This window comes from Triturus cristatus, chromosome 11 (assembly GCF_964204655.1).
Source record: "Triturus cristatus chromosome 11, aTriCri1.1, whole genome shotgun sequence".
In the NCBI taxonomy this organism is placed as follows: Eukaryota; Metazoa; Chordata; class Amphibia; order Caudata; family Salamandridae; genus Triturus; species Triturus cristatus.
In genome coordinates, this window is record NC_140594.1 from 353567685 (window position 1) to 353711863 (window position 144179).

The 144179-nt window shown below is 44.5% G+C and overlaps 1 protein-coding gene across 1 annotated transcript; it reads left to right on the plus strand.

Annotated features, from left to right (window-relative positions):
- The first annotated feature begins 7903 nt into the window (after positions 1 to 7903).
- On the plus strand, positions 7904 to 103172 carry HSPB8 (heat shock protein family B (small) member 8). Its single transcript, XM_085636432.1, has 3 exons — positions 7904 to 9118; positions 63400 to 63463; positions 102499 to 103172. Exons 1-3 carry the CDS (start codon positions 8728 to 8730, stop codon positions 102656 to 102658), a joined length of 615 nt encoding a protein of 204 aa, XP_085492558.1. The 5' UTR covers positions 7904 to 8727; the 3' UTR covers positions 102659 to 103172.
- The last annotated feature ends 41007 nt before the right edge of the window (positions 103173 to 144179 follow it).

Here is a 144179-nt window from a genome sequence, read left to right on the forward strand (position 1 = left end):
ATCATGAATGGCCTTCTCTACTTCAGCTACTGTGATGTTTCGATCGTGGTCGGAGCACTCCTCCGCAGTAAGAACCGGCATCTGAATATCACATAGGAGTGATGAAACCTCCTCCTCTGAATAGGTCATGCGGGAGGTATACAGAGAGAGATAGTATCTACCGAATACATCCGCAATATCTTGCGGAGCAGTTATACGAGAATGTGGGTCAGTGGTAATTTCAACCACAACGCGCCGTGCCCCAGCTCTGCGGTCTAGCCAATTCAGCAGCTTGCCTGCTTTATCGCCTACGTCATAGATCCTACTAAGTGCAGCCCTATAGTGTGTCCTAGCCGCAGCAGTGACTAGGTCCGAGAACTCTTTGATCTTCATACGGAGCCAATGACGCACTTCCTCCGAGTCCTGCAATAGGACTGTACGTTCCAGATCTAGAATCTCGTCCTCTAAGCGTACCATGTCAGCAGTCTTCTCTTTGTGCTGCTCAGCAATTTGTCCCAACACAACCCCCCGAATAACAGTCTTGTAGGCTTCACAAAGCAAAACGGATGAGCTGACCGATCCCAAGTTTTCCTGAAAATATAGGTCAGATTCACTCAGAACCTTCTCCCTTATTGAGGGGGTAGTGAGATACCATGAGTTAATCAGCGCCACTCAGCCAATCGTAGGTTCCCCAACTTCCAGCCGGCACTGAACAGGAGAGTGATCTGATATCCCCCTGGCTAAGTGTTGTATATCTTTGACCGTGTGGAGATGGTGGGTGAGTGAGTGTGAGCACATACTCTATACGTGACATGCTGCAATAGGGACCCGAAAGATGAGTGTATTGAAACTCCCTGGGGTGCAGGCACCTCCAGACATCCACAAGACCCATAGCACCCAGAAAACTATGGATTCATTTGCGAGAGAGCGGCAGGTCTTTCTGGGGCCATCGGTCCAGGATGTCAGAGACGATGGAGTTAAAATCGCCTCCGATCTACAATCTCCCATCTGGCAGGCCCAGGAGAAGATCTCTGAGGTCGATAATGGCCTGTGTATGTAGGCCTGGTGGAGTGTACACTGAGACCAAATTAAGGGTGGCCCCCTCCCAAATCCCAGACAAAGCCACGAATCTACCCAGTGGGTTCGTACGGACCATGTCGATAGTCAAGGGGAAGGATTTACGAACTAAGATGCCCACCCCCCCCCCCCCGGGAACCAGAACCAAAAGCGGAGTGAGCTGCCATCTGGAAACCCCACTGTGACAGGGCCTTACAATCATTGCCCAACAAGTGGGCCTCCTGCAGGAGAACGACATCTGGCGAGTGACTTTTCAGAAATTGGAGATCCACCCCTCTCTTGATTTTGTCCCCTAGCCCATTTATGTTCCAGGAGAGCAAGTTGAATTTCTGTCTAGTCATACTGCCCATTACTCAATTGGAAAGCTGTGTGATAAATCTGCGAGAAGCATGTCAAGGGGCGGATGAGGAGAGGCTCCAATACATCCCTTAGCACTGCCATCATTGAGAGCATCATGAACACTGAATCTGCTGCTTCATGCATCTGCGACCAATCAAATATATCATGCCTAAATAGGAACAATACGAAAACACAAATACCAATACAATCCCCTCCACCCACCCCACAAATCCCAAAAACATACCCCGACCCCCCTCCCTGCCCCCCTGCCCGGCGGTGACAAAACCTCCCGCCCCCCAAACTAGCAGAGTGCCTATCGCCCACTCACCCAAAGACTTACGGGTTGGTGTAGCCTAACCGAGCACCCGTCCCTGGAAATTTTCAAACGATATTCATAATAACATAACATGGATATACTAAGAGCGACAGCGAGGACCTAAGATACACCTGAAAAAGCACACATATGTGGCAGGAGAGCAAACAACTCGAAGAGATCAGTTTGACTAGGTTATCAATGAAAGTCTGACTCAATAAGAAGGAATACTGATGCCTTTGGAGGAGTCGACACTATACTTACAGCCCTCACTCTATGAAGAATCCTTCCACCCCCAAAATGGAAAACATACAGACCAATTATCCAATGCCACCCGCCGCTTCAGTCAAGTCTTGTGGGGGTGAGCCGCTGCCAGAGATCCGAATGTCTGCATCCATCCTCACACCCGGGTATGATTGTTGTGGCAGCCAGCCGTACGCCAACCGTCCAGCCAGTCCCAGGCCCCCTCCGGGGTGGTAAAGAACCAAGATTTCCCCTCCGACTCCACCCTCAGTATGGCCGGAAACATCATGGCATATTTCAGTTCTTTATCACGAAGTGCCTTTTTCACTTCCAGAAAACTGCGTTGTTGTCACTGTACCTTGAGGGTGAAGGCTGGGAAAAAGGTGATGCGGCTGTTCTGATATTGCACTGGCGGAGTCGAACACTGCAGGATTACATCGCTGTCACGGAAATTGAAGATCCTGGCAAGAAGTGGTCGCAAGGGAGCTCCTGGTCTCGGCCGGCCCCACCCCGGCACCCGGTGCGCTCGTTCCACTGAAAAGAAGTTGGATAGCCCCTTTGGCTTGACGTAAGTAGTAATCAGTTCTTCCACGAATAGATCCATGGACGGCCCTTCCGATTGCTCTGGTACCCCAATTATTCCGACATTATTGCGTCTGGAGCGCCCTTCATAGTCATTCAGCTGCGCTTCTAATTTTGCGGCGTGCGTCTGCATTTCTTCCATCTTCCTCTGTAGTGTGGACATGTCCTCAACCAGAGAGGTCGCCTTGATTTCGACATCTTTCAATCGCAAATTCATCAAGCGCATATCTTCTCGGATAAGAGATACTTTGGTGGATACCGTGTCAATGCTCGATTCCAATGAAGTTCGGACGCTGGTGATAGCTTCCAGGATATCTTGCAGCGTCAACTCCTTCTGTTTCCCACCAGGCTCGGACTTGTCCGATGTAGTCGATCCTCCTTTGGGGCTCGCTCCGGGGCCCCCCTCCCATGCATATTTCGTCAATTTGCCCTGGAGGGCTGCTTGCGAGCTGCACCCCCTGCCATGATGTAGACGGGTCCCACCAGTAGGGTACAGGATTGGGCCCTATGGGAGCCAGGCAGCGACGTACTGATCTCATGTGTTGGGGCCCGGTATGATGAGTTTGCACTGAAGCGCTGCGAACCGAGTGCCAGCAGCAAGATGTGGCTCCTCACAGGCAGAAATACAGCGGCAGTGCACTCCAAGCCACCGCCAGCATAGACAGATCACCCAGGGCAGCGGGGTCTGCCCCACCCCCTCAGTGCCGTGTTGGAATTCGTCTTGGGCAAAATATGGCCGCCTAGCACCACAATCACAACCTCCATCTAGCAGCAGGCCAAGTTCAATCTGCAGAGTAGGCTGCGGCCCACAGGCCCAGCCATGCGGACTCTCCCGGGGCCCCTTACATCGGGCACAGTGTCACGAGGAGTCTAGGGCAGTGGTGCAAAGCAGGCACTGCGCCGGGGTGCAAAGCAAGCAGTGTAGGGCAAATTTCGGGCCTCCACCTTCAGGCGCGGTCCTACACCCACAACCGGCCGCCTCACTCAATTCTGGGCCCATCGCCACCGAGTCTTCTCACCTGCAGCCCAGAACAACGTGGCAGATGTAGGACGACTCTTTATTTCAGCGTCCCGAAGAGCACGCAACACTGTGCAAGCGGCAAAATCCCCCGATGGTGGGCCGGGCCTCGGGTGCCGGCCGCGATGCAGGGAGGCCCCGGCCCCGAGACGAGCAGGTGACTCCGGCATCAGACGTCAGTGGTCCGATCGTCGGAACCGCTGGTCGAATCCGGCTGAAATCGGGCTACCCTGTTCCCTGGGATTTCGCTGTACTCCGGCGTGTATTTATGCCACGGTGCGGATATTAGAACAGCGGATGATGGCAGGAACGGGCGCGCTTGGACGGAGCCGCCTCAAGAAGCGGCCATCACACTCGCCAGTTGGCCACGCCCCCCATAAACAGACACTGTTAAAACGTTTCAAGTTGTTTAAGACGGGGGAGATGTAATGTTGTATGATGTGTTGGGCACTAGGACTGGCACAGTACTTGAAATAAGTGGGAGGAGAATAGGGAGGCGGGAGAGGAGGAGTCAAAGGGGCAGTACGAAGTAGGGAATGATTGCTGGCAGACAAAAGAAATAAAGGTCCCTTAGACCATACCTTGTTTAAGTGTTGTATGTGCCCGAGTCACGACACTACACATGTCTCCTACTCCAGCTCTAAAATCTGGCCTTGTTTGTGCTCCTCATTTCTATTCTAGCTTCCGGATAGGAAGACCATGTGCTCACTGAGTGTGAAATGTAAAAAAAAGCAAATCTCCCTGCGGCTTGAACATGAAAGTGACTGGCTGTTTGGCAATATCTCTGTGGCCAATAACAATGTAAGTATGTGTGCAGGGCCTACCATTAAATGGTTGTCCTATTAGGTGTGTCATACAGTGCTCTGCTGGAAATGTGATGCTCATAGATTCAATTGTTGTTTTTGCATTGATTCAAGACACAGATGTGTAATTCAACCCAAGTGCATCCTAATCCTAAAAACACAAAGGGGCTGATTACGATGACGTAACGACCGACACCGCCGTACCGGCGGTGGTGACCAGCACGCCATCGTAACGTGCATTTCCCACTGCCATATTATGATGGTGGTGGGTATTGCGGCAGACGGAAAGTCCGTCCGCCGCTTTTCCGCCAGCCGGCAATCATTACGATTGCCGGCCGGGCAGAGCACCATCATCCATATTATGATGGCGGGATTTCAAGGCGCCGCCAAAGAAAGGCTGGCAGGGATTTGCTTTAGAGGCCCATTGCAGGCTCCCAGGGGGATGGGGGGTGCACTTGGGGGTACCTATGGTACCCCCCTACATGTCCATGCACAAGGTGGCAGGCACCGCGCGGTGCCTGCCACGTTGTGCATGGAAATGCACACAATGGCATTTTACGATTGCGGCGGGTGCTGCAGCCAGCAGCACCCGCTGCAATATTAAAATGCCAGATGCGATTGCCGCGGCGGTCGCAACATGATCAGGGGTGCGGGACCACAGCGTGGCAGGCAGGCTGTCCCGTTCCCGCTAGGATGGCGGACAGACCCTGGTCCTCCCGCCATCCTAATAGGCCTCAAAATGTCTATTTGTAATGTCTCACGTTTATCATAACACATGCGGTTTGAACTTTTTCTCCTGATACTCTGAAGGTCTACAATAGGTCTTGGTGAGGCTGTCCTAAAATAGCACAGGTAGGTCCTTCGAGAAGAGCAAGTTTAATACAGGATATGCAAGGCTGGTCTTGTGCCTGAAAATCTAAACTTTGGCTATGTATTTCAATGGGAGATTCACATTTTCACCATTTTTTTGGTAGTAAGAATGATCTCTAGTACATTTTCTTGGTGACTGTCCACTCTCTTATGTCAGTAACCCACATGATAAATGTTGCTCATGCAGCACATGTGGCAGACAACCAGTTTCCTAGTTCTTCTGAGACATTTGTGCTCGAACCAACTCTCCAATGAGAGAAAGCTATGCGAACCACATAGGTGGGGGGAAGACTGAAAATTACTGGAGCTACGGGAAGCCAAATTATCAGGATCTACCGAAGATTATGTGGCACAAATTCCAAGAGGCAAGAAACAATTCTGCTGGGGCTCATCTAAATGTGTAGTGGCGGGCTATTTGTTCAGTGGCCTTTCTGCTGAAGCGATGCTCAACGGAAGGTCCCTGACTATAGAATAAGAATGGACTGTCCCTTCTGCTCCACCCTCCAGCAATGTGGTAGTAGTCCAGGAGGGGCTGATGCCTGATGAAATAGAACGGGCTGTCAGGTCATTCCTCCATGTAGATCCCATCAGTAAGTCCCAGAGCAATGTCATTGGGTTTCTCTAGGCCCTCTCATCCTCAAAGTAACTGTCAGGTCCAGCCAGCCAGCCAATTACTGAAGAAAAAGGAAGGCTTTCTCCATGGATAATGTACAGAGATATCTCAGAAATTGTCCACACCCTCCCTGCACTTTGCATGTGATATCACATGCACCACCTGCAAAAAGTGCCAAAATGGAGGCTTAGTGTTGTCGTTTCTCCATGACTAATTTAGTTTCACGATTAAGACAGCTCGGGGTAAATCAAGCCCTTCACCAGGCAGTTCGCTGAGTGGCCTGCCAGGGGTCCACCTAGATAGGCAGCAGAGTTATCAATCCTCTGCACTGATCAACGCCCCTGTGCATCTCCTATTCTCCCTCTCTAGAATGCAGACACTAGCAACCTGCAATATATATTATAGGGGTTCCCACATGTCAGAGCTTAACTTCACCATGAGGACAACCTCCATTTTACAAATGCATACGACCCCTTTTCAGGTGTCATTATCTGATCAATGGTTTTTACTGTATCTGCAATTGCTAAACACGGATACATTCCATTGCAAATCACAGGGAAGGGGGAATGCCTCTATCACACCCCATTTTCTTTGCAATTAATAATGAATTAAAGCTTGTACATCAACGTGTATTTTTAAAAGCGCACATTCACCCCTGGGCATCTTGGCGCTGAGTAACAGATGTTTATTGCCACCCAACACAATGGTACTCATTTTATCGATCTCCGACGGATGAAAGGCTGAGTGGACACTGCAGGATGTTAACCTGTGACCATGGGGTCAAACACAGGCCCCTCCAGTGGACGCATTAGTCCACTAAGCCACCAGACCCGGCTTACATTATCAGTGGCAATGTGATTTGTGGTTCAGGTGTAGCTTTTATACATTGAGAATTTGGAGTTTGCGGTTGCAAAGCCTTTACTTTTGAGAAACGCACATTTTGTGGCTGCAAAACATTTGCACACTTTAGCCCTGTGCTCACGAAACAGCGGGTGATTTGACTCAGCAAAATATTAAGAATGGCAATGGAGTTATTTTCTGACAAAGGATGAGCCATAGGCCAGCAATTTGCTAACTTTGCTTGATTCTGAAACAACACTATTCCAAGAATCACACTCAAACCCTGCCTTGCTAGGCAACTCGACACCAGAGTGCATTCATTTTCCCAGTTCTATTTTGCTGTTATTGTTGGAGGCATGTTTTATTGGCGGTAAAAGCATATTTCATTAAAAAATAAACATTAACGCAAGAAGTAGAAAATGGAAAGGTGAGAAAAGGCCTTTTGAATCTCTTTCTCCGGCTCTTCTAAGGTCAGGTGAGAGAAATTCAGCCAATCTTGTTTTCACACCTCGTTTCATTCTGGTACCTGCATCCTGAAAATTAAAAGGGGAAACGTATGACTTAAAGGTATCAGAAGGCAAGACGATAGCGCTAGGGGTAAAAAGCCAGGATTTAATAATATCTCACAGCTGACATTAACCAACTCCATAGCTGTAAGTGATCTGAGGCCAGAAAAAGACGCTTATTATTTTAAACAATGTTCCTGTGGAGGGCAGGTGGACTCATACTGGCCGAAAGGGAATTTTTCAATTGCCAATTGAATTATTTCTCTCAAAAGTCAGCTGGGAAGGGGGGAGTCAATAAGATGTCAGGCTCATCTGTTGTTGAAAGGAGCTGGAGCTACACAAAACCCTCTTGTTGGGCAGGTCGTGAAGTCCTGGATGTGACTGTCAGTCACTGACAGTACTGACTCTGCCCAAGCCCTTCCGGCCTCTCATAGGCTTCGGAGTTTGGAGTCTGGCCTGAGTCCACCTGCTGCCCAGGTCTAAGGGCCTTTCAGAGAACTGGTCTGAAGTCACCATACGGTGACAGTGACTCTCTCCCCAACCCCTCCGGCTTTTAAAAGTCACTGGCTTGAAGCTAAGTTATTGATTGACTCGACCTGTCCTGTTATCTTTTCAGAGGCAGCATCGACCATTCTGGAAACTAGGAGATGCCCACAAGGGCCGGACTACCTCGTGGTATCGAGCACCGCGGTGCTGTTTCTGCCTCGTTCAAACCCTGCCACAGCAGTGAATGTGCGGCTATAGTTAGCATGCCCTGGCGCTGTTGCTGCTCGGTGAGGAGCCTGGCACAGGGTGGAGGGGGAGGAGACAGGGCAGGGCCAGTGATGAAGGCACCCTAATCCGCGTCTGCCCAGAGTCAGCCGTCCCTGCCCCCTCCGGGAAGGACCAGCTGTTAACAGAGCAGATTCCGCAGGCGTGCTTCATGCCTCTGAAATACCCAGCTGACAGGCAGGCCAGGCACACAGGCCCCGAGCACAGACAGGTTATAAATAGAAGCCTTCCAGAGTCCTGGAGAAGTTTGGAGAACTTTCTGCGCTCACGGGACCCGTGCCTACTTCAGCAGCACTTCTAGGCCTCGGGGAGGACGCCTGCGGCCAGTCTCCGACGCTGCTTGGGGGCCGAAGACCGCCTTCCCTACCTCTCATTTCTTAGACTTAGGGGTTCTAAACAAAAGCTCCGTGGAACCAGGCAGGGGCTTTCTCTGTCCTCCCCCAACATATTTTTTCATGACGTCTGAACTCCCAGGAACAGAGAGGGAGAAAGACAGTCTGGAGACATTTACTTAGTGAGCTGTTAAGTGCAGCCACTCACCAAGATAGGGTCCGGGGCCCTCTCTGCTCACTGCTCTGCCCACGACTGCCACAAACACGCACGTCAGTTGCATGACGTTTTGGCTGAGAGGAGAGAAATCATAGTCTTAGAAACATCTTTTGTAACTCATTTTGTTTTCAAAGGTGGACTTTGATTCTAGGTCCAAGTGCCTGGGAGCGCCCTTGAAGTCTTTTAGGCGCTTTGGTGCGGCTTTTCTTTTTCCACAGTTCACGATGGCCGACAGCCAACTTCCCTTTTCGTGCCATTACCCCGGCCTCAGACAGCGAAGTGCCCGGGACCCCTTCCGCGAGAACGCGCTGGCATCCCGGCTTCTGGACGATGACTTCGGCATGTCACCCTTCTCCGATGACCTGACCATGGACTGGCCCGACTGGGCACGGCCGCGGCTCACCACCACGTGGTCGGCGTCCCCGCTGCGGACAGGGGTCCCTCGGCCGTCAGGGGTCTCTCCCCCGGGGTATAGTTCCAGGTACACGGGGCACGTGGAACCGGTGAGCCCGGCCGCGCACCGGGGGGATCCGTGGAAGGTGTGCGTCAACGTGCAGAGCTTCACGGCGGAGGAGCTGACCGTGAAAACCAGGGACGGCTTCGTGGAAGTGTCAGGTGAGTGGCGCTCAGGTGGAGGGCGGCCGTGTCCAGTGTGGGCGAGGAGGGAATAACTGTCATTAGTTGTGTGAGAGGAGGGAGTAACGGACTCATACCCCTTTTCCACTGGCCGTACTAGCCATGGTGTAAGGGGACGTGAATGAATCGGCAGGTCAAGAAAGTAAAGGCAGCTCTTAAAACGATGTTTAATTTTTGTAGCTTCCAGACCTTTTTCCTTTAGCACTGTTAAGTTGCGGGGGGGGGGGGGGGGGAGGGGGGGCGTACAAGGGGACAACACTCTGACGTCACGATGATTCAGAGGATCAAGTACGTGACAGTCAATATGTGAATGGAGAAATGTATTTAGTGAAAGTGTGAGGTGATTTAAAGTGTCATGTGGGGGTGAGAGTGTCAGGGGTGTCACAATAGGGAGTGTCAGTTGAGTATTTGGGACGGAGTAACTGTAAAGTGAGTATGTGGGAAGAGGGTAGAACAGTAGAAGAGTTATGCAAGTCTGTCAGGAGAGGGTGAAAGTGTAAGGTGAGTGTTACAGAAAAGGAGAAACGTGTGACATGAAATGCCATCTAAGTGTGAAGTGGGAGGGAGGCAACGTCAGATGAGTGTGCAAGGTAGAATGGAAGTAGTAGGTGAGGATATGGGAAGGTGGAAGGGGATCGTGAAAATGACTTGGGAAATGTAACATGTTGGTGGACATGTCAGATGATGGCCATTGTGAAAGGGTGAGCGTTTAGTTTAAGATGTAGCATAGGGTGACATTGGCCGACGAGACTGGAAGGAGAGAGAACATAGAAGTGATATCCAAGTGGCGGGTAGGCATGTGTGTGGCGGATGTTCAGGAGCAGGGTGGAACTGTCCATTAAGGGGCTTATTTACAAGCCCCATGCGCCGCTTGTAGGTCACTGGCTCCAGTGTTAAAAGAGACTCACCAGTGGCGCAAAGGGCTTGTAAATAAGCCACAAGGAATGGAGTGAATGGAAATCAAGAAATCCAGGCGGCTTGGAGGTATCACTTCTGTGTGTGTGAGGAGCATGAAAGTGTAAAGTGAGCATGCAGGGGTGAGGGTGACAGTATACGTTGAGTGTGTGAGAGAGAATTAGATTGCTGGGTGAGTGTTTGGGACAGGAGACCGAGGGTAGTTATTAGTACAAGGCGCCTGGATACCCTGACAGGTGACAAGCAGCGCTTTACAAATTCACCACACATTTCATTACAATGTAAAATATGCAGGTTAAAGTGAGAGAAAACAGTAGAGTGCTATACAAATGAAGGTGAAAGCAGGAGTGGGCTCAGTGTCATATATACAGTGAAGGTTGAAATGCTGTGTGAATGTATGAGCACGTAGACAGTACTAATCGAGTTTGCAGCTGTGAGCATGGCGGTGTAAAGGAAGGATGAACATGTCACATGAAAGAGCAAGCCACAAGGGGGCAGTGCTGGGTCAGTGAGCACAGGAAGAGGGGAAGTGCCTGTTGATGTGTCATGGGAGTTGGCAGTGTCGAGTGAGTTTACAATGGACGTTTAGAGGTCTCCTTGGTACACCAGGAGGATGACAATATCTGATGTAAGTAAAGGGCAGGGGGAGCATCCGGTGAGTGTGCCAGGGCAGAGTGAGATGATCCAGTGAAACTATAAGGCAAAGGAATTGTATTATTTTATCATTAGGGTAGAGTAAAACAATGTCTGATAATCCTGGAAGGACACAATAGGAGTGTTATACAAGGGAATCACGGAAGTGTGAAGGGAGTATGGAGGGGCATCGGAATGCCAGGTGACTTTGCCAAGGAAAGGTTTTAGGTGGTAGAAAAATGTGACACGTGGTTGAGTGAGTGGAGGGTAAATGTGTGAGAGGGGAAGGATCAGTGCCAGGTGTGTGTCCAATAACGTGGAAAGACTAGGCGAAAGTGCAAGGAGAGGGTGTTATAGTGCGGAAGAGGATGGTAAACTTTTACGATGAGCGTGTGAGGGGTGTCAAGTGTCAAGTGTATGTCTGAGGGAAGGATGCAGGTGTCAGGTGAGTGTTTTGTTGCGGGAATTATGTGGTATAACTAACAGTGATGGAGAAATGTTTTTGTGCCAGAGGGGGCGAACGATTCTTCATAGGTGGCATGTATATAGCCCAATGTGAAATGCGTGTGTGTGTGTGTGTGTGTGTGTGTATATATATATTCACTTAAAAAAACATAGGTTTCACACACGTTATAGTTAGGAATTAGCATTTAAAAAACCTTGCAAATTCACTTAAAAAACCATAGGTTTCACACATGTTATAGTTAGCTGGACATTTCACTCGTAAAAAACCATTGAAATTCCCCCGTTATAGTTAGTTCAGATAACTATAACTCGCGCGCCCGCAATCCACTGCTGATGACGTCGCATATTACATCACTCATGACATGGTCAGTGACATCACTCATGACATCACTGAAGACATCATCCTTGTGATAGAGTGGCGGTCGCGCGAGTTATAGTTATCTGAACTAACTATAACGGGGGAATTTCAATGGTTTTTTACGAGTGAAATGTCCAGCTAACTATAACATGTGTGAAACCTATGGTTTTTTAAGTGAATTTGCAAGGTTTTTTAAATGCTAATTCCTAACTATAACGTGTGTGAAACCTATGGTTTTTTAAGTGAATTTTTAAGGTTTTTTAAATGCTAATTTATGTATGTATTATTATATTTTTTATATATTTATTTTACAATAAACTACCTATGTATATAGTTATAGATTGACTGTATCCTGTAATATGGAATGGCTCAGCTCTTTTTTTTTTAATTTGGATAAAGTTGAACAGCATAGTTAATATCTTGTATAAACTTATAAACAGTTTAAAATGTTTTTTTTTAAAGTTTTTTTCACAGTGCGCGCACGGTGCTCGCACAGTGCGCACACCCCGTGATTTTTAAAAAAAAAAAAAATGTTTTTTTCACCCTTCGGGGTCCTTCAGGGATCCCCTGACAAAGGCTAGGGGGTCAGGAACTCTCTACCCTGCCCCCTTTTCACGTTATCCACCTTTCTTTTTCACTGTCACACACAAAATGGCGGCCGACACTTCCTGATTTTGACCGACTTGAATGTTGACTGACATGTAACCACCAATCAGAATTACGCTTGCGCACGTTATGGTGCGCGCACGGTGCGCGCCTATAGATATTTATGTACTTTTAGCTGCAATTTTCTCAGGAACTACTGAACAGATTGACACCATATATGCAAAAGGCACATGCCTGACCTGAGGACTACCTCTTAGCCAAATTTCAAGTAATTCTGTTCAGCCTTTCGGGCTGTACCTTTGACTAAAGGTCCTATGGCAAAATGCATAGGGAAAACACGATGTGGGACCCCTCTTTTTTCTCAGCCCCCGCTTGACGAATCACCCCGAGACTTTCAGGGTAGGAGCTGAGCGGAGCGCCCCATTAGTTTTGAAAATTTCGCGAGGATTCGTCAACCGGCGCCAAAGTTATTCAAAATAGAATTTTCAGATTTCCTATGGGAACTCGGTCCTAACTATAACTATCTACTGGCGACCGCCAGTAGATAATATATATATATATATATATATATATATATATATATATATATATATATATATTTGCATGGCAAACAGCCACCCTCCAGTCCATCCTACGAGAGTCTACACCCAACCACCAGTGGCCTTGGTGGTTTACCCTTTTTGATGAATACATTCAGCAAATTTCCTCTAGCTCACTTTTTAAAAAACAAATTGTATATATTTTTTCATTTGCTTGAATGGTACTTGTTTTCTGAATTCAAAATGGTGGCTGTATGCTTGCAAATTGAAAGGAATGTGTACATTTAGCGTACCAAAAGTTTTTTAAACATTTTTTTCTTGCAATTTCCCCACCCTCAATGTGCATAACTACGCCCCTGGTACTCAGAACTGATCACCAAACTGTCTCTTCTTTCTCTGAAAAATATTACAAGATGGTGTAAAAAAGTTGATCCCTTCTGTCCACAAATTACATCTTGAAACATTTAAAAGCGACTGACAGAATTTGCGAATTTCTGAATTTGCGATTCAACCATCAAGATATACAAAAGTGTTCAATCCATTTCAAGCCCACCTGGGTGCTCCTTTTGTAATTCTACTTCATCAAAAATGTTTGGGTGGATTCATATCCTACCACATAAAGCACATTTTCTGAGTAAAGTGCTACATTCATGCCACGTTTGGCATAAATCCTTTCAGCGATTTGTGCTCTAGTGGTAAGCAAAATATCCTATAGGAGTTAAATTAGATACCATGTCTATTTTCCCTTGCTTGAACCTTCATGAAAATTAGCATGCTGGACCTTTGCTACATATACTAAATAAGTGCCAAATTTTGTGGAAATCCAGCCTTGGAAATCAGAGTTATATGCACACCTGAAATGCCTTGTCATTGGAAAGATGTCCTGAACCATAACTACTGAGTGCTGACCACCCATGTTTAACATGTGTATTACACATTGCGGTCACCATTTTATAGTTAAGGTTCAGGATTTATGGCAAACATGGCATGAATGTAGCACTTTACTCAGAAATTGTGATTTTCTGAAATTGCAATTTTAAGAGTATTCGTGAATTTCAAATTCGAGATTTGCATGAAATTTTGACTTTAAATTAAAATAAAAACAATTAAGGCTACGGGTGGCTAAAGGACCTGCATGGCCATGACTGCTTCAAACCCCACTGTGCACAGGCAAAGATTTTGCATAGCATGGTATGGAGGTACATGGTAGTTGAATCAATCAATCAATCAATCAATCAATCAATCAATCAATCAATCAATCAATCAATCAATCACATATTTGTTAAGCGCTACTACTCACCTGTGAGGAACTCAAGGCGTTGGGGGAGGGAGGGTTTAGCAGGTTCCAGTCCATCAAGGAGGGGGTCTGTTGAAGAGCCAGGTTTTGAGGTTTCTTGTGAAGATGGGGAGAGATGTTGTCTGTCTGAGGTGGAAAGGGAGGGCATTCCAGGCGCTGGCCACGAGGAAGGCGAACGCCAGAGCTATTTGAATATTGTATATGATTAAAAATTATCTGGTAAAAATACAGTTAAAGGTTACTTGTGGTTCAATAAGCACAAAACCTTAAAAAAACCTATGAAATTCTCCAGTTATGGGATGCAGAGCACAATATGTACTATAACGCACGACGCCACAAAGTTTTGGTGTATGTAGACAGCTTTTAATTTAAACACACCTTTGGCAAACATATCCCTTGAACTTGGCAAGGGGTGTGATTTCTAGTGTGCTTTGGCAAGGAAGTGCTTTCGGCTTGGTGAGGGGGTGAGTTTTTGCTTTTTCTAATGCTATTTGCCTAACTTCAAATCTAAGGGTTGTTCTTCCCTTCTCCTCCATGCTACAGTAAATCTGGTCAAGTAAACACACAGCACCATCCGCAGCCTCTATCCCAGATACACTGCACCTACTGCATTATGCTCCTTCTCTGTAGTTCCCCTCCTAGATCTTGAGCTTGTCTGGGCCCAGCACAACCCATGATGAGCCAAGGTGACACAACAAAATAAAACAAGACAAATTAAATTTTAAAACCCTATACATTGCTGGAGCTTAGAGTGAGGTAACAAATCAATATAATGGTTTTTAAAGCTAGTAAGTCAGTGCAACACAGAAAACTAATAACACACTGATTGAAGCATATACAATTCAATTCAATTCATAAAGCTTTATTCGGAGCTTGACAACAAAGTCCATAAAAGCAGATCATGCATAAAAAACATCAATGATACACATAGACTAATAACGAGAATAATTCATAAAAACTTCATCAATGGAGTTAAAACAGGTAATACATAAAAACTACAATAACAATATTAAAAGATGATTATACTAGGCCTAGCCTTGATAGCTTTTAAAAGGAATGTGGCTGTAAAGAAACAGACATCGGGAGAGGGGTTAAATATCAATTTCATGACATCCTTAACTGTTCTGACACCGAGTTTCTTATACAGGGGTTTTAAAAAAGCAATACGGTAGTTACCATATAGTGGGCAGAACAATAGAAAGTGCATTGTACTTTGGGCTGTAGTTCCATCACAAGGGCAAGGACCAATAGGGTATTTTTTGGCATTAGGAAACGCCACCAAATGGTGGACAATTCCGAAGCGCAGTCTGGTTATAACGAACCTATGAGAGGGCCTAGTAACAAAGCTCAAATATGATTGATAACCTGACAACTCACAGCAGCTGTCATAGAGCTTACAGGTGGATAAATTGCTACTGGCCTTCAAATGTTGCTCATACTTTAGTGACAACCAAACAGACTTCAGTACGCTTTTGGACATACTGTTGGCAGCATAACAATCCTCGTATAAATTAAGACCATATATGTCCTTAAAACTGTGCATAACAAAATTTACCCAGGGGATCTTCAGATAATTATCTAGAGATAAACAGTCCTTAATAATAGCTCTGTTCATGGAGGTCTCCTCCTTAGCCCAGATCGCACGCCACAGCATTAAAGGTCTATGGGCAATGGAATCTAGGAGATGGGATATTCCAAATTCCCTATGCACCAAATGCGTGGATGCTGAAGTAGGCAAACAGAGTAACCTTTTTAAAAACAGGTTTTCCTCCACTTGGAGACTCCCAACCGAAACATGCCCCCAGACACCTGCTCCATAAAGGGCAATTGAAAGGCACCTCATCTGGTAGATCTTCAGCATGTCACTAATACGTTTATCCCCGATCTTAGAGGCGAACGTGAATACCCCGTGAGCACATTTCGCCATTCTTGCTCTAACGTGGGTGACTTCGCTGGACCAGCTACCTGTCTTGGAAAAGATGATACCCAGGTAGTTAAATGTATCTACCGTCTGTACCCTCTGTCCTTCCATAAAGAAGGAATGAGGTTTTTTTACGGCCCTTACCACATTCCATGACAAAGGTCTTTGTTTTGTTAATGACCAGCTTCCTTTCCCCAATAAACAAGGAAAACCTGTCCATGAGGCGTTGGAGGCGGACAGGGGTCCTAGAAAGAAGTACTGCGTCGTCCGCATATAGTAGTACCGGGATATAGGAGTTAAGAATGATTGGGGCATCTGCCCCCACAGACCTTAAGACAGAGTCTACCTCGTTGATAAAAAGTGTGAAAAGCAAGGGGGCTAACACACACCCCTGCCTGATGCCACGCTTAACAGGAAACTTAGGAGTACACTCCCCACCCGGGCCATATCGAACACTAGAACTAAGATTAACATACAGTCTGGCCAGAAAATGGACAATACCCTCCGGTGCCCCCATTCCAAGTAGTGTCTCCCAGAGAATCTGATGGTTAACCATATCGAAGGCACTACTAAGGTCGGCGAAACAGAGGAAGAGGGAACCTTTCTTGGCCATAGTATATTTTCCAATTAGTAGTTCTAGGTTGAGACACTGTTCTACTGTGCCTCTGCCCTTCCTGAATCCGTATTGAGAATTGGCCAGGATGTTATTATTTTCTGCCCATTCTTCTAGTCTGACAAGGAGCACCCGGCTCATAATTTTCACGGACGAATCAAGAAGGGAGATAGGCCGATAGTTCTTAGCATCGCCCTTCTCCCCCTTCTTATAGATGGGGATAATAATAGATTCCTCCCATGTGGGCGGTGCACCATGTCTCACAGCAGTATTAAATACCTTAGTCAATAATGGGCCCCAGATTTCAGGTTCTTTTTTATAAATATCCACCGGCACACCATCGGGTCCCTGAGCCTTCCCACCTTTACTTGCAATAATGCATTTCTTAACCTCGGTAGGTGTGATATCTAGGGGAAGAATTGGCCAGACCCCACCTCCATTGTCCACATGTTTATCAGAATCAAAAATCAGGGAAAAGTGGGAGACCCAGCTTCCCACGCTTACATTAGCTGACAGAATAGGCGTAACCTCATCCCTTAAGAAAGGGCTGTTGACTGTGGCCCAAAACAGCGAGGAGTCAGAGGTTTCGGCAGCCCTGTCTAACTTATCCCAGGCCTCACGCTTAAGTTCTGCCTTTCTTTCTGAAACTGCTGCCTTATAGGTTGCCCTAAGATGCCGGATAAGAGTAATGTCCCTCTGTTTTTCTGCCAATGCCACCTTAAGGCTCTTCAGGGCAGCAGTGCAGGCATGATCAAACCACCCCCTTTGCCGATTTGAATCGCCCTTAAAATGTTTGGTAAATACTGCTTCTATAGAGTGATTGATATCGACAAATGTATTCAAAATTACAGCTGTCGGTTCTTCACTCACTAAGATAGTTTCAATTTCTTTAGAGCAGTTCTCAATTATGGAACTAGACAGGAGGTCTGCCTTCTCCCCCTTCCACCTAATTCTATATCCATTGGGTCTATGTGGTTCAATGTTATCCACAATACTTGGTTTAGGACCTATATTAGTTTTCCAAAAAGCCATCTCCATGGTCAGGCAGTTGTGGTCACTAATCAAATTATCTACAACCAAAGGGTCAGAACACCATGGAATAAGGCTAGAGGAAGTGCAAATATAATCGATGACAGAGTTAGCGTTTCTGCCCGTGAAGGTAGGGACAATTTCATCAAGGACACCCCTCGCATTCCCCATGATCTCCATATCATATGTCATCAGGATTTTATTTAGTGAATCCCCATATGGATTATGGGGAAAATGGGCGACTCCCTCTCCTCGGGAGCTTAAAAAACCACAGACCCTATGGGCAGAGGACATACAGGTAGAGATATTAAAATCTCCCAACCAGATAAAATCGAAAGCGATTTCATTTCCTGTAACAATTTTAACCAAAGCTTCCTCCAAAGCAAGAGCTATCCTTTGCCTAGATTTATCAAAAACATTATTATAAAAATTGATTAAAAGGATATTCCTATCCTGCTCCTTACAAAGCCAAAGGATCTGGGAATGGTCCCCCACCGGGACATGTTTCTTTACTACAAACGGAGCGTCAACAGAAATCAGTGTCAGGAGGCCACCCTTGGCTCTTCCTGAGTTCGAAGCCACTGCTGGTATTTGATATGAGACAAACCCGTTATAATTAATGGGGACCAAACTCCAGGTTTCCTGGAAACATAAAATATTAAAAAGATTGATAAAATCGAACCAACCTAAGCAATCATCCTTGTGGGAAAGTCCCGCAACATTCCAACAAGCTATGACACATGAACCAGGGTTAACTAAGCAGGTGGAAGGATTCAACAGGGACCTATCCCCTCTCACGTTAACCAAATTTTCGTGGTCGCATGCCACAGTAGAGTCTGGTTGGCTTACACCAATTTTGTTAGTAATAGTTGTTGTTATCCTAGGGGCCCTATAGTTGCTCACTTTACTCGAGTCCAAGTCCTCCGACCTAACACCATCTATGGACGGCTCCAGTCAATCATTGTAATCAAGCCCACTTAATGGCTGGAATCTATTAAACGTAGAGATAGTGGGAGTAACACACAGATCCTGTACTCTAGGCCTATACCAGTGGCGCTCATCAACAGATTGAATGACAGGTTGAGTTGCAAGATCTCTATAAAAGTACCCAAGCGGCCGCAAGGATATACCATGTTCACTCGCAGGGAGAGAAGCGGCTTTAATTAAAACTGTGGAGGTAAGTTGAGGGTTGCGAAAGTTGATGACTATACAGTCGCCTTCGCAGGTCTTACGGGACTTACCAACCCAGTTAGTTCTCCTGGTACTAAGTATGTCTCTGGATAGTGCTATAGGAAAATCACACTGTCGGTGGAGCCAGTCCACAGTTTTATTCTTTAATGACGAGTGTGATTCTACACTAGCAGAATTGTTATCAAACCTCTTAACAGGGGGGACATTCATAAGAACTGCTACAAATGGTGCACACGTAGGTGGCAGGTCCGGTTGGGGGTTTCTGGAGCTAGGGGTGTTAACATTATGGCCCAACGATTCCCCCAGTTCTGAACCAGCGGGTGGTTTAGTGGTGTCTTGCCGCTGATATGGTACATTGGGAACCGCAACAGGCTTTCCAAGGGCACACCCAGGTCTGCATTCAGAACTGCTGTTCTCAGCCAACATTGGGGCTGTATTAGAGGTAGTTAGAGAGGTCTCCTCTGGCACCTGTGTACCAGCAATATTGTTTGGGGCTGGTCTAGCCTTGATAAAAGAATCCAAAATGCCTCCCAATCTGACTACTTCATCGGCAAGAGTGGAAAGTTTGGTCAATAGAGGTTTAACAAATATGTCAAACTTGGCAGCTATAGCCTGGGTTATAAGATCCAGCTGTTCTTTATCTAAAATGACCTTAGCTCCTTCCGTTAGCACCGATTGGGCTGGGACATTAATCTGCGGGGTGGTGTCCTTTTTGTTAGCATGGCGATTCCCTCCTCGCTTAGACTGTGTGGGTTTACTAGTGTTCCTACAGGTGCGTGTTAATTTTTGGCGTCTGGATACAGACTGGCTGGGGATGGGTACATCAGGTAAAATAGCTTGGCCTGGTTCAGGGTCGATCGTGGACTCAGGAGTATCACTTTCCGAGCTAATGATGTCAGTTACAACTCCCTCAGATATACAATTAGTGGGTAATGAGGGAGAATTAACATCCTGAACAAGGGGGGTCTCGGAGGCCAAACAATTAGGCGGGGGGGACACCAAACTCTGTGACCCTGTACGACCTAGAGATTTCCTACGTTCCTGGTTAATTTTATCGACCATCTTAACCAGGTAATTGTCCATGGTTGTGGTCGAGGCTGCTGTCTTTGCTTTAGGCATAATTAGCAAATCAGGCTCCCACACCCCCTTAAATTTCTGCTTGTAGACACCAAACAACAATAAACCAGTGTTTCCCAAATGGGTTATCACATACGACCTCCGATCACCTGGGAGCTTTAAACAGTAACCAAGAATGACTTGGCAATCAATACACACAACAGAATGCGCTATGGTAAATTAAATAACACGAATATCGATAGGCCAGTCTGCTGCTCCCACCTGCCCCCTCCTGTCCCAGACTGTCTCAGACTGTCCGCCCTTAGTCCGGGCTTCGTCCAGGGCGTCACGCGTCGCGTCCCGCTCCGCTTGTACTGATGCTATTTGGCCAAGACAACAGCCAATGGGAAATAGGGGTGGTCCGTTATTCCGTTAGTGGGCGGGATGGCGGGAGGGCGGGCCGCTACACAGCTGCGGCGCTCAGGGCTCCTGGGACCTGCAGTCCCGTCCGGCGACTCCTTCGGAAAACAGCAACCAAGTGGTGAGAGCCTCCACCTCCTCCTACAATGCGATGCGGGACCCGCGCCAGCGGGTTCCGCGAGGTGTTTTATCCCGTTAGTGGGCGGGATGGCGGGAGGGCGGGCCACTACACAGCTGCGGCGCTCAGGGCTCCTGGGACCTGCAGTCCCGTCCGGCGACTCCTTCGGAAAACAGCAACCAAGTGGTGAGAGCCTCCACCTCCTCCTACAATGCGATGCGGGACCCGCGCCAGCGGGTTCCGCGAGGTGTTTTATCCCGTTAGTGGGCGGGATGGCGGGAGGGCGGGCCGCTACACAGCTGCGGCGCTCAGGGCTCCTGGGACCTGCAGTCCCGTCCGGCGACTCCTTCGGAAAACAGCAACCAAGTGGTGAGAGCCTCCACCTCCTCCTACAATGCGATGCGGGACCCGCGCCAGCGGGTTCCGCGAGGTGTTTTATCCCGTTAGTGGGCGGGATGGCGGGAGGGCGGGCCGCTACACAGCTGCGGCGCTCAGGGCTCCTGGGACCTGCAGTCCCGTCCGGCGACTCCTTCGGAAAACAGCAACCAAGTGGTGAGAGCCTCCACCTCCTCCTACAATGCGATGCGGGACCCGCATTAATACATAATCAAAGTTAAAAAACATTTCATAATTAAAATACAATTACACTTTAACAAGAAAGTTGTCTTTGTTTTCTTGTAAAAGTGAAGTTGTATTTTAATTATGAAATGTTTTTTAACTTTGATTATATATTAATGTGGAATAAATTGTATGTGCTTCAATTAGTGTGTTATTAGTTTTCTGTGTTGCACTGACTTACTAGCATTAAAAACCATTATATTGATTTGTTACCTCACTCTAAGCTCCAGCAATGTATAGAGTTTTAAAATTGAATTTGTCTTAGGGACCCCTTGTGTTTCTTGTATATATTTACCCTGACCCTGATTTGATTTTAAGGGTACCTCCCTTGTTTTTCTCTACAACAAAATAAAAGTCACTGTTAGAAAAAAGATTCAAACAAAATTAATTACAATTCATTTATATTTTGAAATGCATTATTCACCACCTCCATAGCCCAGGCACTAGCAGGGCACTAAGATCAAACAGCAATCCATAGGGTCCCAAGGCCCAACAGGTCTTAACTGGTAGTTAAGTGTGAATGATAGAAGTGGAACCCTTAATCATCAAGTGAAAGGAATCATCATCATCAGCTGAGTGGCATGAAGCTCTAAAAGCCCTGTGTTAGGAGAGTGTGTAAGTGGATGGTGCAAGTTCAAGGTACGTATCTTAGAGCCACAGTTAAGAAAGGCACTGTGAAGTGACTGGACACAAGAAGATGGATGTGTCATTGTGTCAGGTGAGTGTGTGCGGGTGGGTGAAAGTGTCAGGTCCATGAATATGGTAAGAAAGTTATTTCACCTAGTATATGTTGTAAGAGTAGAGGGCCACAGGGCAAGCAGGACTTTCTGGGCCCAACCATGGGGGGGGGGGGGGGAATTACTCCTGATGTCCTGGGGCCCAACCTACTACGGGTCCTGAGCAACTGGACCAAGTACCCTTTCAGCACTTGACTCTTAGTGGTAGCGTGTATGGAGCAGTCCAAGGCTTCTTGTGGGTTAGATACATACAGGGTTGTGGACAGAGGCAAACAACTCAAAGTACGTTCAGTAGCAGCAATAAATTATTGTCCAGTCAAATACATTAATTTATGACAAATGTAGTATTTATTTACGAACACAAAGTGAAATACAGCATACACAAACAATCAACATAGCCCCCTGTGGTCAGGGCTCTGGTGTTTAAAACGCCGGTCCCTGATCTGACTTCCCTCTCACTAGCAGCAGTGTTATTTCCCCATTCACTGTAGGCAACATTAAGGTTAGGCTCCGTGAGTAGGCCGAGTCTCAGGAGTCCCTCTCGAGCTCTGATCAAAGGTCAAAAGTTTTCCAGCACCCAAAGAGCTATGTAGCAGTACATGCTTCCCCTGAGTCTTCTGGCCCTGCAATCAGTCCTACTTGCTCTTAAAAGGATGGCGCAAATGGAGTCTTCACAGACCATGATCTGGTGCTACAACAGCTGGCAAATGAAGAAGCTGTGCACTGCTGAGGTACTGAGGTACAGCTGGTCAGCATGGGAACGATGCATCTGCGATGCACACATCCCCGCTGACCCGTCAGCCTGGTTGTGGGTAACAACTGCCTGGATCTGAATGCCTTTGGCCAGTGGAGGGCCATAGCTTCTAAAGACACCACCTTGTGGGTTACAACGGGACCTCCATGCTGCATTATCTGCTAATCCAGTTCTGAAGCAAGGCCACCGAGCATGCTAGTCACAGGCTGCGTCCGAACTTCCACATATGACTCATGTAGAACCAACAAGCAGGTAATGCAGGCCTCTACATGCAGCGACTAGAGTGAGAATGTACCATCGGCAGAAGGCCTAAGAACCAGGATCTGAGTTTTTTCTTCCCAAGTAAGTACAGAGGTAAGAATGAGCAAACCGACTGCACATCTGAACCTGTGGAGTAAGCCTAAAGAAATCAGCATTTGCGCCTAATTCAGATCTCTGCCACAGAATACTGATGAATAAAAATGATAGGATCATCTGTATCCGAGAGAGTACAGAAGAGGGAGGGCAGTGCCCACTATAGATCATAACCAGGTTTACCAACCTGTATTTGCTAATTGAATTGTGTAGTATTTAGCTATGTTGCATGGTTATAAGTGCTTTCTTTGATTAAAGAAAAGCACTGGGCTGGACATTACGTTATAGTGTCTGTTGGGTGGTTGTTGCGTTTTAAATTCTTGCCCCGATACTACCTCTCTGAGAAGCCTGTGACTATTAATCCTCACTACCAGCAGCGTCAAGTGTAGGAAGGGTTGTACTGGGCCCAGTTTGCAGAGCCATAGTAGGATGGGCTCTAGGACACCAATGGAAAACAACCTCAACCACCATGGTTCAGCCCATCTGCCATGTGCCCCAAACAGGGTCTGACATGTCAAATAGGAGTTTATGGCTACATGTTTGTAGTTGAGACTACTTAGAATCCACCACGTTTAGCCAGAGTCGCTCCCTTGGCTAGGTCCCTTCTGGCACAGAGAGTTCTGCTAGCTAAATCTCTGCATATACTGAGGCAGTCTGCAGGTTGGGATAACTCACAAAGGTGGGAGGCGGGTCATAAAATGGGAGAACCTGTTTGTAAAAAAGAGCCTCTAAAAAGCATCTCTCTAATGCCCATAGTGCATGAAAGCGGTGGAGGTGTCTGTTTAGTGTGTCAGTAGTGCATAATGGTGTGTTGGCAACGCACATCATTCCCTCTACCTGCTAATCCATATGAGCAGGAAACAAGTATATGTTAATCAAAGCAGAAAATGAGAAAAATGGTGTAGCTGCGTATTGATGGCACCCTCACACTGTGATGCTGGATGTTTCCTAGCACAGCCTGGGAATCACATCTCATTGCACAATACAGGTTTGTAAGCCCTTTAAAATAGGTCTTGGTCTAAATCCCTTTTAACCATCAAGGGCAATTGATACTTTTAGTGATATTAGTTTCAAACCAGTCACATGCCTACTAGGGAGACCATTCTTAGTCTGTTTGAGCTAACAGTTCTTAGCACAAAAGGTCCTACCTACACACTTCAAACTCAACAACCAAAACCCAAGGTCAGGTTCCAAAAGCAAACTGTGTCTCCTGTCAGTGAGAAAGCAATGGTGTGGGTAATTCTTCCATGTAGCAGGCCCCATCCTCTGGCACTCACTCCCGCTTCATCTGCTATTGAAACAATAGTTCAAGAAGTATAGGTGAGGGCTACACACCAGCCGACCTCGTCTGCTTGGCCCTCGATTGCATCTCTTGCCACTGGAAGCATTGTGACTCAAGTAATGAATGACAGAAGCCTACCTCACTCTTCTGTCAGCCAGATACATAACATGTAAACAAATATATAAACCACAATTTAATTAAAGTAATCATTCAGAGTTAGGCCAAGCTAACCAATCACAACAGAGACATCCGATGACGGTCCACACAGTTATTCAACTGCGCTCTATGCAGGACTGATAGTGACATATCTGGATTGCATTCACCCTCACCTCCAGAAATCAGCCAGTGCGCCTACTGATGGTTTGAAAAGTACCCAAATTTGATCTTCACTAACAGAGGATAAAAATAAAAATTGCCAGCTTTGAGCCTTTAATGTAATTGACATAAAAAAAGTGGGTGAAAAACCCTTCAAAAGGTTGGTTATGTTGAAGAAATGCCTTTTGTTTAGAGTAGAATTCTCATGCAAGAAGTATTTTGGGAGAAAATCGCCTGCAAAACTTTGCAGGCTATTTCTCCAGCAGAGAGTGACAACTTTGATAAGTTTCAACTTTACTCAACTGCATCTACAGAATTTGAATTTTGCTTACACCTAATGGAAACATTCAAAGAATCTGCAGTCTCTTGGATAGTGCCTGCTTGATGTTGCGTTCTGTAGAGCTTCAGCCTTTTCTGATCCTCAAGAGAAACTTTCTATTGATGTTTAAACTCAGAGATGGCTTCAGACCCAGTATTTTAAAAATACATAAAAAACTCTCTGGATTTCTTTCCCCGAAAGTAGAGCCAGATTTGCAGGTAATTACAGGCTTTCAGTTCTAACCAGTCATCCATTTTCCTGCTCCCCATTCAAATACCGCTCCTGGTCTCCATCTTTCCATTTATATACTTAATGCTAAAGCTTTTTTTTAATATCATTTAATCATTTTGTCTCCACAAGTTCTAACTTGAGGCTGGATCATATATTCACGGTTCTCGAAAGTTAACCGCGTATCCTCATACATACAACATATAATTTAAAGACTTTATCAGCTCTGGACTGTCTGCTGTCTGTTTTTTACCATTGAGCAGATGAAGCATCTGGCTTCGCTGCGAAATACCAATGATATGGCCAAAATAACTGTATGCAGGACCTTGTAATAGTATTTAGCCTATTGTTTTTGTTAATCAGGCTTTTCCTGGCCTATCATACACTGACAGATGGACAGGTTAATCTCTATAAACGTAGGGCTCAAATCCTGGTAATGCTAAATACCACCATCAAAAAGCAACACATAAATTCTTCTAAAGCATATAACACCGACATGCTGGGTAGGGATTCCTTTGCTTGCGATGTATCCCTTGGATCACTATTAGAGACACTTATTTGTAGCATCAGCTTTAATGATTGCAATAGTCGGGATATAGGATAATAGAGGCCGGAGAGAATAGCCATTTGCATGCATGCATAAATACATGTCTTGACCAAACTAGTCATTGTAGGGCCCAAACGTGGCTTGTTAGGCTTGGGAGGCAGAGTTACCTAAGGTGCTAGCTGGTAGACCTCCTGCCAAGGGATGTTCCTTCATGTCTTGGTGAGGGAGTAAATGTTGTTGATAAAGGACTGAAACTGCGAAGTTGAGAAAAGGACATTTAAGGACCATAATCCAGTGGATGATTTGGGATCCGAGGTTGCCTTTGGTGGCATTGGAGGAGATGATGTGTGGTAGAACTGAGGATTGATATGAGCACAAGACTAGCAACCTCCACAGCAATAATTGGTTCTTAGTGAGCCAACCATCTTGTGAGGAGGAGGCAGGCTTCTATGGTGTAGAGGATGTGGGTGTAAATTTAGGGATGGATTAATAGGTTGCACCGAATAGAGTGTGAGACCATGCAGGAGATTGTTGCTCTTACTCATTTTGTCAAGAAGAGGAGAGGCTGTGAAAGTTTCGGTTGTGTGGGAGAAAGTTTGCACTGTAGTAGAGGGCTTCAATCTGCAGATCTGCCAATATGCCAGTTTTCCGAATAACTAAATTCAGAACCTCCTGTCACAATAAGGACCTCGGTTTGGTCCAGTCTGAAATGTGCACTTCATAAATACCTAATGAAAAAATATTTTAAATATTTAGTTTTCCAAAAGCTTTACCCAAAACGTATTATGGAAATAGGTCAATGCATAAGTGGTATAATTGAGAGCACACCTTTTCATGTGTAAATTGTGATTATTATTAATATTTAACTGCATACAGCTCTAACATTTTCCATAAAGAGTGGCATGAACGAGTGGACTATACATGCATGTAGGCTGGAGTGAGCTGATATTGACCTACTTCTAGCGTTACGCAACACCTTCATGCACAGAGACCCTTTTGGATGTTATGTCTCAGGCTAGTCTATCAAAAGGATGTTTTTCGTAGGGGACAGAGAGGACAAAAAGCAGGGAAACCCCTGTTCATCTGTACAATTTTCTCTTGTCGCATTAGGAAGCCAGCAATATAGATTCCCTTAAAAATTGGCAAGCTCCTTCCTCAACAACTTTGCTTGTGCAATTTATTTAATAATTTCAAGCCACAGGTTGAGCAAGAAGTCGGAAAATGCTTGTGGGAACTGCAGCTAACACTTTCTCGAAATTACATAAAACATAGAAGTTGGGGTGATACTGAGGCACACAACTTGACATGGCTGGAGCAGCGCAGACCCCAAACCACTTTTCAGGTGTTTCATGAAGGCTTCGAAAAATGGAAAAACTGTAGTTCTGGCCTTCCATTCACCAGGGAGACTCTGTGGTTTAAAAGAACATATTGCACTGGAGTTTCTCTTTAAAGTGATGGAGTTACACAAACAGGGCCCTTTCTCACTAAATCCTTGCAATCTCAAGTAAGAACCCTATATCAAACTAGATTATATACTATACGTAACACCCCTTTCCGTGACCTAAATATGGACACAAGCAATGCTTTCAGTGCAGGTGCATGAGCAGGCGGAGCCTATTGTCTTATGCAAAGTATAGTACTACAGCCCTCCAACCACCCAAGGCCGTGCAAGCCAGCCTTGAATGCTGCCATCAGAAAGTGATGACACAGTTGAAAGATTTGACTGAGCTTGGATCCAAAAGCCATGTAGTGCTATTATACGGGTACTACCAAAGCCGCCATCTTCATCACCACATTTTATACATTTTTGCCACCCAGACATATTAGACATCCATGAATTTTAGAACAATTTTAAACACAGACTGAATTTCTTCCCCTGAAAATAGAAGAATTGGATGGATGATGGGCGATGTTGGTGTTGCTGGTCCCAATAGCCAGCCTATCATGGATCTCGTCTCTCACTCCTGCCTTCACCATTGGCACCTCATGTCAGCCATTTCCTGTCCCGCCTCATTTTTTTAGGTTTCTCAGTTTCTTTAATGAAGAACTTCTATGTCCATCTTAGTTTTCTGTCTGCCTCTTCTATTATCTTTAAACCACCCTCTCTCTTCCCATGTGTAATAAGAAGGGAATGTTGGGTTGTTGCATAGGGATTGAGCTTTCCGGGGCCCTCTACAGCTCGCTATTTCTGTTTTACCTCCTCTGTACTACACACAGACATTGGTTTCTCTGCTTCTCTTGATCTTTTGTGTCACTGCTATCAGGAGAGCAGGGCTTTGTTATTCAGAAATCTTATGTTCGTAACGTCTTCACTTTTTTTAATTTGCTTAGTACAGTCATAGATTACAACCCAGGGGTTTATCATGTTAGCAGTTTTTTGTGGTCAGTAATTGAATTTGTCCACGGTATTGGTTGTTTCACAAACACATAAGATTGTTTCTCACTGTTGTATATATTGTATGTATGTGGCTTTATTGGTTTATACTGATGTTTTATTTAACGGAATGGTTGATTGTAGATTGAAGCTAGATTTATGGATTATGTGCTATATAAATACATGAAAATACATTTGTGCCATCTTTGTTTGGATTTAACCAATGCAAAAGCTGTAAATGATGACTTAGGGGCTCATTAGGATGGTTGACGGACTGGAATCCACCCACCATCCTGGTGTAAACTGGGACAGTCCGCCAAGCGTGCGGCGGTCCCACACACCCAATCAGGAGGCGACCACCACCATGGCGGTCGGATCCTGCATTTTAACATTGTGGTGGGTGCTGCAGCAGGTGCTGCAGCACCCACCGCAATGCTAAAATGCCATGTTGTGCATTTCACAGCACTATGTGGCAAGCACGTAATGCTGTGAAATGTAGTACCATGGGTACCCCCAAGTGCACCCTCACCCCCCCCCACAAGGGTGGCCGCAACGGGCCCCATCAGGAATCCCCAACAGCCTTTCCTTGGCGCCATGGCCCCATGGAAAGGCCTGCAATCCTAAGCATTCTAATTTGGTGGACAGTGCCTGCTAGGCACTGCCACCATGTAGGGCTTTCAGATCGGTCCGCCAGGCAATCTGTCAGATTGCTTTAGATGGACCTGTGGCAAATGGTCTTTGGGGTCGTGGCGGTCTTTGCGTCTGCCACGGTCCGAGCGAGATTCCTTCCGCCATCCTAATATATCGGGGGGAATATCGCGGTACGATTGCGGAAGGACCGCCACCGCATGGCTGGCGGTGACGGGCCTTCCGCAATCGTAATCGGCCCCAAGGTTCGTAGGCAAAATATTATTTATGGGAATCTCAATGGATGTAATGAAAAACACATTATGTGATGAAATAGACTATATGAAGCATTTACTGCAGACAGGTCAATATACTGCCGAGACCTTATATTTCCCACAAATAAAAATATTGCTGATGCTAGTCTGTTTGTTTGGTACAGCCAAAACTGCTGAGAAATTTCAATGCTGCTTACCCAAACCGTTTTAAGTAAGATGACCCTTGGAGTGCTTGGATCTGTAGTGTAGACCAATGAAGTGTTTCTTGGTGGCATTGTGAAGGTTCTTTAATCCTTTCCATCACTGACCTTTCATCTAGAGTTACATGCCTTCTTCTTCCTCATCCTGTCTTTTGTCTTTTTGTTTTCTTATTCTGCTCTGAATTTCACATGCTCAATAGAATGTTTGCCCTTTTTACTTTTTTCGTAGCCTCACATGCTCAGTTGCTAAGACCTGCTCCCTAAATTCGGCCACTCTTAGAAAAATGCACAGCCTTTCAATTTCTTTAATACCACAGATATTCTTCGCGTGTCTGGCTCTTCCTCTGCTCTTGTACGCAGCCTCCGAGTTTGTTCTATTACCTCACACTGATTCAGGGTTCATTATTTTGTCTGCTTATCCAGCTAAGGAGGTTTTATTAGTTCAGATTGCCATGGTTTTCTGTTTGTCTTCTTATGGCAACTTCAGTTGTATTCTGTTTCTTCTCCGCATGAATTTTATCTGCACTCCTGCACTACGTTTCCTTCCTTGTGTTATCCCATTTCCTCCTAACCTCCTTCGTAATATCCCTACAGCATGCTGCATTGCAAGTCAGGAACATGTATTGCAAAACACTCAATCTACAGGTTACTAATGTTTTGACTGCCTGCCTTCAGACGTGTAAATTAATCTATCAAAAGGTACCCCTAACTCATCAGAGGGTTGAGTGATATCTGAACAGGTCAAAATATCAACATCAGAACCTTACGCGTTATTCAAAATGTAGAGTAGTTTTTCACCAGCTGCAATCACATGACGGCAAATATCACATTGCTCATTTAATGCAAAAATTGAGTTCATTGTCTTTACATTTCATCTTTATCCACATATCATTAGTTTACAGTTCATGCTGACCAGTGCTTAATTTGTAAAATATTAAGTGCTAGGGCTCTGACCAGGAGGCCACTGAAGCTTGTACCACCCATCACCCCTGTCATCGCTGCCAAAACAACTATTAACCATCTCTCTCGCATGTAAATGCGACAGTTCAGATTATTCCAGGTCCCCAAAGCTAAAGGAATGGCTGGGGAGGCAGGTATTAGTATTTTTTTTTAATGTATATTGTTTTCCTAAACAACTGGTATACTGCTCATCTCTAAATGACATGAGCAGCGCCACCTTGTGGCAGATTGCCCTAAATGTGGTGTTGACAATTAGGTGCCGGTGCCGAGCACCGGAAACCAATTAAGTGCCGGTGCTCAGCACCGGAAAGCTCCGGCTCAAATTAAGCACTGATGCTGACCCTGCTTTTACACTGATTTGCCATCTTTCTTCAAACCAGAAAATGTTCACTACGGCAATACACGAGGCTTTTCAGGAATAAGGCCCCCATTTGGTTTATTTACCCTCCTGTTTAATGTCCAAGGGGCATATCAACAAGCAACGGCGATAAATATCGCTAAGCGCATTTAGCGCTACTTCAGTTATCACCGACTATCGCTGGATGTTATCGCCCGGAAAATGCGTTATCAACAACGCGTTTCTACCGCGCGATAAAAAATCCAGCAAAAGCGGCGATATGCGGGAATATCGCTGGAAATCCAGCGATATTCCCGCAGCGATAGGGTAAAGCTTGATGATAGCCCCTGGTGGTTTTAGCCCGCCAATCTACCCCCCATTACAAATATAGCTAAGTCTCAATTTTAGCAGACGTAAGCTTACGGCGATAACCGCGGTTAGCACGGGTTTTAACATCGCCATAGGTGTCAGGGCGCAGGCTTGTTAATACCACGATGTGCGGTTAGCGACTTTTTCCATGTTGTATTCCACAGAAACGCCTACTTTACATCTCATTAGAGATGCGATGCAGGACGTTAGCAAAAGCAGTGCCAGGACAAGGAAACATGCGCTAGCATGTCCTTGCTAATACTGCGATGCCATTATTGGCGCTTTTCGGCCAAAAAGGGCCGCAAAAGCGGCGGTAATGGGCTTGATAATATGCCCCCAAATATGTAGAGGTATAAACGAGTGCGGGTGGGCTGTATGAAGAGGTGATACGCTAGCTGTGATGCAGCTCGCATTTGAGTGTTCCACTGCAATGGCGGATAATTGAAAGCCATATACATTTCTTAATAAATTAAAATATGCATTGCGTTACATTTGCTCATGGACCTAGTTAGAATTTCTGCTGAGCATGATTGAATCCACAGCTGTTGCCCAAGTACTGTGTAATAATACATTTTAACATATTGATTAACTCATATTAAAAATGTGAATACAAATTTCAACCGATAGCTAAATAGTTATCACTCAGTACAGAACTCGATATTAAGAGGTGTCGTTAGCTTTTGTAGCTTAGTTTATAATAGTTTTTACAGCTCTGCACACAAATACTCGCTATAATGAATGCCAGTAATCCAATAGCTCTGCTGTATACAACAAAAATATCCCATATCATTAGTAGTTCTGCACAAATATATCACATCACTGTGTTGTTAATCTTTCACAAATGTATCGTGCCCTTACATGACTGATGAACTACACTGCATGTTTCTTCTTATCCACTTAAAATTCATGGTACTTAAATATAATTGGAAATGATTTTATGATGCTTATTTATTGAGCACATAATTGTAACACACTTAAATTTGGAGGACCTACATAATAAAACTAAGCTGGATGTCTTTCAACCCTGATTAATTAACATCCTTTATATTACAATTGGAAAGTGATTGTTTGCTGTTTACTTGTTTAGCAATTCAATTGCTTCATTCTTCTTTCATTCTTAAACAAGTATCATCCATTCCGGAGCATAATGTGTAATTGGAATGGAGGATGATGTTATCTCGATTATGGTGTTTGTTCAATTTTTTAGCAAGCCATTATCATTCTTTTAAATAGCTGTCTATCTATTTTTGTCTAATGAAAACGTTGAATGAGATAGCTTATGCCTATAAAGTGAGTATGTTTTGTTCAACTTTCTTGGCTGTCCACTCATTGTGAGTGGAGTGTTATGAGGTCATATACTTCTGAGTGGAATGTAATAAGTGGGGGCAGTTGGAGGTGTCTGAGGAGTGGAAAGGACCTGTTTGGTGTTGTTCCACTTTGTACCAATAAACCCACTTCTACATCAACCGAAACGTGGTTGGATCTTTACTGGTGCAGGACACAGCATAGGAAATTGGCGACGATTTGTGGAGCCTGTGGAGGAGGCAGGATTTAAACAACACCTACCCTTTCAGAGAGTACTTATGGCCGATATTCCTCAGCCAACCGTCTGCAAACTACTTGAACTCTCTAGGAAGCAAGAGAACGTGCGACATAGAATTGTAAATTTGGATACAGACTCAGACTGTACCGATTTATGGGTGAGAAGCCATTTGTCGTTGCACGAGGAAGAGACACGCAGCTCAGACCAAGGTGACCAAGGTGGCCATCATCGTGTGGCCATCAGTGTGAGCATTGTTGCTGACTTGCAGCTCGGGTGAGTTGGTGGTCAGGCGAGTGCATCACATGGCCATCAGTGAGGGCTTTGTTGCATCATCAAGTCTTGCCACGTTGACTTGTCACGGGGTGTATGCACGGAAGAGTGTACTGCTTGCTCCGGATTGGGCAGTTTTCAGTGTGTTATGTCATTGTGATGGTGACGTGGAAAGCTGCCATCTTGGTTTGGATGGTTTTGCATCACTTGCATCGGATTAAGGGAATGTGCCAGTGAGAGTTGTCTTCTGGTGTGCATCGTGTTTCCCAGCGAGTGGTCTGGACTGGATATCCTTATCAAGGTGATACTGGTGTGGTATATACATTGTGCTTTAGTGTGTTCTCATCAGGCATGTGGATTGTTTTGTCCACATCTTGTGTTAAATCTCGCCAATTTGGAGAAACTCTGACCATCGAATTGCGAGCTGTGGCAAGAGGAACATTCATTTCTCCATCTGGGGAGGTGAAGGTCGCTCTGCTGGTGACAGTCCTCCTGTACGTGCAGGGTTTTGTTTTAGTTTGTTTTGAAATGTGGTTAGATGAAACCACCAGCAAATTTTAAGTGAAATGGTGGAGCCAATTCTACGTGGATAGGATGGAAGAAACTGTTTGATTCATATTTAGTGGCCATTGGTGCTGAAATGTTTTCAGCATTCAGAAAACAAGGAGTACTGTTACACAATCTGGGGGTTGAAGGGAGAAATATGTGAGAGTTTAGGTGATATTCCGGTGGGGTGTGCAGAAGGTGACCCCAGTGATGTGTATGAAATGTAGGTAAAATGTTAAAACTGAATTTCGGTACCCATATTAATGTAGTGTTAGATTGTCACAAATGTTTTGGCCGTCAGCAAGGCAAATGAGAACACATAGGCAACTACATAGCGTGTTTGAGAAATTTGGCTAGAATGTGTGATTTTGGGGATTTGACAGAGTCCTTGGTTCGGGATCAGTTAGTGCACTGTACGAATGATATAAAAGTACAGGAGAAACTGCTGACTGAGAATCCTAGTTTGAAGGAAGCCATTGCTATCACAGAGGGTATCAAGCATACATTAATTTGATCAAAGACATGTGGAAGAAAGACCATGATGAAGGGGGTGTTTCCAGAATCACAGCTACAAAAAAAGGATGATAAGAGCATGAAAGAAGCAAGGAGTAGGTTTGACAGTAGTAAAATCAAGTGCTTTCAATGTTGTAGTGGCCAACATATGGTGAATTACCCAAACTGTTTTACGAAAAATGCAGTGTGTCCTAAATGTGGAAAGTAGGGGCACATAGCCAGAGTGTGCACAAGCTTTTCTGAGATGGGGAGTGAGAGCAAAGTGGTACATCAGGTTGAGGAGGTCAATGAGGGGGTAAGAAAACTAGTATTTATGATCACGGATAAGGGCATGAATGAGGTAATCTCTGAGGATGTATTGTGTGACAGAGATGGTGTGAATCTGCCTCAGTGTGAGGTGATGATTGTTGTTAAACATTTGATGGTTTTGGCAGATTCAGGGTCACCTTACACCTTTGTGGGTGATCATATCTGGGAGAAGGTGTATGGAAATGGTGGAATTAAACTCATTGAACTGCATATCAATTCTTTTGGGTATGGTGGTACAACTATTGATGTTATGGGATACGGTCCCATGTTGATTGATTTCAAGGGAAGGATGACATAGGGTAAAGTGTATGTGGCGAAAAGAGGAGATTGCTTGTTCGGATGGAGGAATCGGAGAGATCTTGCCATCACTCTTAATCCCAATGCATGTGAACAGGTGATGTTGGTGGATTGTGGACAGGGGAACCCAAATATATTGTTGAAATTTCCAGAAGTTTTAGAAGAGAGTTTAAGGAAATTGCATGGTTTTGAGCATTGTATTGTCTTGAAAGAGGGAGCAAAGCCAGTTGTGCACAATTTGAGGAAAGTGCCACATCTGATCCTTTGAAGGAAGAACTTGGCAATATTGCCAATCTACCAAGGAAGAATATGGAAAAGTTGGGTGTGATTGAGGAGATCCTAGCTGGCTAGCTCCGGTGGTTCTGGCACTCAAGAATAATGGTAGACGTTTGAGAATGTGCACTGATTTGAGAGACCTGAATAGAAACGTTTGGGTTGACAGGCACCCTTTGCCGAATATTGGACAGAAGTTGTCTTTGATGAAAGGAGCATGGTTGTTTAGAGTGATGGACCTTTTCAGTTGCCTATCACCAGGTGCCTTTGAGTGGGAGTCCAAAATCTTGCTACTTTTATTACGCTTCGGGGAACCTACCAGTTCATACGTTTACCGTTTGGGCTGGCATCGTCAGCAGCATGCTTCCAGAGGGTGATGTTGAAAGGGCTAGAGGGGATTCACCAGATTAAAGTATTTCTGGATGATATCTTGGTCTATGGTAAAGATAAGGACGGTCATGATAAGAAGTTGTTTGAAGTACTTGGAAGGTTGCGTGATTGTGGTCTGATGGCGAAGAAGAAGTTTAGGTTCAGAGTGACTTCGATATCTTGCCTGGGACATACAACTTCTAGTGATGGGATTAGTCCCAAACCAGATTTGGCTAAGTCTATTGTTGATGCACCTAAACCTACCTGCAAGGATGAGATACGCTCCTTCTTTGGGCTAGCTGAATATTAAACAAATTTATTGAGAATTTTGAGAGCGTTATTCAGCCCTTATGGTTATTATTGAAGAAGGGTGAGAGACTTGTTTGTACGGAGGAGTGCAAGGGTGCTTTTGACCTGTTGAAAGGAGTATTGGAAGTATGCCAATGCTAGGGCATTTTGATACATTTAGGCAGACCATTCTAATCACCAATGTGAGTCAGTGGCGTAACAAATGTTCAGGGGCCCCCATCTGCTAGGTACACAGAGGGCCCCACGCTCCTGATTTAATCTGGAGCTCTCAGGCCTGACTACTGTGCTGAGGGGGCCCCCTGCAGCTCTACCCCCCCCCCCGCACCACGGGGACTGCGGGGGCCTGTGTTACGCCCCTGATGTGAGTCTTAAAGGATTGGACACAGTAATGTCACAGATAGTGGATGGAGAAGAGAAGGTAGCTGGGTTTGGTTTGCCTCAAGGGCTCTGAGGGGTGATGAAGAAAGCCTTTCTGCTGTGACAGGGAAGCACTTGTGTGTACTTGGGACACATTGCATTTAAAGGTCTATTTGTGGGGCCTACCATTCGTAATGAGGCTAGACCACAAACCTCTGGTGGTGGTGTTCACTTGAAAAGATAGTGATTAAGTTATACTTTGCATTAGCAGGTGGATTGAAGATGTGAGGAATTACAATTTCCAGGTGGAATACTTCTGTGGATCTCGCAACAGGAATGAAAATTGTTTATCATGCTTACCTGTTGTGGTGTGCAGGGGGGATGGTGAAGAAGCTAGTGTGCTGTGGTTACCAAAACAAGCGCTGATAAAACTGGAGTGGTGTAGAGTAGTGTAGATGGATGTGACCATGAGTACTTTGAAAGAATATGTGGTGAAGGGATGGCCAGAGAAAAAGCACCTTGGGTCCGAGGTGGATGGTTATTGGATGATGCATGATGAATTGTCAATTGCTAATGGGTTTCTGAATAGGGTGGAGAGATTGGTGCCACCAGATGGATTAAGGGACACGATTGTGAACTTGGTGCATGAGGATTATTTGGGCAGAAACAGGACCAAAGCATGGATGAGAGTGTGCAACTGGTGGCCTCGTATGGATCATGTATTTGAGAAGGTGGTAATGGAGTGTGTTCAGTGTGCATATTGCGACAAAAACAAAGTCACTAGGACGGTTCCCCTGTCACCTCTGGAAGTGCTTGAAAGGCCATGGAGTAAGTAAGGTGGCTGTGGATATAGTGAGGTTGTTCAATTCTCTCTCCCAAGTGGAGAGATATGTTTTGATATTGGTGGACTACACGTCTAAGTGTGTTTCGGCAGTGTGTGTTAGAGAAGTCAACACTCAGACTGTAATTGAATTTTTTTAAAGGATTAGTTTGTGAAGGAAAGCGTGCAGGAATGCATAGTCACCGATAATAGTGTGCAGTTTGTTTCTTCTCAGAAGGTGGAATTTTTTAGAGATATGGGTTCAAACACTGCAAAACTGCACTTTACTCACCTCAATCCAACAGATTAGTGGAGAGCTTTAACATACTGGTAAAAGCGTGTGGTCAGCAGGCAGTGTGTGGTGGAGTTCCATTGAGGAGTCTGTTGCGGGAAACATTGTGGGCACACAGAAGAACTACGACTAATGCCATCACTAATTTTGCCCTGTTAAGTGAGTTGAGAGCGAGAAGGGCGGTCGCTAAATTGAATTCCCCATGTTTAAAGGGTGGTACACCGGAGAATAATGAGTGGAGTGATGATGTGAAAGAGAAGATTACTTGGCATCAAGGTAAGTGTATGGAAAGGTTTGATGAGAAACATTATGTGAAAAAGATCTTGTGGTCTGTGGGCGTTGAGGTATGGATCAAAAAATCTAGGTGTCATGCCAAAGGCCAAGAGTTGTTTTTTGGACCATTTCGTATCACAGTAGCGAAGTTAAATGTGGTGCGAGTACATACTGGGGAATGGTGGAGCAAGTCCAGACTGGTGAACGTGAGTGAGGCGAATGGTAGTGATGGTGTTGATGGCCAACATGGAGGTAATGTCAAAGGCAGCACCAAGAGTGATGGTGTTGTTAGACCACACAGAGCTTCACATTCTCCTGTGTGGATGAAAGATTATTGCAGTTTACCATTTGTAATTTAATGCTACTCACATTCAAACTTCTTTGTGGGGGTGGTTACATTTCAAAATTTGCATATATTATTTGCAAATCTTGTGCAACATTTTTACTTTCTCATTGTCACTGCAAATATTTTGTATTTCTTTGTAATACTGTGTATTTATTTTGTAATTTATTGTATTTATTAACATACTAGTCCTTTCCTTTTTATGGTATAAGTTTCTGTTCATTGTTCCCTTTCTGTTGGAAAAGAAAGGGATGCCTTGTGTTTTACTGTCTTGGCTGTCCACTCACTGTGAGTGGAGTGTTATGAGGTCACTTAGTTTCGTATGGAATGTAATGAGTGGGGGATGTTGGAGGTGGCTGAGGAGTGGGAAGTACCTGTTTGGTGTTGTTCCAGTTTGCACCAATAAATCCACTTCTTCATCAATTAAAGTGCATGTTGGATCTTTACTGGTACAGGACACAGCAGAGTACACATTGAACAAGATACTGACCAGGGCCAAGTTGTGTCTCCAATAATGTCATTTGTCGTTGTCCTGTAAAAATGCATGAGAATTTGTGATCATTTCCCGTACGTGCTGTATGATGAGCAAAGTTTCAATAAAAATAATTTATTTAAAACAAAAGATACTTATCAGCGCAGAAATCTTAACAAAAGTAAGCATCTGTCTTCTCAGCTTACACAACGTGCAATGAGATCGCCAGGCATGATGTTCATGATGTCACATCGCCATATCACTGCTAACTTTGATGGGAATGGATCACGTTTTTCTGTCTATGGCAGTATAGTTTTCAGTCCATTCACCTCTAGTATGGTAAACTAGACGGGAATATTTATATATATTAATTCACTGATTTTTCCTTATCCCTAATTCTTTAGGTCTTTTCATTAAAACACAGCATATGTTTTATTAGAACTGAATGGGTTAAACACTCACTGTTGACATTAACGTGTGTCCTCAAGGTTGCAGGGCCAGATCTTGTGATGGGTATATCCTCATTTTATTCTTTTGGGATAAAGTGAATGAATATCAGGTTTCATTAGATAACAACAAATGTTATGTGTAGAACGCCTTGGATAAAATAACGATGTGTAGATCACGTTTATCGTATTACATTATTGCAAAACGAATGAGTCATTCTTCCACTGTGGAAGTGGAATGCTGCCTGCTGTGGCATTTTTTTAAATTAAGTAAAAGGACAAAAGTGCATCTCTTAGGCCTCTGGAGCATTTTTTTTGTTTTGAGACTCGACCTAAACAATTGACGGTAAATGGCGAAGCATTAGTTTTACAAAAAGGTACCAACATCTCTTGATGCCAATTTAGAGATAAAGTTGTGCCAGCCAGAGGAGTTTAAAAGCACCCTGTGATGCCACATTTAAAGTTAAATATATGGGTAGCTATGTTCCTGGGGCACAGGTAACGTCAGGGCTATGCTTAATTTGTGCCTATGTTGGCAGGGGGACAGCACTTATTTTTGGAGATGGTGACTTATTTTTCAATATCAGACTTTAACGTAAAGTGAGAACGAGAAAGGCAGAAAAGGAAAAGGAAGAAAAGAAAGCCAGACAACCGAGAAACAGAGAGAAAGCTATGATGGAAACGAACCTGCAACAGTGAGATAAGGAGGCAGGGAGTGCATGGGGAGGAAGAGGCATGACGTGCGATACCAACTAGGCAACCCCGGTGTTTGACAACACAGCTGCTGGCTCGTACGAACAAGCATTTGCAATGTAATCAGTCTCGCATTTGTGAAAGTTAGAACTATCTGCGTTCTAAATGACAATGTTTTTTGCTTGCAGTGGAGTGATCATTTCGAAAATAAGTGCAAGTTATACCCCCCCAAAAAAAAATATTCCGAGAAAAGTGGTTGTATACACTTTTAACGGGGGAGTGCTAGTACTTCTCAGTAGCAAGCAGGGAGCCTGGAATAGTGAGTACCTGCACTCTTTTATTTCCATTTCAAACACTGGTTATCTATCTTCACTAGGATTGCCACCGGTATTTTGATGGCAAAATTACCTAACGCTGGTGTTTTTAGCAATAATTTGTACATATTTCAAACAGAAATGTTAATTAGAAAGCACTCTTAAATGTTTCAGAGCTGTGTTAATGATCCATGACTAACTCTGTGGAGAGGTAGAGTTCCAATAGAAATGGGATGCAGCAACACCCACAAACTGGCACCGCCAAGTTATGCACAACAAAACAGATGTTTTCAAAGAGCAAAAATCACAAGTCTAGTAATATGTGGTAACCACTGTAAAGCAGAACTGGCAGATAAAATAATTTCAAAGCCATGGCCGGATGGTCATGATCACTGAACGCAAATCAACAGCAACACGGTATTATGTACAGTATTCCCCCCATCAAAAATAAATGTGTATTTAATAGTTATGTGACGTAAAACAGCAAACTAAAGTGCTGACGGCCTTGTTGAGAAACTGTATATAGAAAGAAAGTAATTAGCTGTATCTCATAGTGCAGAGTCAAATGGGATAGACGCCCATCAACAGCCGAAGAAACCTCCTCAAGAACAGCAAGTCTTAAGCTTTTCTGGTAGTCAACAATTCAAGGACGACCCTGAGGTTTTTTGTGGAATGTAGGAGCCAGGGCAGCTAATCTCACATCTCCTCTCAATTTGCACATAATTTTCAGTATCACCAAGGCTACTTGGTTATTAATAGCTCAACAAGGAGCACACATTCTTGCTTTATCCCCAGAAGGTATGTTGGGACTAGGCTATGAAGGCATTTAAAGGTAAGACAAAATGATATTAAAGTCAATCTTTGTCATTGTAGCCATTGAAGCTGCTTTAACGCTGGAGGATAATTCAGCTTTTGAGATGGCCCTGGTCAATGGGGGTGCTCCACACGTCACTATTCCCCAATGCACCGACCTGGAATCAAATCACTGACCCTACAGTTAGATACACATCTGAAGTGATTGCATTAATTCACTGTTCCTTCCTACCAGAAAGAACGCATCTCCTATATAAGTTAAACTTTAATTATTTTTTTATTTTTAAACAGTGTGCATTATAGTTTACACTAGAGTACCTGTAGGTGAAAGACCAATCCCATATCTGATCCTACCTCCACCGTTCTCAGAATCTATCTTTCACCCCACTCTGTTCTCTAACAGTGCTTTTATAACTCATGAAAACATTCAAGCTTTCTTCCCGCGTCCACACTCCAATCCAAACCCAAACAGCTATTGCGTATGGAAAGGGGGTGGATAAATTGACCAGGAAAAGATCTTAGCATTGAACAGCACTCAGACACTCAGTACAGATGCTCATTAAAACACAAAATCACAATAGACGCGCATAAACACACATGAATATGAACTGTGAAAAATACACATGCACCTCTGAGAAATGTCCCACAGACATATGCCAGAAGCAGGATTTTCAAATATATTTAAAGACCAGATTATGCCAAACGAACAGGGCGGTGGCAGCCAAACAGGCAAATGTACCAGCGAGCTCAACACTGTAGACGCTTAGCTCAAAGCCAAACATTAGAAACACAACGGCTTTGCCAACACATGCTGTACCTGTCCATGGAGCTTTTCTACCAGGTACCCGAAGAGGTTCTGCTCAGAACAGCCACAGATGAGCCATACATACCTCTCAATGCTCTGAAAACTTTGGGCAACTGAAAAGTGCTTAGAGAGCGATCCGCACACTTGAGAGTCATTTGGCACAAGCTGAGACTGCGCACCCTCCAGAAAGACAAGTAGACACCTTGAATGGGAGGCAGATTAAGAAACAAGCAATAAACAATAGCAGTTAATGTGTACTTTAAAACTTCTTTCCTCGTTGTTCGCTAAGCAGAAAATAAACAAAGTAGTCCCCAAAGGACAAAATACACACTTACAGCATAATGAAACTGTAGTTGGCCAGTGCTCCCGAGCAGAAAACGGAAGTGATGTCTCGGGAGCGCCAACCAATGAGGAGCCAGCAAAGAGGACTGACGCAAGAGTGAACCTATAGAAAGCAGTGGGTGGGATTGCACTCAGTATAGTTAGTACAACAAGCCTTGCAGACAGTGCATGCATGCTGACACTCGCCTTAAAAACATTGGACCTTCAGATATATATATATATATATATATATATATATATACATATATATAAATATGTACACACACACACACACACACATATATATATATATATATATATATATATATATATATATTCAAAAAGACGCTGCAAGCTCCTCCTGGGATTTCGCCCGTTGTTGGGTGGTGCGCTACGCCGGTAGAGCCACCGCCGGCAAATTATATCCAAATTGTCTGCTAATAAGCAAAACGCACTCTCAGTCGCTGTACAGGTAACTTTTAATTCGCACTGTAACGCGTTTCGGGAGACGCGCTCCCTTGGTCACACAGTGTGGCATCTCATCACACGCATCCATAAGTACAGGGTGAAATAAACATAGTCAACGGACTGCCGGTTTGCAGTGCAAAACAAAAGGTGATAATGGCGGCCATCTTAAAATGGTGTAACAATATACAAACCGAATGGTATACATTATACATAAACAAATCAGAATGGCCCAATGTGCAATGCGATAGTTTTGCGTGAAAACCATGTCAATACGTCTCGTCATAGTGACTGGTTAAAGACAGAGATTATGGTCAAAAATACTGCCGGCTGCAAATGCGAAACTGTTTTTAGCGGCCATCTTGTAATTGTGTGAAATTAAAACCAAGTGGTATGCATAGTCACAAATCAAAACAGATTGGCTCTATAAGAATACGATAGTTATGCATCATAATCATGTCAATACATTTTGTCATAGTGACTGATTGATGAAAGGGACTATCTTTTTCACATTATGGCAGAAGTATATTGTTAAAGAAATTGATTACTTGCTTGATATAAGCCTCATAGCTCTATATACAGTACGACAGTAATTCATCAAAGCCATGTCAATACATCTCGTCTTAGTGACTGATTGATGAAAAAAGGACTATCTCATTCACAGTTTAACAAAAGCACATTTTAAGTGATTACTAGCTTGGAATAAGCATCATTGGTTAAGCCTCTATGCGTCATGCTGACACCATCACTCACAATGTTATAAGGCAACATAGTTGGCTATATGGAGCACCTAAATGTGACAAAGTAAGTTGAGGCTTATGGTCACTTCCTTATCCGCATTGCACATTGGGCCATTCTGATTTGTTTATGTATAATGTATACCATTCGGTTTGTATATTGTTACACCATTTTAAGATGGCCGCCATTATCACCTTTTGTTTTGCACTGCAAACTGGCAGTCCGTTGACTATGTTTATTTCACCCTGTACTTATGGATGCGTGTGATGAGATGCCACACTGTGTGACCAAGGGAGCGCGTCTCCCGAAACGCGTTACAGTGCGAATTAAAAGTTACCTGTACAGCGACTGAGAGTGCGTTTTGCTTATTAGCAGACAATTTGGATATATATATATATATATACACATACACAAACACACACACATTACCTACTGGCGGTCGCCAGTAGGTAGTTATAGTTAGGACCTATTTTCCATAGGAAATCCGCAACATTCTCTTTGCAATAACTTTGGCGCCGGTTGACGAATCCTTGCGAAATTATCAAAACTTATGCCCAGCTCCAGTCCACTCCTATCCTGAAAGTCTTGGGGTGATTCGTCAAGTGCCGAGAAAAAAGGGGGTCCCAAAACGTGTTTTCCCATGCAATATTCCATAGGAAGCTTTAGCCGCAGCTACAGCTCGAACTGCTGGTCGGAATTACACCAAATTTGGCAAAGAGGTAGCCCTTGGTTCAGACTCGTGCCTTTTTGTTAAATGGTGTAAATCGGTTAAGTAGTTACTGAGAAAATCAAAAGTAAATTCACTTATATATCTATGGCCGCGCAGGATCCGCGCACCCTCCCGATCACGAGCTGTATGCTAATTGGCTGTCAACACTCCAAACCAGGAAGTGTTGGCAGCCATCTTGTGCCTTGGTAGAACCGAGGCACAAGAAAGCAGAGAAAAAAATGCGAAATACCCTGACCCCCTAGGCCTGCTTAGGGAGGTGACGGGGCCTGATGTGACGTGTGCAAACACGCCCTGTGACGCATTTTAAGTTGGGGAAATAATTCACCTTCAATTCTGAGGGCCCATGGGGGTCAACTCGTCCACCAGGTGCTTCCAGTAAGTGCCACTGCGTTGCATTGCAGAGAGGTGGTCCAGGACGTGCCCATTTTTACACCTCTCTGCAACGCAGCTCTGTGGCGCTAACTGGAGATACCTGGTGGGCTAGTTGTACCCAAGGGACACTCAGGATTCAAGGGGACTTTATCCACCAAATTAAAATGGACACAGGGCGTGTTTGCACGTCAGCTGAGCCCCCCCCCCCTCCCTTCACCAGTGTGCAAACGCACCCTGTGGCGCGTTGTAAGAGGTAGTTTTAATCCCCCTGCCCTGTTATATACTAGGGGCTTACAGAGGAGGTCATGCTAATAACAGGGGTAGCACAACACATAGTGTTCCCTAGTGTCTTTTTGCATAGTACTGGCTCTAGGACTGGTTAGTCAGAGTCAGTTACCACCAGTACCCATCTGAAAAAGTTGAGGGTACAGGATGATTTTGTAACAAGGCCTCTTTCTGCTCCTCTGTTTGTTCTTTCTGCATGTCTTGCTTCTTCCTGCACTTTTCTTCATCTTTGAGAACTTCTGCTGCTTCTTTCTGCATTTCTTTTTCTTCTTTCTGTGTGTTTTTTCTTCTTTCTTCACATGTCCTACCTCTGTAAGCATAGTTAGAAACTAGCATTTAAAACCCCTTAGAAATTAACTGAAAAAACCATAGGTTTCAGGCACGTTATAGTTACAAATGAGAATTTAAAAAACCATTGAAATTCACTAAAAAAACCATAGGTTTCAGGCACGCTGCAGTTAGAAATTAGCATTTAAAAAACCTTAGAAATTCACTGAAAAAACCATAGGTTTCAGGGGCGTTATAGTTAGCTGGACATTTCACTTGTACAAAACCATTGAAATTCCCCCGTTATAGTTAGTTCAGCTAACTATAACTCGCGCGCCCGCAATGCACTGCTGATGACGTCACATATTACATCACTCATGACATGGTCAGTGACATCACTCATGACATGGTCAGTGACATCACTCATGACATCACTCATGACATCACTCATGACATCATCCTTGTGATAGAGTGGCAGACCTCCTCTCACCCTAATATAACCTTTGATACACATACTCAAAAATGGAAACTAACATTTTCAAAACAATGGACATACCAGTACCACTTACAACACACCTATTTAGTAATTCCAAGATATACACATACATCCACAATTTCACCAACAGTCCCTATACTGTCACTCATACATGTACTCACTCATCATATGTACTCATACACCTATACATCCTGTTACACACCGCCACTCATCCATAGAGTTACTCACACACATAGTCACACCTGCAAACAAAGTATCAAACATCCATTTACTTGCATAGACAGTTATACACACACTAGCACACTTACTTCTACAGAAACTTACACATACTTACTCTCTTAAACAATCACTTATAGAAACACATACTTATTTGTACAGGAACTCTTCCAATCTCTCACTGTCACATATACTCACTTATATACACCAATACTCACATATACTAGTTTAAAACATATGTACTTACTCATAAAGACACTATTGAGACAGTCATTTACTCACTAACACACCCATACACACACTCATCCACTTATACAGTCCTGCACACATGCTGTCTTCAACACATACAAACAGTGAGTCACTCATTCATGCATCTATGCGCTAAGTAATACCCCCCACCGAACCATACAGACACTCAGACACTCATACTGATACTCAAAAAAACAAGTAATAACTCATATAGACACTCATGCAGCTACTCACCAACCCATGCAGCCGCTTATACACAAAGTGAGAGACTGATACAGATATTTACCTATTTAAACATTACTCACTAACCCATGTATTCACTATGATACACTTAATCAATCAGTTATACATTCAATTTTACAAAAACAAATCATCCATTTAGGCACTTATATACCCATTTATTCTTCCATCGACCTTGAGATATACATATATAAAACATATTTAATTTTCAGAAAAACACACATTCACTGGATGATGTCATCAGTGATTACATTAACCAAAAAACCCAAAGGTCTGTACAACTACTACTCGTCTCAAAGAAGTCAAAAAATGATGAAGAGACTACAAATCAACAGCTACTAACAAAGAATTACAAAATAAAGAATGAAAGAACCCTTCTGTGTGGTTGGAATCCCATCAAACACAGGAACTTGATCAAACTTATCATCTGGGTTTCCATCCTTCCATCCACATGCCCTCTTGATCATAGAGGGATCAACCAATGGAATTCGTCAGGAAGGGGGTCTAGAGATGAGACCTAGGAAAAATTACAGATGTATATAGACTCAGAGATTAAAAACAGTGCATCGAGGCCACGACCCCCAGCAAAGAATTTGCTTTTTTACACTAGCTGCACTTTGTATGCACAATATATATGCAGTTGCAAATGTACAAACAGGTCCTGATGAAAGCTAGGGACTAATTGTCCCCAGAGCTGAAACATGTCGACCACATAAACAGGCAGTGATTTATGAAACTGCCTCGATGCACTGTTTTTAATCTAGGAGTATATCAGACACCAGAATAAAAATACTTTGTTCTGCTATACATCATTTTATATTCACTCACTCACTTTGCACTGCACTTATTTCCCACTTTACACCACTAGATAGGACTTCTCTGAGTCTATATACATCTGTAATTTTTCCTAGGTCTCATCTCTAGACCCCCTTCCTGACGAATTCCACTGGTTGATCGGGCAACCTTGCTAATAAGAGACAATGGTACCCATGAGAATGAGAATGAGGGACTCTTGTTTAAAAAAAAAAGCCACTTAATGTCGTTTACAATTAATGAAGCATTAGTTTCAAGGTACCAAGGGACAATCAAGAGAGGAAATATAGCATGAGAAGACAAAATATAGTCTTTTTCATTTAATACATACACAGTCGATATGTAAAATGTAAGTACATTTATTCAATGTACTGGATCAAGCAAAAAATGGTGAGAAATGAAAAATTATGAAAATAGTGCTCAGTGTGCAAGGTGATTCACACGATGTGGCAGTGGGTCTGCTAGTGTGAACAATGAAAATGACTATATACAGCCTGGTAGCATTCAAGGAAGTAGGCTTGCAGTTGCAAACAGATTCAGTCGTTTGTGGTAAATATGGGAGGGTTCCATTCAGGTTGCATTTCCGAGTGATTATCAAGAGACACAATCTATGTGACCATTAAAGCAGCTGAAAAGAAACTAGAACCACAATAAACATCGCTGGAAGAGAATGCTAAAGGCAAGGCCAGGATTGATAACTTAAGACTTTCTTGGGGTCTGGGCTATAGGTCCAGGTCCTAAAAGGGAGACAATAAAGGAACCAGCGATTAGTGGGCAGCAGCTTGAGCACACTTCCCAGGTGCCTCTTGAATTAGGGTGGTACAATCTGGACAGGATTAGGGCTGAAGGCAATAAAACCTCAAGGCGGAGACAATGAAAAGCTGAAGTGCACCTACTCAGACAAGCAGAGGATCTGCTGGATCCTGTCAACACATCCTATACTCTGATCTAATAACTCTTTGTTGACATTGTATTTTTGATACACTACTAAGTTTTGCGATTAGAAACCATGATGTTAATGAATTTGGATCTGGGTGTATTTTTCCACATATGCCATTTGTGAATCTATTTGTAAATATTTATATACACAATAATCAGTATTCTGCGGATGCCGCGTAGCGAGTGGGCAAAGGAGGCGCTGAGCTATAGCCCTGTTTTACTGTATTAAGTTAGAAAAATAACCAAGCTACACTGATAATGGTTGACAGGACAGCAACTACAGCAACGAAAATCAAAAGGGAAGCAATGAGAGTCTATTCTCAATCCTCAGTTTTAGTCTTCCAAAGGCGTATGAAATGTAACTTCAAACACGACTCAGCCTGGAGGGATCTGTGTACTTCCCGCAAAGCTTGCCCATTACATCTACATTAGCAGTAAACTCATGAATAAGTTATGATGATTGATCCTTACTCACAATGTAGGCACAGATTAAAGAATCATCCGGCACTCTCATCTGCAGAATCCTAGACGCCTCTTCTGAAGACCCATCCACAAGTGATATGGGAGAGGTGTGGCGCAGCGGTCAGAGCAGCTGACTTCGGCGCACGGGGCTAACGGTTCCATCACCGGCAGCAGCTCAGCTCAGCATCATGTGACTCTGGGCAACAGCTCACTTAATCTCCCTGACAGCCCCACCGCCTTGATACCCTTAGGGGTGATAACTTTGCGCTTTACAAAAACAAATAAGTGGATTATTAGCGCTGGTCGAATTGTATCAAAAAGAGTGACGCTCTTAAGCAGGGGGTTGGGGCAGGAGATGAAGGCGGGCTATAGTTGTGGTAGGCGCCAGTGACATGGATTTTAGAACGGGGTGGTGCTGGGAGACAGAAGTGTGGTTTCTCCTACAGTGGTCTTATTTTTGCTACCTTTGGTTGAATTTGGTTACAGTTCAGCCTGGTAGTGACGGCAAATCTGGTATGAGCGATACAGAGCTGGGAAGAGCAATGATTGTACTACGGAATATCGAGGATGAGACTATGATGATACACTAATATCATGGGCAGAATATTGAGGGACAAAATATTGATACGGAAGTGCATATAGAGGAAGAATGAATTTTAATATTCTTAACTCCACCTCTATGCATATAGATGTTAAATATAAGGGTCTTTGGAATCATGTGATCTTGCAGCTACGGCTGCTTTTGCATAGACACTTGCTGCATTGAAAAATTGACAAACTGATACAGTAAGACTACCACACACTGTGCCACATTATGCCGCATAATTTGCCTTTTCCTAGCTGCATAATTTAGTAAATGCTGATTCATAATTTGGTCCTTCTCTGCTGCATAATTCCAGTGGCCATGGGTATATATATTGTGAAGGTCACTTTAAAACTAGGCCCTTGTGAAATTTCCGTTATGTAGGCATAATCTCCTGGAATTTGTGAATTGTGTGATATGCACAACGTATACAATTTTCCCCATTTTGCTGAACTTAAAAGTTCACTCGATCTTTGCCCACAGGACTGATTCAATTGAAAAATGTCTCAATCAGACATTTTTTCTCGAACCTGACTCCTGTCTGTAATTTGTTTTAAAATTCTACACAAAGTTTGCCTTAGTGTGCAATTTTTGCATGAAATCCATGCCAAGAGTATTTCAAGTAAGAGGTGAAATTACACATAATTTTTAGAACTTTTTTGCATTTTACGCAAAATTAAAACGTTAACATTTCATACAGCCTGATTTCGAACAGTTGATTTAAACACACAAATAGCTCTAGGAACACGCCACAATATAGACAAAAGATAGTCTAACCCAGTATGTTCCTTTCAAGATTAACACATACAACCTACTGGGAATTCCAAAAATGTGCAAAGATTGATTTTTTGCTATTAATGCAGAAATGATGGGGAACAAAATCTCAAAACAACTGGGACAGATTATAAACGTGTTGCCATTTCAGAAAGCCACCATGGCACAAATCGCTCTATGTCACGTCTTTCTCTTAATGCTGGTTAGCGCCTGGCTTTTTCTTGTTAAGATTAAGTGCTTTGGAAATAATCATAGCCATCCCAGACTATACTTCTAAATAAGAAACAATGCCACAGAGCAGGGCCATTCATGGATGCTTCATTATACACTGTATTCTAAAGGAGCGATTGGACGAGTATAAAACAGTTTGCTGTTGTGATCCGCACATTGTGCAAACCTGAAATATTTTAAAAGCAGACAAATTCTCAAGGTAAAGTGCTATTTATAACATAATGTAGTTAGCCCAATAGGTGAAAAAAATTACAAAGGAATCAACAGTAGTATTAATTCAGGAAGTTCTCTAAGGGATAAGAGTGGTGGCCGCTAGGTGAAGTGCTCTATCAGGAAGAACAACACTGCTTATCATTCTTTTTTTTTTTTCAAAATACTTTATTGATTTTTAAGAGGGAAGACAGAAAAAACTGTAACAGGGTAATATAAGATATCTAAGTCAAAATTATCACATATACAAACATAAAGTGAAGTCATTACGCCTATATGGGTATCAAGAGACTAACACCAGTGATCAATAATAAAAAAAAGAAAAGACAGGCAGAAAGGAAGGGAAAGGGAAAGAAAGAGAAGAGAAGGAAAGGGAGAGCGAAGGCTAGTCAAGCGATAACATTTATTTCCAAAATTCTATGCATATGTTGACACAAGAGCAGTCCGATATTGATTGGCCTAACATATAACAGCCTAGTACAGGTAACAATGATTAAATACAAATATTCAAGTGATACGTCAGTAACAGCACAGGATATGATTCAAGGGCATACAGTAGTGCTCATGGAGGTTCGTTATGCATATGTTGACACAAGAGCAGTCCGATATTGATTGGCCTAACATATAACAGCCTAGTACAGGTAACAATGATTAAATACAAATATTCAAGTGATACGTCAGTAACAGCACAGGATATGATTCAAGGGCATACAGTAGTGCTCGTGGAGGTTCGTAAGAGTCTAGATAAGTGTCCGCTGAGTTCCACATCAACCTGGAGAGTTTTGTAATGCAATGTTATCTGCCCCTCTGAGGTGGGTGATCCAGTTTATCCAGCCTTTATAAGATGTCTTACTCGTGTCCTTCAAGTTGGCAAGAACCATTTTCACTGCAGATGTTAGTAAAAGGTCAAGTAGAGCTTTATCAGGGTCAGTTCTTAAATTCGCGCTCAAGAAGGCCATAGGTAGGGTGGAGAATTCTTTGACCAAAGTACAATTAAACAAACCAGTTAAAAAGGCAAAAACAAAATCCCAAAACGACTTTACTAGTAAACACTGAAAAATAAGATGGGCTAAATCCCCCGTTTCTCGGTTACAGTTCTTGTTGCGTCCTTATGAAGACCTAATGAGAATAATCGGGCAGGAGTCCAAAATGCTTTGTGTAGTAGCCAGTATTTGGTTTGGGAGAGGACCGGGGTAGACCTTTTTACGTGAGACAGAGCTCCATAGTGTGGGCCATATCTGTTCATTTGGTGGAACCGAAGATTGTTGCCCCCAAAAGGCTATAGTCTTATCATTAAGTTTAGAGGTCTTCGGACGGAGGAGTTTATAAATCTGGGAGACCTGGTGACCCAGTTTGTTAATGTTTGTCACATACAATGAGATTGATAGTTGGACGGTGGATAATTTGGTTTTTGAATGGGCCGTTCTGATTTTCAAGAAGTTGTAGAATTCAATGTCAGCTGGGCTATCATTCTTAATTACTAATAGCAATGACGGATACCACACATATGCGTTCCATCCCTCAAGCAGTATGATGCCTAGCTAAGGTGAATGTACTCTGATCTTATGTGTGGTTAAGATGCTAAGCTGAAAAAACCCATAGATGCAAAATTGTGGTCAATTGCCCAACAAGGGATAGGGAGGGCAAAGTCAGGCAAAGAATAACCAGTTGTTTCAAGTTAAAAATGATGCAAAAAAAAAGATAAGGTAAAACTTTAAAACTATTATAATTAACTCATGCGTATTCGCTTACAGAATTCGTCAGGATATGATAGGGTTCTGTGACTTATATACACATCATAATGGCAGAGAAGTGATTAAAGGAAAGAGGTTAATTCCCTTGATCACCCCTATACTCTTTCCACAATGGGAATTTCACTCTCTCTTACCCACGAGGGACTTTTCCTCCCTGCTTCTTCTCCTGAATGGTATTCCCCAACCTGCCACTTCCCAGTAGAGACTTTCACTCGCTTTAATCCATCCCCTTTGCCAGATCCTCACTCATCGTTTCCGCCATGGTAGGAGATGCCACCTCATTGCCCCATTTTCATGTAGAGTATTTCCTCTCCACTTTGCCCCTCTCTTTTCTAATCCCCGGACATTTTGGCAAGTCCATCCTGGCTCTGGGCCCCCAGTGACCAATATATTCCTCTGCTATTAGATATCCGCCTCTTTCCTTGCTCACCTTTAGTGGATGCCGTCTCCCCTCAGTTTGAGGCATCACAGTAGCAGAACTCCCCTCGTGCACCTTCCCCTGCAGCTAGTTTCCCCAATACCTGCATCATCGAAATGCGAGCAATATGCTTTTGAGGTTATGGTTCTTTAGCTAATTTGCATTAAACATTTGCTTGCACCCTGAACAAGAGGACCATGGGGCTGTCTGCACACCCACCATTTCTATGAGCACTTATTCTAGGACACGTGCTAATGCCGATTTGGGAACAAATGCTCATGTACACAATTTGGGGTTTTAGGCAGGGCACAAGTCTTAAAAAAAAGAAGTGGGGGGACGCAGACGTCACGACAGGAAGTGACGTCACGAAAGGTGCTTGCACCATCAGACTGATTGCCTCCCCTCGCTCACCCCTTAGATGCGATTGCATCCGAGAAGCCAGCGCGTAAGCAGCTTTCTGAATGAGCTCCGATCTCGCCCCAGAGAGGCCAAAATGTGAATGTGTGGCTCCATTTGCTTCAGTTATCGAGCTCCCGGAAAAATAAGTGGGAGGATGCCGTCCACCCGCGTGGTACCCCGACTCGAGCCCTGGTTTTAGGTGGTGTTTTAATAGCTCATCCTACTAGCGTTTGCCCGCGCAATTTAGGCCTTCTAAGCCTGCCATAAATTGTTTTCATAAAGCACTCGCTTTCCAAGTTCTGAATGTGAATATACAAAAGCATATTATTTCCATCTTACCTCCCATTCCGTGGTCCAACATCTAGAAATGTGTGGTGATTGCGCCCCCAGTACACTCTGCAACTAAGGGTTTAGTGGGTGCACAATGACCACAAGAACAAGCGCTGTTCATGGAATGAGCGCCTTTGCCTACTTCTTACCCCAACAGGGTAGGGCTTTTCTGGACATCTCCTGACTTTCTACCAGGCCCCTCCTGAATGAATTGGTAACCAGGGGAAAACAGTCGTGGTTGCCATTTGGCAACCTGTCCCTGACAGCATTCTGTTATTGCAACAAACAAATGTGAACATTGCGTTGATTGTCTCTTTACTCCTGACCCTGAATGTTTTCTATGTACACAGTGACTACAGGGTTCATCCACAGACAGGATCCTTCCACCACTTGCCTGCCAATTTCCCTTATTGTTTTGAAAGGAAGTTTTCACAATGATGGGAGAGTTCACTTCAGAGCACCTACCTACGTTCGCGTACCCACGTATTTTTGTCGCCTCTGTGTTTAACTTACTCTTTTGAAATCTAAACATTACAACGTTGGATGTGAAGGACTTGGCAATCTACTTTGTACTTTTTGTTTCCTTGCTGTGTTCAGGATTAGGACTGGTTGGAACTTGTAAAAGAAGCTTCAAACCTTCAACATGTTTATTACAAAGTATGGAACGCTCTGTAAAGCCTCGGCGCCGAGGATGGCCTTGTGTGCTGGATGTAATTTGTTTTTGTGAACAATTAAGTGCTTTTCCCTCTGGGACCTTGGTTCTCTCTCCTTCTTTTTCTGTTCACGTTTTTCTTGCTCATGCTTACTGTACTCTCTCATCCTGTCTTCTCTCTTTTATAAGCTCTCTCATCCTGTCTTCTCTCTTTTGTAAGCAGTATTACTTTTCAAAGAATATTCCAGTACTTTTCACCTACGGCTCCATTCCTCCACCTATACAAATTTCGAAGCAGGCACAATCTCCCTTTGTGCACTCCACTAATCCTTATTAGCACAGAGACGTTTTAAGGCATGGGCAGAGTGGGCCCTGGCCACAGCCTTTCAGGGGGCCATCTGATAGAGCATGCTCTGTCCTTGCTCTGATGACCTTGAATAATTCTTAACAGATTTCTTTAATTACCGTTTTCCCTTTATTTTTTTGCGTGGGTGATGTATTCGAGTTTATTACAGACATTTGGAGGGAAATGTTTGTTTTTCAACGCCATGCAACATACAAAAAAATCCTGTTTCTTTTGGATTAAAACAGGACCTAATTTATGAGAAATGGCAGGGTGGTCACAAAGATTATTAGCAGTAATACTAGTGAGCTGCTGCTGAATTATAATATTGAAAACACGTCACTATCCCTGAATATTAGATGTAAATACATTTAGAATTTGGACCAGTGTGCCTTGTCAGTGACCTGGCCAAAGAGGGCCAGAAAGAGCTGAACTTTGTTCATAAAGTTAAAGTTGTTGCGAAGAGGGGCCCACAAAATACGTTTGGCCCAGGGCCCTGGAAATCCTTAATATGCCCCTGTACTAACATTATACATTGCTTTGTCATCGGTAATTTTGTGCACATGGTTAATTTAGTGCATGTTTTCAGGATAGTTGTCCTGCTGGAGAAGCCGATGCTCAAAACGACAGCCCTGGGTTGGCTATGATGACAACACACGCTAACGATAAAGGATACAGGACAGAGTACTTCGGGAGTCCTTATGTCAGATACTAAAGGCCTGACCTGGTTATTAGAAAAGTTACAACAAAGGCAGGAGGACTGGCCTTTTTATTGTGAAACGCATACGACCTTCAAGAGTATTCACAGAGTTAAAGGCTGTAGACAGTCTATATATATATATATATATATATTCACTGAAAAAACCATAGGTTTCAGGGGTGTTATAGTTAGCTGGACTTTTCACTTGTACAAAACCATTGAAATTCCCCCGTTATAGTTAGTTCAGCTAACTATAACTCGCGCGCCCGCAATGCACTGCTGATGACGTCACATATTACATCACTCATGACATGGTCAGTGACATCACTCATGACATCACTGATGACATCTCAAATGACATCACTGATGACATCACTGATGACATCATCCAGTGAATGTGTGTTATTCTGAAAATTAAATATGTTTTATATATGTATATCTCAAGGTCGATGGAAGAATAAATGGGTATATAAGTGTCTAAATGGATGATTTGTTTTTGAAAAATTGATTGTGTAACTGACTGATTAAGTGTATCATAGTGAATACATGGCTTAGTGAGTAATGTTTAAATATGTAAATATCTGTATCAGTCTCTCACTTTGTGTATAAGTGGCTGCATGGGTTGGTGAGTAGCTACATGGGTGTCTATATAGGTTATTAGTTGGTTTTTTGAGTATCAGTCTGAGTGTCTGCATGGTTCGGTGGGGGTATTACGTAGTGCATAGGTGCATGAATGAGTGACTCACTGTTTGTATGTGTTGAACACAGTATGTGTGCAGGACTGTATGGATGGATGAGTGTGTGTATGGGTGTGTTAGTGAGTGAATGACTGTCTCAATAGTGTCTTTATGAGTAACTACATATGTTTTAAACTAGTATATGTGACTATTGGTGTATATATGTGAGTATATGTGAGAGTGAGAGATTGAAAGAGTTCCTGTATGAATAAGTATGTGTTTCTATAAGTGATTGTTTAAAAGACTAAGTATGTGTAAGTTTCCGTAGAAGTAAGTGTGGTGGTGTGTGTATAACTGTATATGCAAGTAAATGTATGTTTGATTCTTTATTAGCATGAGTGACTATGTGTGTGAGTAACTATGGATGAGTGGCATTGTGTAACAGGATGTATAGGTGTATGAGTACATATGATGAGTGAGTACATGTATGAGTGACTGTATTGGACTGTTGGTGAATGAGTGGATGTGTATGTGGATCTTAGAATTACTGAAGAGGTTGTTGTAACTGGTATTGGTATGTCCATTGTTTTGAAAATTTTAGTCTCTATTTTTGAATGTGTGTATCAAAGGTTATATTAGGGTGAGAGGAGGTCTGCCACTCTATCACAAGGATGATGTCATCAGTGATGTCATCAGTGATGTCATTTGAGATGTCATCAGTGATGTCATGAGTGATGTCACTGACCATGTCATGAGTGATGTAATATGTGACGTCATCAGCAGTGCATTGCGGGCGCGCGAGTTATAGTTAGCTGAACTAACTATAACGGGGGAATTTCAATGGTTTTGTACAAGTGAAAAGTCCAGCTAACTATAACACCCCTGAAACCTATGGTTTTTTCAGTGAATTTCTGAGGTTTTTTAAATGCTAATTCCTAACTATAACGTGCCTGAAACCTATGGTTTTTTCTGTTAATTTCAAAGGTTTTTTAAATGCTAATTTCTAACTATGCCTACAGAGATAGGACATGTGAAGAAAGAAGAAAAAATGCACAGAAAGAAACAAAAGAAGTGCAGAAAGAAGCAACAGAAGTCCTCAAATACGAAGATAAGTGCAGGAAGAAGGATAACGTGCAGAAAGAACAAAAAGAAGAGCAGAAAGAAGCCTTGTTGCAAAATCATCCTGTACCCTCAACTTTTTCAGACGGATACTGGTGGTAACTGAGTCTGACTAACCAGTCCTAGAGCCAGTGCTATGTTAAAAGACACTTAGAATACAGTGAAAACACCTACATACACTAGGGAACATTATGCGTTGGGGTCCCCCTGTGATTAGCCTTACCTCCTCTATAAGCCCCTAGTATATAATAGGGCATGGGGATTAAAACTACCTCTTAAAACAGGCCACAGGGCGTTTTTGCACACGTTAACTCAGGCCCCGTCCCCTCCTTTCACCATTGTGTAAACACGCCCTGTGTCCGTTTTTAGTTGGGAGATTAAGTTCATTTGAGTCCTGAGGGTCCCTAGGGTCCAACTAGCCCACTAGGTACCTCCAGTAAGTGCCACAGAGCTGCGTTGCAGAGAGGTGTAAAAAGTGGCACGGCCTGGACCACCTCTCTGCAATGCAGCTCAGTGGCGCTTACTGGAAGCACTTGGTGGGCTAGTTAGCCCCCAGGGGCCCTCAGTATTGAAGGGAAATTATATCCCCAATTTAAAACGTGCCATGGTGCGTGTTTGCACACGTCACCTCAGGCCCCGTCCCCTCCCTTCACCACTGTGTAAACGCGCCCTGTGGCTGTTCTAAGTTGAGAGATTAAGTCCCCTTGAATCCTAAGGGTCCCTAGGGTCACACTAGACCACTAGGTACCTCCAGTAAGCGCCACAGAGCTGCGTTGCAGAGAGGTGTAAAAAGGGGCTTGGCCTCAGAACACCTGTCTGCAGCGCAGCTCCCTGGCGCATACTGGAGATGCCTGTTGGGGGCGCGTTTGCAGAGTGCTGCATGGAGGGGGCATGGCCTCCGGCACGATGCCAGTCTTTTATTTATTTTATTTTTTTAAGAAGGGGGGCTGTGTGGTTCCCCTTCTTATTCTAATTTATTGGCCCTGATGACCCCATCCCCCAGGGCCTGTCTCCTAATTATATTTTTTTGACCCCAATCCCCAGGGCCGGCCACTGTTTTTTATTATTTTTAAAAAATATATATTTATAGACACACCTAGGACATGCTGGACAAACCGTACGTACCTATCACCATGACGATTTGCGTGATATTCATTAAAAGGCGACTATGCATGCAATTAATCCACGTGGAATGTATTTACACCACTAGTGAAGCTCTGACATGTCTGATGCTCTACCGTGCCTAATCCCGGTAGACACCCTTGTCGTTTATTTATACAAACATGGGTAGCTATTGACGGGCACATTTAATACACATGCACACCAAGCCATTCAAAGGGGATTCGACAAAAATTCGACCAAAACTATGCAAGAAACCCCCCTCACAGTTAATAAAACACACATCCACTGCCGGATGTGTAATACTTTTTATTTTACTCTCTGGAAAGGGGACGAACATCACTTGCGAGTCACAGCGCGCTCCTGACAGAGCCCAATGCTGTGTTACACCCACCATTGCCTGCCGAGTGCCACACACCTCTGTATTGTATTCCACTAGCTAGTGCATATGCTATGACACTCTCTAGCCCATGTGCACTGTAACACCACCCCGTGAAAATGTCATGCCACACTTGTCTTCGCACGGGTTATATTGCCCCATCTAACGTGCCTTCCTCGATGCCTATGTTATAACGCACAGTGCTATGCCATACATATTACAATTTGGGATCCATATCTTTGTCACAGTGCATATGCAACGTTACACTCCCCAGCACATATTTTATATTACAACTTTAGAGACTAGTTAGGTTACACAACACTGCCCTGTGCATATTACACTCCAAGGCGCATATCGCATAGCACACGCTAGTGCCTGTGCTATCTCGCGCTCTCCAATGAATCTGTCATTGCGCACAATGTATTGCATATTATATTTCACGCCTGGTTCATCTTATATCACACTTTTTGGTGCATAGTTTATACCATACACTATATCTAGTTTTCATTTTCAATCGTGCTCTCAGGACTATGTTCTATATAACACTGTGTTCACCTACCCTTTTCACGGGCATTACATTTTGCGATAGGGGGTGGAGGGTCAGGGGGTGTTTTTGCCAAGTGAGCCCGGAGTCACAGTCACTAACGTCTTCTTCTTCCTGAATAAAAGTGAGATTATGCTGCATACTTGTTCATATTTTAAGTAGTTTGCACAGACAAAATGTTTTAAAAACAATAAAGTTTCTAATACCCGCCTTCTCTGAACAGTTAGCTTGCTGCCCCATCCCCCTCCTCCCTATCCTCTGTTGTGTGAATCCATGGACTAGCCTCCTCCCTCCTGCCATGTATGGTCTGATGTGCTGCCACTGCCCTCAATTTAGTATGATGTACCAGTCCACTCCTCCTGCCCTCCATTGCCCAATTCTATGCCCCATCATTGACCTCCTGCTTAAACTCTGTGCTTAGCTTGCTGCCCCTATTCTCCTTCCCCCTGCCCTCCGATGTCTTTGTGCATGCCCCTGCTCCATCCTTTTTGCCCACCATGTCCCATGGACCTGCCACTCCTATCTACTCTGAGTGTTCTGTTGAGCTGCCACTCCCCTCCCACCTGCCTAGCATTGTCAGATGACTGTAACCTGTCCCTGCCACCTCCACCCTGCCTGTCCACATGCCATGCCTCTATCCTCTTCCTCCTGTCCTACATGGTCCATTGTACTGCCACACCCTTCTGCCCTCCCTGGTCTGTTGTGCTGCAACTGCTCCTCCTGCCTGCCCCGTGTGGTCTGTTGTGAGGCCCCTTCCCCTGAACTTTCTTGTCTGTGCACAGGTCCTGACCCTCCCTTCTATCCTCCATCGTCCTTTGTGCATGCCCCTGCACCCTCCTTCTTGCCCATCATAGCCATTGTGCTGCCACTAACCCTCCCACTTGCCATGCATGGTATTCTGTGCTGCCATGGCCCCTCCCACCTTCCCTGTGTGGTCAGTTAGCTGCCCCTGACCCCCTCCCACCTTCCCTCCATGGTCTGTGTGTATGCCATCACAGTCTCACTGTTGCTCTTCATGTTGTGTCTTGCTTCTAGTGCCCATCCTGCCTGACCTCCATGGCCATCTTGCTGCTCCTGCCCTGCCCCCTTGCCCCCAGCCCTCTGTTTACATGTGCAGACCCCTACTCCCTCCCTCCTGGCTTGTCTGTTCCATTGTAATGCCCCTGATCCGTCCCTCCTGCCCTTTATGGTCTGTTATGCTGCAGCCTTCTCTCCTGTCTGTCCATTATGGTCAGCTAGCTACCATTGCCTCTTGCCCCTCTGTTCTCTGTTGTCCATGTGCATGGTCCTGTCCCCTCCCTCTTGCTTTCTATGGATTGTTGTGCTGCACTCCCGTCCTGCATGCCCTGTGTGGTGTATTGTGCTGCTGCAAACCCTGATGCCTGCCCTGCAGGGTCAGTTTGGTGCACCTCTCCATGTCTCTCCTGTCCTCTGTTATCCAAGTCCATGTCCCTATCCCATTTCCTTCCATGATCCAATGTACCATACTTGCGAACATTTTGAACTTGGTAAGAGGGAGATTTTGAAAAAAAACTGGGGTATTGATTTTCCCCTTTGAGTTACATTGAAAAAGAGGATATTGTAGACAGGAGACAGATCAAATAAAGCCCATTTGAGCTTAAAAACATTGGACGTTTCCTGGCTGAATCGGGTCTGTTGGCATGTATGGTTGTACTACCATTGCCTCTTCCTTCTGCCCACAATGGTCTATTACATTGCCACAGCCTTGAAGGAGGATAGATTTTGTATCACAGGGGGCCCCTGGCCCGTTCTGTCCACACCTGAAGTATGAGACCCTTGTCCTTGCCCTGCCAGCCGCATTTGTAGGCCGTATTAAATTGACCAGCGGGTCCTGTGTTGCTATATAATTATCCTGAGACATCCTTACCACTCAGCCAGCATAAAACCCCTGTGTAGGCCCTTCTGTTCAATATGTAGGCCTCTTTTTTAAATTGACCATAGCTCTGCAATTTTAGTGTATAGCAGTCTGAAGGCAGGTCTGCGAGGCCTTCTGCTCCAAACTAGTAGCCCCCACCCTACCCGAGTGCTCCGTGCTCGGTATCAAAGTTCAACATCCCCCTGAAGCTGTCGACATACAGTAGGCTGCATCCTGGACTGGTACTTGCTTCCTGGGCAGGTTTCCCGCTTTTAAGGAAGTGGCAACCGCAGAGCGTCAAGTTAGGAGAACTGAGGAGATTTTATACATGAATATATTGAATTCCTGTACAATACCCATTATTTTCTGCTTGCTCTATGGAACTTACGATAAGCGATTGGCCTGAGAGACTGACCTTTTCACCCAGTCCATTGTCAGCATTAAGTGGGTAAATGACGAAATGTCTGGTAAAATCTGCAGACAAAGCTTTTGGGTAGCATACGTAGGTAGATGTAGCGTGCAAAGGAGCGCACAAAATGATATAAAAAGGGAGCACCCACAGATATCGACGGACAACCTCGCCGTCTGTATGTAGGTTAACAGGCTGTGCAGGTTTTCCCCAAGAACTGGGAGCTCTTGTCTTCCTTTGCTTAAAATGTCTTGCTCGGCTTTGCTTGAAGTATCTTATTCTATTTTACCTATATGAAATGTCATGTTATGTTTAACCATTGTTCTCTTTACTTTTGCATTTAAAAGATGTTGTATTGTAATTGCAGGAATGCTTGCTCTAAGAGTAAATGTGAGTGTCCCTAGGTAACATTTTCCTTGGTGTAACTTGTTTCTCATGATGCATTTATAGATGTGTTTTCTCTCTCTCTCTGTCAGTCCATTAATTGAGATACAGAGAATATCATGACAGCTGTATGATTATCTGGATTCTGTATTTTGTACTTTAGGTCTCTATTCTGCGGTTTCTTTGAAGTTGCATCTTCTCATTAAACTGCCATTGTATTCTGCCTCCAATTCCATGTCTCATATGTCTGTTTTCTTCATTTTTGGAGCAAGCGTTCCTAGGCACCCCGGCTCAAATTAAGGTGCCCCTTTTGTCCCTGACTCACTCTCCTGCTCAGTTCTGTGGTGGCTCCCGGGGCTCTGGGGACCGCCCCTAGCTTCCTTGACCCGTAATAGATCTTCCCTCCAACAGCCTCTCTTGCAAGTCCTGTATTGTTGGTTTGTTGCCCCTGCCCCCCTTTCCACTGCCCTCCATAGTCTGTTGTGCTTCCACGGCCCTTCCTGCCTGCTCAGTGTGGTTAAATTGTTGCCTTTGCACCCTCCTACCTGCCTTCAATTTTCAGAGTCCGTGCCCCTGGCCTCTGCCTCTCAACAGTATCCTAATGAACAACTAGATTGCTAACATTCTATATTTATTACAAAAGTGTGGAGCGCCTGACATCATCTTGATGTAATCAAAACTGTAATACCTAGAGCATTCCTTTAGAAATTACATATATGAGAGGGTCTTATTGGCATCAAAATTATGGTTAGTGCTTTAAAAGACTAAAATAAGGACATATTTTCTGAGTTTTCAAATAGCGACAAAGCACTTTTAAATTATTTGTTATCTTTATGTTTTTTTATCTAGTTGACAACTTGATTAAATGTTGCACTTAGGGGAGAGGATGTGGTGTTACTTCCAGAACTGCAGACTTTGCAACTGGGGAACCAGGTTGAAGTTTCTGCTTCAGCTCGACATTCTGTGATTCTGGTCAAATCACTTAGTCTCCCCATGTCTACAACCAAAATGAATTTGTTCTTGTGTGATGTAACCAATGCTCATGTAAAGCACTCCAATACCTGACAAGTCTGCACTATATAACACTGCAAAAACACAAAATAATAAGTGTTTTGCACACTTCTGTCATTGGGCTATATTTGGGCTATATCTGGGTGATTTTGGGCTACATTTGGGCTCTTTTGTCTCCGGTGGCCATCTTGGGAGATTTATTTGTTATGAAGTTTCCTAATTTCCTCATGTACTGCAGTCTCCTCAGTCGGAAATGCTTTCAGTTTTTTACTTTGATTCCATCATGAAGGTATTCAGATATGTCACACATTTGCCATGAATTCTGAATGTTAGCACTCTAGTTGCTCATTAGATCACTGTAGTAAAACTACTGCTCACCATGGAAGTCTGCTCCTGGTATTAAAAGTGCATGTTTCAGTCTGCATGTCAGAATTTTTTAATGAAATAGAAGAGGATTTGAGAAGTCACTCAAAATGTGCCCTCATTTTCTTTCTTCAGCATTAATCATAATTTCTATGGCAAAATGAACCCCCTCATTGTGTTCCTTTTTAAATTAAATGTTTTAAGTGTTACCAGTTTATTCCAATCAAGATGGCTTCACGTGTGCCATACTTTTGTCATAATGAAGACAGTAAGTGCTCTAGTTGTTTTTAAGAACATTCTTGGACATTCTGTCATTGGGCTATACTTGGGCTACATCTGGGTGATATTTGGGCTACATTTGGGCTCTTTTGTCTCTGGTGGCCATCTTGGGAGACTTATTTGTTATGAAGTTTCCTAATTTCCTCATTTACTGCAGTCTCCTCAGTAGGAAATACTTTCAGTTTTTTACTTTGATTCCATCAAGAAGGCATTCAAATGTGTCACACATTTGCCATAAAATCAGAATGTTAGCACTCTTTTTGCTCATTAGATCACTGTAGTAAAGCTACTGCTCACCAGGGAAAACTGCTGCTGGTATTGAAAGTGCATGTTTCAGTCTGCATGCCAGGATTTGAGAAGTCACTCAAAATGTGCCCTAATTTTTTCTTTATGCAGCACTAATCATACTTTTTATGGAAAAATGAACCACCTCATTTTGTTCCTTTTTAAATTAAATGTTTTAAGAGTTACCACTTTAATCCAAGCAAGATGGCTTCAGGTGTGCCATACATTTATCATAAGTAGGACGGTTAGCGCTCTAGTAGTTCTTTGGAACACTCTGGAAAGCTGCAGTAGAACACAAAGGAATCAACTGACAGTCTCTGCCCTTGTTGGATGTACATGTTTTACTGAGAATGTCAGACTTCATTCTCACATGACTGAGAAAGATAATGTGAATTTACAGAAAATAAGCTCTCAGTTTAGCTTATAGATCACCTTCCAAACCTCTGTGGTAAAAGCATGAGAAAATATTTTTCTCTCAATCATGATATCCCAGCAGAAGGCTTTTTCACATGGTGAAATCACCTTAGAACATACCACAATTCCTAAAATGAGTATGGTACCATCAACAAATGATTTATAATGTAACTAAAGTCTTAAAATCTTCTATTAACTGCAATGCTTTTTAATGAGGTGCTATCATGTATATTGGTCCCAAGATGGATGCCAACACTTCTTGGATGAAGTGCTGACAGCCAATCAGATCTCAGGATGAGATGTGTGGTTAGGCTCCGCCCACATATATATATTGATTTAAATGCTATTTTCTCAGGAACTACTGAACAGATTTACACCAGACCTACAAAAGGCACTTCCTTGACCTGAGGACTACCTCTCTGCCAAATTTCAAGTAACTCTGTTCAGCCGTTCGGGCTGTAGCTGTGTCTAAAGGTCCTATGGAAAAATGCATGGGAAAAACGCGTTTTGGGACCCCCCTTTTTTCTCAGCCCCCGCTTGACGAATCCCCCCGAGACTTTCAGGGTAGGAGCGGAGCGTAGCGCCCCACCTATTTTGAAAATTTCGCGAGGATTCATCGACCGGCGCCAAAGTTATTCCAAATAGAATGTTGCGGATTTCCTATGGAAACAGGGTCCTAACTATAACTATCTACTGGCGACCGCCAGTAGATAATATATATATATATATATATATATATAATATATAATTTTGTGTATTGTATACATAAATGCTTTGTGTATAGTTTGTGTACATTCTAACGCCTGTTCTACAACCAGACTTCTTTGTACATATAGTAGATTCTCAATAAATCAAGATCCTAACAGGTTTTTTTGCACTTTGTCTTGTTCACCATTGAAGGAAAACACGAAGAACAGCAAGAAGAAGGAGGGATTGTTTCCAAGAATTTCACCAAGAAAATCCAGTAAGTAATTCTCCAGTTTGTCTTTGGGGATCCTACTCTTCTTTCCACACAGCGAGGCTCCACCTGAGTGTAACCTGTATGTTAACATCAAAGGCCCTGGGAAGCAAGCAATGCAGTTCTTATTATGAATAATAAGTATTGTATTGAAAACAAGCTTTGTATAAAGCACTTTATACCGAGATACTGCTGTTTCTAAGCACTAGTAATAACACATATTGCTATCACATAAGTAATAGCATTCAAATCACCAACCTTAGAAGGATGGAAAGCTAAAGGTGGCCTTGGTGGTATTTTAACTTGTGACTTTCAAATTTGTCTGCAGAAGTGTTTTCCTCCCTGAGTCACCCTGACAGCTTAATTCCTGAAGGGGAAGTCTTAGAATATGAGGTACACTCTAATGGTGGGAGGAGTATTTGATTTCTATAGGAGGTCTGGGTGTGGCCTTGCTACAGGGGGCTTTTCTGTATGGTCACTTCCAGCTCCAAAGTTCATGCATCTGGTTTGTGGGGAATTAAGTCAGAGATTTACTTTCCTATAGGCTGACAATCAGGTGACTCCATGGATGGAACAACGGATGGGTTGCAACACAATCATTCAAATATGGAAACGCCGAGGTCCTCATTCTGATTGGCTCCTAATTCCTGATTTGCTCAATAAGGTTGTTTAAGTGTGCCAGGCCTTGCAAGGTCTCTGCCCCGGCAGAAATGAAATAACTGGCTTTGAAGCAGGTCCCTAACGGGCCGTGTACTCAGATTCTAGGTAAAAAACGGATTAATTTCTCTACAATGACTGCAAAAACCCTTAAGGTTCTCATTGTCAGGGATGCAGTGCATCCACTAAGAGTATTTGCTTTTTCCAGATCTAGTGTATCTGTAGTTTGCGCCATGCATTGAAGGATTCTTGTATAGAACATACTGTAACTGAGTCCCTTCTTGGTGTCTCGCTAATTTAGGTTGTGGGTGGGTGCCCGTGACAGGGCACAGTTGAGAGCTGTGGAGCTGAGGTCGAAGGCAGTGCCTGTCATTGAGTAATAAAGGTGTTCAGAATGCATGCTCATCCATTCCTTGGCCTCGCTGCAGAGCACACAGCATATCACTTACATATGTTCCAATTGTTATTTCCATTGTAACAGAAAACTCACACTTTAAATGGGAAAAAATAAGTGCAGGTACTCATTAATATGAGCTAGAGGCGTGGTGAGTGGGCGGGGCTAGGGGCGGGGCTTAGGGCAACATATGACGATACATAATGACTTCTATATCAGTTGCAGCAACTATGAAAAACACATGAGAAATGTGTTTATGTAACCAAAACAGGTTAACTCATTACACAAAATGAAACCCAAAAAGGATGATATGTTAACAGTTTATCGTTCCGTAATATTTGCTGCTTCTTAATGCCATGCTGTTATGTCGCACAATACTATATGCTCTCAAGCGTGCACACACACGCACACCCTCCATCTCTCCACATTCCCTCTAAAATCTACTGAGTGTCCTGATTCTCTCCCTTTTATCTCCACTTGCCTCTAATCTTCACCCAGCCTATAAACTTCTCACTAGTTCTGCTCCTCTTTTGCTTACTCTCCACAAGTCTTAAATTTTCTCCCTGATTTTTTGGTACTTGTCTCCTGTTCACCCCTCCATGCTGCACTCATCCCCTAAATTTGCCGTCTGGAAAATTAAAGTTAAGAAATGCACCAGATTTGACTTTACAGAAATGTGTGTTAAAATACAATTTCTGAGACGATTCATGATTTCAAACCTCAACCACCTCACGTCTTTACATTCATCCCTACTCCTTCCGTCCACAAAGAGAAGCAGCTCCTGTCCTGAACAAAAAGATGAAAAGAAAACCGGCTTTGGCGAAGGCAGAGGATTTTGTTGGGCTGTCACTGCTTTAGAATGGCCAGTGCAATCAATATCCTGACTGACTGCCCGTCCCAACCCATTTACACACCTGATGGAGAGGGGCGGGGTGAGGCTAAAGCACTTTCAGCAGAATAGCCCTCGGGCACATGATCGACAGTGAAGGGTCTGTCTAGACCCTGCACTGTTAGTCACAGCGTGACGCACGGCAAGCCCTCTGCCCCCTGCAGGCTCAGGCCATTCACATGGGCGCTGTTGGAATCTCCAGCAGGGACTCAGCATGAGGCTTGGCTCTCTTACAAGCTCCTGAGAAGCAGAGCGGCATCTGCCCTGTCCTAGAGGAGATAAATAACCGGAGCCGGCAGTGCCATCTACTAGGGTACCGGTACTCTCCCTGGAGAATGAGAAGTGCCGGTACTGAGGGCCAGAAAATTCAGAAGTGCCGGTACTCAGTACCGGTGAGTACCGGCCCATTTAAAGCACTGGAGGTACCCAAATACTGGTCAGAAGAAATGTTGTGTGAATTACAGAATCTTAGTTCACATGTTTTAAGCCACACCCTCAATTACATAGACCACACCTCTTCGAAGGTATTCCTTGTTATGTTTCTTTGGCCACACTCCTTCAGGAAGCCCCTCCTCCCCACCCCTCACATGTTTCATCCCACACAAACACTGGCTACAACTGATGCAGTAATCGTACATGTAGTATCGCGGCATTTCGAATTACCTCAGGTATATCCCGGTCAAATTGCATTTTAAAAGAATGGTCCTATATCATGGTATATTATTATCCACAGACTTAGTGAGGTCACTTCAGAACGCTGTTTCTGAAAATAGAGGAGAGTGGCACGAACATAAAATATAAAGGAGATGCTGAAAGACAGAGTGTTAAAACGTACTCCATAAATTTATTGGAACATTCTGAATTGCTTATAGTCTTAGATTTGAGTTGAGGGCACCCACAATTTGAGGAAGAGCACTTTGATGGGGGAGGAACCATGAACCACCTCTCTGTATCTTATAAGGTTGTTGAGTTGATCCTTTTTGTAGATATTCGACCTGTAGGAGTACAATAACAGATGTACATATCAATACCCCCATAATAATGTATAGATTGTTGTAGGGAGGGATAAGACGAGTTAAAGTAGATGACGCGCTAATATGATTTATTTAATACAAAGATTTTTGGAAATAAAGACTTTTGATAACTCTAGAGTGTATGTGAATTTAGTTCTTGCATAAGGGAAGCACATGTGAAGTCCATAGACGTGGTCCCATTTTGAAAATCTCCAGTCTCACTTTTTGGAAATTTTAAATACTTATTATGATATTTGGTTTATGGAGGCTGACATTAGAGGCCATGTATGTAGTCATTTTGCAACCAAGTCACGATGGAACCTGGCCAACAGGTGATTGCTCTCTAGGTAAATTGCCTTGAAATGCACTCTTGTTCTATCAAGGATCCACAGAAGATTATCTTGGCCTTTCAGTATTTGATATCCCCTTTTCAGATCTGAAAACGAAGCAGGCACCGCTATTTTAGAAATGTTGACGTTGAGATAAAGATTATTTCTTGGTCATGTGATTGCGTACTTCCTGCCTGGGGCTGCGGTCAGTACCCCCGTAGTTTCTATGAAATCAGCTTGACTGAAATATAGAATTATTTGAGTCTATAAAACCTTCTGCCAACCTCATTGACCTCAAAGTTCATTATTGTGTTATTTTTATAATTTATCCACAGGTTCCCAAAACAGCGGCTCTTAACCTTTTGACTTTTATGGACCCCCACTTAATTAGTACTGGAACCTGGGAACCCCTACAGAATCATTATTGGAATCCAGGGACCCCCACAGAGACGTACCCGGAAGCTGGGTACTCTGGGCTTAGCAATTTCGATGAATAGAACCTCAAAACAAACATACATTTACAGAAACAAGCATTCATCAAACAAATACACAAATGATGACAATTTATTTAATTAATCAATTAAAAAGGTCTAAATTATAATTTAAAGGGTAGGGCTTTTCTAAATTCAATTGATGCCACCACCATTCGTACTAAATTCTGTTTGATGTACTTACACTGCTCCTACAAATCAATCTGAGGATACCAACTTGATTTTTATACCCCAATTTTAAATTCTTTTACACGTCCAGAATGTTTTCAGATTTTCAATTTCTACTTTATTAACTTGTTAATATTATTTAATTTTCCAAGCAGTCGTGGACCACCTGAATAGGCATTGTGTCCCTGACCACTGGTTAAGAATCACTGTCCTAAAACGTTAAAGAGAATGTTTTAACTGCAACAGGTTAATCACATATGACCCCATTCATTTGTTGGAGCAGTTGGGCTAATTCAAGGATGTTTGGCGCCCTAGGCAAAGGATCCTTTTACCATTCCCTCTGTCAATATGCAGGGATAAATTAGAATGTTTTAAAAATTAGATTACCTGATGGTGCCATGTCATCAGGGACACGATTTGTAAGCACTAGACTTTCTTTTTTAATAGTCATCGTTTTCAAGTGTCAGTCTAATTGGTTCAGTCAAAGTGAAGCACAACTACAACTCCCAGACTGCATTTGATTGTTAGAGGAAATGCCATGATCAATTAACCTTATTTTAAGGCAATATGATGGTCCTAAACCTTCATTGCCGTTGCCAATCAAAGACGCAACATAGTCATGCCATGACCTGGCATGTAGAGAGTTTGCATTCATGGTGCCCCAGTCCTAACTCAGGGCTGAAAATTTCCTATATGCAAAATACATGAATCAAAGGTTGGTCGCACTCTGCTCGTCACACCAGCAAGTTGCCCCAAGGAACTGTGGTCATTGTAGTGGCGACGGCGAGTACGCCTATGCCACGATGTATGTAGAAAAGTATGTGTCGCATTAGCCATCCCTGGACACGTGTTTCGAGGTAGTTGCCTCTCGTCAGCAGGGAGCAGGTCAGTGTAAAGGGGTGCCGCGTGGACTGCCAAAATGTAATTAAAACAGGTAAAGTACCTCTCATGGCGCGCAGGTGCAGGTCCAAGGCTCGTCAGCCCGTTGGCTCAAGGGAGCCGTAATAAATGAATCAAAGGTTGGTCGCACTCTGCTCGTCACACCAGCAAGTTGCCCCAAGGAACTGTGGTCATTGTAGTGGCGACGGCGAGTACGCCTATGCCACGATGTATGTATAAAAGTATGTGTCGCATTAGCCATCCCTGGACACGTGTTTCGAGGTAGTTGCCTCTCGTCAGCAGGGAGCAGGTCAGTGTAAAGGGGTGCCGCGTGGACTGCCAAAATGTAATTAAAACAGGTAAAGTACCTCTCATGGCGCGCAGGTGCAGGTCCAAGGCTCGTCAGCCCGTTGGCTCAAGGGAGCCGTAATAAATGAATCAAAGGTTGGTCGCACTCTGCTCGTCACACCAGCAAGTTGCCCCAAGGAACTGTGGTCATTGTAGTGGCGACGGCGAGTACGCCTATGCCACGATGTATGTAGAAAAGTATGTGTCGCATTAGCCATCCCTGGACACGTGTTTCGAGGTAGTTGCCTCTCGTCAGCAGGGAGCAGGTCAGTGTAAAGGGGTGCCGCGTGGACTGCCAAAATGTAATTAAAACAGGTAAAGTACCTCTCATGGCGCGCAGGTGCAGGTCCAAGGCTCGTCAGCCCGTTGGCTCAAGGGAGCCGTAATAAATGAATCAAAGGTTGGTCGCACTCTGCTCGTCACACCAGCAAGTTGCCCCAAGGAACTGTGGTCATTGTAGTGGCGACGGCGAGTACGCCTATGCCACGATGTATGTAGAAAAGTATGTGTCGCATTAGCCATCCCTGGACACGTGTTTCGAGGTAGTTGCCTCTCGTCAGCAGGGAGCAGGTCAGTGTAAAGGGGTGCCGCGTGGACTGCCAAAATGTAATTAAAACAGGTAAAGTACCTCTCATGGCGCGCAGGTGCAGGTCCAAGGCTCGTCAGCCCGTTGGCTCAAGGGAGCCGTAATAAATGAATCAAAGGTTGGTCGCACTCTGCTCGTCACACCAGCAAGTTGCCCCAAGGAACTGTGGTCATTGTAGTGGCGACGGCGAGTACGCCTATGCCACGATGTATGTAGAAAAGTATGTGTCGCATTAGCCATCCCTGGACACGTGTTTCGAGGTAGTTGCCTCTCGTCAGCAGGGAGCAGGTCAGTGTAAAGGGGTGCCGCGTGGACTGCCAAAATGTAATTAAAACAGGTAAAGTACCTCTCATGGCGCGCAGGTGCAGGTCCAAGGCTCGTCAGCCCGTTGGCTCAAGGGAGCCGTAATAAATGAATCAAAGGTTGGTCGCACTCTGCTCGTCACACCAGCAAGTTGCCCCAAGGAACTGTGGTCATTGTAGTGGCGACGGCGAGTACGCCTATGCCACGATGTATGTATAAAAGTATGTGTCGCATTAGCCATCCCTGGACACGTGTTTCGAGGTAGTTGCCTCTCGTCAGCAGGGAGCAGGTCAGTGTAAAGGGGTGCCGCGTGGACTGCCAAAATGTAATTAAAACAGGTAAAGTACCTCTCATGGCGCGCAGGTGCAGGTCCAAGGCTCGTCAGCCCGTTGGCTCAAGGGAGCCGTAATAAATGAATCAAAGGTTGGTCGCACTCTGCTCGTCACACCAGCAAGTTGCCCCAAGGAACTGTGGTCATTGTAGTGGCGACGGCGAGTACGCCTATGCCACGATGTATGTAGAAAAGTATGTGTCGCATTAGCCATCCCTGGACACGTGTTTCGAGGTAGTTGCCTCTCGTCAGCAGGGAGCAGGTCAGTGTAAAGGGGTGCCGCGTGGACTGCCAAAATGTAATTAAAACAGGTAAAGTACCTCTCATGGCGCGCAGGTGTAGGTCCAAGGCTCGTCAGCCCGTTGGCTCAAGGGAGCCGTAATAAATGAATCAAAGGTTGGTCGCACTCTGCTCGTCACACCAGCAAGTTGCCCCAAGGAACTGTGGTCATTGTAGTGGCGACGGCGAGTACGCCTATGCCACGATGTATGTAGAAAAGTATGTGTCGCATTAGCCATCCCTGGACACGTGTTTCGAGGTAGTTGCCTCTCGTCAGCAGGGAGCAGGTCAGTGTAAAGGGGTGCCGCGTGGACTGCCAAAATGTAATTAAAACAGGTAAAGTACCTCTCATGGCGCGCAGGTGCAGGTCCAAGGCTCGTCAGCCCGTTGGCTCAAGGGAGCCGTAATAAATGAATCAAAGGTTGGTCGCACTCTGCTCGTCACACCAGCAAGTTGCCCCAAGGAACTGTGGTCATTGTAGTGGCGACGGCGAGTACGCCTATGCCACGATGTATGTAGAAAAGTATGTGTCGCATTAGCCATCCCTGGACACGTGTTTCGAGGTAGTTGCCTCTCGTCAGCAGGGAGCAGGTCAGTGTAAAGGGGTGCCGCGTGGACTGCCAAAATGTAATTAAAACAGGTAAAGTACCTCTCATGGCGCGCAGGTGCAGGTCCAAGGCTCGTCAGCCCGTTGGCTCAAGGGAGCCGTAATAAATGAATCAAAGGTTGGTCGCACTCTGCTCGTCACACCAGCAAGTTGCCCCAAGGAACTGTGGTCATTGTAGTGGCGACGGCGAGTGCGCCTATGCCACGATGTATGTAGAAAAGTATGTGTCGCATTAGCCATCCCTGGACACGTGTTTCGAGGTAGTTGCCTCTTGTCAGCAGGGAGCAGGTCAGTGTAAAGGGGTGCCGCGTGGACTGCCAAAATGTAATTAAAACAGGTAAAGTACCTCTCATGGCGCGCAGGTGCAGGTCCAAGGCTCGTCAGCCCGTTGGCTCAAGGGAGCCGTAATAAATGAATCAAAGGTTGGTCGCACTCTGCTCGTCACACCAGCAAGTTGCCCCAAGGAACTGTGGTCATTGTAGTGGCGACGGCGAGTACGCCTATGCCACGATGTATGTAGAAAAGTATGTGTCGCATTAGCCATCCCTGGACACGTGTTTCGAGGTAGTTGCCTCTCGTCAGCAGGGAGCAGGTCAGTGTAAAGGGGTGCCGCGTGGACTGCCAAAATGTAATTAAAACAGGTAAAGTACCTCTCATGGCGCGCAGGTGCAGGTCCAAGGCTCGTCAGCCCGTTGGCTCAAGGGAGCCGTAATAAATGAATCAAAGGTTGGTCGCACTCTGCTCGTCACACCAGCAAGTTGCCCCAAGGAAATACATCAATTGTAGACTTCCACAGTGCTTTCTCGGTACGATCTGGTGTGTACAGAATGAGCAAATGTATTTTTTCGAAATTTCATTAGGTTACTAGAATGTCAGCTGTGAGCATTTCAGGCAATGACGCGTGTTTACTTAACAGATGGGGCACGCGTGTGTGTTATTCACTTAAGCAGATTCAGATCAGCTTATGGTGACAAGATACTGCAAAACAAAAGATATAAATAGAGGGATTGTCACATTTTTAATGAAGACAAGAAAGTTTTTTCTCCAGTTCACACCAAACTATTTGTCACCTGGTAGGTCTAAACGGGCGTCTGCTGTAGCTTAAAAATGAGACTGAGATAACGTCTATGCAGGTTCTTTATTCGTTATCGTTACAGCCAATACTAAGTGCAGTCTCAAGGGGTCCGACTCTCCCTGTTCCGGTGGTTCGCTGATCGGGAGGCTTCCTCTTCTACTGTCCTAGGTGGGATCGGTAGCCTTCTCTCGTGTTCCCCCAGATGTCTGTGGGCGTCTTCTCTGGGCTGGCTCTGTCTACGCTGTTCTCCTCCGGAGCGTGAAAGGGAACGAGAGGGAAAGTGTCAGGCAAGGTATATCGGGACGAAATCAGGGACCCAGGGTAGGAAGTGAGGGGGTGGGGAGTCACCCGAGTGCTCTAGTGTCTAGTGGATACAACAACCTAATTAAACGTGCCGTAGGTGGAGTGTGCGGGGAGACGAGCGACTAAGCGGTTAACGCTTGGCTTTTGCGCCCCACTGTGACCGCCCGACCCAGCCCGCTACGCGGCTCCGTACCTGGGAGAGCCACACCTCTCTTGAGGGGTGGCTGGGCGAGTCTCGGCTTCTCTTCCTCTCTCCGCGCTCGCTGCTCTCTCGGTCTCTTCCGGGTTTCCCCGGCTCTCCGTGGGCGCCCTCCTCTTTTCTGCTGACATCACGCTCTCTCATTGGCCCGGCTTCTTCGTCATCACTGGAGGGGCCGTCCTCCTCCACGGGTCGGTTCCAGTTAAAGGAGACGCTGCCCCTTTCCTCGTCCTCCGTCCTCCAGTCAGATCCTTCCTTATGATGCGGACCAGCCTGGGAGAGGGAAGATAGTTCAACACGGTCAGCTGTTGGAATCCACCAGTCTATGGGGTCCGTTTCGGTCTCGAGGTGAGAGCGCTGGTTCCATCGGGGTTCCCGGTTACACACCTCCCCCCTACGCTGCTCCCGTTCGGGGAGAGGCAGGACACGGGACAGAAAATCTGCGTTACCGTTGTAGCTACCCTTACGATGTTTGACTGTAAAACTGTAGGACTGTAGGGTCAAGAACCAGCGCATTTTTCTCGGATTGTTCCCCATGTTTCTACACATCCATGTCAGGGGTTCGTGGTCTGTGTAGAGGGTGAATGTTGTACCCTCCAGATAGTATCGCAGTTTGTCAACCGCCCACTTTATGGCCAGGCATTCCTTTTCAATAGTGGCGTAGCGAGCTTCACGGGGAAACAGCTTCCGGCTGATGAATAGGATTGGGTGCTCTGCTCCCTCGGGTGATAATTGGGAGAGGACCGCTCCTATCCCCCTATCAGAGGCATCCGTTTGAAGGATGAAGGGGAGTGCGAAGTTAGGCGACACCAACACCGGAGCGGAGGTGATGATGTCCTTTAGTGTTTGGAACGCCTCAATGGCAGCTTCGGAGGGGTTGGAGAAGGACGTGCCAGTCTTTCTTTTCTTCAGCAAATCGGTAAAGGGGGCTGCCACGTCCGAAAAATGGGGAATGAACCTCCTGTAGTACCCTACGAGTCCGAGAAAAGCTCGGATCTCTTTCGGTGTAGTGGGGACTGGAGTGTTCGTGATGGCTTTCACCTTTTCTTCCTGTGGTTCAATTACCCCATGGCCGAGTATGTATCCCAGGTATTTCACCCTGTCAAACCCGATTTTGGACTTGCGTGCATTAACATGCAGTCCTACTCCTGCGAGGCACCCTAAGATCTGTCTCAGGTCATGGAGGTGTTGTTCCCACGAGTCGCTATAAACCACTATATCATCTAGGTAAGCGGCAGCACATGACTGATGGTTTTGCAAGACTGTGTTCATGAGTCGTTAGAAAGTTGCGGGTGCCCCGTGAAGGCCAAAGGGCAACACCGCAAACTCGTATAGGCCGTCTGGTGTGGCAAAGGCGGTTTTTTTACGGTCCTCTTCTCGCAGTGGGACCTGCCAGTACCCTTTTGTCAAGTCAAGGGTACTGATAAACCTAGTGTCCCCTAACCGCTCTATCAGGTCATCCACCCGAGGGATGGGGTACGCGTCAAAAGTGGATATGTTGTTGAGGGCGCGAAAATCCATACAAAACCTCGAGGATCCATCCGGCTTGGGCACCAGTACAATGGGAGAACACCACTCGCTCCGGGACTCCCTTATGACTCCCATTTTTAGCATGTCTAGTACCTCCCTCCGGATGGTATCCCGTCTGGCTGCTGGTACGCGATAAGGACGCTGTTTTACAATTTTTCCCTGCTCTGTCTCTATGGCATGTTCAGCGAGAGAGGTCTTGCCGGGTGTATCTGAGAAGGTGGGCGCGAACTCTCTACACACCGTCTCGAAGTCACTCTTTTGTGTACATGATAGGGTAGGACTTATCACGAGATGTTGCCTTGTGGACGGTTCCTCGGTGACCGATGAGGCAAAACGAATGGAGGGGGGGGGGGGGGGGTGGACCTATCCATTTTTTTAGTAAGTTAATGTGAAAACACTGTGTTTTCCTTCTGTTCATTTGTAGGCGGTACGTGGTTTGCCCAATTGTTTCTACGACGTGAAGAGGACCTGCCCACTCGGACTTGGCTTTCCCTAGGCTGGAGGGAGTTTTTACCAATACCCAGTCTCCCTGCTGTAGATATCTCCACTTCTTTCCCTTATCGTAGAACGTCTTCTGTTTCCTCTGGTTTTTTTCGAGGTTCGAGTATGCTAGGTCCCTGAGTTTCCCTAGCTTTGCGCGGAGATTACGGGTGTATTCCAGGAAGTGGGTGGTTTCCTCCCTCTCCTGTCTTTCCCAGGCGTCCTTTGTCATCTCCAAGAGAGACCGGGGCTGTCTTCCGTATAATATCTGGAAAGACAAACACCCCAGGCTACTCTGGACCTGACTCCGGAGGACATAGAGGGCCAACGGGAGCAGGCGGTCCCACTCTCTTCCCTCTACTGTTAGCATTTTTCGTAGCATGCGTTTTAGGGACCCGTTGTATCTCTCCACTAATCCGTCCATCTGGGGGTGGTACACGGAGGTCTTTAGGTGTTTAATGTTGAGGGTCTTACACACCTCTTTCATTAGTTTCGAGATAAAGGGGGAGCCCTGATCCGTTAGGATCTCTTTTAGGAAACCCACTCGGGAAAACAGTTCAATTAAACAGGTAGCTATAGCCGCGGAGGTTGTTGTTCTCAAGGGAAAGGCTTCGGGGTATCTCGTGGAATAGTCCACGATTACTAGGGCATATACATGCCCTTTCTTTGTTCGGGGAAGGGGCCCGATCAAATCCATCCCGATTCGTGTGAACGGGGTCCCGATTATGGGTAATGGTTGCAATGGTACCGCCGGGGGTTTGTACGTGCTCTGTCGTTGACAGGTCTCGCACTGTTGACAATAGGTCCGCAAATCGTGATATACCCCCGGCCAATAGAAGTGTCGCAGGACCGCCTGTGTTGCCTTCTCGGCCCCCAGGTGTCCTGCCGTTAGGTGGGAATGGGCATAGAACAGTATCTGGTCTCGGAACTCACGGGGGACTAAAAGTTGGTGTTCGGAGGTTTGATCCTTCACTCGATACAACAAACCGTCCTTGACTAAGAAGTAAGGGGGCCGTGGTGGAGTCTGGTGGCTGGTGACCCCGGCGTCCCATGCATGTCTAAGGGTGTCATCATTCTCCTGTGAAAACCTGAAACTCTTATCTATGACCCAGGGTTCTGAATTGGCCAAGGCCGGGGCGACCGTTGTACCGGTCTCTGAAGGTGACGAAGGTGGCTGGGCACAGCGTTTTGTTATGCTTTGGAACCATGGTAGGAATTGGGAGTTGTCTGTTCATATAATTAGGTCTTCTGGGACATTACTCATAACCCCAACTCGCAGTGTATATGGGTTCCCTCCCTCTACGGTTATGGACACTAAGGCTACTGGGTAAGTCTTGACGTCCCCATGTACGCATCGTATGTGTACCACCGCCCCTGGAAGGATGTCTTGGGGTCGTACTAAGTCCCTCAGAACGACTGACTGCTTACAACCAGAGTCCAAAAATGCTTTTATGTGGTGTCCGTTGATGCAAGCGCTTACATAAAAGGCTGGCCCCATCTCGGCGGTGTAGAGTACGGCTCGGGCGCGTACCCGATGTCCATGGGTTCGTCTGCTGGTTTGTGGTGAGGGCATGCTCTTGCGATATGGCCCCAAGCCCCGCAATCAAAACATTGGGGCCCCTTAGGGTGAAAGACTTCTGCGGGTTTGGGTCTACCCCTGGGAGGGTTCCAGGGGCCGTCGGTTTATAGGTCTAACGAACTTTCCGGGCAGTGGTCGATATCCCTTTTCTGCCTCTCCGGTGACAGTTTTTGGTTGTGCTCTGGCGAACGTGGTAGCCATCTCCATGGCCTCCTTTGTGCTTAAGCTCGCGTGTTGACGCAACCATCTTTGGGTGGGGTATGGCAGATCGTCCAAGAACTGCTCAAGATATATCTTGTCCAAGATCTCTTCTTTAGAGCATTCTTCTGGTTTAAGCCACTTGTCGGCCGCGAACTTTAGGCGATAAAACAAGGTCTTTGGTTTTTCTCCTGGCGGCCCTTTGTCCTTTCTAAAGCATAGCCTATAGGCCTCCTCATCCATTCCTAGGTGATCCAGGATGATCTTCTTTATTTCTCCGTACGGTGTGGTGCCTGTTGGATTGGCTACCTGATAGGCTGCTGGGGCTTCTCCAGTTAACAAAGGGGCGAGAAAAAACGGCCATTTCTCCGGGGGCCAGCCACAGGCTCTAGCTGCCCTTTCAAAGTTAGTGAGGTAGGCGTCCGGGTCGTCCCCTTGTGCAAACTTCTGGAGGGCCACCCCTGCTGGACCATGGTGGGAGGCACGTGGTACGGGATGAGGACCAGTCGCTTGTTCCGCCACAATCTTATGTAGTCCCTCTAGCTGGGCGGACATGGAGTTCGAAAAGACCTCACGATCCGCCTGTGCCGATGTGAGCTGCCGTTCCAGGGCCCATCCCAGCTTGTCCTGGGCCTGCACTATGTGCTGAATCAGAGCATCCATTTGTATCAATGCGAGAGGTTTCCGGGTTTCGGCACCACTTTGTCACCTGGTAGGTCTAAACGGGCGTCTGCTGTAGCTTAAAAATGAGACTGAGATAACGTCTATGCAGGTTCTTTATTCGTTATCGTTACAGCCAATACTAAGTGCAGTCTCAAGGGGTCCGACTCTCCCTGTTCCGGTGGTTCGCTGATCGGGAGGCTTCCTCTTCTACTGTCCTAGGTGGGATCGGTAGCCTTCTCTCGTGTTCCCCCAGATGTCTGTGGGCGTCTTCTCCGGGCTGGCTCTGTCTACGCTGTTCTCCTCCGGAGCGTGAAAGGGAACGAGAGGGAAAGTGTCAGGCAAGGTATATCGGGACGAAATCAGGGACCCAGGGTAGGAAGTGAGGGGGTGGGGAGTCACCCGAGTGCTCTAGTGTCTAGTGAATACAACAACCTAATTAAACGTGCCGTAGGTGGAGTGTGCGGGGGAGACGAGCGACTAAGCGGTTAACGCTTGGCTTTTGCGCCCCACTGTGACCTCCCGACCCAGCCCGCTACGCGGCTCCGTACCTGGGAGAGCCACACCTCTCCTGAGGGGTGGCTGGGTGAGTCGCCGTAACGTTGGCCTCCTGGCTCTCCTTCCTCCGGTTGTGTTCTGCAGGTTCGAGTCTGTTGAACGGCTTTCTCGGCTTCTCTTCCTCTCTCCGCGCTCGCTGCTCTCTCAGTCTCTTCCGGGTTTCCCCAGCTCTCCGTGGGCGCCCTCCTCTTTTCTGCTGACATCACGCTCTCTCATTGGCCCGGCTTCTTCGTCATCACTGGAGGGGCCGTCCTCGTCCACGGGTCGGTTCCAGTTAAAGGAGACGCTGCCCCTTTCCTCGTCCTCCGTCCTCCAGTCAGATCCTTCCTTATGATGCGGACCAGCCTGGGAGAGGGAAGATAGTTCAACACGGTCAGCTGTTGGTATCCACCAGTCTATGGGGTCCGTTTCGGTCTCGAGGTGAGAGCGCTGGTTCCCTCGGGGTTCCCGGTTACACTATTTTTCACAGTGCTGGTGGCTCTGAGGTGCATCAGTGATGTAAACTTATAATGATGGGCCACTGCACATTGGAACTGTACTGAGGTGAGGACAGGATTATGGCCCATATTTAGTAACATTTTGCATTGTTGGTGTGCCAATTCTTTTGGTGCAACCACGACACAAAATATATTTTGGAATTTACAAAGCCACGCAAAGTCCAATTTGTGTGGCTTTGTAAAAGAAATAAAAAGCAACATGGGAAAACACAGCACTGCCTTGCTTTACTTTGCTTCAGGGGGGCTTTCCATGAGTGGAGTATTGGGGTTCCAGTGCATCTACCCATGTATTTTGACTGAGATTAACTAAAGTCTGTAAACCTGGGCTTGCGCCAAACTGGTACACCTACCCAAGGTTGGCATGAAAAGATATATCTTTATTTCTCCTCGTTTCTACCTCTTTGCATATGTGCTGCATTTGCCTCCACTCAGAGCTTTAAGTGAGATGAAATGGTTACTTAAAAACTGTTAGCATAGACCTTGTCATGTGCCCTTCATTTTAGGGATTCTGCCCAGGTAGATATCCCATGGCCCTAGAGAGGTGTTCAGTGCATTGGTCTGTGCTGAGTAAAGGATAACAGGCAGGTGCTCGCCACCCACTTTTTGGACCAGACTCAAAGGAATGCAGAGGATGTTCGAAATAAGACAGATCTGCAAGAGAATCTTTGACAGGGTATTGATGAGGAGTTATGCCCCAGAACACCTACATTAATACTCACATGTATTTCATAATCAGTGTATATTATGTGTAATCTAAGGTCTTTCATATGCGCTAGAGTTGTCACCGAAATAATTGACTAATCCATAACTCAGCAATATTGAATATTATGAGAATTAGTAAACAGCCTGTTGGAAATGACCATCATTTGCATGGCATTCCCCCATATATTTTTGCCTTCTTTTGCTGAACCCATGTTTTTTGGCCATAAGACCTTGTGCACTTTACATCTGTTAAACAGAGATAAAGTGCTTGTACTGTCCCTTCTTAACATGGTAAAAAGTGGCATACATCTAAGTGGCACATTTAATTCACTTATACATCCCTCGTATATGGTACTACATCTACCCAGGTCCTGTGAATTAAATGCTACTAGTGGACTGTAGCACACATTGTGCCACCAACTAAAGAAGTCCTGTAGAATATGTCTCAAAGCCTCCCAATGCAACCTGGGTGTGCAGTTTTAAGCTGATGTTTTCACCAGGCAAAACAAACCATTTGCTAGGTCTACACTTTCCTTTTTAATACTTATAGGTCACCTCTAAGGTAGGCCCTAAATGCCCATAAGGCAGGGTGCATGGTGCATGGTGTAGTACATGTATAATTCATGTTTTACATGTCCTCTCTGTAAAAAAAAAGTCGTTTTCACTGTAGCAAGGCTGGCTCTTCCATAGGTTAGCACTGGTTTACACACTTTCCTTTAATAAGTGCTAAACTCGGTTTGATAGTACCTAGAAAAACAGTTCAATGAATCATTTTAATAGAAATATAAAAATCGTCGTAATGGTCTTGTGCTGTGCTTTTACTTTATTGCTGCTGGAGTGCTGCATTAATACTTTACACACTGTCTTTAAGGTAAACCTGGCTGCTTTGTGCCTAGCTGCCAGAGGTTGAGTCCATTTATTTAGTGACTTCAGCGGTTCACCCTGGCAAGGATTGGGATTATTATTTAAGGTGGGTTCTCATCCACCTCAACTGATACTCCAATTTCATACACAGCCTAAATGTCTCTACCTAAATAAGGTACAATATAATTGGTTTTCTGAAGAACTCCGACTAATGAGACATAAATGTAATGTCATACTTACTCCACAGAAATCAAATTACAGTGACTAATGGTTAATAATGCCTATTACACATCTTTAAATACTGCAAAGGCATCTTACTTGACAGAAAATCCTTTCAGCACCAGATATGTCAAAGGCTATTTTCTCAGTAATAAATGACCTCAAAGAAAAAGCATCATTACAACCTTAATCTGAGTTAGCATTTAAGTGCAATGTACTTGCTGATTAATTATGATTTTAACCAGTTTACTCCATTATCAGAGAAATACTACACAACTGTGATAAACGTCTGTAAAGCGTCATGGTCAGCTCCACACCCCTTTCTAGAAAAATTCCATAATGAATGCTATTAGTGTCATAGTCCCATGTTCAGGCCATTATTAATTATTCCCTAATCTGTAGTCTTGCACCAAGAGATTTGAAGAAATGTTATATACCCTTAACTCGGACTGTTTGGGCAATTACAGGCAAGTTTCACAACTCCCCAAACTATGAAATGTACTTTGGCAGCCATTGTTTAATCAGCTTTCCTACTTTATCACTCTCAAGTAAATACTTCACCCATTGCAAGCTGACTTTCATGTTGGTTGCATCATGGAGGACATGAAGCATCCCATATCTCAATCTATTACTCTCTCCATTGCACTGCCCTATTTCTCACCCTATACCTCTCTCAATATATCTTCTACCTCTACTCTATGACTAGTATCATCCCCAAAATAACCCCTACTAGACTCTCCCCCCCCCAGTCCTCCTTGCATCATCTCTTTTATTATTCAGATCTCCAATACAAGCCTTTCTAAACCCTTCCCTCTGATATTTCCCCCTCCCTTCTACACATACCAAACCTCTGCCTGCTGCTATGATCTCCAAGTAAACACTTTCTAGACTCTTCTTTCTGTCCCTCGACTATCCTTTTCAATCCAACCAACAGACTAACATGTCCACCGTTAAAATTATTACATATTTCCCTATACTAATTCGCCACTAATCCTGTTTGGGTTCCAGAGTAGCGTGCGTAAATTTTATTTATTCACCACCAATCCTTTTTCGGTTCCGGAGCTAAAATCAACTTTAGCGAAATGGTTCAAAAACAGAAATATTGGCGCTTTTTTTAGCAAACTACAGTCTGGACCAATTCTATCTGGCCAACGTCACTAGGCCAACAACCAGAAGCACTGCATTCAGTAAAATGTTTAGGTGTTCACATTTCAACATGGATCTGTTCCCTACAAAGCAGAGAATTCAGATCCGCAATGCAGTCGTTATTAATGTTAGACTAATGTAATGCATTGTAACTCACACTTTCCCTCCAAACACCTCAAAAATGCCAAATAGTGAGAATGCTGCAGGCAGAATGGTCTTATACAAAGAAAATTTGACTCACTAGGATCTGCACTGACAAAATGTGCACTGGCTTCCGGTACCTCAAAGAAATACATTCAAATCTTTGTGCCTTGTACATAAAGCCCTTCCCTGTTCTCTAGCAGGAAGATTTACCTTCCATAAACCCGGAGGGTCTCTGAGGTTTGAAGGGCTTTTCCTTTTATATACCCCTAACTAAGATTATAAGACAGAGCGTTCTTCTCTACAGCCCCAAAATGTTGAAATATTTTTACCTTTTGGTTTACGAAAAGAAACTATCCTTTATAAATGCAGAAACCTTCCGAAACGATGGCAATTTTCTCCAATGTAATATATAGTGGCATTTTATAATAGCAACATTTCCTATCCCGGGTGAACAGTGCACTTTATAAATTCCAAAAAGAAATACATTTAATTTACACCACAAATATAGTTGATCAACATTGAGTAGGGCATATTGGATTCTGAATATATTGGTGGGACAGAATATCATTGCAACAGTATCAATAGACAAAATATTGAAATTAAAGTGCACAGAGGGAGGTAAGGATTTACTATTCTTAACTCCACATCTACGTACCTTTAAAAAAAATATATACACATATATATGTGTGTATATATATATACATATATACACACACACATATCCAGGTTAGGTTTATAACATAACATGAATTAATGGTCTAATCCCAATATTTGACTTGTGGCAATGCTGCCTTGGTTCTTAAATGTGTACTACGTCTGAACGCCTGCAGCCCTCGTGGTCTTAGATAATGTATCTCTTTGTACAGCATGTCGCTCAAATTCTCTAGTTCATAATTAATTGAAGGGCGCTTATATACCCTAAATTCCACAGCACCTCTATGGCTGTGGTGAGGGCACATTTCACACAGACCCCCAGGTTGGACAAATTGCAAGTAGTAAATTCTGCTGAACACAATGTTTTCATTTGAGCCACTGGAAGTGCTAGTACATGTTGTATATGAATCATGGTAGGGCTTTGGATTTTACACAACCAGGATTCTAACTTCCCTCGTTTTACTCTTAGCAACTGATAATTATAAGAAGTGTGACAGTGGAAAGCTTCCTTCTAAGTTGCAGTTAATTATGAGCATCGTGGAACAGACAGAACAGAGGCAGTATCAGCTGCTACCCAAAGGAGGTGGTGGAGCAGGGGCAGAGGGGGGGAACAAATAATAAATAAAAAACACTTACCTTAATACCGCCGGCCACCGCCTCTCTCTGTCCTCTCTGCAGCAGGAACCAGGAAGCGAAACACACAGCCTCCCAGAATCCCCTGACCAATTACAATGGAATATACCTCTTTTTTACGCATTATTTTTCCCCGCAGGGAATTACAACGCGGTTGTTACAACGACCGCGTTGTAACCACGCATACCATTACCCTGCAAGTCGTAACATCGACTTGCGGGGCGCTGGATGTTGGAATAGTATAATTTACTATCCCAACTCCAGTCTGTATGGACAGTAGGGAAGGTGTTGGATTTTATATCCAACACCTTCTGCCCCCTCCGCAAGTCGTTGTTACGACTTGCGGAGTAATGGTATCGGTGGTTACAACGCGGTTGTTGTAATGACCGCATTGTAATTCCCTGCGGGGAAATCTTTTCGTGGAAAACATGGTTTACCATCACAATGCTGCTTTACAGCAGCGTTGTGATTTGACTGAGCGCCATGATTCAGCACTCATACAGGGGCTGGCAGGCTGTGCATGTTCTCCACCCAGGCTGTAATGGCGAGAACGCCGGCCAAACCATCATGTGCACTTTAGGTGCGGCCACCACTCCTCCTCCCTGTGGCGCAGGGAGCACAACCCAACCCCTTCAACTGCAAGCTGAATACAAAAATCAAAATGATAACAGGACATTATTATCATTTTGTTTTTTGTACTCAGCTTGCAGTCAAAGCAGTGGGGTGATGCTCCTCTGCCTTAGTGGAGGAGCCGCCGCTGAACAGAGGACATGTAATGGCACAAGCATCCCTCATGCAGAAAGCAAAAGACAACTGCTGGATAAATGTACTCCCATCAATTACACAGTCAAACAATGTTCTGACAAAACACTCAAATTAAGCAAAATCAGAAAGGTGCCGAGCCCAGTGCACAGACCTCACCTCTGAAGACACTTAGACCGGAAATTCAAAGAGTTCACATAAGGATAGCGGGTGCAGATTGTCATCAGAGTTAGTGCGTGGTACTCACTGAGTGGCCGGGGAAGGGTGAAAGGCTGAATGGGGCCACCAGGGTTGGACTCTGTTACCATGAGGTGGCATCAGTTCTCTGCCGTTGGTGCCTTAGTCCCGGGAACCACCAGGCTGAGCTTACCCTTGCTGTCCACGACCCAGGAAACTCCAGTAGTTCTGATGAGCAAACGTGCCTCTTTCCTTCGTGCACTCTGTGCAGTGTAGTTTCCTTACATAGAGTGCAGAGCAAGAGCAGTTAAAGAAGTCAAGCACTTGGCCATTGTCCCATTTTGAGAATTATAATGGGATCTTTATCTGATATACTAACACCCTAACAGGACATTCTAATATTGTTTTAATAGGTTTCATCCAGTACCTAGCAGTTTTCCAGGGCTCTAAGAGTGTAGGTGAACCTTTTGGTTTAATAATGCTCTACAAAAATGCAAAAATAAATACATGAATTCCAATTGCATGGGATGGCTTTCCAGGGTAGTTTTGAGCTCAGTGAGTTCTCTGTCCTGGACCTCTTTTTCCCTCTCCTGTCCTCACCACTTACCATTGATCTCAAGATGGTATAAAGTGATATTCTCACCTACCATACTTTGGGACGATCACTGAGAAGGGTGTCGTAATACAGCTTCACAACAAGCTTGAAACCAATGACCCCCTGCATAACCAGCAATTTAGACGGGAGACATCCTTTACATTGCATGTGATACATCGCATGCCATTACAATGCAGTTGTTACAACGACCGCGTTGTTACATCGCAAACCATTACAATGCAAGTCGTTACAACGGCTTGCGGTAGGGGGCAGAAGGCGTTGTTATGGCATGCGATGCATTGCATGCGATGTAACATGGCATATTCATTTAGACACAGGTCAAATGGAGACAGTCACGAACAGGGTGTTTGACGATGCAGTGGCTTTCCTTGTCACTTCATCCTGCTCAACTACCCTGCGCGTTTTAATGCATCAACCACCAGCCTCCCTTTTCAACGCCTTTCCATCACCAATGAGCGCTGTTGGAACAAGTGATGGAGCTAATAGAGGCATACAGGGTTCCATTTCACCCCCCCCTCTTTAGTGTTCCAGTGGCCCCCCTTCTCTTACTTCCGGTAACTTCAGGAAATAGGTGCCTGCATTTTGCAAATGAAAAAAGAATTTATTTGAAAAAGTTGGCTTAGTGACTGTCCTTTTGCAAACGGATTGTGGCTTTTCAAATGTGAACTACGTCACTGTTGGTGTTTAGCGGCCTTGCCTATAAGGAACCCCAGTTCAATATCTGGTAGAAGAAGGGCCGGTTTAGATGAAACGTGCTGCTGTTGTCTCTGAAAGCAGGACAGAGTCAGACTGGGATGACTGGGATAGGAGTTAGGCCCGGGCACTGAAATAAAAGTGACCCACATCAGGATATCCGATAGTGAACAGTGGCCCACATTTGCAAATCAAGTCACTTTTAAAGACAAGTTGTATAGGGTTTTCAAAAGTTATGGCACACTGCATGCATTTGTGCTTTCTGCAGTCAATGTTTTTGGCAATATCATTGAAATTGTCAATACAAACCGGTCACCAGACCATAAAACAGGCCCACAAACAGCAAACAAAAAGCCCATTCGCTAATCTAACAAACCAAAAGGCGTGTCTGAAAAATGAAATGGTGTGTGATGGGGCACATTAGCTTATCCTGTATTGTGTTGTAATGGGTATTGGAGGAAAACAGCAAATACCACGCCGAACAACGCTTTGCCTTTGCAACACGGGCGAAACAACAAATGCGTCTGAACCAAGCATTCCATTTACAACGCAAGACGTTAAAACGATCTGCATTTGGTAAAGCGGCGTTGGACTTTCAAGTCCCACTTTCCCTACTGTTGCGTGGACTGGAGTTGGAATAATAAATATGAATTGGGGTCATTTACGGCATCATGGAACACTAGCAGGTGCGCTGGCCATGCGGCTGCTTGCGTTTTGTGCTCTCGGTCAGTGAATGGAACAGTACATCACGTGCTCTGTTTTTTGTCCAGCATACAAAAGCCCATTGTGTAATTATCTTAGTGTCTAGAGGTATTTGGCGGCACTAAGAAGCTTGAAGGGTGATACATCCATCTACACAGTTTTTGCTGTAAGTAAATCTCTATTCTTAGTAGGCCTCATAAGGAAAGCGAATGACCTTAAATTTCCGGCTAGCATAATCCGATTTATAGTACTATATTGACTGTTACTAATCAATATTTCAGGTTGCGGCGGTGTCCTCACGGATGTAGTTTGTGTATTATGATAAGCCCTAGCTTTTTTCTAGGGGAATACGGAGAAACTGCCTTATAAGCTAACTTAAAGATGAAAGGTGGAACTAGAGTTGAGTGCATCAATTGTTAGCTATTTGCACAGATATAATTTTTTATCTTTTTATAATGATTTTATCCTTAATTGAATATGTATGTAGAGATTTTTTGCTGGTACAAATTTTTGGAAACTTGTTTTTATTTTTGAATGCTTTTATGACTGACTTTTTTGGACCAAGTGCTGGGATATAATTACAAAAACGGTATGAATCTGTTTACAAAGGATTGTTTTATGGTTGCAAGTTTTATGGAATGCATTTTTCGAAATAAACTTTTCCGACTACGATTGACACCTATTCTCACATTGAAATTCTAAATCATTGATCATTATTTGATTGGGCACCTAGGAAGAACCGCTGATGACAAGAGGCCATGCCATCGGACACGTTTGGAGCCCTTTTGTACTCTCTGTGCCCTCAGCAGGCCCCTTGCAATAGTCTTTGGAGGAGGGGACCAGCTGCCTGGTGCCTTAATAGCATTCCCAGGGGGCTGGAATTCCTCCTTTTGGCAGGGGCGCAACTCTACCAGTGGTGTAACGCAGAAAGACGGGGCCCCTGCAGAATGTGGAGAGCCCCCTGACACGGCCGTATCTCACGGATATTTATAAGTTCTGGGCTGAATGGGTGCTGGTGGGTAGGGCCTTCTCTGCGTCACAGGGCCTGTGTTACGCCCTGCTGTCCCTTTTATTGTCCCCCTGGGGTCACGTGGCCAGCTGCATCCTCGCGACGCAGCTAAATTCCCTTCATTCCAACACTGGCTTCGGCGCATTACCTCATTCCTGTAAAATGCTGAATGTTTGCTGACCTACCTTTGAACATTGGGAACTGGAGCAGCGGGCGTTGTCAAGCGCCCTAAATCCGGCCGTTTCATTTCATATGACAAAGCGTGGGCCTGTTTGTCTTCTTTACACTTATTATTTTTTGGGCGGTGCGCCCTTATTGTGAGTCTTTGTTACCATTGGTGACTAATGTTTTCATGTTCTACTGGATTAAACCACTCCCTCGACGCTCGGTAATTGCAATAAATATAGTGTTACTCGACTGATGCGACAGCTCGAGGACTGTATGCACAAGGTCACACGGTTTGCCAGAGGCCGAGTGGACATGTGCCAAGTACTGGAGTGGACTCAGGCCAGCAGGCCGCAGGTGTGCACACGGTGATCCATCAATATGCCCTACCTGCGCTTCTGGTTTGGATCATCAGCTGTTTTCTTTCTCACTCCCAGAATCCTCCGCCGTCGGGCATCCCTTCTCGCGCTCACAATGGCCCACGCCTTGCTCATTTGTACTTTATGTCCTTTATCTACCTGTGAACGCTGAGGTTTTTTTTTACTTCTTGTATGTCCACATGGGCAAGACTCGTCCTATAGAATATAGAGGTTTTGCGTTTTGAAGAACCACGTGAGACTGGCTCAGCCAGGTCTCAGTTTTGCAAATTGCATTCTGGGACTTGTAGTCTTGATTGTATAATCGAACAAACAGGAATACAAGCCCTATAACGCAATGAAAAGAACTGGGCTGGGTGTGTTCCTCGCGCATGAAGAACAGAGGCAACTTGAGAGCTCTGTAGAAAAGCACATACATCAAAAACAATGGCCAGGAGTTTGGGATAGTCTGGTCCTGGGCTGCATTGGTAGGGATTAGAAGCATGGATCCTGCTTGCTGCGAGTTCTGCCGTGTTGCCCTTTTTTCAGAGGTGATATGTGGCCCCAAGTCACGAGGATCATTTATGGCCACTTCTGCCTTTTTTAGGAAACCGAACTTTGAATGTGGAACTTGTAGGTCCATGCAAAGGCGAAAGATAACGCTTAAAGTCTCAGCATACAAATTGTTGTTCGCTAAGAGGCCAGGTCCGACTGAAGGTCATAACATAAGGCCTATTTGGCAGCCAGCTGGGCAGAGATTGCGTAACTCTACCTCATTCACGTCATCCCTCCCTCCTCCTTCAGCAGAGTCGAGCATCCTGGTGAATGAACAGTGACAGTCGTTGCCCCACCTCTCCTTAGGAGGTTACTGTGGAAACTGCCTCTTTAGCAGACAGATCTTGCCGTCCTCGCGAGGATTGCAGACGCAGCGGAAGGCCTCGGTGTCTCTGACGTGGGACCCAGCGTCTCCAAAAAGACTTTTACCACAAGTTGGCGCAGGCTGAGAGAGCTGGCGCCAAAACCTGCCCTGCTCACGCGGCCATGTATGGGCATGGATCGGTCTCTCCTGGTCCAGCCTCCGTCTCCGCCATGTGCCTTCTTCCATAGCATCTCTGTCCTTACATCTTGTCTTCCTAGGCCGGGGCGGGGGCGGCCTCTGATCGGAGCGCCTCATGCTCACACCCATGCCAGGGTATTTTAAACAGAGAGCGGCGAGAAGGGGAGTTTATTTCCAAAAGGAGGCTGCGAGTGCGGCAGCCGGGCGGCAGGCCAGCGGAGAGGCAGGCGCCTAGGCTGGCTCACGGCGCATCTCCCTCATTCGTGGTTTACTTACTACTGAGTGAAAATGAACAGAAAAATCAATTTAGCCAGTCTCTCAGCCAGACACTTTTTTTCGTTGCTGGATGGGCTTTAAAGTCCCGTTTTAACCTACTATGAAACCAAGGAGTGGGGCATTGCCTGGGAGTCTTGGACCTTAGTGCAGGCAATGAAACCAGACTGTCAGCCGGTATTAAAACACTATCAGAACCCTGGACTACGGTGTCACTGCACCTGCTACACTTAAGTAATTTACAGGTCTCCAAGTTCCTCATTCTATCGTCTTTCATTCTCTCCTCCCTATCTCCACACTGCTCTCCTTCATCCATTTAATGCTCTCCTATCTAACCCCTTCCCTTCCCATCTCTTTTCTACTTCTTCTGCCTGTCACGTATCCCTCTCCTTACTTGTGGTTCCTTCCCTTCCTTTTCCCTTGCCCACTTTGCTAATCGTTATCGCCTTTCTCACTTAACCTTATCTCCTTCTCCCATTCTGTCACTGTCTCCTGCCTTCCTCCCCATGTCTTACCCCCTCCTTTTCTTTCATCCTTTTCTCTCTTTTCTTAATGATTCCCTTATCCTCTCCTTCTTCTGTACCCCTTCCCTATAAAGGTCAACACAGCCAAGCCCCTGGTGTGCACTGTGTGAAAGCTGACCGAATGCAGCACAGAAGATGCATACACACCAGCCAAAAAGGAAAGGAGATGACAATGGAATTAGATTGTTAGCACATACAAAATTATTCAGGAAGAAGTCAAAATATACAATTGTTGGTTAGGCGTGCTCAATGGAACAGGGGACACTATGTCACCAAAATAGTGTCATATGTGTGAACTAGCCACACATAAAAGTCTGCACAGAGTTTGTCCAGAGCACCACCACTATATATCAATTGCAAGGTCCATATTCGTCATGGTGCCTAATCAGTTGTGTCCAGCAGTATACATCAATAGGTATACAGAGAAACGCAATTTCCAAAATCTTTAATTGATCACAGTTCAGCATGAGCACACACCCAACACGTGTTTCGTCAAATGGCAACTTTTTTCAAGGTTTAACTATCATCATCAAAATCCTTTATTCGATATTTAAAAAATATCATAAAAGTACAATAAACAGTTAAAACATCATCTCAATACATTTCATTTTACATTGACCTTAGGGAGACCATTTAACATCAGTGCATTCAAAGTAACCCTCTAGTGTGTCTCAATCTTATTACAACTCTGATAAAATTCATAATACAAGCCAGTGTCAGTGGATTCTCGGCCCTTTGTAAATATAAAAGAGCAACTTTGGCATGTCTAAACTTCATTTGTTTTAAGAACCTTACTAGAAAGCGGCGTCTGGGTACTGAGTAAAAAGGGTAAAAGAATACAAAATGAAGGGTATCCTGCAGAGACCTATTGTCGCAGCCGCAGGCACCCTTCTGCTCAACCGTAACAGTAAAACCAGGCGGATCAGCCAAAAGATGATGTAAAAGGTTGAGCCTAAAACGAGTGATTAAAAATATGTCTTGTGCGTTATATAATAAGGCGAGATATGGTTCCATGCCTTCTACTGACTTTAGTGTGCTATAGATACGGACTGTGGGCTTACTTTATTCTGAGGCCGCTCTACGCGTAATCTCTTTTGCCAGAAAGATTCTTTTGATACTGGTTTTATCCTCAGGGGTAATTGTTATAGGTTCAGTAAAGAGGTTCTTACGATCTAGCCTCTTCAGGGCATTCTTTACATAACTCAGCCATGGAATACACATCCCCTTGTCTCTGCCCATACAATCTCTAATTATTTGCCTACTCAGACCAGCCTCACTATTAGTCCAAATTCTTAACCAGGCCATAAGCGGTCTAACTTTAATCAGGTCCTCCATATATACCCTTCCCAGTTCAGCATGGGTAATATAAGCTGACGTGCTTTGTGGGATTTGTAAGACCTTCCTCAAAAATTTGTTTTCCTCAATTTGAATTTGTTGGGTGTTTACAAAGCCCCAAACTTCAGCCCCATACGTTACTTTGGGACAGCAAATTGAACCATAAAGGTGCATGACCTGTTCGGGCGACCACCTACCCAACCTACGTCCATAGTTCATTATGGCCCCTGTTGATGCCACTACTTTTGCACTTCGCCCTTCAGTTAAAAATTTAAAATTTAAAAGCCCATCAAATAAAACACCCAGGTAGGAAAAGGTTTTAACCTGTTCCATTATGTGTGTGCCTATTCTATAGCAAAACTTTTTGCATGGTTTAGAACCTGCCAACAGTACGTATGACTTGGATAAGTTAGCCGATAGATCTAAACTGGCCATAAAACTGACAAACCCATCCAACAAAGTCTGGAGGCCTTTGGGCGTTCGAGCTAAGAGTACCGCATCAACGGTATATAGCAACACCGGTACCGATCGTGAACCTACTCTGGGGGTATCTACATTCAATTTACATAGTGCCTGTTCTAACCCATTTATGTATAGTGAGAACAGGAACGGGGCCAAGATACATCCCTGGCGCACCCCGCTGGTGCAGGGGAAGGGAACTGTGGTATCACCCTCCAAATTGTAACGCACTTTAGCAGAGGTGTTCCAGTGGAGTGCTCTCAAGATAACTACTAGGCCCTCTTCTACCCCTAGTTTAATCATCAAGTTCCAAAGCTTTTCTCTGTTGACATGGTCAAAAGCCGATGAGAGGTCCATAAACCCCATATATACCGACTGATTACTTGCAATAGTGTATTTAGCTGTTAATAAATAAAGGTTAAGACACTGGTCTGTAGTTGACCTTCCTGTTCTGAATCCATATTGCAAGTCTGTAATTATATGGTGTTCATCAGCCCAGTCTAAGAGGCGGTTTAGGACAACTCTCCCCAAAACTTTCGCCGTTACATCAATTAGAGAAATTGGTCGGTAACACCGAGGGTCATCCTTTTTTCCCTTTTTAAAGATTGGAACTATTATGGCTTCAGACCAGGATCTTGGCATACCTGTGGTGACCGCCGTGTTTATTACTCTTGTGAGGATGGGTGCCCAAAGGTCAACCTTACTTAAGTAGAGATCTGGAGGAATGCCGTCCGGGCCTGGGGCTTTGTTTTGCATCAGCCCCTTGATCCCCGCTACCAGTTCATCCACCGTAAATTCAACATTTGTCGTCCATGGGCAGATTGCCCCCTCCCCCCTCGGTTGCTCGTTTGCATGGTTATATAGTACTTTGAAATGATCAAACCATTGCTCCGGGAGAATGGTTGTACCAATTTCCGGAGCAACCGCATCCTGAAAACAAGGGTTATTTTTTTTTTTCCAGAATGCCCTAGGATCTCTTCTGTCTGCAGCCTCCCGTAGATGTTCCCATGTCTGTGATTGAAGTGCCAGTTTCCTTAATTTAATTGCTTTTTTGTATGCTGACCTACATTGTGCAATGTGCACCTTGTCTCTAGGGACTTTTTTAAAACTTTCTTTCAGTTCATTGTGAGCCCTAGAGCAATCTCTATTAAACCATCTAGCAGAGCATTTCACTAATCCTTTCACGGGGGATTTTAGTAGGCCATCTATGAGGTGTGCCATCGCCTCAAAGGATTTGACCACCATAGGTCCCTCCAATGAGGGATCTAAACACACCCCAATCATTTCTTTACCGTCCTCCATTAAGGATCTGTAGAAGGCGTCCCCATCCACCTTGGCCCATCTGAGCCTTCTCCCTTGAACAATTGCCCTCAGTGTACTGTTTGCCTTAGCACTTTTCTTATTGTTACAGGGGGCCCAATTCTTAATCCTCAAGACTAACGGATTGTGGTCACGGAATATGCTCTATTCGATGCCAGCCTTATTTATCCAGTCCCAAAAAGGGATAGAAACTTCTATATAGTCAATAATGGAGCAATACCCTCTTCCCTTGAATGTTGGGGTAACTTCATGACCGTCTTTAGGCCCCATCAGATCTAATGTGTTCCTAAGTGCATGATTGTTCAAAACCCTCTCTAGCTCTGACCCATCAGGGGTATGTTCGAAGTGCGGGCCTTTTATCACTGTGCAACCGGTCCAGGCACCCTCCGTCCATCTTAAATTGGAGCACAGGTGACAGTTTAGGTCACCCTCTAGGATCACATACGGGGCCACTACTGTCTTCCTCTGCGCTAGCTCTTCGGTCAGTAAATTATCTAAATCTTGTATTATTAAGCTCTTCCCAGTCCCTGCAATGGCATTGTATACATTAATCTTCAAAACAATGTTCATCTTCCTCACTTCAAACCCAATGGCTTGTATATTAGCTGAGTTCCACTTCAGGTCAGTCCACACTCCTTCTAACTGTAGGTCCACGTCTGTAATTAGCCCTCCCATTGGTCTTCCCAGAGCCATTTTCCGTGCTGGCACAAAAAAACACTTATACCCAGCAAGATGAAAGGGATTATGGTCCACCACCCAGGTTTCCTGTAATCAAATTACACGGAATCTACTAACGTACTGTCTCCACTCCTGGTTATGGAATTTGGAAGCTAACCCCGCAATATTCCATGAAACCATTTCAATCCCCTCTTGCCATTCCATTCCTAGTGGGCCTGTATGGGTGTTGGGAGAGGGAGCCGTTACTTCAATATTAGCTTTATTTGATACAGACTCAATTTGGGCAACTTGTACATGTTGTAATTGAGAGGACACCTGTGCTTCCAACTCGGTAACCTTTTTCTCCTGCGAGCCTACTTGGCTCCCCACCAAGTTATCCAATATACATTTAGTTGCGATGATATTGTCCAAAAACCTCTCCCCACTCAAGTGACTAGAACTCGGCTTGCTCCGTTTAGAATGGTCTTGGTCTTTGACTGTAGGGGGGTATTGATCAAAAGTCAGCTCCTGGGCAGTTTGCTCAACTTGACCTTCCACCCCTTGCAGTCAATCCCACTCCTCCATAAACATGAGGGGATCAAACCTATTTGACAGGGCTAGTCCACCTTGATTCCTTGATGGAGCATATGACTTTATGCCATAGACATCCTTGCTGTTCTGATAACACTCCTCTCTGCCTTGGATTGCCCAATTCCTAGACAGGGGACTTGATTCATTGGCATAAAAAAACCATAGGGGTGAGGAACTAATACTGCTTCCAGCGACTGCCGAGCCCCAACTTAATATGTAATCTACTGTTCTGCGGTCCCGAAAAGGTATCACCACACAATCACCTGCTTTGTTTTTTGCCCTGTTCCCAATCCACCTAGCCCTTCTTACATGCAAAATTTCCACCTGTTCATCCCTTGGCAATGGCCTATTTGTATTCAGCCAATGCGTGACTTTATTTTTAAGCTCGTCATGCAGCTCTATTTGGCCGAGTTTTAGCTCTGTAACCCCTGTGAGGATGATGACATAGGGGGCCGCTTCTGGGGGTAAATTTAAGCATAACCCCTTGTTACCTGATTTGGTATAAGGTACTTCTCTGATGTTAGCAGATGTTGTGTTCTGAGTGGGGTCTTTATTTGTTCTAGCAGTGGGTGGAGGATTAGGAATGGGCAATGATGGTGGTCTTATGTTACCACTAGAGGGCCGTGCTACAGGGTTATCTAGTAAAGTGGAGGGCGAGTTCTTTTTTGATAACTCAGCTTCACTAGGTTTGTCCCTTTGTGCTGATGATAACTTTGTGCTCAATGTGTCACTGGCCGGAATACTGGTCAGGGAAGATGAGAGCATATTACTTCCCCCCCCCCCCCTTTAGCTTTACTAGCGAAACAACTTTATCCAGCCTACTCAAGATTTGTTTTGTCTGGGCATCAATCAATTGCTCAAAATGTAGCTTCAGGTCACTAATAATGTTTGACACCCAACCCGGGGGAACCTGTATATCCATTGCTTGGTCCCTTATTTAAGGCTTAACTATATGGTAATCGATAGAACATGTAGCAGCCACATGCTGGTGTATTTGTCGTCCAAAAGTAGTCAAATTCAATCCAGCGCAACACAGTTGTATCAAACCTTCGTTTTGGAATCAAACGCCCTGTATCACGGAGCAGTATAAGCAAGAAGACCAGGACCTTGATAAGCCACTAGCCCTTAGTTTCGAAGTTTTCCAAAACGCCAGAAAGAACGTCCAGTCCAACACACGTACGTCTCTGCATACACAACAACACCAGGGGTGGCTCCCCCATTAAGGTGGAGGAGCGTCGCCCCACTAAAAAAATGCCCCCCAGAGATGGAAAAATGAAATGGTAATTAAGTTATTTTATTAACATTTTATTTTTCAAAACCCCGCCCAGAGCCGAGCGTCAGGACGGAGGCGGGGCTTCTGCTTTCTGCTGCTGACAGTCAGGCAGCAGCAGAAAGCAGTGATAGGTAGGGCACTTTAAGTTTAAAGTGTGCATGTCTTTTTGGCCGTCCGTCTTATGATGAGCTGTCTTAGACAGCTGGGTTCTAGACAGCATAGGGCTCCAGTGTCCTTGGGAGTGGAGAAATGCTGCTCCCTCCAATCCTGGTGCTGCTCTCATGCAGCATGAGAGAAGCGCCAGGATTGGTTACTGCAGTTTCCTGGAGCCTGCCTGGATAGAAGACCCGAGCGAGGAGGATGTTGCACCAGGAAGGTAAGTGGAATGATTTTTTGTTTACAAATTTTTTATTTTTGTCGCCTTACCTCCCTTCTTACATGCCAGCCGCCACTCAACAATACACAAGACAGACCTCACGCAGCACCCAGAGGGTAGGGACGTAGCTTGGGGGGGGGGGTAATGCGCCCTAGTGCAAGCAGTGAAACTGGACACCCTAGCGGTAGTTAAATACTACTATGAGGTGCAGTGTGTCCAGGGCCGGACTGGGATCCGTAAATGGCCCTGGCAAACTGCTCGGCCGGACCCAGGGGGTGCGGCTGAGCTGTTTACTATGGCCGGTTTCGGCCGATTTTGTTACAGGGAGCCGATATTGCCGGCTCCCCATAACAAAAACGGCCTTGAATTTGGGCCCAAAACCGTCCCCCACCCTCGCGGCCTACCGGGGAAATGCCCAATGCCCTCTACTGCCAGTCCGGCCCTGAGTGTGTCTGTCACACATCTGGCCCCTGGAGTCACTTCACTGATGTAATTTACGGGCCTCCAAGTTCCTCATTCTACTCGTCTTTCTTTCTCACCTCATTGTCTCCACCCCGCTCTCCGCTATTTCCTTCTCTCATTCTGTCAACTTTTCCTGCCCTGCTCCCCTTATCTCACTATCGCCTTTTCTTTCACCCCTTTCCTCTCTCTTCTTTATTGTTCCTTTATCCTCTCCTCCCTCCACACCCCTTCCCTATAAAAGCAAAGTCAACCAAGCTCATGGCATGCACTGTGTATTTAAAAAAAAAAAAAAAATCAAAACAGGCAGCCTCTAAAATAGCATCATCTGGTGCAGGGCAGCCTGGACCCCTGCGCATTGCACCAGCTGCATCAACGGTATCTCAGTCCCTGAAACCAAGACTACAAGTCCCAGAAGTCAAAAAACTTTCCTCAACTGCATGACCTGCCCACGATGGAGCAGTGAGGCTTAAGAGATCTGTAGAAAGAGACGCGACGCATGGCCATTCACAGTTGAGTCAACGTGATTGGTGGGAAGGAGACAGCGTGATTGGTGGAAAGTTGACGGCACATCGCCTGAGCATTCTGAAGTACTCCGTGATGTCCTTTTAGTTCGCTTCAGCCTCTAACCACCGCCTCAGACTGTACTCGGGCACAGAAAGCCTGTGTTCCTGACTGAAGATTATTTGCTCAAGAGGAGACTGTTCCTTCTGCCAAAATAAATGTCAGATAGTTGACGGGTGTGTACAACCCTTCCCATAAAATAAACACTATTGTAAAATATAGGCTGCTAACTGCGGCGTCTTCTCTGGTTGTTTACTTTTATAAGCGATGACGTACGAGACTTGGCTTCAGTGAGACACCTCATACTGTTGTTCTCTGTCATTTTAACCGCTCCTCGGCGCATTTCTCTCAATCTGCCTGCTCTCTCACACAACCCACACAATCTGTCTTTCTTTATTTTTGCCCTGTTTATAAACCATATATTCCTTTCTCCTGTACCATATCTCGCTTTCACTGTCGCACGTACATTAAGTACTCACCACACCATTTTCTCTCTGTTTATTTCTCTCTACCCCTCCTAACCCATTGTTTCTTAATTTCATTATACTTTTTTTATTTTTCCTTTTCCATTCATTATATCTTTTTCCCGTTATTCTCTTTATATATTTAATTCTTTGTTTCTTACTTTAATTTGTATTTCTTAAATTTTTCTCTTTTTTGTCATTCGCTTCCCTTGTATTTCTTTCTCTCCCTCCTCCTTTATTTCTGTTTTCTTCCTTCCTTTACTTTCTTCCACTCCCTATTTTCACAGACTAGGTTTTTTTCTGTCCATCACAGCTCAGTTATTCTTCTTCGGTGTTCAGTTTGGAGGATTCGTGTAGTGTGTTTCCTTTTTTGCCTCGTGCTCTGATTTCTTAATACAGGGCTTGCTGTATGTTCCCTGCTTCACAATCCTAAACAAATACTTTGCAATATTTGTCTCACGAGGCATGGCCCTTTCAGTCACAAAAGCCAAGTAAAACTCTCTCTGGGCCAGTTAGCCCTAGCCCAGGAGAGGCTCTTTTCCTTCAGGTCCCTGGCATGAGATGATCATGCCACATCTGATTAGGAAAGTCCACAATATTTTGAAGTTTGCGATAGGGAGGATTGGCCAGCTCTCAAGGTTCTTACTCGTCATTGTCACCAGTACTTGGTTCGAGATATTCTCATTGACGAAGGAAGGAGGTGTACCACAGTTGTATATTTGTGAAGATATACTGATTTGAATCCCCAGTTCCTCTCTCCACTTCCATCTTTGTTGAAGCTGCTGTCCTGGCATTAGTGGTGGCTGAGACCTGTGGGCGCCCAGTGCCATAACACTTCAGCGCGACTGGTGGTATCTTAGATATAGTTCTGCAAACTAAAATCTGCCCAGTGCAGTGTACCCGTTTTCTTATGCAGTTCCCCACCTTTGTAATCTCGGGCTCAACGGAGTAGCTAGAAAACTAAAATGCTCCCTACTTTCAATCATATCAATCCACATGAGTGAGAGAAGCATGCCTTTCTGATACTTTCTAGGTAGGTCTACTGAAATTGCTCCCCTGAGAAAAGATTTCTTCCTTTCGTTCCTTCTCTTTTCTCATTTAAATCTTTCTTCCATTTTTTCTTTTCTTTTGTGACTTGCAGCCTTGAGTTCATCCTGCTTTCTTTTTTACTTCCATTTTAATCTCCCCCTTTGCATTCTTGATTTTCCTTCTTTCACACATATTTCATTTGCCTCTCACTTTTTTCTTCTAATTTTTTTAAATACCTTCTCTTTTTCTAATCATGCTAGATTTGATTGTCACTCTTTGCTGCCCATCCCACAGCTGTGGCACGGGAATATGCCTCCTTATCCCGCATTCTTATTTTCTGCAGGGAATCACAACGCGGTCGTTACAACGACCGCGTTGTGATTCCGCATACCATTACTCCGCAAGTCGGAACAACGACTTGCGGAGGGTGGGCGCTGGATGTTGGAATAGTATAATTTACTATTCCTACTCCAGCCTGTGCGGACAGTAGGGAATTTGTTGGATTTTAAATCCAACACCTCCCCCCCCCCTCCGCAAGTCGTTGTTCCAACTTGCGGAGTAATGGTATGCGGAATCACAAAGCGGTCGTTGTAACGACCGCGTTGTGATTCCCTGCGGAAAAAAAGTTTCATTGTAAACGTCGTGTACCGTGGCACGGTACCTTCTTTCATGCAGTGTTGTTTATTAACTTTTCCTTCTATCCTGAGACCTGAAAGTCAAAGATCAAAGTCGTGAAGGGCCATTAAGAACCATTTAAACTGCCTGCCGCTGAAGTTTATTTATCAGGTGCTTCACTGCCCCCTTGCTTGGGCTCATGGACTCCCATGGACTTTGCCCCTGTTCTAAGGCACTGGATGGTGCTCTCCTATGTTCCCCTCCTTCAGTGACTGTGTTCTGCTGCAAATTGATTGGGCACTCCAGCGCCCCATTGGGTGGGACTCTACAGAGGATAAGTTATACAGCTGACTTGCTTCAAGTCTCCAAGAGGTTTGGAGATTTGAAGCGAAATCACCTAAACTGGTTGGTTGGCTGTGGGTGACATCCACTGCATCCAAGGCACTGCGGAGATTGAGCTCTGTAGTTTTGACGGACGGGCCATGCATTCAAGGACACAGTAAAACATCCCCATCAAAGCTATTGGTGACAGGTGCCTCATGCAGGCAGCACATGGGTTCTGCAAGTGGGACTGCACCAGTGATAGAACATTGTTCTTAGACTTCGTCTTGGAGCCTAAGCATTCTATTAGGACTTGGGGTTCTTTCTCCGTCCAGACAAAAAGCTAGAGAGCTATGGTTTTCATTATTCATTCTCCTTTTAGATGTAGTATGTAGATCATGGTGTAGTAAAGTAGTTTTCTTTAGACAAAGTAAATGACTGTCAGAAGCGTTAGCCTTATGGAGTCATGTTTTATGAGTTCTGAGTGTCTTACCTTCATCACGTCCTTGAGTAATCCTTGGAGTCCTCTTCTGCAATCAGTGGCATAGCAAGTGCGTGTTGGGCCCAAATCAAAGCTAGGAAATTGGACCCCCTACTTTTGGTTTAGTAGCGGAAACCAGCTATTAACTCAGATGAAGTGGGCCAGCGAGCCCCTGTATCCCAGTGCCACAGCGCCTGCTTCAATATTGATGACTAGCTGCATTGCTACTGATAGGCGAGTGCCTAAGAAGAGTAGTTTGTAATTCACTTTGTGTTAAAGTTCTGTGATGGGCCCAGGATAGCTTTGAGCACCAGCCCAGACTCTTAATGCCTAGCAAGGCCACAGTTACAGTGAATAACACACGTGTGTTTCTGATTTGTAATTACTAGGGCAGGTACAAAAAGCCACCATGCAGAACAGTTTCCCCGTGATATGTTCCAATGACACTCCCATGCCCGCTGTGCTTAATGGCAAACATCAGGTTCCGATCTCCAAACGCGATCCCTTGATATTTCCCTGCTCCTTTAAGAACATCAGAGGGTCCTTCCATCCAGCTACTAGATCCCATCCGCTCTCTCTGGTGGGGATCATTGAAACTGGACTTGGTGGTCTCAACAAAGGAGCGTGTGTTTCCGTTGGTCGTGTTCTCTGACATTTTCAGTGCACTCCTGTGACCAAGATACACTCTTTGTCCAGTGCCTTGTAATTGTATGGCGAGAAAGAGAGCAATGTCACCCAAAGGCAGCGCACAATGATACATGGATTTTGCAGAGAGAAAATAGAGTTTAAACAAAGCCAATGGGCTGGATGGACTTCAAGGCAGACTTCTGACATCACTGACTCATGATCATACAGAGGTGTTGAGAGTCTGGGCTGTGTGAGAGTGCAATATCAGGAGTGTAATATAGTTCTAGAGATGTGCATTGATTCCCCACTGCCTAAATTAGCAGTGCTGCAACGCATGTATACACCAGGGACAGGAGCTAACGCTCACAGGCAACCAGCAAGGCTCACGGAAAGCCCTGGTTGGCTGGTTCATCTTGATAATCGGAATGGGTTTGTCCAGACGTGGACTCTTTGCTTGACGTGGTGTCTAGACACTCAAGCTGGACCTCGCTGATAATGGTCATTGTTGTATTGTCTTGCATTGATGTAGTCTGACCTAGCAGTTTAGGCCAGATTGCCCCTTTTCTCTTTGGTTGGGCTGGTCTGCCTGGTTTTGACCCTATCTGAAATCGCACAGAAATTATGATTAACGTGATCTGGAGGCAGCTGCACTGATTTCAGACCGTTAGCTCAAGCATTTCTTCATATTTTTGTTTCTTTATCACATCATGTCCTGTGCGGTAGTACAGGATCCCTTCCTCCACTGCCCTCCTCCCACCACACACACCACTTGTTCCCTGGACACAAAGCCATCTAGCCCATCTACACTCTGACCAGATTTTTGTTTGGACAGGGTAAAAGTGGAGAGCAAACCTACATCAACCAACCAACGTGTAGAAAAGAGAGAGGACAAGGTAGGGAAAAAGAGAAAAACAGATACATTTTAAGAAACGCACAGAAAGCACTATAATATTCAAGTGCATATCCACAGTGGTTTGCAGCATCTACTCCATAATCACACAGTAGCTAAGAGATACAAATGCTTATTGACAGCCCAGGTAATTTAGAATTCATCTAAGAAGCCTAAGCAATTTACTCTTAGTGCCTGATTTAGATCTCGTAAGATGAATTACTCCATCACAACGGTGACGGATATCATATCTGCCGAAAAATAAATCCCATACGACATAATGAGATGTATATTTTGGCAGACCTAAATCAGGCCCTTATTCTCCCACTTCTCTAGACTATAAATTCTCTCCTCCCTCCGTCATCCTCGTAGAAGAAAAAACTCAAGTTCATTCAGCTACTGACAGGGCACAAGTGGGATCTAGAGCTTATTCTATTACCGCGGTTAGGTTGTAGTATTCCATACCACTGCACCTGCGCTCTCAACCACCCTTGTTGATATTTAGGACACAGTTCAAAACGGTGTGTTTTACTGTATAATTGCATTGTGTCACTGTTGTAGTATTCTGTTTGGTCCTACAGCACCTATAAGCCCAGGCTCCCTCAACCATCCTCGTACATCCACAAGTGCTCCTTCCATGTAACCTGAAGGGTTAAGTAAAGGTTTTGGACACAACAGTCCCCCAGGCCATATATCTGTCATACTGGACTGCACCAACATATAAGCTTCAAAGCATGCAAATAAAAGTGATGATCCTGAAATGAAATCCCTCAAATCTAAATGTATGCAATCCCACAAAACCTAGCCCAAATCACTGTCTACCATAAATGATCTTGAAGCTGTCAGGCGTGTCTATCTTAAATACAAGAGCCAGAAGAAGGTCTGCTATTATTGTTTCGCAACACAGTTGACTTAACCCAAATTATGTGCTACAATCAAAAGATAATTGTTCTCTTAGTTTTCGGGAGGTGTTTAAAATCTATACTCTTTATCTGTGTGGTTTCTGCTGATTCAAAGTATCAGTCAAGTCCGTGAGTTCGCCCTAATAAACTTCCAAGCAAGTAGCCCTTATCCTCTCAGGATATTTCCATCCAGCCATTTCACCCAGGCATTAGCTGAAGGTCCAGCTCTGAAGAAGACATAACCCTCTGCAGGTCATCTCATCTCTAAGGATTAGCCAGGAAGAGCATCCTTAGGATCCGTACCCTCATCTTGCATATGAGCGATTCATGTACTGTACTTGTTCAAAGCACCGTAGATAGTTCATTGAACATTTCAAGAAGATACGAATAGCTGTCGTTTTGTAGCCAAGAACTTTACCTTTTTAAAGAAGGACTTGCAATGTCTAACCCAGGTGATAGTCTCTTCTCCCCTTGTATCTTAGGAACAACCATAGATGTCCAGTCGTGGCAGCCAGGGGCAGCAGCTGCAATCCCTACCTTGTTCTGCGGTACCACCGACACTACACTTGCTACCCTTGGTCTCACAAGTCATGTAGGCAGCAGCAGGACGAGAAAGTTAACAGAGCTCCGAAAGCCTTGTTTTCTTTGTCTAGTTTCTGATTGTATCCTTCCATTCGTCCCTCAACAGCAAATAGGAAGATGATGAAGGGCTATGGGTGGGACAAAGGGTGAATTCTGTGATGGTAATTTGGTGTAATGGTGTGTGATGTCTCCCCCGCTCCACCTGGCAATTTGGTTAAGCAGTGCTCATGGATCATGTCTTTCTCCTTTGTGTAAATTTACTTCCAAAATGCCCCAGTGTCACCTGCTTTCAAGAATAGGGATTACCGCTTCCTGATCTCTGCATCCATCATTTCATGTCAGCAGGCCTCAACAACGTCATGAGCATCATAGGACCCTGGTGACAGTTGTCATCAGGCATAACTTTCTAAATTGTCATACTCTCCAACATTTCCTCACTAAGTTTCAAAGAGAAGTGTCTTTACTAGCTTTCACTCTGTTCTGACTCACCAGCCTACAGGGACAGCCAGGAGCATTGGATTACTGGCAATTACATTAAAATAATTAGAACTTTTAATCCATTTGGAGAATTGATGTTATAAAGGTAAATGGTCTGTAAAGATGAGTGAGGTTACGAGGCAGCAGTGTCTGCTTCTGAGGGGGACATATATCACTTTAAAGAACAAGGTTTGAATCACTTAACAAAACACTGAAATACATCCAAGTAGGCAAGCTAAGAAACATGCTGGATAGAGCTATCACCATAACAGGATCATAGAAAAATCTGGAATGATTAATCAACTAAAGATTCAGAGCAGGATCATAGCAGAAATCAGAAGCAAGTGAGATTGAGAATCAATTGATTAATGAAAAGGAAATAAAGACACATTTTACAATGGCCTGCCAAGGAGAATTGTAATGAGTGGATGAGTGAATGAGACTGGGTAGCCCAAAAGAAGAAATTGAAAAAGTTGTTGAATGAGAAGGGATGAAGAACATGGAATGAAAAGTCTTGGAGCCCGATCACAATGACTGATCTCTATTCTACTTTCTTTTCTTGTGTTTTTAGACTCCCATCTGAGGTGGACCCCCTGACAGTCTTCGCTTCCTTGTCTCCAGAGGGCTTGCTGATCATTGAGGCACCTCTGGTCCCGCCCTACTACCAGCACAGTAACGACGGCTACAGCTTTGAGCTACCATTGGACAGCCAAGAAACTATTGTCTCCTAGATTTCTGCTTCCAGGCTTCTTATTCGTCCTGGACTCCACTTGCCATTGCCCCAGCTCAGCGGATTGGTACACTTCATGTTGTGAATGTCTCGTCAGGTGGATGGCGTCCACCTTCTTTTACGTACAAAATACCAGCTGCTGTGATCACACCATGGGACAGTTGTCGTCTTTCTGGGCTGTGGGCCAGCGGAGTGGGGTTAGCACGTCTTCATCCCCCCCCCTCTGGCTGGAATCCTCAATTTACATTGGAAAACCAGTCCAGCCCCACTTAAAGCGTAGGAGCGTACATCTTTTTTGTACATCTTTTTTTTGTCTTCTTATTGTTAAGCTGCAACAGCTCACCTGCTTTTAGCGAAAACATATTTCTGGGGGCGTTTGTTTTTCTCCAAATTGTTCACTGTTTCGAAGCTGTTGTAACAGAATGCTGTATCTTGGTTTAAACATGAGCACAATGCTGTAGTGTTCCACTTCCATATTTCAAGGTCTACTGTATAAATAAAACACTGGTCTTATATGGTATGTTATGAGTTAATTTGTAAGGTTTGCATTTGTTTGAGAAGACTGGTCTCCCACTGCCTAGAAAGTTTATCCTGCAGCGTGGGCAACACTATTCATTACTGCTGGGCTGGGCTGGCGCTTTCTCATCATTGCAATGTCTCATAAACACAACTGTGTAATGTAACATGGACCTGCCATGTATTGTCCCTGCTGGGCTGGTCTCAGGCCCCAAGCAGCTCTGACACTGACCCTCTTCTAACTGTCTCCAGAGGCAGGCACGATTACAAATACATCAGATTTCCTGACGCTGGACACACCAAAGGACGAATTTCTTTTACTCTGGGGTAATCTCGTGTAATTTCAGAAATAGTGTGTTGCTCCTTTTATGCAAAAATCCAGAAATTACACTATTTACGTGTCTAGTAATTATACGTGCCTTTTGGGGTAAAGATTTATCAATAGTGCCCGGGAGCACCAGCTGCTGTTCTTTTTTGTGTTACTTTTAATAATGTGAAATTCTTGTACTCGTCCAAATTAGAATTGAGGATGTATTTCACACTAAAATAAAGCACCGAATGCATTTCATGCCATTATGTGTAAATGTGCATAATATTTCAGAAATTTTACACGGTTATGCAAAAGCATATTACACACATTTTACACACCCATAGTCACACATCAGGATCACATGTTATGTGACTAACTTTGGCCCTGCCCAGCAGTACTCTTCTAGGCCTTGTACCTCCAGGCAAACCCCTTTTCCTGGATGTCAGTCCACATCTGAACTGTTGTTCATCTAAAGTGGCTTACAGCTAAAATTGGTAGTTTTCTTCAGAGAAACAACTGATAAGGGCAATAGGGTTTTGGGGTAGAGCATATAATCTGTTTCGCTGTCATTTCTCCAGAGCCTGTGTACATCAGAGGCAGTTAGGCAAACATTTTGACGAATATTGGCGCTGTCCTTGGAAATACCGGAAAGAAGGGCTACGGCGAGCTCACTTAGGGGCATATTATCAACGGCCAGCGATAATTATCGCTGGCCGTGCTTAGCGATAATAATATTGTTGCAGGCTATCTCTGTAATATATCGCCCTGGTAGCGCGTTATTAACAACGTGTTTCCCCAGGGGGATAAAAATTCCAGAGATAGCGAGGTTATCGCCCTTTTGGTTTTCCAGCGATGTTCCCTGCAAAACGGCGATAATCTTGCTGATACGACCCACAGGGTCGTATCAGCATAATCCACCCCCTATGTTAGGGATGGCTAACTCAGGATTTTAGCAGACGTTAGTTTATGGAGAAAACAGCGGTTTTCTACAAAAACTAAAATGTGCTAAAATCCTGTGGGCTGCCTTGTAAATATCGCGATGTGAACATCAGCGATATTTGCAAGGTAGTCCATCCGGGGTACGCCCAGTGACGCCCACTTTGCATCTCATTAGAGATGCAAAGGGAGGCTTTGGGAAAAGGGTGCTAACATGCGATTAGGCATCTTAGCACCCTCTTGTAAATAGGGTGATAGTTTTATCTCCGCTTTTTGGCTTTTTAAGCCAAAAAAGCGGCGATAAAGCCCTTGTAAATATGCCCCTAAGTTGCCAAGTGCTTCCTCTTAAAGCTTTTACTTACAGGGTGTAGCAAAGTTGAACAGTCAAGTCTTACTAACGGAGGGTAGTGAGGGGGTAGCTATGTAGTTCAAGCAGCACATGTATCACTCACAAAATATACCATCCAAGTGGTGTTCTTCTTTCACAGAAATATGTAAGACTTTTATTATCATTTGTGTGATATGCGCAGTAAATGTAACACCATTTATGGCATAGACAAATCTTCAGAAATTGGTGTCTTCCTTACTCTGTAACTCACTGAGGGTCTTGTATGTTGTGTACAGTTATCAGGGAATACTCTACTAAGGTTCATCCCCCTCTATTGTCAAGTGCAAAAGCGTTTTTACCAGAGTTATTACCAGCAAAGTTCCAAATCGGTTCCATTTCCCTTCAGTGGGCTTCAGTAAGGGTACTTGAGAACTGTATTCGGCGACGGTGCTGCCCGGCCTTTAGTGGCAGGAGTTTCAAGATGTACCAGGAATCTGTGGACAGTGGCAGCAGTGCTTCATTTGTGAAAAAATAAGTGCCAGGGCCCTCATCAGAACTCACTGCAGCTTGTACCACCCATTGCCCCTGCCAGCTCTGCCAATGACAGTACCTACACAACTACTATCCATTACACTGCTACAAGTGCGACAATTCAGACTATGCAAGGCCTCCAATGCTATAAGAATAGCGTGGGTGGCAGGTATTAGTTTAAAAAAAAGGTTTATTAGAGTAATAAACAGCTGCCATTGTGCTCATCTCCAGATTACACAAACACCGCCACCATGTGGCAGACTGATACAAGTGCACGTGTTGACAATTAAGTGCCGGGCTGAGCACCGGAAACCACCAGCACAAATTGCAGTGGTGTCCTAGGCCGATGCAGGCATAGACCCACCACATGCTGTAACTGCAGCATGGCCCATTGTAATCTGTATGAGAGAATTCGCACTAACAGAATGACAATGGGGCTAATTGACAAGTCTGGGAAGAGCTGTGGAAGCCTCTTTCCTTGAAAGAAATGTGAGCTGGCCCCCAAAAGTGACTACTGTGAAACCCCTGAGGCTTCTCAAAGAGGTAATCGCAGCCAAGCTTCTCAAAGGGGTCATCGCAGACAAAAGGTGCCCGTAAAAAGAATCATAATGGACAACAGACTAGACACCGAAATAATGGACCGTCCATGAAATTTACGTACTGTTGGTCACCCTAGGTACAGGCACAAGGATATCGCACAGCTATCGATGTCAACTGAAGAATAGATGCAGAGCGATGAATAGTTCAGGCACACTGGCCTCACATGGTCATCATTGTTACTCGAAGGAAAGTTATACGGCTATGCAGTGCACAGGCAAATGTGCCTTTCAGGAGCATCAGTCCTGAATGGGGTGAAGGTGCACAGCAATGCAGTGTGTAGGCCAATGGACTTGACATGGACAGCATTGTTGGTGCATGACCATGCATGGTGAAAGCAGATGGACCTCAAACGGACATTATGCATTTGTACCTCCACCTATGTGGGGAGACCGCCTACCAGCTCTCCATGGGCCCCCTCAGCCCTCTGCCGGTTGCATGCATGATAGTACTGAGGTACATGAAAGGGTGTACCCCTGACGGGGTCTCCCTGGAGTTACTTATTTATCATTAATTTCCACCATTCATTAGTTATATCACGGTCTGGTCATGGGGTGGCTGTCATACATGTCAAAATGAGTACTCATTTGGGGGGACAATTATTACCCAGCAGAGTCTAGAATTCTATTTATGAGCAACAGGCTTTACCCATGTACGACACTTATAAGGAAACTTATGATCACAATCACCTGCACAAGAAGACAACATTCGGAGGCTGCCAGAACTCTAAAATTCAGTGCAATCTGTCACATCGAAACAGTGCACAGAATGTAGACCCTACAGACTCTAAAAAAATTAGATATAATTATAAGAATGAGTCTCGTCTGCAAAAAATGGAATCCCAACTGGAATATCAACATGTTTCAAGAACTGCAAGGGTACTGGCTTCATCTTCTTTCTACTAGCCTCCCAGCATTACCTTTGTACTCAGTTCTGCCTCCCACACATAGTAACTGGAGGTGTGCTGGAGTCGTCCACCATGTGTTGAGGTCAACTGGCCTTTAGGGAAACTAATTCCTTGGAGCATAAGTGGCCCCGGCATCTGAAACTCTTAATAAAGCTGGAGCCAGATGTGCGACTTAGCATGCACCATAAATAATGGCTATTCACATGCCCTAACCTACCAATACATCCTGCCCCGGTACCAAGTATTTATAATGTGGCACCTTAAGAGCAAATGCTGCAACAAGGTCATATAAAGCTATCTAGTAAGGTCATTGTCTAGGGGGCTGCTGAGCACATTGACAAAGAAGAAGGAAGATCTCAAATAATTAAAGGGAATTGTGCTGGGGAAGTGTGTGTGTATGAACACATACTGTTGGGAAAAGAGAGATGATGGAAAGTGAGGTTTGTGAAAGTCTCCCCTATGCCTACATTCCACACATTACCACATGAGTTTTGTGTCATCAGACTCCCATGATCACAATGACTTCAAAACCAAAGGCTGAACCCAACCAGTGTTACACAAGGAAAAGACATATCCCTGGAGGCAAACATACCTCAGGTTTTTTGACTGTTGATCTAAGTGAATTATTGTATTACTCCTTTGCAGTTAATATTTTTGCCTAAGTTCTAGAAAATCTTTTTTTAGGAAAAATCTGAAACAGCACAAGCACATCCCTACACAATATTCTCACTCTGCAGACCATGCTCATCAAAATACAAACCTAGATGGCTATATGACTTCCTGAAACTAAATCCTAGTAAAAAGTAATTTATACGACTGCTTCTAAAATTAAAAACCAACTTTGTTGTGGCTGTTCTCAATCAGTTGATGGTTGTGTACTTCTTTCTGTGTCTCTCATCTCCGGTGACCTCCCTTGGTTTCACTGTCAATTTCACTCCTACAATGATCCTACATATCAACAACATCACCAAATTTGTCAAATTCCATCTACTGGCATTCAAAAAATTAAGCCTTCACATCACCTAGTCTAATGACTGCAGCCTAAGTCTTAATATGATCGCACTCCTCTTTGGTAACTCATACCTCACTCTAAGCACCACTCCACTCTGCAGCCAGACTCCTTTAGTATCCAAGGAAATATGACCACATTATCCCCAACTACATCAAATTGCACTGGCTTTCAGTCCAGACTAAAATAAAGTTCTAATTTGAATTTCTAACCTGCAAAGTCATGCAACACAACACCCAACTTTATCTCACAAAACTCTTGAATCTTTCTGATGGTCAAAGAGTACTCTGCAGCAAGAACACACTTCTTCTGGAATACCTTAGATTCTAAACAGCCCTCATGCAGCACTAATCCTTCTCCAATGCAACTAGCTCCTTCAGGAATTTGCTACGAATGGATTTAGGAACTGTGGGCCCAATTTAGATTGTGGCAGACAGAGTACTCCACCACAAACAAGGTGGAGCACCCTGTCCACCAAACTGCTAGTCAGCCCACTCTATTTAGAGTAGGATCTTAATCATCAACACCGGCGCTTTTCATGAGCACCAGTTAAGGACACATTCATTTATGGTAGGCACAGTGAGATTAAGTAATTTAACCAGAATCGCAGGATGTTGAGTCAACGCCAAGACTTGAACATGGTTCCACAGCTCCGAAGCCGGTAGCTCTAGCCATTATGCCACATCCTCTCCCCACTTTCATGGTTAGTAGTTGGTTCTGTTTCAGACGACGCTAACAAGAGAAATTTGCTGGTGCAATCTGCCTCCTGATGAGAGCACTTATGTTTTTTTTTTAACAAATTAACCACTAGTCGAATGGACTGTCATGTTTCTTGCTAGTGGTGCCCTCACTGCCTCTGCAGGTCAAAATGTTACACCGACAGCCAGTCGGTGTAAGTACATCAGACAACCTGCTTTATTTAGAGCAGATGGTCAGATCTACTTTTTTTTATCTCTTGAGGCCCGCCAGTAAAAGCCTGCTGGGCCTGAAGAAAATACAATGACACCCACACGCTCGGAGAAATCTCCTTAGTTTCTCCTGTACAGAAGAAAAACTCCCTGCTTAGGAAATCAAAAAGTTTTCTGAGCTGGAGCAGAAAACCTGGCAGACATTCAGCAAATATTTAATGTCTTCAGAGGAGCCGCTGTGGCAGCAGATCCTCTGAAGGCATAGAGATGTCCACCATGCTGGCAGAGATCTCTATATTTATCGTGACTTACACAGCTAAAGACTCTAGTCTTTAAACAGACATGCACAGAGTGCCTTATGAATAACATATCAGTTTCTCTTACTTCAGATAAAAATATGACTTCTGATTCCATGTTTTTTATTTTGTTTCACTTTTAAACATTTTGCTGTATTCTTTATCTGTAATGTAAAGTTACAACATACTATTCTAGTGTCGGAGTGCTATAGAACATGTTCAATAAATAATTTAAATAAATATGTGATTTTTAATTGCAGTTTCTATTTGTGTACATCTCATCATGTTAATGATGAGTTAGAAAAATGCTCAACTTACCACTTCTAGACCTTTGTTAATTTCTTTACAGGATAGAAAGTCCCTAGTGATGTCACAAACTGTTCTATCCTGCCTCCATTTTGTGCAATTATTCGGACAATGTATCTTTCTTGCCTAATGGCATGCGCATTCTCTCTGCTAATATCTTTCTTATGCATGTACCTTGAGCCCACTGAACACTGTTCCTCTTGTTTCCTGTTACTGATTCTACACACTGTTAGAATATGGGATTGCAAAAAAATGTGTGTTCTCACCCTACATCAAGGCTGTCTGCTGTGTCCTCACCAGCCTTTGTGGAGAGTGACGTTCGGCTCAGCTCTTACTCTCACTCTCATATTAACTTTATTCCAGTTCAATGAACCATAAAAGTGCACAGTGCAAAGACATAATAAATACGTAAAAAGAAATTCCCCAATATAAATCTCATCCCAATAGCAGTCTAAATATATTTAAAAATTCCAGTCATAATACCACGATTAACAAAATGGTGGCCCAAAACTAAGATCAAAACCAGAGAGACTAAAACCTCAACAAGAGAAACCTTTAAAAAGTGCTCCTAGAGGGTTCGCTATGTCACCCTGATTATCTGTATTATTTTTGGGTAAGGGCAGCTCAACAACTCCCTGGGTCGGCTAAAAAAGTTAACATACAACAATGTAAAATTTTAAAACTATAAAAATCTAAATGGGTTGCATATCTCCCAACAATTCAGATTGTTGTGCAATTCAAATCGTCATACGGGTGGGTTATACTACTAAATATCAACATCCAGATTATTGTGATATGCTAATATCAAGGGCAGAATATCGATGGTCAGAATATCAAAAGCTACATGCATAAAAGGAAATATAGATTTACTATTCCAACTCCACATCTATGTACCTTGAAGATGTATATAACGCGTAGGTACATATATGTACATTTGGCTATATAAATCTATACTTACCTGTCAGTGTTTTATTTTCAATATTCTGTCCTCGTTATTGTGTCCTATCGATATTGAGGGTGCACCCCTGTTGGTGTAGGTCTTATACTCTGCATCTTGTGGTGAAATACTATTGGTTATCACAGTAAAATCCTATCAGTCTCTCATAATCGGAATCCCGAGAGAGGAGGAAGGAGAAGGGGAGAGAAAGAGAGAGAATTTTACAGAAACTGTGTCTAGTGTCATTTAGAATATCATCTATACATATGTACCTTAAGGATTTAATCATATACTTATTCAATTTTTACACACAAGTCATAGATATGAACAAAGAAATACATCACAACAGGGACATATTCAAAAACGTATTTATAGCATGAATTTAAATCAAATCAACTATCTAGCAACATTGTCACTACTAAAGCTTATTCTCACTTTACTTAGTAGTGTGACACCCCTTTGTATACATTACCATCTCTTAGTTTATGAATATTTGTCAGAAGCTTTTCATAGTTTTGACCAATGTATACATGACAAATGTCAGAAAATCTGACAAATATATACAAAACGGGTGTATGAAAGTCAACGTTTCGGTCTTTAATTGGCCGTATAGATCCATAAGACCATCCTCAGGACACAGCGTTGCTTAGTTCCCAATACTTCCTGTACAGAATAAAACACACAACCATGAATATCCCCTGGGTTCCAACAGTATTGTCTGCTCACACCGCAGTCAAACTTTAGTGACTGACCCACCAAACACGCCTACTTAAAAAAGGCAAAACTCCAAATACTACAACTAAACACTACACCAATGGGTGTAGAGGGACTACGAGAAACCACACCGATATATGTGACAAAAATACCAAATTATTAAAAAACATTAAGAACCCTCAGTGTGCCCATCATGCACAAACCTGTGACCAACACTGCAACATAGGATCCTTACTTTCTATATATCAAATCGTATTTCAATCCTGTCTACTCGAACAGGTCTCTGAAGTAAAGCAAAAGAACCAGGTTATGGTTCTGAATCGTAACTCATGTCTCATCGATATCACCAAAACTTAATCAGAGGCAAAGACAGCAACCACGCTTACCTGTATCTACACCAACACTTCATAGCTGTAAAAATAAAAATAAACAAAAAGAAAGGAATTGATAAATACTAGTCTCACCCTACTATACAAAAATATATACTCTCTGTAGTCAACAAAGACAGCTAAGCTTGCACTCACAATCCGTATTTTACTTGAAGGATCAGTCTCCCAACCAACGGCTCAGTTCGCGTTCACAGTCCGTTTGGAAAATGCCCGCCTCACGCTGAACTTTAACCCTGTTTGCATGAGGTCTGGCGTGGCGAAGCGGCCATATTGGAAGTATAATTTAGACTATTACAGCAGATGTCTCAAGCATTATATTGTAAGTATAAAGGATAGTAACCATCAAAAACGTAATATGATAAGTCAGGGAATAAACCATCCTCCTCCGAGGTATATGTGTACTAAATAAATTCAAGCCTCATATCTAATAAAATAAAATCCAAATTGTTCTAGTAATATTTGGAACATATACGTTTAACCACGTATCTCATAACTCGGGAACTCAGTATATTAAGAAAAGAAGTCCAACTAGTGCCAGCTGGTTACGTGAGGTATCGCGTGGTGTAGCCGCCATATTGGAAGTGACTTCGATTATTACAGCAGATGTTCATAAGTATAAGGAATACAAACCTTCAATCACGCGGTGTGACTAGTCAGGGAATAAACCATCCTCCTCTGAGGTATATATGGAAAAAATTAATTCAAGCCTCAGATCATTTAAAATCCAATTTGTTCTGGCAAATATTAGGAACACACATGTGAAACCATGTATCTCATAGTTCGGAAACTCAGTATATTAATGAAAGAAGTCCAAATAATACCAGCCAGGGTAAAGTTCTCAAATACGGATTTCATAAACACTTACCAAACTCTAGTGATATAATATGGCCAGAGTATACCACTCCACAAGAGAATTCAGTCCCTTCTCAACAGTTTTGGCAGACCAGATCCATCTGTTTTCCTTCAATGTGAGCAGGCGATCAACATTGCGGTACCGTTTAGAACCCTTGACAATCTCTAGCACAATCCATTGCATATCTGTTGGAGCATGAGACATCAGCAAATAGTGTTCTACAAGAGGTGCAGTTGTTACTTTACATCGTATTCGCGATTGATGTTACATTATGCGTTTTTTCACCTCTTGTGTAGTTTTACCAATGTAAAATAATAGGCACGTGCATTGGATACAATAAATTACATTTTTCGACAGACAGTTCGAATGATGTTTCAACACCCATTGCTTATCATTTACAGTACATGATTTTACCACTGAGGTGGTTGCACAAGCGGCACAGTGCCCACATGGATAATGGCCCACTACTGCCATAAGGCCCCACATATCCTGTAGCGTGGTAAATTTAGGTTCATTATATAACCTCACTAGATGATCTCTGAGATTTCTCCCCCGTTTGAAAGCAAATCGCCGTTTCTACCATTGTGGGTCAACCTTGCTTATCAAATGCCAGTTCTTTAAGACAATCTTTCTGATGTCATTGGATTCAGTACCAAAGGTCGTCACACACGTGATCGCATCATGATCAGCCTTCTGTCTTTCTTTCACCTGTAGCAGTGACTCTCTATCATAATACCAGGCCCGCTTCATTGATTGCTTCACCAAGCGATAAGGGTAATCTCTCTTAATAAGCTTTGCCTGCAAGATTTTGGCTTCTCTAAAATAATCCTCCCTTCTGGTACAGTTCCGCTTGATCCGCAGGAAATGTCCAAAAGGGAGATTATCACATAGATTACGTGGATGACAGCTAGTGTATTTCAAGAGTGTATTCCTTGACGTTGGTTTCGTGTATAGGCTCATTGATAAACAGATTATTTTAGAGAAGCCAAAATCTTGCAGGCAAAGCTTATTAAGAGAGATTACCCAATATCGATAGGACACAATAACGAGGACAGAATATTGAAAATAAAACACTGACAGGTAAATATAGATTTTCTGTAGCTAAATGTACATATATGTACCTACGGGTTATATACATCTTCAAGGTACATAGATGTGGAGTTGGAATAGTAAATGTATATTTCCTTTTATGCACGTAGCTTTTGATATTCTGAAAAGTATATGAATAAATCCTTAAGGTACATATGTATAGATGATATTGTTCATACCCAGTTCCTTGAGGTATATTGGGTTGCCCTGTTGTTGGTTAGTGTCATTTAGAAGCACATGGTGACCCAAAATGCAGGTCACATTTTCTTCCTGTTGTGGCACTAGTTTAACTAGCTTCATCAGATACCCCATTTATTTTCCGTAAACTGGTTTCCTCTTTCTGGCAATAGACCTCTAATACACATCCTCTAGCGCTTGTCTAGTAGCAGGGTTTCTGGAGCCTTAGGCAGGTCTGAGTGCTCTCTCACTTCCTGTGGATGTTAGCAGAGCCAGGAAGATCCACTTTGCAACAAAAGCCTGGACAATGGACCACCTGAGACTGATCAACCTCTTTTTCCTCCCTGTGCAGAAAACGCCAAAAGGTGCCTTTTTAGTTGATAAATAGCCATCAGAATTTAAAATGACTGAATCAAGACCAATATCCTGTTTCAGGATTTAAGATCTGGATTTCTGCAAATGTAGCACAGAGAAGGCCAACATATTTGGGTTTCACAGAACTCTGTCTCTTCATACTCCTCGGCCTGTCCACAGCTTTTGGCACTCTCTCCTCCATCTCATTCATCATACAGTGGTTTGCTTCCTGTCTGACCAATGGATATCAGCTTAGGCAGGTAATCACGTCAAGATAACAGAGTATCCATTCAAACTGCTGAGTACCTCAGACCTTCAACCTTTAATTGGTCAAATTTAAGTCTTCTATGAAACGACTTGAAGTTCTGGCTGACAAGGATATCAAGATACATAATTGTGTGGGTAACATTTAGGTCTATTAGAATGTCTCATTTACCAACAATATTCCATACTGGAAAAAGTCCCCATTCATTCCCTGCAAACAGAATTTGTATTGATCGACAATGAAATAAGATTATCCACATAACCTGCACGAGTGTACACACCACAATGGCCTCAGGTTCAAGCCACACATAGCTAAATGAATCAGACACATTGCTACTAACTCCACCTTCTTTGCAAAGTTAATACCTAGCTCCTCAATCCTGACTTCAGAACATTCATTAAAGCAGTGGTCCTTTTCTCACTTGGAATGGGGGCATGCCTGGCTCCTAGCTGTCCCAGACATCCAATACACACCTCTAAAAAACATCCTTTATGCAGAAGCTCAACTCATTAAGGAGCTAAATAGTATGCCCTTTCCACTCCTCTTCTTGTGGCTAACAACAAGGTGACTGTTATGTGCTTCCAACTTGAGATTTTAAATGCTTCCTTTGATCAAGGTAATTTACGAGAGTCATTTGAAGTGGGGCATGTTCAGCCTTTCCCAAAAAAACCTAAAGCCAAAGCCAATTTCCTTAACAATAGACCCATTCCAGGCCTGCCATTCCTTGCCAAGAGTAAGAGAAATGTGTGGCAATCCAAATAAAAAAACATGCAGGAATTGGTGTGGAAAAGATGATCCCCACTGTTATTACCTCTTTCAAGAATCAAAACTCTTGGGAATTTCATCCTATGTAATTCTGATTCACCCAGTATTTATATTTTACTTATGGGGAAATTTGGAGCCAGTTTTCCCAGCGAGTTTGTTACGAAGGGCTAAGCATGCCAAATACCAACCAAAGCTTCTGCGGGACATCAGATCATTCATTATCTCAGAGCATTTCAAATCCCCATCTACGGTCAATCTTATATGAGTATGGGAATGCACTGTTCACTTGACTCCTCATCAACCAATCCTTTAATCTGTCTCCAAGCTGACCACCAACATCTCTCTAGTTCTTGACACCATCAATTGGTTACCTTTGGAATCTTGAGCTATAAAATAAAAGTGTCATGATGCACCTACAAGGCCACACAACAGATCTCCGAAAAAACCAAAGCACGTGGATGTCATTCTCTACCATGTTTCAATATACATACATTTTAGAAAGTGAAGGAAAGAAAATGAACATTTCCTCACAGGCTATGTCTCTAAAACCCCTTACGTGACCTGTACAACTCTATTTTTTCCCTCCAGAACTTTAAGTCGAAAGACTCGAAACAGTAGTGCTGTCTGCTGATCTCTTCTTAGCTTCTCCACTCCTCCTTCATTTAATGTGCTGTCTCAGTATTTCAACACTACAGTAATGTTAAAATAACCTCTTTTTCAGTCTGTATGTTATCTTATGCATTCAAATCCATGCTGTACCTTTCTGTCTCTTCCATGTATGTAAATCTGCTGTCTCCTATAAATATACCAATGCGATTAAGTATTTTGTCTTTGATGTTTTCGTATGTGATCGTATATAACTGTTCTGCTTCTAACTGTGTATTCTGCTTTATAGCCTTATAGCCCGCTGCTGAGGGCTATACTGGTTGTTAAAGGCCCTGAACCCTAATTATAGACCCGAGCTGCAGGCGAGGGCCTATAACGAGGGAGAGGGCCTTTAACAACTGGAATAGCCCAAGGCAGAAGGGCTTTAATGCTATTACGAAATTCTACCCACTAATGGTTGAATGTCCTAAATAAAAAAGAGAGAAACATGAACATAAACATTGCAATGTTGGCGTTCTGGGGTTATACCAGCCATTATAAGCCCGGAGCTACTCCATTGGCATCAATGGAGCTCTCAACATTCAAATGTTTTAATATACTGCAATGAACTATGTTTAGCTCCCTGACACCCTTTGGGCTGGGATGTGCCATACAAAGAACTAAATAAATGAGAAACTTTACTGCAATATAAAAATCTTTGGCAGCCAGTGTAGCACATTCTTCAAAATTACTACCAGACTTTGGGAGAACCCCTTAGACGTCTGTGGCTGTCCACGTCCCTTGTCCTTGTTCCCAAGAGGGAAGGCCCTGAGCCTTGAGGGGTGTAGCCCATTTTAAGATATGGGCCTCTATACTTTCTGAACATTTGAAAATAATATATTTTGTCCTTACTCTGTGTTAACCCCTTGCCTGATCATGAAGGAACCACTCCGTCATGAGCCACGGGCGCCGTTTGCTCATGACGGAGTGGTTCCGTTATGCTGTGGCCGTTGGCGGCCGCTCCGCCCACGCGGCACTGATTCCCCGCCTGTGCGGGCGAACAATGCAAGTGGGCGGAGTCGTGAGGGAACCACTCCGTCATGAGCACAGCGCGCCCGTGGCTCATGACGGAGTGGTTCCGTCACGAGCATGGCGGCGCCGCAAACACCCCAAACCCCCCCAGCGCCGCGGCAAAATTCGTGCCGCGGCGAAGGGGCTACGATTACATATGTCCCAACCTGAAATACCCTTGTTAGCCTTGAAGACTCCATACAACATTTATTCATGCTCAGTCACACGACAGCCATGACACGGAACCAACTTGTTTCCTTCCACAAATAGTTTGCCTGTCATCCCTAAGTCTACACATTCAGGCCAAAAACAAAACAAAACCTGAACATTTAACCATACATTACCTTAACTCAAAACTCCCTTGAACAGAATCCAATATCAAAACAGTCATCACAACTACACCCATTCAGTGTTTACACCCATACACCCCAGTTCTACATCCCTAACCGGGCCCTACGCTCTTCTACAGCACATCTGCTTAAGGTCCCAAGTACTAAAACCGCATTATGGGGTGACAAGCGCTTCATCTTGTCACAACAAAATTTTGGAACTCCCTCCCAATTGAGATTAGATCCAGCCAGTCTTTACTAGCTTTTAGAAAATTGACAAAAACCAATAAGTTCCTCTGTTATCTGGTGTATGCTCGCTGTCCCCAGCGCCGAGACACCCACGGGTATTTGCACACTTTAAAAATCTCATAAAATAAATAAATAAATAAAATTAAACTACAGCACAACACACTCTCAGACTTTCTCCATCTTCCACAAGCAACACACACATCTCCACAAGGAAAACACACTGCAACACACACAAATGTACAGCCCAGCACTCCAACACTCCCCACATCCAGACACACTAGCTGGTCAAACCAACATGACTAAGTGCCAGGCAGAAGAAAGCACATAATCTGCACACTCTCTGGACACTTCACCAGAAAGTCAGGACATCTTTACAAAAACAATGATGCCTCCAGTAGATGAATAGGGAAACCTTAGTGGCACAACAGTCCAGTCCAGCAATACAACAATTGACACCAGACAGCGTCAACAGGTATATTTGTATTACTCACCTATAACACACTAGAGCGACATTATACACTACCATTCAAACCCAAAACTGAGTCTATTTTTCCCCCACAAACTGAATAAAATCCACCATGAAGCAATCACAAAGTACTCCACCTCCTGTGCAACACACCTGTCAGATCTTCCCATTTGTATAGAATGACTGCTCTGGCAAAACTTGTGGCTGTCAGCCACAACACCATGGGGTATAACACTCTCGCACATTTTCATTCCATAAGTAACTTCACCCTGCAACCTCTGACAATATGGTACTTCTCTTCTTTCATATCTCACCAGTGTGGTACACCCCGATGCAACTTTTGATTACAGGGGACTGCTCCTTCCCAACTTAGCATATTATGCACAATGGGCTGTTACTCTTTACCTACTTATCACCCTATGGGGTTCTCCCCTACATGACTTCTCACAACAGGGTAATACTTATCCCCAACCTACGTATACCACTAGGTACTCCCAACTTACTACTTCTAGCAATACAGAACTGTTCTTTCCTCAGTTCGCACCAACACATATGTGTACTAAGCTTGTTTCTCTCCCAAAAGGATACTACTCATCCCCGCATTCACAATACTTCATCATGCACAACTAGCACCTATCTACATAGCAACACGCAGATGGGTACTGCACCGTCTTTCCTCCATGGCTAACTGGACTCCATCATACCAAAGCACATGAGGTTGAAAGTAAATACCCCCACTGCACCCAAAATAACTTATAGGTGGATAATTTAAACTTCTCAACCTATCAAGCAATACTAAGCATTCAGCACACCACAACCATTAACATAAATGTCAACAAATGGAGTCATCTAACAACAAAATTTACTAACCATACCCATGCATTATCAATAACATGCATACGGCACATGTCAGTACACAAGAATCACCAGCCAAGCTTATCTCCAACTTAATGAACCTCACTGTGGAAAACTAGGGACATTTCTTAACAGAAGCACTTAAATAATTGGCACTCCATGAATTTCAAATAACCCCATTGAATAATCAACTGAATGTCATCTATTAACATGGAAAAATGCCAGCAAGTTTGTCCATTTGCCATTATTTATGGACTCAATATACCCTCAAACAACACAGTCTTAGTTCTATCTCCAATGTCCTAGTATAGGGTCCACACATGGGCAGGCCCTGTCTGGAAACTTCCTTACCTTCAACAACAATTGCTGTACCACCCGCCACCAGTACCACCAACCAAATGGCAGTGCTCAGGAAGACCTAATCCACAGCCTTGTGATAGCAAATATCTCATTGAATTTCTAAGTGCAGCCCAGTCTCCATCATCCCGCACTTCAGTGCCTGGTTCTTCACCCTTCAGTCAAAGCAATAAAGTGTATTAACTTCCACTGTCTCCATCTTGTCCTATGCTAACCCAGGGGTTATCCAAAACGGATCCCCTTAGCACTCAGACTTTTATCACACACGGAGTCCTACCAAAGGACATGTGCCACCCATCCACTGCACTCCACATGCACATGGGTTATCAGCGCAAATCCTGAGGTTCACACTAAAGTGGAACTTTACACTAGTGGGGTCAGTAGACTACTGTTAGAAATGGGGTTCTCTAGTTGGCAGAAGTAGGTACCTTTGTCCAAATATGGTCCTTTGCTTCTAGTCAGGGTAAGGGGGATACACTTCCAGAATAACCCCTGCTCACCCCCTTGGTAGCTTGGCACAAGCAGACAGGCTTAGCTCAGAGGCAGTGTGTAAAGCATTTGTGAACACATACAGTAATACAGTGAAAACACTACAAATGGACATCACACCAGTTTAGAAAAATAAGTAATCTTTATCTAAACCAAACAATACTAAAACGACAAAAATCCACAATACAGTAATCAAAATATGACTTTCAAAAGGTAGAAACAGCTCTGTCCAAAGCAAACTATGGATGCAACACTTTCAACACAAAGTACCATGGATGCGTCACAGTCACAAACAAAAACAGGGAAGGTGATGCGCCAGTTCCTTATGCCCAGGGAAGGTGATGCGTCGGTTCCTTACTCCAGGGGAGGTGATGCATCAGTTCCTTACTGCCACACAGGGGAGGTGATGCATCGGTTCCTTAGTGAAAGGGAGGTGATGCGTTGGTTTCTTACTATGCGGGGAGGTGAGGCGTCGTTTTTTTACTGTGGCCCTAGTGTTCTTGTAGACTTGGCGCCCAAATGCGATGTGTTGCATCCTGGAGGTGAGGCGTCGTTTTGCGAGGCTTCGCGTCATCCGGAGTCGGTGCTGGGGGATGCGCGGCAAGGCTTCACGCACCCCCGGCAGGACTCGGCAAGGTTTTGCTTCGCCCTGCGCTGGTTCTGAGAGGCTTTGTATGGTTTTGCGATGCTTCGTGCCAGTTTTTGCAGAGATCAGCTGCAAAACCCACTTCTGAGGGCTTTTGACCGCAGGAGGCAACTCAGGCAAGGGTAGGACTCACAGATGGCAGAGTCCAGCTACACCAGCAAAGTTGCAGGAAGTCTTTTGTGTCCCTGAGACTTCAGAACAGGAGGCAAGCTCAATTTCAAGCCCTTGGAGAAATGTCCTATAGCAGGTGACAAAGCAACAGCAAAGTCCGTTTTCTCTTTTCCTTGGCAGCAAGTAGCCACTGCAGGCCAACCCCAGACAGCAAACAGCACAGGAGCAGTACTCCACTTCTCCGGCTCTTCTCCTTGGCAAAGGTTGCTCTTGATTCCCAGAAGTGATCAAAAAGTCTGGGTTCTGGCCCCTCTTTCTATATACAGAAATCCTTTGTTCTCTGAAGGCAGAGAGTGTGGGTACCCAGCCACAACCAGTTCTGGGGGGCACTTTGCAAGTGCACAACAACCTCCATTGTCAGTGTGAGCCCTGGCTCCAGACAAACCACAGGGGGGCGGAGCCATCATTGTGGAAGGGAGGCACAACCCTATTCATGCCAGCCCCTGTCATCCAAAAGCCAGACATGCAATACACAAACCTAGCAGAGGCACATTGGATGGTTAGGCAAGAAAATACCTACTTTCTAAAAGTGGTATTTTCAAACACAGAATGTAGAAATCACCCTCATAAACGATGATTTTAACATTCTGAGTTCAGGCATACTAAACTTTATTTTTCTACCTTGTTCCCAGGGCCAGTTATGTTTATAAGGTGTTATAAACAAACTCCCCATTCTGTTATATGGGAACAGGTAGCCTCGCAATAGTGAAAAACGAAATTGGCAGTATTTCAGGACATGCCACACACATCAGGGCATGTCCTATCTTTCACATACAATGCACCCTGCCCACGGGGGTACCTTGGGCCTACCTTAGGGGTGACTAATATGTAGAAAAGGGAAGGTTAGGAACTGTCAAGTGTGTGCACTTGCCAAGTCGATATGGCAGTCCCAGACTGCACCCAGACTCTGCAATGGCAGACCAGAATTACACTTTACAGGCTGCTTCTGTGGGTGGCACAATCAGTGCTGCAGCCCACTAGCAGCATTTGATATGCAGACCCTGGGCTTACACAGAGCACTATACTAGGGTCTGACAAGTAAATCAAATATGCCAATCATGGAATCACTAATCTATAACAACAATTTACAAAGGGAGCACTTGCACTTTGGCACTGAACAGCAGTGGCAAAGTGTCCAAAGCATCTAGACCAGCAAAACGGAGTCCAACACACAGCAAAAACACAGGGGGCAAAGGCAAAAAATGCAGGGGAGACCCACGCCAATGGTGCCAGGTTTAACATGTGTCCCTTCCAGCTGAAATGTGGGGAGAACTCCCCATCCTCTTTGGAGTTCTCTTCACTAAGGCGGAAAAATCTGGACAGACCATCAGCATTGGCCTTCTCTGTACAAGGGTGGTGTTCCACTGTAAAGTCCATCCCCTGTAGGGAAATGGACCACCTCAACAGCTTTGGATTCTCACCCTTCATCTGCATCAACCATCCGAGAGGCTTGTGGTCTGTCTGAACCCGGTAGTGAGTCCCAAACAAGTATGGCCTCAGCTTCTTCAGCACCCAGACCACAGCAAATGAATAACGCTCAATCACAATCCACCTCTGTTCCCGTGGAAGTAACCTCCTACTAATGAAGGCTACAGGTTGGTGTGGGCCCTCTTCATTCTGCTGTGAGAGCACAGCCCCCACACCATGCTCTGAAGCATCTGTCTGCACAATGAACTCTTCTGAAAAGTTGGGTACCTTACGCACAGGCACTGTGCACATGGCAGATTTCAGGGCATCAAAAGCCTTTTGGCAGGTGTCAGTTCAATTCACTTTCTTGAGCTGCTTCCTGGAAGTTAGCTCTGTTAAGAGGGCAACAATGGTGCCATACCCCTTGACAAATCTCCTGTAATACCCGGTGAGTCCTAAAAAGGCTCCCAACTCTGTCTGAGTCTTGGGGGGTTCTCAAGCCAGAAGGGTATCAATCTTGGGATGTAGGGGTGCCACCTGGCCGCTTCCCACCTGGTGTCCCAAGTACACCACTGAACCCTGCCCGATCTGGCACTGGCTTGCCTTGATTGTGAGGCCTGCCCTCCACGGTGCTTTCAACACTTCCCAGAGGTGTTGTAGTTATTCCTCCCAAGTGGCACTCAACACTGCAATGTCGTCCTGGTAGGCCGAACTGAAATCCTCCACCCCAACCAACACCTGGTTGACCAACCTCTGACAGGTGGCAGGGGCATTCTTCATATCAAAGGGCATCACCTGGAATTGGTAGGGCCCATCTGGTGTGGACAATGCTGACCTCTCTCTTGCCCCATCAGTCAAGGTGATCTGCCAGTACCCTGACGTTAGGTCAAACGTACTGAGGTACCGGGCAGCTCTGAACCGATCGATGAGCTCATCAACTCTGGGGATGGTTTGCGCGTCAGTCCTGGTGACTAAGTTGAGCCCTCAGTAGTCCACACATAACCGGAGTTCTGGCGTGGCCCCGGGTACAGCAGCCTTCGGGACTAAGACTGGCCCAAGGACTGTCTGAGGGATCAATCACCCCTAGCACTAACATTGTGGAGATCTCATTCTTGATGCAAGCTCTGACCCTGTCAGTCACTCTGTAAATCCTATGTTTACCAGGAGGACTCTCCCCAGTATCCACATCATCGACACACTATTGAGTGACACCAGGGGTCAGGGAGAACAGATCTGAAAACTGTCCCAACAGTTGGTGACAGTCACTCTGCTGTTCAGGAGTCAGGGCGGGGGAGAGTGATACACCGTCCACTGACCCATCGTGCTCCTTTGCAGACAGGAGGTCAGGAAGAGGCTCAGTCTCCTCCTCCATTCCAGCATCTTTTGCTAGGAGCATGCCCACTTTGGACCTCTCCAAGTGGGGCTTCAGGCGGTTCACATGCAGCACCCGCAAAGGGTTCCTAGGAGACTGCAGGTCCACCAAGTAGGTGACGTTACTCTTGAGCTTCACCACCTCAAATGGTCCAGTCTACTTATCTTTGAGTGCACAAGGCTCCACTGGGGCCATGACTCATACTTTCTGTCCAGGCTGAAACTCAATCAGATCATATCAGCGTTTCATTTCCTCCTGGCTGGCTTCCAGATTCACATGAGCGAGTTCCCTGAAGACTTAGTCTGGTTTCTGAAGGTCAGCATGTAGCTATATACATCCTGGAGAGGTTTACTGGGAGCGTTCTCCCAGCCTTCTTTTACCAGACTTAGAGGTCCTCTTACAGGATGCCCATACAGGAGCTCAAAGGGAGTGAACCCTAAGGACTTCTGCGGTACCTCTCTGTAAACAAACAAAAGGCATGGTAAGAGGACGTCCCACTTACGCCTCATGGGTTCACCAAGACCCATAATCATGCCTTTTAGGGTCCAGTTGAATCTCTCAACCAACCCATTACCTTGGGGGTGGTAGGGAGTGGTGAACTTATAGGTTACACCGCACTCCTGCCACAGGGACTTCATATACTTCGTTATGAAGTTGGTTCCACAATTGGACACCGCCTCTCTGGGGAACCCCACATGGTAGAAAATCCCTATCAACACATGACCCACCATGGGGGCCGTCACAGTCCAAAGAGGTAAGGCTTCTGGGTACCGGGTGGAATGATCCACCAAGACCAGGATGAACCTGTTGCCCATGGCTGTCTTGGGATCCAGAGCCCCCAAAATGTCAATACCCACCCTTTCAAGGGGTGCTGACCACAGGGCAAGGTTGGAGAGGCAAGTCTGGCAAGACCTACAATGGGTATCAGAGTGCTTGCGCATCTGGGGCCAGTAAAAGTGGGGTCAAGCCTTTCAAAGGTCTTGTCTTGCCCCAAATTTCCTGCCAAAGGCACATCATGAGCCAGACCCAGCAGGAAGGCTCTGAAGTGCTGGGGTACCACCAGCACATGGGCTGACCCAGGCTCAGCAAGCTTAGGCTCACTATACAGGAAAACATTCTCCCAGTATATCCAACGTGGTTCAGACTGATCACCTGCTGCCTGGTTTGCAGCCTGTTGCCACAATCCAACAAGAGAAGGGCACTTCTGCTGCTCCTCGCAGAATTCTTCTCTAGTGGGGCCTCCTTCCTGCTGCCAATGGGTCAGCTCAGGCAGTTCCCCCAGTTCAGCTACTTGTTCCCCTTGCTCCAGGGCATCCCCCTCAAGGTTTGCCTCCTCCTGGACCGTGGGAACTTCGGGGGGCCAGTTTCCCGCACCCTCTACCTCTTCTCTGCCTGGCAAGCACCTCGGCCACTCTTTCAGGCTCCAGGTCCTCTTGAATGCCATTACTAGCTGCCATGAACAGAGTGGTCACACACGCCCACTCAGGCAGACCCAACATCTCAAAATGAGACCTCGGCTCTACCTTTGCCCAAGGTGGGCTCTCCAAATCATTGCCTAGCAGACAGTCAGCAGGCATGGCTAGCCTCACAGCTACTCTCAAGGTACCTGAGACCCCCCCACTCAAAGGAACCGGTGCCACTTTGCAGAGGCACTCTGAGTTGTCAGCGGCAACTACTGGGTAGAATGTGTCGGGAACCACCTGCTCTTCAGACACCAGCAGACAACTGACAGCTGTTACACTGGCTCCAGTGTCTCTCAGAGCCTCCACACTACTATTGATGGTCACCCACTGCCTGTACTTTTCAGTGTTATAAGGCACATGAGCCCTTGGGATCATCTCACTGTCTCCTAAAGAAACCAGGGACATCTCTGCGGGACCCCACCCACCTTGGGCACCGAACTCCTCTCCCAAGGCTACACTAGCCAGTTCCCGGGGCAGTGCACCAGTGAGTGCGGAGGTAACTGGTTGGGGACACTTAGGATCCCCCTGGAAGTGGCCCACCTGACCACAACTAAAACAGGTCTTGGGACCCCTCTGAACAGGCTTACCTGTCGGTACCCAGGCTTTCTTTTCAGATGGAGGCTGGGAACCCTTATCACGGTTCCCTTGGGGATTACTTTGGGGCCCTTTTTGGAACTCTTTTTGTTTACCCTTGTCCCCCCACTCTTCTGCTGGGGACCCTGCCCACCTTTGGCAGAGTCTCCCACACAACCTTTTTGGACCCTAGTGCTGACTTAGTGGTCCGCCTCCTCAGCAAGCTTTCTGGGATCAGTCTAGTTACTGTTAATCTGCTGCTGGCGTAGCTCTGGAAAACAATTATCTGACAAGTGCTCCCATGCAACCAAATCATAGAGCCTCTGCAAATCCTTCACCCAACCATCCAGTGCTCTGCAAAAGTAGGACACATACTCCACCCAAGTACTTGACTCCAGCTTCTTGCAGTTCCTAAATTTCTGCCTATAAAGCTCTGTGGTCAACCCATAACTGGTTATCAAGGTTTCCTTCATGGGGATATAGGACATCTGATCCTCAGTGGGCAAAACTAGCAATGTCTCTCTGCCTTCACTGATGAAGCGGCCTCACAACCCCGCTCCCCAATCTCACTCAGGGACCCGGTGGGACCTCATCGGTACTTCATAGGCCTTCAACCACTGCCCAATGTCCTCATGCTTCATGAAACTTCGATAACATCTTTTAGAATGTATACCTTTCCTTCCCCATGCCCTGATGGTGTGCTGCCACCAGAGGGATTGATCTCTAAACTCTTCGCTTTCAGATCCAACTCCCTCAACCCTCTCTCATGCATCTTCTTTTCCTCCATGGCCAATTTCTTGCTCTCCAATTCCAATCTCTTATAATGAGGAAATATGAATTTTGTGATCAGTTATGTCCCCTATCGTAGACCCCAACGGCTCCATGTGCATGCTATAAGTACATGTATGTTCCCTCCTGCTCCAGTTTTGAAGACGCAAATATATGTGCGTCCACCGTCAACATGTCCTCTTTCAGATCCGCCATGAATGGGTCAGATATTCCATTCCTAAGTATGAAAGGAAACCGACTTTATGTGGTTCACTTTCCACATTTTACAGATTCAGGCGAGTAGGCCCAAATTCTGTCATCAAGCCTTTTCCTGCCTTCTGCCTCTGAAAGCTCCAGTCTGAGCCTGCATCTGTGACCATGAACTTTGTCCTACTCCCTGCGCGGCTAACGGTGCCTGATCCAGCCTGTCACCTGCCAAAAACTGTATTTCACCTTCAAGATTATCTCCTCCGCTCCTCATCCGATGCATTCCTGTCTAGTAGTTTAGGTAAACATTCCTCCAGCTACCGCGCAAAGGGCCAGGCCTCGCTGTCCTCATGCAAGTAATTCATAGCCCTGTTACCATGGAATATTCCTACCCCCTCGCATCTAGTGTAGACACTTAGACGCTTGTACACGCACTAACAGTCAGTATAGTCAGTATAGAATAGATTCTATCCTAAGAGACCTCTCTTTTTGGATAACACAGTTCTTTAAACATAGGATATTAGATATGATTTGGGATTAGGTTGACATAACCCCAGACTTCTGTCTCCACATGTAGAGCTAAATGTCAAGTCCCCTTCACCCTCTAGTTGCACGTCAATCACACGTCATGCGGCTGCGCGCGCATCTCTGCCAAATATTTCTGCTGACATTGCAGGATTCTCTTATGGATCCACCCACTTGTGACATCATGTATGATGACGTTTTATAAATTACGCCCATGTATACGCCTCTATTAGCTACGTATGCACCTTTTATCTATACTATCAGCTGTTACGCCTCTTGCATCTGTTTCACTGTAATGTATTTTCTATAAAACTGCCTATCTGTCAATAATATATGCCCTTCCTTCCTGAACTTTCGTGGTGATGGAATAGAATGCCTACAATTCGAATTGTATTCCTTTGTATAGGAATAAAGCCTTTTAAAACCTCTAATACCACGGATTCTGCCTCTTATATTTACTGAGTTATTCTTAATAGACTTTACCGCATAAAAAATAGTACCGGTAACGAAATATTTACCACATAAATTGGCGCCCGAATAGGGACACTTTCTCATCTCACGCGCCGGCGGTGCGTTGCAGGCCCGGTCTCCTGCCACAGCTGAACGGACAAAAACGCGTATCTGCAGGATTTCCTGTATCTCCCTCCGGCCAAGCGGGGACGACTGAGGCTGCGATCAACACCCAGACGAGGCGGTGAGAAGTGCGAAGTATCCCGACCAGAGCCTAGCTGAGAGAGCAAGATCCGAGGTATACAGAGGCCCACCAGGTTCCGAAGTTCCGAAGTTCCGAGTCCAGTCGAATCGAGTCCAGTCCGGTCCAGTTTCAGTTCCGTTCCGAGGCCTTCCGTTCCGAGCTACCCGTTGAGTACCATTACCGGGGAGGCATTTAACGTGCACATAGTCTGTGCCGGTCAAGACGGGTTTGGGTACACAAATCCGGTCTGCACTGTTTTAGCAGTGTATCTGTACTGTTTAGCAGTATATATAGTATGTTTTGCATATAAATAAGTATAAATAAGTATTATCTAGTGTCAGTATAATGTCAGTAACTAGTTTTCTATTAGTTATCATTGTTCGAAAAACTGTTAAGTGTTAAATGTTTTAAATACGTTCTATATATTGTGGTGTGAATGACTGTTCATTATTGTGTTTTCTTGTATAAAGTGTGTTCTAGTAATAAGGTCTAAAAATGCCGCTCTTCTCGAAACTAAGACAGATCAAAACTAGAAAAGGTGTACTCGAAGAAGCTGTTCCCATCCCACCTAGGGACACTCCAGGGTACTTTATGTATCATAAACATGGCCTAGATGCCGTATTATTTCTTGATTTATGGGTGGACTACACCAAAGAATTACCAGAGAGTCAGAGATGGCCCGCAGCGGGGACCTGGGATGCAGATTGCATCATGAGAGTAGAAGAAGAATTATGGAAAAAGAAAGCCAGACAGTCACAGAAAGATGCCATTGAATTATGGCGTAAAGAATCATATAGACGTACAGAAAAAGCACTCAGACAGGGAGAGAAAGGTAGAGAGAATTCAAATAAAACCCGAGAACATCTATTACTTGAGGAAGGTACCCGAGTAAAATCAGAACAGGTAGATAGACAAAGAAACACTCTTATGAATGGTATGTATCCTCTTCTGGCCGAAGGGTTACCTAAGGCTACCCCGGAAATACCAAAAGACTTAACTCCTCCATTGCTCCCGATAAAAGCACATCCCAAAACAGCAAAAGACGTTTTCCTTTCCTCCTATTTAGATGACGCAGCTCCCGAGTATGCTAATGCCATACCACCCACACCGCTTGCCGATGGTGTTCCACACCAAGAGCATTCGTCTGTATCCCCGCAACTACAACCTCCTACACAAGTTCCAACAGGTCCGTCCGTTTCTACAGTTTTTCCCGCATCTACAATCTCTATCCTACGCCCAACGAATCCTTTCGTGCCTAGCACCTCAGATGGTGCTACAGGAGGTACGACAGACATGTTTGCCACACCGCCGCGAAATAAACAGACCCTTAGAGATTTAGCACTCCAACGTACACCCCAACTAGCGACATCCGACATGTTTAAAGAACAGCTTGTGGATTGTAGATACGACCCAGTACCAGGTAGACAGGATAAATTGCTCATATCATCACTACGTATAAGACGAGCTACATTATATTTAATGACGATACCAGGAATGGGTGAACACCTAGACGAAATATATCGCTTTGTCCAAACAGGGCAAGGTCCAGAAAGTATTAACGAAGCTATGGAATACCAGAAAGTGGATGTCCAAAGACAACTACTACGTTTTTTCATAAATTGTGTAATTAGGAATCAAGACAGACCTGGGGCAGATCACGATACCATGGAAAGACTTGCCAAATGGGGTCAGAACATATCAGAAGAGAAACATGATAGACAGGCGTGTATAATCGCCATGTGTCGAAAGATCCGCAAGGAAGTAGAACGAATACATAAAGAGAGACGAGAAACAGACAGAGTAGAATCAGAAGAAGAGGATGAGCAAGAATCAGAACAATTAGATACGATAGCTTATGTAGGTAGAGGAAGACCCCATACCAATACTAGAGGTTTTAACGACCCGATACGTCCAATACGTCCAGAATATAATAGACATTTTCCAAACCCTATGTTAAATACAAAATCCCCTGAACACCTATTCCAAGCCGCTGATAAATTACTCCGAGATCGAAGGGGGTACCACATGCTCGATTCCATGGACGAACAAGAATTAGCCAGGTCAGCAGTACAATGGGCTGACAGTCCCGGCGAATACAATGATGATGTACTTGCACACACGTTTCTGAATCTTGACCCATACGAACAGCGCTTAGCTAGTATATACATGATTCAACACCTCCTTATATTATATAAAAGCCAACACTCCGATCCAGGACCCTTACCTGACATATTGACAGAACTACTCACGAATACATGGAGAGGGTCAGGTACTGATTTGATTAAAGAAATTCTAGAATCCCGAAACCAATATTTAAATTTCGTATGCCCAGAACACGTTCCAGTTCCCATCATGGGAAGAAAAATGTATCACATAGATAGACAGAATCCGTTACGCGAAGTGCACCCAATAAGAGGTGCCGGTGATAATTTTACACGCGTATTTGTGTACACGCCTATAACTAAACTGGAATTGTTAGAAATGAAGAAAGTAGTACCCAGCCATGACAAGGATCCAGCAGGTTTCCACCGTGAGATAAAAGACATGTTACTCATGGGAGAGTATACCTACCCCGATATTATGAAAATATTAAAAGTCCTATTACCCGCCGGTGTTTATGAGAAACTCAAAGAAAAGGAATGGGAGGTGGGAGACCAAAAGATAGATTGGACAGCATTAGAAAATGAAGAAAAGGCCCGAGCTGCAGGAGCAGGGCTTGGGGAAAAGACTACAGCACTAGCAGGATTACTAATACAGGTACTGCCACGTTTATTAACTACGAAAAAGGAAGACTGGGGTGCAATCTCAGCCTGTAAACAAAAACCAGATGAAGACACTAGTGATTTCTATTCCCGATTTGAAAAATGTTTTGGTATAAATAGTGGCATAAAAGCAAGTAGCGAGTCATATCCACATCTGTTTGTGACAAAATTAGTTGAAAATTCTCTGCTACAAGTCAAGAATAGAGTATTGAAATTCGAAAGTACCTGGCAAGGTAATACCCCATCACAGATGTTACAGATGTTACAATATCACCACAATAGAATTAGAGAAGAACAAGAACATGAACAAAGACGTATGAAAGATACAAAAATGAAAATGCTTGTTGCACAGTCAGTTCCAGCCGATAGTCATCAAAAGGGTGATTCCGCAGGTCCTGCGAAAGGGACATGCAACTATTGTAAACAACAAGGTCATTATATACACGATTGTCCAGTCCTGAAACATAATATTGCCACAGGTAGAACCCATGAAAGACCACGTCCACCTAGACAGGATCAGAATCAACAACAAATCCCTCAGCATGCACAACCTAGGTTAGCTCCGCAACAATTAGCTCCACCACAGGCAGCTCCACAACAGATCGTAGCACCACCACAAGCGCAGCCTATTGCTGCAACACAAGCAACAACACAACAGATGTATCAGTACGCACAAACAGATTATCCCGATTATCAGCGATACTCATGAGATAGCCTAGAGAGGGAAGTTGGCTTACCCCTTATTGAGGTTCCTGTAGACCAAGAGGGACCTTATGTACATAGTGAACTATTAGGGGAAGACAGAAAGTTTTTACTTGATACAGGGGCAAGCAGAACAACTATAAGACGCAGTGAAGTTCCAGGGGCACCCCTCTCAGGCTCACAGAATATTTCCCTTGGATTCTCAGGAAAACCTATAATTAATGACGTAACACAACCTCTTCCACTTACAGTCGGTCCATTGACACGTACTACAGATTTATTGCTTACTAAATCATGTCCAGAAAACTTGTTAGGTATAAAAACATTGAAAGCTCTAGGAGCCATAATATGTTGTTCTCCGGAAGGAGTACGACTATTTTTACGTGACTTTAAAGGTCACTACGTATCCAGAGACATGGATCACCGACTGCAGAATTTACCTACACATTTATGGGCACAAGGCCCCACTGATGTTGGTTGCATGAACATTACACCATATCGAGTCACACTGAAAACAGGAATAGTACTACCACGAATGCGACAATACAAGTTACCACCAGATGCTGTAGTGGCTTTACTGCAAATCATTGACGAGCTCATTGCACAAGGAGTGGTTGTCGAAACCGACTCCAATGTATGTAATTCCCCGATAATTCCGATTCTTAAAAGAACGGATCCAAAAGCACCACCGGTATATCGATTAGTTATTGATCTGCGCGAATTAAATAAATGTATTGTACCACAATACCCTGTGGTCCCAGATATCTCTTCATTACTCACAGCTATTGACTCAGAAGCAACGTTCTTCACTGTAATTGATCTCAAGAATGCTTTCTTTAGTGTCCCAATCGATCCGGAAAGTCAATATCTGTTCGGATTCAGTTTAAATGGACGAAGTTTTAAATTCACACGCGCACCTCAAGGATTTACAGAAAGCCCCAGCATCTATAGCCAAGCACTGAAACGAGAACTTGACAGTATACACATGCCAGTTAACACTGCCTTGCTTCAATATGTCGATGATCTGCTGATCACCGCCCGAAGCGAACCTGAATGTGAAACAGCGTCACTGACGGTTTTAAAATTTCTGGCCGACAAGGGGCACAAGGTGTCCCCTTCCAAGCTGCAATTCTGTGTCCAGCGAGTTGTTTACCTTGGGCACTCGCTGTCCAAGGAGGGAAGGCAGCTTACATCCGACCGCATCCAGTTAATTGCTAACATGCCACCACCCAAGACACAAAAGGAGGTGCGGGCTTTTATAGGCCTCACTTCATACTGTAGGCAGTGGATCCCTCAATATGCATTTCTAGCAAAACCACTCATCCAGTTGACAACACAGGAGACAGCCACATCGACTGTCCTCCCTTGGACTCAAGAACATACACATGCCTTTGAAAGCTTAAAGAAAGCTTTATGCCAAGCACCTGTCCTAGCAACACCATGTTACAGTAAACAGTTTACACTCTTTGTTACAGAACGCGAAGGTACTGCTTTGTCAGTACTCACTCAGGAACAAGCAGGATCACACAAACCATGTGCTTATTTCTCTAGTACATTAGATCCAGTAGCTCAGGCACTTCCTGCGTGCCTGAAATCAGTGGCAGCAACAGCTTTAGCAATCAGACAAAGCGATGCCATAGTGTTAGGACACCAATTAACAGTACAAGTACCACACGCAGTAGAGGTTCTTTTGAACCGCACACAAACACAACACTTGACTATAGCAAGACTCACCGGTTACGAATTAACATTGTTTCAGCCACATATAGAAATCAGACGTTGTAATACGTTAAATCCTGCCACACTGTTACCAGTAGGCGGAACAGATCCATTGGCACATGATTGTGTCGAAGTCATTACTATCACGACGAAACCCAGACAAGACTTGACAGATATCCCTTTGTCAGATCCAGACTTGACATTGTATGTAGATGGGTCATGTATGAGAACAAGTACAGGAGAGTTAGTGGCCGCTTACGCAGTCACAACAGACACTGAAGTCATTGAAACAAATTGTATTAACACTTTGTCAGCTCAAGCAGCAGAGCTCATCGCTCTAACACAAGCCTGTATTCAAGCCACAAATAAAAAAGTCAACATATACACAGATTCACGTTATGCATTCGGAGTCGTCCATGACTTCGGCGTACTGTGGCGAGAGAGAGGTTATTTAACTTCTCACGGTGCCCACATCCAACACGGACCCCTCATTCAAGCCCTATTAGACGCGATTCATCTACCTACTGCAATATCGATTATGAAATGCAAAGCCCACACAAAGGTTACCGATATCATTTCTCAGGGTAATGACCTAGCTGACAGAACAGCTAAACAGACTGCTCAGAATCAGACTCACACAACTGACATGACAAAGACAATAGTTCCGACACCAACACATTGCATGACAGTTAAGGATCCCGCTCTTGATGTAATTGACATACAGACACATGCTACACCAGAAGAAATAAAGAAATTGACTGAATTAGGAGGGATCCAAACAGATCAAGGATGGATGACGAAGGAAAAATCTATATGGTTTCTTCCCGACTCAATGGTTTAAGTCATCATTAACACTATACATAGTCCAGCGCACCTAGGAGAAAAAGCTATGCTAGACAGTATTCAGCACATTTGGTTCAACAAACATTTACGAGCAGCAGCTAAACAAAAAGTTCGTACCTGTATGATATGTTGTCAGTTTAATCCAGGTAAAAGCATCCCCGTAGAACAGGGTGGATTTCAAACTCCCGATCATGCTTTTGAAGTCCTCCAGATGGATTATATCCAGATGGAACGATGTCGAGGATTCAAATATGTTCTCGTAGTTGTCTGTGCTCTTTCCCGTTGGACAGAAGCATACCCGGTTTCAGATTACACTGCCCCGACTACTGCCAAACAGTTAGTTCGAGAATTCTTCCCACGGTACGGTTTACCACGTGTTGTCTACTCAGATAACGGCCAGCCGTTCTCATCCGAACTAATGAAACACGTTTCCCTTCTATTAGGCTACCAATGGAAATTCCACTGTGTCCGACATCCCGAGGCAGCAGGTCTCGTGGAACGCCATAATCAAACTCTGAAAATTAGATTGTCCAAAATATGTAGAGAAAAAGGAGTCGATTGGATAGTAGCCTTACCAGTTGCGCTCTTTTACATGAGAATGGTAGCACATTCTCGAACAGGGCTATCCCCGTACGAGGTGATCTTCGGTAGACCGCCAAATATGTGGGGGACGCCTATACCTCGCAAAATCACTGATGTTGACTGTAATATGCTGACAGATTACCTGGCTTCCTTGATGTCTGCACTACAATCTTGTCGTTCACAGGTAGCCGCAGCTTTTCCCGACAATACTGAGGTGAAGCCGCATGACGTGGTTCCTGGTGACCTGGTTTTGGTCAGGAATTTCGACCGAAAGACCCAACTGGATCCTAGGTGGAAGTCACCGAAGTTAGTTCTACTCACTACAAGGACAGCCGTGAAGATCGAGGGACGGAAAGGGTGGTTGCACTCGAGTCATATCAAGAAATTTTATGGACTACCATCCAGCGTGAATACTCAACCCTGTATTCCCTCACAGACAGACTCAAAGCTCCCCTTGGTTGAGCAGACAAACTCAGAACTTTACAAACTAAAATTGAGGTCTAGTAAGTCAGACAATTTGATTGTTTAAGTCCTCTCCAAGGTGAATCGGTTGAATTTGTCTCTGACATGTATCCTCTAGACCGGAATAGAGAAAGAAATCATCAGACGCAGCTTAAAAAGCATGCGTATTGTAAATCATTTCGTAGTCACTGCACAGTAACATTATTAATTTTGTTTTTTCTAAGTCTTCTGATCATCATTGTCAGCATACTATTGCACATGTATTACCCTATTCTTAAGCGTGCTTACAATGTAACTGCAGAACATTCTTTTAGCGAATTACCTCCGCATGAGTTGTCCTATAGATTTGCGCTGCGCAACAACACATTCATTAGTATGTTACATCATTCCCATCAAACCAGCAATGCCACAAATTGTTGGATATGTGGCCGACTCCCTCCCTATCAGAACTATAAGGGAGTTTTGCCCCTCTTTCCCTATCCGTTCACACACAATGGCTCCTGTGGAGCATGGTTTAGTTTGATTAATTCCCTAGATTCAAATTCCGCAGTTTATCAAGACAACTGGGTATGGGGAAACCTGAACTTAGTTTTGCTTAAAGTCTGCTACCCTAACAAGGAGGGACTTCCCAAAAGAACAGGAACTGATCTAGAAAATGAAGTATATGGATTAGGTAATTTTACACTTAACCTCATGATCCTGAACGTTGAATCTGAAGCTACACCAATCTTGCCCGCCATGTCAGTATTCCCAGTAAAAGGGGAATTATGTGTAAGAAAGAATGGTTCCATACATATGGGCCATAGTAAATGCACCACTGTAATAAAATTCAGTGATCAAGGCAAGTCTACATTTAGAGCTTCTCGCCATTCCTACTTTATATGTGGCCAGACCGCATATCTACGTCTACCTCTAGATTGGGATGGTACTTGTTACATAGCATTCCTTCTGCCACCTGTTTTCCTAGCTCCTCCTGATTATCATAGAAATACCCATTTAGTACACAATAGACAGCAGAGAGATCTCCCAATTGTCGATTACACTGAAACAGCATGGGAAAAATACACAGATTTCAATAAAGGTTTCTTTCCCTATATAGGTACAGTCACTAATAGTAAGCTGATACGTAGATTAACCAGAACCCTTGAAGCAGTAGTGAACAAAACTATTTCCGCCTTAGGCAATTTAACAGAAGAGCAGTCTGCTATGCGGATTGTTGTGCTTCAAAATCGTCTTGTCCTTGACGTCATCCTGGCCGATAGGGGCGGAGCTTGTAGGGTCATCGGATCAAGTTGCTGCATTTTCATACCAGAAAATTCGCCGTCAGTATATAAAGCCATAACTCGCCTTCATAAGATTGTAAGCCAGATACACCAGAGTCCAGGCACCTGGACTTGGTCCGGTTGGTTCTGGGGCGTGTTGTCAGCCTGGGGATGGAGAATCCTATCCTTCCTAGGTATTGGCTTTCTCATACTATTCAGTTGCTGCTTATGTCTACAATGTGGGCCAGCGATTTGTGGTCTGTGTGCCACCTCGTGTATCCCACATCCAAGTTTTCGTTCAAAATCCCGGAAGAAGAAAGAAGAACAAATTATGCTATATGAACAGATCGATGGATTGATGAAGATCGATATCTCCTGAGGGTCCGTAGGGGACAAGGAGGGAATGAGGAAATATGAATTTTGTGATCAGTTATGTCCCCTATCGTAGACCCCAACGGCTCCATGTGCATGCTATAAGTACATGTATGTTCCCTCCTGCTCCAGTTTTGAAGACGCAAATATATGTGCGTCCACCGTCAACATGTCCTCTTTCAGATCCGCCATGAATGGGTCAGATATTCCATTCCTAAGTATGAAAGGCCACCGACTTTATGTGGTTCACTTTCCACATTTTACAGATTCAGGCGAGTAGGCCCAAATTCTGTCATCAAGCCTTTTCCTGCCTTCTGCCTCTGAAAGCTCCAGTCTGAGCCTGCATCTGTGACCATGAACTTTGTCCTACTCCCTGCGCGGCTAACGGTGCCTGATCCAGCCTGTCGCCTGCCAAAAACTGTATTTCACCTTCAAGATTATCTCCTCCGCTCCTCATCCGATGCATTCCTGTCTAGTAGTTTAGGTAAACATTCCTCCAGCTACCGCGCAAAGGGCCAGGCCTCGCTGTCCTCATGCAAGTAATTCATAGCCCTGTTACCATGGAATATTCCTACCCCCTCGCATCTAGTGTAGACACTTAGACGCTTGTACACGCACTAACAGTCAGTATAGTCAGTATAGAATAGATTCTATCCTAAGAGACCTCTCTTTTTGGATAACACAGTTCTTTAAACATAGGATATTAGATATGATTTGGGATTAGGTTGACATAACCCCAGACTTCTGTCTCCACATGTAGAGCTAAATGTCAAGTCCCCTTCACCCTCTAGTTGCACGTCAATCACAAGTCATGCGGCTGCGCGCGCATCTCTGCCAAATATTTCTGCTGACATTGCAGGATTCTCTTATGGATCCACCCACTTGTGACATCATGTATGATGACGTTTTTATAAATTACGCCCATGTATACGCCTCTATTAGCTACGTATGCACCTTTTATCTATACTATCAGCTGTTACGCCTCTTGCATCTGTTTCACTGTAATGTATTTTCTATAAAACTGCCTATCTGTCAATAATATATGCCCTTCCTTCCTGAACTTTCGTGGTGATGGAATAGAATGCCTACAATTCGAATTGTATTCCTTTGTATAGGAATAAAGCCTTTTAAAACCTCTAATACCACGGATTCTGCCTCTTATATTTACTGAGTTATTCTTAATAGACTTTACCGCATAAAAAATAGTACCGGTAACAAAATATTTACCACAATTCTCTAAGTCACCCTGGATCCCCAGCTTGAGCTTAGCAAGCACCATTGCATGCACTCTGCTTCTCTATCTGTCCTCCAACTCCTCTGGAGACAGACCCTTTGAAGAAACACTGCTGCCCACCCTGGAAGGCAACTTCCCCCCAGTCAGGCCCAACAGCCCTTTCTGCTGCCCATCTAAATTCTCTCCCTCCACCATAGGCTCTTCAGGATGCTCACTGGTATTCCTAGATTCCAACCAGGCCCTCAGCGCCTTTTGGTATTCCTCCTTTCTGGTAAGGCCTCCCACAGAGATTTTAAATTTTTTGCAGACAGCTTTGAGTTGTGGAACAGTGTAGGTATCAACCCTTTCCTCCTCAATTTCGATATTCATAGATGCAATGGATGCTGGGTTACTCATGGTGAAAATTGGCAGTTCTCAAGATGCAAACAATTCCAAGGACAAAAAACTCTACCAAATGTATGTGGTTGCTTAATGGTCTGCACTATACTAGTAGTGTACACCAATCACTGTATGTAAGTCACAAATGCAAGTCCAGATCCTCACTGCTATCCACCAATGTTAGAAATGGGGGTCTCTAGTTGGCAGAGGTAGGTACCTTTTTCCAAATAGGGGCCCCTTGCTTCTAGTCAGGGTAAGGGGTATACACTTCTAAAATAACCCCTGCTAACCCCCTTGGTAGCTTGGCACGAGCAGACTGGCTTAATTCAGAAGCAGTGTGTAAAGCATTTGTGAACACATACAGTAATACAGTGAAAACACTACAAATGGACATCACACCAGTTTAGAAAAATAAGTAATCTTTATCTAAACCAAACAATACCAAAACAACAAAAATCCACAATACAGTAATCAAAATATGACTTTCAAAAGGTAAAAACTGTTCTGTCCATAGCAAACTATGGATGCAACACTTTCTACACAAAGTATCTTGGATGCATCAAAGTCACAAACAAAAACAGCCACATGGAAGGTGATGAGTGACTTCCTTACGCACAGGGAAGGTGATGTGTCGGTTCCTTACTCCAGGGGAGTTGATGCATCGGTTCCTTACTGCCACGCAGAGGAGGTGATGTGTCGATTTCTTACTGTGAGGGGAGGTGAGGCGTTGGTTTCTTACTGCGGCCCTAGTGTTCTTGTAGAATTGGTGCCCAAATGTGATATGTTGCGCCCAGGTGAGGCATCGCTTTGCGAGGCTTCGTGTTGTCTGACGTCGGTGCAGGGGCTGCACGGCGAGACTTCGCCCCCCAGGGGAATTCGACGCGGCTTTGTGCCACCCTACCCTGGTTCCGAGAGGCTTTGCTAAGTTTTGTGATGCTTTGCACCGGTTCTTGAAGAGATCAGCTGCAAAACCCACTTCTGAGGCCTTTTGACTGCAGGAAGCACCTCAGGCAAGGGTAGGACTCACAGATGGCAGAGTCAAGCAACACCAGCAGAGTTGCAGGAAGTCTTTTGTGCCGCTGAGACTTCAGAACAGGAAGCAACCACAATTTCAAGCCCCCATTCTGTCCTATGGGAACAGGTAGCCATGCAATAGTGAAGAACGAAATTGGAAGTATTTCACTATCAGGACATGCCACACACATCAGGGCATGTCCTACCTTCACATACAATGCATCCTGTCCACTGGGGTACCTTGGGGTACTTATTAGTCACCTTGGGGTACCACTGGGGTACATATTAGTCACCTTAGGGGTGACTAATATGTGGAAAAGGGAAGGTTTAGGGACTGGCAAGTGTGTACACTTGCCAAATTGACATGGCAGCCCCAGACTGCACCCAGGCTCTGCAATGGTAGGCCAAAGTTACATTTTACAGGCTGCTTCTGTGGGTGGCACAATCAGTGCTGCAGCCCACTAGCAGCATTTGATTTACAGGCCCTGGGCACACACAGTGCACTATACTAGGGGCTGGCAAGTAAATCAAATATTCCAATTATGGAATCACTAATCCATGACAACAATTTACAAAGGGAGCACTTGCACTGTGGCAATGAACAGCAGTAGCAAAGTACCTAAAGCATCTAGACCAGCAAAACAGGGTTCAACACACAGCAAAAACACAGGAGACAAAGGCAGGGGAGACCCACGCCAATGGTGCTAGGTCTAACAACCACACTCTGTGCTGACAGAGAAAAAAGGTCCTGTCATAACTAAAGATTCACAAAAACTCGATATGCTGCTACTGCCGGCTTATGTAACTAACTCCAAGCATGGATAGAAACCTATGGCAAATGTGAGGGTACACTTAGTGCATCCTCAGGTCACAGGACAGTCCCTGGACCAAGTATACCACTGGTAATGATCTGACATCTCCTATGGGCTCCCATTCACTCATTACGGAAGGCTATTTAGTGTAGATTTCAGCAAGGGATAAATGTCTTCTCTCACTGAAAAACTTTTTCCTTGTGGAGAACCCTTCACCCACATGCCCAGCAAATATCAGTGTGATTTAAACTCCTTCCCATCCTGGAAGGGGAGTTACTCCAGCCCTTGGTCCAGGAGTAGCACTGTTTACTTTCCCTGAGGTGCTCTAGCAGTCGGTGGGGGCCAGATTGTGTTCTTGTTATCTGCCCCTTCACCTGCAGCGTTTCTCCAGGTGTGCATATGCGCCCATTGAAACTGACCCAGTTCCTCCAGGCCCTGAAATATCGGGTCCAGAATGTGCAGACCTGGAATTTCCCAACTTGGGGACACCTGGCTATTCAAAATTGCAATTATAGAATTCCAGTCAGTGATAACTTTATTTCGGTCATAAGACCATAAAAGTGCACGTACGACCATCAACAATTACAATAAGACAATAAATAAGCAGAAAAAGTTAAAAGTTTAAAAAAAAATTAAACTACAAGTTATCAATGGAAAAATGATTAGGTTAAAAAGGTTTGTCTCCTGCGCCACATACTGTGTAAATAGCGAGATACTGCAAAAACAATATGGGGATGAGTATCATAAGTTAAAGATCTACAAGCCTGCATAAAATAACGAAATCCCAAGTTCCTGCAAATGGGAGTCAACCAACATTTTCTGATGACATAGTAGGCAGGACAAAAAAACAGCACATGTGCAACAGTCTCCGTTTTGTAATTACATGCAGGACAACTTTTCTGATTTTGTGTCTGCCACTTAGATGAAAAGGACCTAACCGGAAGGGTACCATATCTTAACTGAATATATAATTTTCGAGCAAGTGGGGGTTCAATTTGGTCCATGAATTCCTCCAGTTTAGAATCTTGTTTAACTATGAGGAATTCTGAGGTCAACCTACCCATTGCTGAAGAGCTCGAAAGAGATAAAAAGTTGTGTGTGGATATCAGAGAAAGAAGTTCTTTCTTTGGTATCCCAGGACAATTTATTTCCGGGTTTGCCCACAGTTCCGGGAGTCCTATTTGAACACAGGCTGCATTAATATGCTGGAGCCAAGGGATCTTTTTATATTTAAGGGCAGGCCAAATCTCTGCAAATTCTAATCTATATGAGGCCAGTTCAGGCACTGACCATAACCTCTTCCAGTACAAGATTGGTCTTTCACTAATGATCTCCTCTATTGAAACTAAACCAAGATCAAACCTGAGGGGGATCAAAGGCGTACTGTGAGGAAGCCCTAGAAGAGATCTTAAGAAGGACTGCTCAGCCTTTATGAGGGACATTATCTGCTTATGTCCCCAAAGTTCTGCCCCATAAATTGCAGCCACTCTTGCCTGCCGACAATAGATTTCCAAGGCAGGAGACACTGCTTTAAAAGTCGATTTTTTAAAAACTTTATTTAAACCCCCTGCCAATTGGACAAGCTTGAGCGTCGACTTAGCAATCTGAGTATTCCAACTAAAATTCTCAGTTAAAGTGACGCCCAAATAAACAAAAGTTTTGACCCTTTTAAGGGGAATATCAGATAATACTGGATTTGGACGCACCCGCTTAGGGGGGTTAAAAATCATATATTTTGTTTTCCCCTGATTTATTTCAAGTCCCCTTAGCTCACAAAACTTCACGAAACCATTCAATATATTTTGTATGCCAGATGATGTTTTAGACAGTAGCAGAGTATCGTCTGCAAACATCAGTGCGGGCACTCGACCTGAAACCAATTTAGGGGCATCGTTGTTTACCACACAATTCAGATGGTCAATAAGACCATTAATATAAAGGCTGAACAGTGTGGGAGCCAACACACACCCTTGGCGAACACCTTTTTGAACAGGAAAACGGTCAGTAAGCTCGCCGTATTTACCACACCTTACCTGGGCAAAATTGTTATCATGGAGCCTAAATAGGACGGCCAATAGATAGGGCGGAAGACCCAAGTCTGCCAGAACTTGCCACAATTTAGCTCGTGGGACTAGATCGAAAGCTGCCCGCAGGTCCACAAACACTAGGTAGAGGCTGCCACCCTCCACCAAAACTGTTTTCCAATACAAGACCTGCAGGCGAAAAATCTGATCTAGAGTAGAAGTACCAGCCCTGAAACCTGCCTGGAATGTGGACAGAATCCCATTCTCCTCGATCCATCCCAAAACCCTGTCCAAAAGAACCCTCCCCATTCATTTTTGTGAAGTATCAATAAGGCTGATAGGCCTATAATTAGAGGGAGTTAGTGGACAGCCCTTTTTAAGAACGGGTACTATTTCTGCCCCTAGCCAGGTGTAGGGCACATCACCCCCCTGCAAAATACAATTAAATAAGGTGACCAGATAGGGATCCCATATCTTTGGTTGAGCCCTAAACAGGTCCCCAGGCAGTTTATCTAGGCCAGGAGCCTTATTAGGGAGCATTTTTCCTATTGCTGTTTCCACCTCAACCAGAGTAAAAAGTTCAGATGGAACACAGCATACGAGGGCTGGTAATGGTTCAGGGGTGCCAACAGACAGACTATCAGAATTACATGTGCCATAAAGATCGCCAAAGTGGTTTTCCCAAATTGAGGAAGCAATATTAGGGACAGGAGCATGAGAATGCCCACTAACTCCAGTTGCAACAATAGTCCAAAATAATTTAGCATCATTGCAACTGAGTGCAAGGCCCAGCTCTTCCCACAGTGCAGCCTCCCCTTCCTTCTTAGCATCACTGATTGCTTTTTTATACAGGGAGCGATTTGCCCTGATTGATTCTCTGTCGTTTGTTTTTATTACCAGCATCAGAGCCTTTTTAGCTGTACGGCATGTTTTGTTAAACCATCGAGCTGTTACAGTCCGAGACTGTGTGACCCTTTTTACTGGGTACAAGATGTCCTTTAGTGCAACAACCAATTGACCATGAATATCAGTGGGGCTACCCAGAGGACCAACTCTCCCCATCTCTTCAATAAATGGTATTATTATTTCATACAGTTCCGCAAGTTTACTATTGGACATTTGGAGTTCTGGCCACTTAAATCTCCTTCTACAATTTGTGATTATCAATGGAGCAGTGACAAAGTTATCATCCGGGGCAGGTTTTTTAAGTCCAAAGCTCCCTGGTTTAAGGGTCAAAGCTAGAGCATTGTGGTCACTATCAAACCTCTCAATGACCGCGAATTCATAGAGCCTGTCCCAATGCCTTACTTCGATAAAAATGTAGTCAATTATTGAGGTATGGTTTGCTCTGTTGAACGTTGCTTTCCCAGGTCTATCTGGCTTCACCCTTCCATTACATGCTCGCAATGATGCAGCTAAGGAGAGTGACTGCAGTTGCAAGACAAGGGGAGTCCATACCTTAACCAAAGAGGTCAGTGGGTCAGGAATATTCCATAGTGAATCCACTTCATCTGGATCTCCTGTATTTGGGTCCAAAAGAGGCTCAAATTGGCAATTAAAATCCCCACCCAAAATTAGCACAGTAGAGGAGTCAAGTGACTGTATAAGTTTGGACAATACAATTACAATCAAAGGTATTGCCCCAAGTGGAATACCAACGCTCATAATGCGGCTCTATAATAAAATGAGGTCGCTCTTGCAACTTAAATTAGTTTTTAGCATCCATCATATATATATTAGCACAGTTGACTGAATATGTGACATTACAACGCGGTCGTTACACCGCGGTACGTTACATCGCAGGTATTACAACACAAGTTGTTACAACGACTTGCCCTGGAGGGCGCTGGACTTAGGAATAGTATGATTTACTATTCCAAGTCCAGCCTACGTTACAGTAGGGAAGGTGTTGGAATAGTAAATCATACTATTCCTTAGTGGATAGCGCCATCCAGCGCAAGTCGCTGTAACGACTTGCTTTGTAATGACCGCTATGTAAACGTACCACGGTATAACAACCGCGTTGTAAAGGTTGTTCGCCTCCTTGGAAAACCCATTTCTGTTTTCCCATTAAAGAAGCATGTCTCAATAGGATTGGTCGATTGATTTGATGAAGTTTACAAACACATCAGGAGATGAAATATTAATCATTAGAACTAGCATGAGGAAAAATTTCAGTTTTTACTAACCAAGTTTTTCCCCATACCCTTTTTGATTGAGACTTCCAATTTGTTCTGTTGGTCTGGGAGGAGGCAGCTCTGAACATAGATTTAGGAAGAAAAAATCTGAGTGTGCCTCAAATTACAAGTGCACACCCAAAGATGTGCCTCCCTGCCTCAATTCTTGAGTGGTAATGATCGCAAAAGACTCAGAGGCATGTAAGTGGATGATTCTTAAAGATTTACAAATTGTAGGAAAGTGCCCCTTTTTGACATGGTCACCCCCACATTTTGCCTGGTACATGATTGATTTCAACTGGAAGTGCACTGGGTTCGTGCTAACCAGGTCTCCAGTGCCAGATCTCTCTTCAGCGCTCTCTGTAAATGGTATCCCAGGCACCAAGGGCCTGAGGTACAAAAGAGTGGTCCCAAGGGCAGCTGCACACATTTTGTCACCCTAAAGGACCCCTCACCAAACTCATGAAGGGCTGCCATCGCAGGCTGTGTGTTTTGGTGCAGACAAAAGGGAAAACACAACATGACACATATCCCTGTGTGCTATGTCCCCTAATACTGCATGTGATATTTGTAAGTCACCCCAATAGCAGGCCCTATAGCCCTAAAGCAGTGTGCTTTATAGTACATGTGAGGACATACCTGCATGAGCAGATATGCCCCTGTGCTGGTCAATTCTATTGCTGCCATTACAAGTGATAAGGGAAGCAATTTTAACCCATGTACTGGACACTGGTGAAAGTGAGTTCCCCAACTGCATGAAGACTT

What these genes read in the sequence shown, in the direction of transcription:
- HSPB8 (XM_085636432.1), top strand. Translation starts at nt 8,728, where the DNA reads ATGGCCGACAGCCAACTTCCCTTTTCGTGCCATTACCCCGGCCTCAGA. An exon ending in CGGCTTCGTGGAAGTGTCAG is followed by an intron (nt 9,119 to 63,399) that starts GTGAGTGGCGCT and finishes TCACCATTGAAG; the next exon opens with GAAAACACGAAGAACAGCAA. An exon ending in AATTTCACCAAGAAAATCCA is followed by an intron (nt 63,464 to 102,498) that starts GTAAGTAATTCT and finishes TTGTGTTTTTAG; the next exon opens with ACTCCCATCTGAGGTGGACC.